Source organism: Mesocricetus auratus, unplaced genomic scaffold, assembly GCF_017639785.1.
Source record: "Mesocricetus auratus isolate SY011 unplaced genomic scaffold, BCM_Maur_2.0 Super-Scaffold_4256, whole genome shotgun sequence".
In the NCBI taxonomy this organism is placed as follows: Eukaryota; Metazoa; Chordata; class Mammalia; order Rodentia; family Cricetidae; genus Mesocricetus; species Mesocricetus auratus.
In genome coordinates, this window is record NW_024429182.1 from 4,725,165 (window position 1) to 4,868,261 (window position 143,097).

General features: G+C 48.7%; 3 protein-coding genes, 1 long non-coding RNA gene and 1 pseudogene across 11 annotated transcripts in view; 3 read left to right on the top strand and 2 right to left on the bottom strand.

Moving 5' to 3' along the window:
• The first annotated feature begins 700 nt into the window (after positions 1 to 700).
• On the top strand, positions 701 to 1,493 carry LOC106022661 (annotated as a pseudogene).
• A 34,273-nt stretch (positions 1,494 to 35,766) lies between these two features.
• Plekhs1 (pleckstrin homology domain containing S1) lies at positions 35,767 to 69,153 on the bottom strand. Of its 2 annotated transcripts, none has more exons than XM_040742413.1 (14): positions 68,887 to 69,153; positions 67,930 to 68,182; positions 64,388 to 64,434; positions 55,531 to 55,619; positions 55,309 to 55,415; positions 54,522 to 54,653; positions 51,917 to 51,992; positions 50,909 to 51,025; positions 47,782 to 47,913; positions 43,883 to 43,989; positions 42,159 to 42,365; positions 41,310 to 41,411; positions 39,882 to 40,017; positions 35,767 to 36,867 (listed from the first exon to the last, which is right to left on the bottom strand). In XM_040742413.1, exons 3-14 carry the CDS (start codon positions 64,413 to 64,415, stop codon positions 36,688 to 36,690), a joined length of 1,413 nt encoding a protein of 470 aa, XP_040598347.1. In that variant the 5' UTR covers positions 64,416 to 64,434; positions 67,930 to 68,182; positions 68,887 to 69,153; the 3' UTR covers positions 35,767 to 36,687. The 2 variants fall into 2 exon arrangements, with proteins under 2 accessions (XP_040598347.1, XP_040598337.1); XM_040742403.1 differs by having other exon boundaries at positions 54,522 to 54,656; positions 68,887 to 69,151.
• A 14,589-nt stretch (positions 69,154 to 83,742) lies between these two features.
• Positions 83,743 to 120,868, bottom strand: Casp7 (caspase 7; the record flags this gene model as incomplete). Its single annotated transcript, NM_001281842.1, is given in 7 exon segments — positions 83,743 to 84,941; positions 88,849 to 88,978; positions 89,269 to 89,444; positions 91,673 to 91,801; positions 92,305 to 92,441; positions 114,337 to 114,446; positions 120,823 to 120,868. Coding segments are annotated over 6 exon segments (912 nt in total). The 3' UTR covers positions 83,743 to 84,711.
• A 9,575-nt stretch (positions 120,869 to 130,443) lies between these two features.
• Positions 130,444 to 132,257, top strand: LOC121134241. Its single transcript, XR_005871302.1, has 3 exons — positions 130,444 to 130,702; positions 131,863 to 131,934; positions 132,082 to 132,257. It is a non-coding gene; the product is annotated as an uncharacterized LOC121134241 (long non-coding RNA).
• A 3,178-nt stretch (positions 132,258 to 135,435) lies between these two features.
• The window catches only part of LOC101825350 (nebulin related anchoring protein), a 76,636-nt gene continuing 68,974 nt past the window's right edge, over positions 135,436 to 143,097 (top strand). For 6 of the 7 annotated variants that reach the window (XM_040742418.1, XM_040742444.1, XM_040742437.1 and 3 more), the window contains exons 1-4: positions 135,437 to 135,656; positions 135,973 to 136,067; positions 136,549 to 136,636; positions 140,864 to 140,968. In XM_040742418.1, coding sequence (XP_040598352.1) covers positions 135,585 to 135,656; positions 135,973 to 136,067; positions 136,549 to 136,636; positions 140,864 to 140,968 — 360 coding nt within the window. In that variant the 5' untranslated portion in view covers positions 135,437 to 135,584. Of the gene's footprint in view, positions 135,657 to 135,972; positions 136,068 to 136,548; positions 136,637 to 140,863; positions 140,969 to 143,097 lie in introns of all 7 variants that reach the window. The other variant, XM_040742455.1, reaches the window with a different exon arrangement.

Below are 143,097 nucleotides of genomic sequence, written 5' to 3' on the forward strand. Positions count from 1 at the left end.
CCCGACCTCACTTCCTTCTGTGATAGTAAGCCAAATAAACCCTTTCCTCCCCGGGTTGCTTCTGGCCGTGGTGTTTGTCACAGCCGCAGAGACCCTAAGATAGACATCTTCCACAGCCTCACAATGGACACGTGCTTACAGCAACTTCTGTGAGTAAAGAGTTTCATTTCTTCATTCCCAGTCTGTGTGCATCTTATTTCCCTTAAGAGCTGGGACTCCCGGCACGTGGTGAAATGGAATCACAGGTGAAGACACCTGTGTCTGACCCCTGACCTCTATGGACGAGCTGCACTCTGTCACCACTGCACACGGTGTTAGCTGGAAGGCTTTGTAGGATTTTTTTTTTAAGTCAGGTTGAGAAAGTTACCTTCCTAGTTTACTGAAGGTTTTTTTTTTCATGAGTGGGCATTGGATTCTCATCAAGTGCTATTCTGTTTCTACTGATAGGCCCCTGTGATCTCTCAGACTGTAGCTTACTAGGTTAGGTTGCATTCACTGGTTTTGAGGTCAGCTTCATATAGCCCGATGGGATGACTCTTGCTCTCCGTCCAATTCCTTATACGACACTGAGTCCGATTTGCTGGTTTTGCTGAGGTTTTTCACATCTGTATTCATTAGAAATACTGGCTTTGGTAGTGGGCTAATGCTAGCCTCATTAAAGGAGTTGGGACATCCCCATCCCCTGGAGAGACTGTGGCGAATGGCTGGCTGCCTCTTCCTGCACAGCGTGGAACCCGAGAGGGTCGGGTGCTTGCTCTCTAGGAAGTTCTTCATCGTTGGTTGACTCTGGTAGATAAACAGCGCCACCACACTGTGTATCCGCCGTGCCACTCGGACTCAGCCGTATCTAAATTACCCAGTCTCTGTGGCTCTTAGGTTTCACAACTATGGTACTCACACAGTTGTAGAGAGTACCGCTAACGCAATCCCACGTTTGACTTTAGGGAGACGATTCAAAAAAAGTTACATAACCACCCGTAAGGGGCGTGGAAAACTTTGCAGGGGTGGTGTTTAGCTGAACTATCAAGAGATCAGGGTTTCTGCTCTGTGTTTGCTCTGTTTACAATCCGCAGCCATCAGAGGAGTCAGGCGGGCGGGACCTCTTGGGGGACAGTGCTGTGGCTTCCGTGAGGGTGCTCAGAATGTCCAGCGTCTGACATACCAACATAGGCTTTCCTCCAATACAGCCTCTAACAAACCTAGGCTGTCTCAAACCCCTGGCAGCAGGGTTGTTTACCTTTATACCAAGAAGGATGGGAAAGCACCTAAATCCACCTGCGGTGTGTGCCCAGGCAGACTTCGAGGGGTTTGCTCTGTCAGACCGAAATTCTTAGGAGACTGTCTAAGACAAAGAGGCGTGTCAGTAGAGCCTACCGTGGCTCCATGTGTGCTGAGCGTGTCCATGACAGGGTCACGCAGGCTTTCCTTGTCAAGGAGCAGAAAATTGTTGTGAAGTGTTGAAGGCACAAGCACAGAGTCAGAAAGGGAAATAAGTATGCAGCTTTTAAAATAAAGGTCAAAAAAAAAAAAGAGAGAGAGATCAGATAAGTGTAAATTTATATTGCTGTGTAACTGTTTTGTAAAATGTGGTTAGGTAACTCATTTATAAGTGTTTATCTCTATGACATCAATTGAGTAGTTGATCCAAAGTGATAATTGCATGCCATACATATTAAAAATGTTGGATGAATTTCTTTAGTGTGTTTTTTAGGTAAATATTTAATAATGGGTTTAATCACAAGAAAGATACTCATCATGACCCTCATTTGTATAAAGTTGGGTTTTACCTTGTTGGAGAGTCAAACGGTCTGGGCTAGACAGAGTGGGAAGGTTTGCGGTGGGGATCTAACTATATTCTCAGTTGGCTGAGTTTAAAATATTTCCAATTGTTTTGATGTTTAAACTTCATAGAGTTATTAGTGAAGGGTTGTAATTAGAAAAGTCACATCTGGTATAGGCATTTTTTAACATGGGGGACATGGTTAAGTCATTAGAGTCCTTCTATTGCCTTTTCCTAGAATTCTGTTTCCCCTTCCTCTTCCTTTTTTTCAACGATACAGGTTGAACCCAGGGCTTTTGTCTCCAGCCCATCATTTTTATTGGTATTTTTTGTTATTTTGAGTTTTTTACTTATAAAACTAGGTGTGCCCTTTCCTGTGGAGAACAGCCTGTCCCCCTCTGCTGGGACATCTTCTGCGCAAACCTCAAGCTGACAGCTTGGCATGGTTTGTTTTGCTGCTGTTGCTACAAAACGTAAACTCACTCAGGAGCCTATTATATCGTCTTGTGAATAGATCGCAGCCCCCACCAAATGATCCTAGGCTCTGTCGAGCATATGGCGCCTGGTGGTTTTTTGTTTGTGGTTTTGTTTCGCTTTGCGCTACTGTGGATTCAACCTAGGGCTTTGCTATGTGTGTTAGACGAGTCATCTGCTGTCAAGCTGCAGTCCCAACCCTTTTTTTGTTTCTATTTTGAGAGGCAGTGCTGTGAGTTGCCTGGGCTGACCTTGAACTCACTACACAGCCCAGCCTCAAGCCTGAGAGTCTTCTACCACGGCTTCTTAAGTAGCTGAAGTTACCGGATGAGCCGCCACCGCCACCGCCACCGCCGCATGCGTGGCCCTCAAAGTCTTCTCCAGTCTCCAACCATTTGGTGAAGTGAGAAGAAAGAGCTCCGACTCTCAGAAGAGAGGAACAACGGTTCCTTCCGTTCTGAAGAAGGGCCGAGAGGGAGAAGCAGGTTGAGCCGACCTAGAGGGAGGGAAGGGAGGGAAGTGGTTTTTGTGTATTTGGGACTCCTCAGACACCTCCTTTTCAGGGCTTGCCGGCCTTGGACAGCCCATGGCCCGTGAAAGGATGACTTCTGGTTCAGAAGACTTTGATATAGAACCTTTCTCCCTTCCGGTCAATGCCTTTTAGGTCTCAGTTTCCCTTACTCTGTGCTCACTGTTATAGGAAACAGCCCTGCAGGCCTCTGTTTTAAACTTCTGTTGCTGAGTTATAACCCTGTGGACCAAGGGCACTCTGAACTTCCATACATCCCCCTCCCCTGTAGCCACCAATAATTCACAGAACCCTAACAGGAGAATTCACTTCTGGTATTGATCCCCAAAGAGATCTGTCTTAAAAGAACCGGTCCGTTTGCAACTTCACCTGGTTCGTGTTCATTTGCTTCATCTGATATCGATTTTAGAAAGATGCTAATGAAAATCATTTGAATGTCAGAAAAATCAACAGTTATTACTGAACAGTGGGGCGGTTTGGTAGTGAAAGTGAATCGGGTCTGAATAATTGGGAGTTTACCTGGCAGTCATTTCAGGGTTATGATTACCATTTCACCTCTCCACTCTGTTTAGTATCAACCCTTTCCTCCCAAAAGAGTAGCACGCTCCCCTCAGGATTTCAAAGCTAAATTTTTTATAAACCAGAAATATTTCGTAAACTTTTGTCATGCCACAGCTGAGCCGGCAGGTAGAGAAATGCTCTGGGCCTGGAGTTCAAGGAGCTGGCACTTCCTGGAGCTGACTGCACCAGGCTCCGAGCACGAGTGTGTTCTCTTGGAGCTGTGCACGAGGCTCTTGCCTCAGCCCAGTCCCTGATCCACAGCATCTAATTATGCTGTTTTGTCCCTTGAGGACTAAAAATGGATGTGCGAGGGATTCTTTTCAATAGCTCTGTTCTTAGCATGTATGAGAACACCAGTGCTACAATCTGAAGCTACAGGGAGATTTCACTGCACTTCCAGAATGATGACTGTTAATTGGTAGCAGGCTTTCCTGGAGCACCAAATCCGGGTTCCTTTAAGATCTACCCCATGGTGCATTTCAAATACCTGATGCCCAGGACTTATATTTTATTCATCTTAGGATACAGTACCTTCCAGTGTCTGGCCCAGAGACGGTTCTCATAAATTATAAATGCTCGAATGGACCTTGAATAAACAGTGACAAAACCATCTACATTTTAAGGATGGGTTTCAGAGTTCTTTTATGTGACTCCTTCCTGTGAAAATAGGTTTCTTCCAGAGAAACCACTGGAAATAAAAATATATTGAAACTAAGTATATAGTGAATTGTTTTGGTACATTCAAGTGCGAGTTCTTCAAATAGGATGTGATATAGGAGCAATTTAGAGGATGAACATTTTAAAAGAGATGAAGAGCCTAGTCAGGCGGCAGAGACTTGAAACCTCAGCTCCTCTAGAGGCAGGAGGCTTGCTAGTTCAGCTTGCCTCAAAAGCCAAGACTCAAGTTTGAGGGTGTTTACTGCTCAGTGGCTAGCACGTGTGAGAGGAAAAGACAGTATGATTTCCCGTCCTGCGTGCTCGGGAGTGACTTGAGATCACGAGGTTGACGATGATCCAGTGCATACGAAAATCATTTGGGAACAATAATATGCAGCTCGTCTGTGAGTGACTGTAAACAGCTTTGCTCCATTTAAATCAAACTTGGTTTTATGTAAAAACTGCTCTTCTGCTTTGGAGTGAACTTTGTGGTTTGTAAGGCCTGGTGGGCCCATAGTCGTTCACAGAAGGATTTAAGGTGCCTGCGAGTGCTCCCTGCCTTGTCCCAGACGCGCCTGACATTTTTCAAGGAAAAAAGTTTTAGTAAAGCCAGGTTGTCTCATCAGCCTAAGTCCTTCTGATATCTCAAAGTGGAAAGGGAAAAGCTTAAGGGTCACAGAAGCATCAACACAGGGTTCTAATTCGCTGCTGGATAACATTAAACCACTTTAAAGTTCTTGCGAAAGGACCCATGCAGACCTCTTCCTGTTGAGGCTGGGAGCTCTGATTACTAGTATCACATGGGACATGCGGATAAATACGTAAATGAGCTAAAAGCTGCAGTGTCAGTCTATAAGGGATCAAAGGTCAAAAGTCCCTGTTGTGCTGTTGGCTGGATGGGACGCAGATGACGGTCTTTCATCCATAGAAAGAGTGCCATGTTCTATTTGTATGGCTTTTTGTTTGTGTGGGTTTTGTTTTTTGAGACAGGGTTTCTCTCTGTAGCCCTGGCTGTCCTGGCACTCGATCTGTAGACCAGGCTGGCCTCGAACTCACAGAGATCCGCCTGCCTTGGCCTCTCAAGTGCTGGGAGTAAAGGTGTTGCCACCACTGCTCAGCCTATGTTCTTTTTTTTTCAAACAGCTTTATCCAAATGTATTTCACACACCATACCAGTCCCCCATTTAAAGCATGCAATTCACTGGTTCTTAATGCTTGTTGGTCAGCAGCACGGTGAGTTTTCATCCTTTATCAGACCCTCTTAGTTCTCTCTCCTGGCTTCCCTTTGCCCTAGGTACTTATTGTGGACCTTTATCATAAACGCCTAATATGTGGTCTTTTGTTTACTGCTTCCTTCAGCATAACATTTCCAAGATGTAGTAGACCATACCAAGCTTAATTCTTCATAGGGGCAAATAAAATTCCATTATTTGAAAGTTACAGCGGGAAGGTTGAGTCGAGGTAAGAATAGAGGAGAGCAGGATGAGAGATACCATAATAGATGGAGTCATTATAAGCTTGAGGAGAGAGCTGACACTAGTGAGATCTCCAGAGATCTACAAGGATAACACCAACTGGCAAACTAAGCAATAGTGGAGAGACTGCATTAATAGCCCCTCCTTGATGGTAAGGTTGATGACTATCTTATATGCCATCCTGGAACCTTCATCCTAGTGACTGATGGAAGCAGAGACAGACACCCACAGCTAAACACTGAACTGGAATCCTGGAACCCAGTGACAGATGGAGGAGTGAGGAGCAAAGGCATCAAGACTGTGCTGGTGAAACCCACAAAGACAGCTGACCAGACAAGGGGGGAGCTCTTGAACCCCAGACTGATGCGTGAGAGGCCAACAAGGGACTGATCCTTGTAGTTTCAATGAGGAGGCCTCAGAAATCTCTGGGGCCTTGGGTAGTAAGTAGATCAGTGTCTACCATGGCGTACAAATTAACTTTGGGAGCCCATTCCACATGGAGGGATACTCTCTCAGCCTGGACACATGGGGAAGGGACCAGGTCCTGCCCTGGATGAAATGACAGACTCTGGAGATTTCCCCCCCCCTCCGGCAAGGAAGGCCTCACCCTCCCTGGGGAATGTTGTGGGGATTGGGGGGGAGGGCTGGGGGAGGGACAAGGGAGGAGGGGTGGGAGAGGGAGCTGGGACTGACATGTGAAGCATGCATGCATGTTTTGAAGACATAATTTATTTTAATAAAAGTTAAAAAATAAAATAAGGAAGAAAGTTACAACATATTGTTCATTCAATCATTCTCGAATTGTTTCCATTCTTTGGCTGCCCTGAAACATGGTGTTATGAATATTTGTGTGTAGTTTTTGCATGGAGACATCTGTATGTTCATTTAGTGCACAGCGGTGTTCCAGGGGCCATGAGGTAACTATTTGCAGCACATCTGAGATAGATGCTGCCTCAGGCTGTATACACAACGCGGAATGAACTTCGCAGTCACTGCTGTCATTGCTTGAAATGGAAGACCTGAAATCAGAGTGCTTGAAAATCCACAATGCTAAGATCAGTCACTTTAAAAATGCCTATGATGTTGGCGTGACTATATAAAAAAAATAAATAACCAGCTTTTATACTTTACAACTGCAGCATGCTATCAAAGACAGTATCTGGAAGCCACATAATTCAATAGTTTCATAATTAAACAAATAGCAGATTTAGCTCTCCTTTAGCCCTAAATCATATGATTCCTGGCAAAGATTGGGTTTTTTCAAACAGAGATACTAAAACCCCAGCATTTTAAACAACCCAGCTATTCTCAAGTGCTGAGGATAATCAGCCAAGAAACATCTTCTTGTTCTAAAAGAGACTCCAAACTGTTTACATAGGAACTCTACACTCATTCCAGACTGTGTCTTTGTAATTTATTCATATGTAATAAAATTTCTAACAAGTTTTTGACAAAGAGCAGGTAAGAAAAGTCAGGAGTCATCAAAAGTTCAGCACAGTTCTTCGGTCAACATTTGAAATCCCTATAGAGAGGAAACATGGATTTGGCTACAGTATCCTTGCTGAGCCGAGTAAACAGTTGGGAAATACTGAACATCCTTCAGCTGCATATCTGCTCCTAGGCCGGGAATACAGTGAACAGTGCTGTCAGCCTCCTCAACGGTTCGGTATTTCGAGGCAGAAGCTTGAAGAATTAATACGCAGCATTGAGAATCCATTGGCAGCTTTGCTCACTGGGCGGCTCAGGGTGTTCTTCTAGGAATGTTTACAGAGTTTACAGAGTGCCGAGTGCGTTCAGACACCCTGCTGACAGAGGACAGACAGACTCCTGAGGGAGAGAGAGCTTCAGGAGCAAAGTAACATCCGAGTGGGACTGTAAACATGAGTATAGTTAGGGAGCTCATAAGGCAGAGGACAGTGAAGAGGGGAAGTTATCCCCGAGAAAAACCAAAGGGGCGGTGGATAAAACCTTTCTCTGGGGGTGGGGAGGGGGCGGTGTACGCACATCCTGGAAATACGGAAGGGTCCGCTAAGGTAAGGCAAGCAATAGGACGAGGGGCTGGAAGGCAGATGGTGGTCTTTAAAGGACCAGCAGAAAATGCAGAGACGGAACCAGAAAATCCTAATGCTGCGCAGGAGAGAACGACGTGGGGTAGAGGTGACCCCAAAGCCAAGAGGAGGTGATGGAAAAGAGGGGAGTCTTGTTAAATGGGAGCCACAGTATGGTGAGGGGGTCATAGTCTTGAAGATGAAACTTGACAAAGGTACATTGGAAGCAATTTTCGTCTCTCCTGTCACTTCTCAAAAATGTCAACTGGGAGGTGCATTTTTTAAATACGTGTTACAAGGTCAAAGTTACCACCAAAGGTCAAAGGCAGAGGCACATTTCCAATATACTATTTACTACAAGGTCCAAGTTACTATCAAAGATTCTTCAGCAATGGTGCTAATGGGATTTCAGTTCCATTGTTAGAGAGATTATATTCATTTTTTCCATTCTATCCTAAGATTCATTAGTTATAATAAATGGTCAGGCTCACAAAGACCAGATGATTAATAGTCATAGTCAGTGGGTAAGAACTATAGCCAAATCTTGAAAGGCAAAATAAATTTAAAAAAAAAGCAAACGGGTTAGAGTATTTAATTTGATAGATGGTGTGGTGGAAAATCTGGAATGAGCTGTAGCTGTGTGTGTGTCTGTGTGTGTGTGCTGGCATGCTCTCAAGTAACACAGGCTGGCCTTGAACTCACAAATCTTGACTTCTGACCTCCCTCCTGCTACCTCCCAAGTGTTGTAATTATCAATAAGCCCAAATTATTTCTCTTATTTAAACAAGTTTTTTCTTTTTTACTTCATCAAGGATTTTTTGTTAATCTTTCCTCTACATAAAATAATGTCCTTTTTTTTTTATATAGAAAACAAATTGGCCACTGGTACCTAGCCTCTCTTCTCAGGAAGAGAATTTTAGCTTAGTGCAAGGCTGCTCAGAATAGAAACTGCATCTCAGTTTTCTCCTACGACTTGGTGCGTCATTGTGACTAAGGTCTGGGAAACAGACATGAGCAGAAGAGACTGGAGACTCCAGAGTTGGCGCCCATACAGAAAAGGCGTGCCCTGTCCTCTGCCATTCTTCTTGCTGCTTTAACGTCATGCTAAGGCATCTCGGGTTTTCCAAACATGGAGCTGAAGGAGTGAAAAGGTAGAAGGAGCCTGGGCTCTGGTTAGCCCGTCCTGAGCCTTCTGTAAGAAACAAAACACAGCATTCATTTGCTAAGCCATTCCTGTAAGGTCTCTGTCACCCAGAGCCACACTCCTTCCCCCTCCTCAAGGCAGAGCTTTCCTCCCACCCAGGGGTTCACAGCACAGGCATTTATTTCTCAGCATGAAGGGCTCAAATCAGATGTCACCCGGAGAAGAACATTGCTTGCTACTCTACTGAAAGCCAGTCTTTGCATTTTCTATTGAGTTTTTTGCATACTATGTAGCAGTATCTTAACTTTTTTTTTTTTTTTTTTTTTTTTTTTTTGGTTTTTCGAGACAGGGTTTCTCTGTGGCTTTGGAGGCTGTCCTGGAACTCGCTCGGTAGTCCAGGCTGGTCTCGAACTCACAGAGATCCGCCTGCCTCTGCCTCCCGAGTGCTGGGATTAAAGGCGTGCGCCACCAACGCCCGGCAATGACAGATACTCCAATTGCCTTTTCTCCTAGAATTCAAGTTTCACGAGTGGAATGACCTTGTCTATCGAACCCATGACTAGATCCCTAATTCCTAGACTAACGCCCACATGGAGAGGGAGTGGTATTTTACTTGTTGAATGATTAAGTATAACAAAGTATAAGTTAATCTTAAAACCAGCATACACATATTGTTTGGAAACATGGAAATAAGCTAGAGAAACAGTATTTAAGATGTTCTTAAATGGCTACTTCTGGGAACCAGGGGTGAAGTGGGGACAGGTGTCACAGGATGGCACTGGTTTTTGCTCCATGTCTTTTGATAATTCTCGACTTTTAACCCGTGCATATATATATATATATATATATATATATATATATATAACTCTGGAAAATATCACGCTTAAAAGCAAATATTGTGTGTCAGATGATATGCTAGAAGACTGCTTAATGAGACAAAAGGGACATCCACAACGTGAAAATTAAGAGAGGTTGCATGACATGTTGTCTTACAGAGAGTTATAAGATAGTTTACGAAGTGTAGAGTACATGCATAAAAGATGACGTGATATAGTTAATATACAAGATGGTTTGCTTTCCGTGTGTACTCTAAGATAGCCCAGTTCTGAAAACAGAGTGCTTCTTGATTAATTATGATGAGTGGATATTTGAAGGACACAGCTGGAGCTTCCGGCTCAGGGTTTCCTTAGGCCTTGGGTCACACCTTCCTTCCTTTGAGCCGTTTAATGGGAAGTAGTGAGGAGCCATCGAAGTGTGCTGAGCAGAGATGGTGTGATAACATTGGCTTCAGGTAGATTCTTGTGACATGGTGAGACGCTGACAAATTTGAGGTGACGAGGCACAAGACCACAGAGACGATAACCTGAAACAGAAAGCAGCAACAGGACTAGGAAAAGGGAGGAGTCTCTGAAACCAGCTCAGAGAGGTAGCCGGGTTGGCTGGAGTCAGGAAGCAGGCAGGACCCCAGCTCCACCAGGGCAAGGACGGCTTGGCCCTGTTTACTGTTTCACCCCAGGGTCTACCCGGCAAAAGCTGGTCAACATTGGGGAACTGTTTCATCCCAAGAAGGGGAGAGGGTGGAGGCCGAGGCTTGCAAGGCCAGGGTCATTTGCAAACTCTACTGTCTTCCCTGAGAAGTGGGGGGGCAGCCGTAGAGGGATGGGGGCGGGGAGCTTGTCTTCCCTGGGAAGTGGGAGGGCTTCTGTGGAGGGGCCAGTGAGCTTGGTTTGGATGTGCCTTTTAGGGCGCTGATGGATGCTACTGACGCTTTGTCAAAGCACAGTATTTGACTAGAAAGCTGAGGAATGGGAGGGGGTTATAGTGCTGGGAGGGGCCAGCAAAGAATAAACACTGCAGCACAGCCCTAAGGTTAGTTCCAAAAACTAATCATAAAAAACACAGAGAGATGTTGGGGTTCAAGCTGAGGATCAGAAAAACAGAGCAGCCAGCCAGCAGAGAGTTCTCACCTTTACCTCAGAGCAAAAGGGGGTGATCCCGACTCCACAAATCCTTGGACTGTAAAGCTCTGAGCTCCTGTCTCCTCTGGCTTATCTTCCTCTCTCTGCCCAGCCATATCACTCCTGTCTCCACCTCCCTAGTGCTGGGATTAAAGGTGTGGGATCCCAAGTGCTGGGATCGAAGGCTCGAGCTCTGTTTCTCTTTTAGACTGATTCACTCTCGTGTAGCCCAGGGTGGCCTTGAACTCACAGAGATCCGTCTGCCTCTGTCTCCTGAGTCCTGGGATTAAAGGCGTGCACCACCACTGCCTGGCCTCTATGGCTGCAGCTAGCTTTGCATTCTGACCTTCAGGCAGGCTTTATCAGATCGTAAACAATATAGAAAACTACCCGAATTCACAAGAAGCTGTTGTTGATGATGGGGCAAGAGGAGACTGGAGCCTATTTTAGTGAGTTAGGGACACCGATTGGCCCATATGCCACATTTCCTTCCTTCTAATAAGTCTCTGACTTGTACCCACCATCTTACCAAAGTTCCAGTGGCTGCTCTGGCAGTGGGGAGGTTGTGTCCCCCCCCGGTCAGTCACACTTGTACTCAGGTCACTGTTGGTGCTGCTTCAGAACTTGGCTTTCCTGCCCTGAGGTCACACCCACGGGTCCTGTGAGCCCTCTTCGTCTTCCCTGGGACAAGCACATACTTTCCCACAGTGTAGGAAGTGGCAGAAGGTTTCACAACGTTAAAATTGAAAGATGCGTTTCCATCATGTTCTTTATTAGCAGCTGATATTTGGATCGTGCATTTTTCCAAATTTTCTTTGCCAAACAGATTCTCTCAGCTCACAGTTATTTCCTGAGTACAAATGTTATTTTCCTTCTTTCTTGTTTCAGGTCATCATATTTTTAAATTCAGTTGTGTGTGTGTGTGCGTGCGTATGTGTGTGTGTGTGTGTGTGTCCATGTGTGAGTGAGCATGTATGTTCATGTTTTGTGTGTGGAAGCCAAAGGTTGACATCAACTGTCCTCTTCTGTCACTTTCTATCTTTCTTTCTTTCTTTTTTTTTTTTTTTTTTTGAGATGGAGTCTCACTGGACTTGCAGCTCAGCTGTCAGCTGACTAGTGAGCACCAGCATCTGTGTGTCCCAGTCCCCAGTGCTGGGGTGGCAAACACGCTCCACTGTGCCTGTCTTTTCCAAGGCTGCTGGGACGGGAACCCGGGTTCCTCCAGAGCTGAAGTTACAGGCAGTTGGGTGTTGCTGAGCTGCTGGCTGTCATTGCTGGTAATAAACCTGGATGGCTTGGAAGAGCAGACAGCCCTCTCGACCGCCCAGCGTCTTTGTAGCCCCAGAACCAAGCATTTTAATTTGTTGCGTGGTATTTATTCACGTAATCACTCTTGTGAGACAAAGAACGGGCCTTTTTTCCTTCTTAGGTCTGGAGTGTTGGAGGTACAGTAGCAGAAGAACCCTGTTTCTCATGCTGGTGTTAATCTCAGTATGGGCACGCCAACCGCAAAACGACGTGTGAGTTCTTCACAAGGAAACAGCCCACGGGGGAACACGTGAAAGACTCAGTGAGAGTTCTTCAGCATTTCCGTCCTATTGCGGGCACACAACAGTGCGTCTTTAATCCCAGCACTCAGGAAGCGGAGGCAGGTGGATCTCTCTGCATTAAGGGCCAGTCAAGAATATACATACAAGCAGATTATTAATTTTGTAAGCAATTCATTGATACAAATAAATGGCAAACCTCATGTGTCACGCCAAGAGCAGAACACTAGCTCATGGTTCAGAGCTTCCGCTTGATAGTGTCATACATGAACTGGCTACGGCAGGCCTCCTGAACTGCCTTGGTGACTTCTGAAGGACCCGTCCCTTTCCCAGAAACAGAGCAAATCAGCACCCAGCCTTACAAAGGATATTTAAAGGCGTGAGGGAAGACAGGGGAGGGAGAAGCTGTAGGTGTTGTGCTACCCTGGGTGAGAGCTGCCCATTCCTACTCACAGGAGACATCTTTGGCGAGCCTTCCTCTCCCATGCGGTCAGGGTTCCCTCATAGTCTTAGGATAGACAACCACTCTCCCAGAAGCCAGTGGTGAATTCCCTCCCTAGCTGGGAATAGCCAGGGCTAGTGGGAGCACCCAGAGTTGCTCGCTTTTGGACAAGAGGGTAACTCTTTAAAGTTCCTCTTCCTCCCCCTGGATCCTTCTAGGACTGCGCTGTCCACAGCACGGAACAGTTCAAACCCTCCTGTGGACAGCTCGTTTGCTTATGCAACTCCTCTTTTTCCATCCCAACAGCTAAATGCCTAAGGACAACAAGCGTTCTCCCGTTTGTTTCTAGAGGGCCCAGGGAGACTTTATCACACCCTGGTGTGGGGAGAGAGGGTGTCGTTAACCCATTGCCATCACACAGCAGCAGATCATGGTGTCAAGAGTAAGAAGACCGGGGGGGGGGAGGGGGGTGGGTGGGGGGGTGGCTGGAGAGATGGCTCAGAGGTTAAGAGCACTGGCTGCTCTTCCAGAGGTCCTGAGTTCAATTCCCAGCAACTACATGGTGGCTTACATTTGTAATGAGATCTGGTGCCCTCTTCTGGTGTGCAGACATACATGAAGGCAAGATGTTGTATACATAATAAATAAATAAATCTTTAAAAAAAAAGACTAAGAAGGCAGCTGGCTTGCTTCTCCGATAAAAGAATGAAAGACTTGCTTTGTGAATAACTTCACTGTGCTCACAAAGCCTGAACAACCCTCCCGTTCCCCAGGTGTAGTTTCAAAGACCTGGTTTCCTTCCTAGGGTGTGAGCTGCCCAGCTTACTGATACTGACAATCAGTTCCTGGGGCTTTCCACTGTGGCGGCTTCTCCCTTTGCCGGGACCTTGACGTTGGGAGGACTGTAGACCGCCCGTCTGTGTGCCTGCTCCGACTGTGGACCGCCTGACTGTGTGCCTGCTCCGACTGTGGACCGCCTGACTGTGTGCCTGCTCTGACTGTGGACCGCCCGACTGTGTGCCTGCTCCGGCTGTAGACCAGCCATCTGTGTGCCTGCTCCGACTGTGGACCGCCCGTCTGTGTGCCTGCTCCTGCTGTAGACTGCCCGTCTGTGTGCCTGCTCCGACTGTGGACAGCCCGTCTGTGTGCCTGCTCCTGCCACAGGGGTGGCGTGGGATGAGGAGGGATGCTTCCTTGCCAGGATCTGAGCCATGGCGTGGTATTACATTTTCCCACCGGTTTTCATCGTGCCTACCACGCTCATCCTTAAAAATAAGATGAGTAAGATATTCCCCACCTGGGCTGGGCCTGCCAACGGAGGTCCCATGGCTTTTCTGAAGATCCGGCCAGCATTTGCTAAGTGGCTGCTTCATCTTTTTATTTTTTTATTTTTTATTTTTTTTGGTTTTACGAGACAGGGTTTCTCTGTATTGTTTTGGAGGCTGTCGGTCCAGCCCGGCCTCGAACTCACAGAGATCCCCCTGCTTCTGCCTCCCGAGTGCTGGGATTAAAGGCGTGTGCCACCACTGCCTGGCGTGGCTGCTTCATCTTAAAAAAAACAGCTACCAGGAGGGAAAAAGAACATTATATACATGAATGAACCAAACTGAGAGGGGAGAGGAGGAGGGGGAAGAAGTGAGGGACCAGAGAGAAGGAGAAAAGGAAGGGATAAGAGAGGGGAGGAGCAAGAAAGAGAGAAAATGGCCGTCACTGCGACGAAATAAACCACGTGATGGAACAAGCCTCAAAAGACAGCACTGCCTTCGTCTGTTCCCAAGGCATGGGAAACAAATCCCACGACCCTTGCAGAGTCAGTCCATTCAAAAGGAACCCTCAAGTCCCTCATGAGTTCCCCCCAAACCAGCTTGAAGGTAGAGAGATCGGGTCTCAGCGTTAGCAAGGATGAGGAAGGGGAGAGGGGGAGGGCAGCAGCTCACAGCGGTATTAGCAGGGCCAACATTAGGAATCTGCAGGCTTCCGGCGCTTTCCTTTGTGTTTTGTTTTTGTTTTTGTTTTTTTTTGTTTTAATGCAAGGGCCTCGGATGATTCTATTGAAAAAAAAATATCCATAGCAATCACAGCTTCTTTTCCCCTGGGAAGAAGAGGGTGTAAGCAGCCATTTTGCAGAGCTTGAATCATCAGGGAAGAGATGTGGGCGTGTTGCCTAGCTCTGAGAAACTGGAAGCGAGGCCACGTGAGCACACAAATAGCCAGAAAGAAAGAAGTCTGCAGCACGTGGTGGGCATCCCTCACAGTAGGTGGTCACCGTGGACAGCATAGCAGGTGGGTCCCTGAACGAGGAGTGGCCCACGGTGGCCAGCATAGCCGGTGGTCCCCGAAGCACCTATAGGAACCACAGCCTCCATTTGTGTGAGCATCCAGGTGAGGACTAGTGAGTGACATTTAGAACAAAAGACACCCCTGGAATCACAGCAGCGAAGGGCTTGTCAGGGTGCCTCAGGACTCCTCAGCACAGCCATGTCTCTCCACCCGTAGACACCTGTGGTGGAAATGCCTTTAGTATTTCCATAATCCACATGGAAAAACTTTCAGCTCTAGAGTCCAGCTGGGTGGCTAACCGCAGTGCATGGCTACTGTGTGTGAGACCATCAGCGACAGCTCATTTCATATCCAGAATGAAAACTCTTAAGTGATCAGCAATGCATCTTGAACATTTACTGAAAACAAATTACAAAACAGGTTCTGTTCCTAATAAAGTTTATTTGATGAATTAGGGAGTTTCCCAGTTTACTGAAGCCTAGGTTTTGATAAATACTCTTGCTGTTTGGTTTTGATAAATACTCTTACTGTTTTGTTTTGTTTTTCTTAAGAGCTGGCAGATGGGGAATGTCCAGACAGCAAAGGGAGAGGAAGAGAAACTGGTGGAAAGGAATAAACAGTGTGTGCAGAGATCTTGCTCAGGGAGATGCTTGGAGCCTTTGAGGTAGAAAGCTGGGCACTTAAGACACAGGTACTGTCAAAGGCCTGGGCTGGCTTGGCTGAGTTTGGCAAGGAAACAGGGCTGCATGTTGAGGGAATGGACCAACATCACAGGCTCTAGCAATGGCCCAAACGTGTTCGTCAAATTTGGCAATGGATAAAGATAGGAAAAAGAAAATAGAGTCATCCATATTTTATTGTTGTCTTGATTTCCATTTTGACTTTTTACGATGCTAACTAGTTGAGTAGATGACGTATTATTTTGAAAGATATAAATGCTCGTAGCAACCACCACCACCACACCACACTACTAGCTAGCTCAGGACCCCATCATCACAGGTGCTTAAGGGAAAGAGACAGATCCCAAAGGATCAGCAGTGCCTGTTGTACATCAGGGGAGGGCCACACAGGAAAAGGCTATGACAACAGTGGATGGAAACAGCAGTAAAGCAGTAAACGAACTCCTAAAATAGCTGAGTGTTTTACATACAGGGACCTATAAAGAGACAAGAGTTTTTCCAATTAGGCTAGCCTGTGTGAAAGCCACCCTGAGTGCTAACGTCAGGGTTGCGATCTCAAGGCTGTGTCAATTCCAAAGATCAGAGAAGTCTCTCAGACGTGACCAGTGACCCTACTCCCCTTGTCCATTTGGCTATGTCATTGATGGTGGCTTTCATGAACTCATTCATGTTTTTAGCCTATGTATCTCCTTAATTTATATGTATGTATGTATGCATGTATTATTCTTTCTTTCTGGGAGATGCTACGAGTAAAGGGAGGAGCGACCCCAGAACTTCTCTACGCCCAAAAGATCAGGGAAGAGGAGGGAGGAGAAGACGCAGGGAGGGGGGGTACTATCCAGGCACGAAGTGGAAACTAGCTACTGACGACAATGGCCCCAGGGAGGATTCCCCAGGAGAAATGACAGCAGGAGTGTGACAACCCAGTGGATTCCAGACCTTGGACGTCCAGAAGCCTTTGTGAGGCGCTTGCCTTTCAGCAGCACTGCGTTTAACCTCCCAAGCCTCAGTTCCTTCTGTAAAGTGGGTTAGTAGTCCTCATTTCCTGGGGGTGACAGTGAATGGTTAGTGAGACTCTTCCTGTCTCTGCCTCCCTGGTGCTGGGATCACGCAGTGCGCGGTGCTTTACCTGCTTTCCATGGGAATGTGGAAGATCTACACTGAGGGCCTCGAGCTAACTGAACCACCGGCCTCATCCTTTTACAATCTTTGCGGGCTTCTTAGAAGCGACTAGGGCTTTGCTCTTCAGTACCGTTGGTACAGTTGTGGGGTCGGTACATGCACAAGAGTCAAGTTTCAATAATAGAAGACTATGTACTAAGAGATGCTGACGGCTGAGGTTCACAGCTTTGATGGCGAAGCTTGAAAATAATGCTGAACGTAGTTGGTAAACAAATCTGTGAGCTCTTGGGAGGCCAAATATCATCAACAGTCTTTTGCAATTTGTTGGAGTAGGGACAGGCATCTGAAAATCGCAGATATTTACGTAGATGAAACACAATACTCTAAGGGGATTACATTGTATCATAGTAAAAATAAAATGTCTAGTCACCATATTGTAAATTTAATTCCAACCAAAATTCCTATTAAGCCTTTTGGAGAAAGAGGCCATGGTACATAAACATTTTAAAACCCAGCTGCTCTCCAGAGGCCAAACTCCAAAATACAGCAGATCTCCTCCCAGCTGCTGGGAAGATGGTATCCCATCTGAGTCACACTTAAGTAACTTGGAGTAAGCCATCAACTCCTTAGGAGCCAATAACCGAAATGTTCGGGGAAACCAGTCAGCATGCTGGTGTTTGGATAAACGGATACAGTTTGGGTGAGTGTCCTTAGTTCTACTTGGCAATGAGGCCTCATCTCCAGCTTATGTTCTACACGCTGTAGACATTCAAAAACCTGCTAATGGCTTGACCTCAAAATTCCAGCATACCTCAAAGCAAATGTTGCAATTTTTGAGAATTCCACTCAAAAGTACTGTATTTACATTACTTTTATCCCCCTGTCTTCCCTCCAATTCCTCCCGTATCCTCATTCCCTCTCAAATTCATGGCTTCTTCTATAATTATTATTGACACACACACACACACACACATAAAAAGAACTTACTCTGCCCCTTTACTGTTTCTTATGCATACATATGTTTAAAACTGACCACTTGCTGTTGGAGGACCTATCAGGGACTCAACCCTAGGGGGAAAAAACTGATTGATTTTCATGGCAGCCTTTGATTTCCTGTAGCTCTTCATCTAGAGATGGGGTGTTGTGAATTTTTTTCCCATTCATACTGGAATGTCTTGTTTAGGCAACCATATCGTTGAAGTTTCACGGCTGCTGCATCCCTGTCATGGCTAGAAGACACTAGCTAGCAGCAGGGATCCTGATTCTCTGGCTTTTCCAATCTCTCCTCCCTCTCTCCAGTGATGTCCCCTACCCCCCACCCCCGAGACTTTGCTATAGATGTTGGGTAGTTGATGACCCAGTTGGGATGAGCATCCCACAATCACTTATTCTCTGCATTTGGTCAGTTGAGGATCTTGACAGCAGCAGATGCTGCAAATAAGGCTTCTTTGATAAGGAATGAGGATGCCTCTTATCTATGGGTGTAAGGACAGGCATTTAGAATGTAGAACAAAAAGTATTGATGTACAAAGATGAGAGGGTGTGGCTTCCAAAGGGTACTTTAAAGACGGCAACGCTGTGCTTCTGAAAATTTTGAGAGAGATTTGGACTTCCATCATCTTTCCCTCTAAACTCCCCTGGAGCTGATGGGAATCAACTTCAAGGTTATGTGTGTGTGTGTGTGTGTGTGTGTGTGTGTGTGCCGCACATGTGCAGTACCTATGAAGGCCAGAAGAGGGCATGAGCGTACCTGGATCTGGGGTTTTAAGGCAGTTAACCACCCGATGTAGGTGCTGGGAACAGAGCAAGTGTCCTCTGGAAGAGACACAAGTGTTCTTAACCACCGAGCCATCATCTCTCTCCAGACCCAAGGTGCTTCGAACTTTCGATTCTATGACAGAAGCGTAGAGAGTTAAGACAGCAGATATAGGTAAACCAGTGTGGTGGAGGACACAAAGGGTTAAGTAGATAAGACAAGCAAACTCAAACAATATAGATCAGCTATATGGCATGGCGACTGTAGTTGACAGCAATGCACAGCAGACTTGGGAGTTGCCCACAGAAGATTTTAAATGTTCTTATCACAGAAAAAATGGCTGTGTGTGGCGGTGAGGGTGTGAATTAGCCTGATCTATGCGTATATCAAACCATGATGCGCGCATGAAGTAAGTGAGTGACGGTTAGACAGACAACAGATAAATGAATAGACAGACAGAGAGACAAATAAATTCATGTTTTCCTAGCATCTCTGGAAGTGAAAGCAGTCTCTGAGAAATGATGATCTTTTACTCTGGAATTGCTCCCCTGTTCCGTGCCCTTTTCCAGGCTTTCAAATACTTTGCCTTGGGTTACAGCCATTGAGCTTTCCAAGTATCAGACCTAAGTATAAATTCCAGGAAGGAGCCAAACAGTGCAGCATCGAGGTTAACTTTTAACAAGCCCCTTTTTTCTTTGTCTTTTCTCTTTGGTTTTCGAGACAGGGTTTCTCTGTGGCTTTCAAGTTCTTTAACCCTTAAAGATTCTTTCGGGCGCTGCTTGCGCATTGGCTGGGCTTCTGCACCTGGCACCTAGCCTGGCTGGTGGCTTTTTTGCTTGTGTTGTTGCTCCAAGACAGCCAATGGGCTGGGGCCTTGCTTTGGAGGGTGGGGTTCACATTCAGCTGGCTGGAGTGGGCCACAGAGAGAAGGATGGACACAAGAGGAAGAAGGAGGGGCCAAAGGGACGCATGGTCCTTTAGAGGGGTGAAGGATGGAGAGTAGAGGCCACCGATAGTTTTCTCTGTGGATCTATCAGGTTTTACCCTAATATCTGACTCCAGATCAATTTTTTAATTAATAAAACAACAGAAGAAGCTGCTTTATTTCTCCTCTACTGCTATCTGCTTCCTAGATATGCAATGGCAATTTCCATAACAGGTCACGTGATCAATCACACTACTCTGTGTGTGTGTGTGTGTGTGTGTGTGTGTGTGGTATGTGTGTGGTGTGTGGGTGTGAGAGAGAGTTTACATGAATGTGAGTGCATGTGGAGGGCAGAGGTCAATCAATGTTGGGTTCTTCCTCCATCACTCTCTTCCTCACCATCCTTTGAGACAGCTGTCTCACTGAACACAGAACTCGCCGAGTGGGTAGGTTAGCAGGCCCATGGGCCTCAGGGCTCTGTGTCCTAGCACTGGGGTAACAGCCTTGCACTGCAGAACCCAGGGTTTTGTTATGCGTGGGTGCCAGGGATCCCAGCTCAGTCCTCCTGCTCACACAGCAAGTGCCTTCCCGCCTGAGTTTGTCTCCGCGGCTTCTCTGTGTCTGAGGCAGGGCTCCGCAAAGGGATTCTCCACCTGGACCACGTATTAAGATCATATGGGATGTTTTCAAATGTTGATGGTTAAGTCCCACTCTAGAGATCTGATTTGTTTGGGTCTGGGGAGGGTCACTGGTGTTATTCCAAAGAGCTCGTGAAAGAATTCTAAGACGCAGCGTGGGCTGGAGTCCACTGATCTCAGCAGTCAGATCTCACCAGAACACATAACATGAAGCTAAATGTAACTGTGACAAGCCTGCACTCAGCTTCTCCATATCTAGACCAGGCCTCCAGTTCATTTCACGCTCTTAACACAACCCATTTCAACTCCATGTGATTTTTATGGCTTAAGGAAAATTGAAATCAATTATTTTCTCTGCAAGCTTTCAGGATTTTCCGCATGACTAACCAGGAATCTGGCCTAAACCAAGTCAATGCTATTATTTCATCACATTTCATATTAAAAGCTATTATATAAGCGCACACTAAAAATAAAACAAGCTATGAAAAGTGTATAATAATTTAAAAGGTGGGTTTTCCTTTCACATTAATACTCTCATACTTTGCCATGAGTCCTAAGGTAGAGAGGCCAGAGGCCTGCTTTCTTAGCAGGTGGAATGGAAAGGCAACTTATTTAGAGTTGATTTCTGTCCAATCTTGAGGAAAACTGAAAATTCTCAGAATAAAAAAATAATAAGCTTCACACACACACACACACACACAGTGTACAAATTACATGCACGTTCACATACAGTATTACAATTGAGTAGGGAAGGGGGTTGATTTTCTTGGAAATGAGTTTAAAAACATGGTTCAAATGAACCAAAAGAAGAAGCATTAACTCAATGTTGCCAAGAGATTCCCACAAGTCTTTAGGTCAGGAAGCTTACCTTGAAAATGCCAAGCAAATGCAAATGTGACATGGGTGTCCCCATACGCCCCTCTGGACCATCGGTATGGGTGTCCCCAGACATCCTCGGGACCGTGGCGTGCCTCTTATCTGGTTGATGCCGGATTTGGGAGTGTTTCCAGCGGCAGCAGCACTTGAAAGACTGTGACTCAGTAGGGCTCCAGGGTTAAGGAACTGTGTGCTCTTTCTTGGGGGGCGGGTATGGACAGAACAAACCCCATCAAAAGTCAAAACAAATTAAGCAGAAGACATACCTAGTGTCAATTTTAGTGGGGGTTTTGTTTGCTTGGTTGGTTGCGTTTTTTTATTTGTTTGTTTTCCTCTTTCTTTGAATTTAAAAATGTTACGAACACACAAAACCACATGCTTGCTAAGAAGTAATGATGTTATGTGTGATGAAGGAGCATTGTTTCTTCCTATTGGGGAAAAAAACACCCCACCCTTTTAAATAATGGAATATAATCCACTTCTTGAGTATGTGGATTTGAAATGTACTGACCTTAAAAATGGTGAATGGGTAACGAAAACATAATACAAAAAGGAATACACGTTCCGCTATACAGAAGAATGAACACATTTGTGGCAGCCTCGGTGGAAGTGAAGGTCATTGTGTTAAGTGACAGAAGCTCAGAAGCTCGACACACACACACACACACACACACACACACACAGAGAGAGAGAGAGAGAGAGAGAGAGAGAGAGAGAGAGAGAGAGAGAGAGAGAGAGAGAGAGAGAGAGACTATCTCCCTCATGCTGAGTCTGAGAAAGCAGACTTCATGGAAGTTAAGGGTAGAACCGTGGTTACCAGACAACGGGAGGGAGGAGAGGAGGGCAAGAGGAGAGGGGGCTCATGAATGAGTTCTGGGAGGATTAGGAAAGCTCTTGGTGCTGTGCGTTGAACATTTTAAACAGCTAGAAGAAAGAATTTTGGGAAACCATTGCCACAAAGAGTTGATGAATGTTTGAGAAGACAGGTACACTGATTTAAACATTATACAAGATGTAACACATATTGACCTTTCCATGGTTGCTTTTTTGTTTGGTTTTGTTTTGTTTTTCGAGACAGGGTTTCTCTGTGGCTTTGGAGGCTGTCCTGGAACTCGCTCTGTAGACCAGGCTGACCTCGAACTCACAGAGACCCGCCTGCCTCTGCCTCCCAAGTGCTGGGATTAAAGGCGTGCGCCACCAATGCCTGGAGTCTTCATGGTTGCTTTTTAGTATGTCCAACTTTTATGTCTTTGTGTACCGATTAAAAACCTACACACGAGGAAGTGTGAGGAGGACAAACAGGTTCTGTTTCTTTTACTCTCATTGCCCGATTTCAAATCAGAAAATCCTGTGCACTCATTAATTTCCATAGCTGAGGAATTGAACTGCAAAAGTGGGAGACATGGCCTTGAAACAATTTGCAACCCCACCCCCACTCACCCAGCCTCTTGCCCTTGTTTGATCTAGAGGATCAAATTACTGTCCTGTGAAACTGCAAATATTGTAATGTTGAATTTAACCAACACTCCAGTTCTGATGGTTCAGGACAGAGACAGGCAGGGATGACGTGATCGAAAACTTCCTGTTAAAGTTATTTCGTACACAGAAGGAAACCATTTCAGTGCCCCCTGATAGCGAAGAGTAAACACCCAGTACACAATTCCTGATGGCGGCGTTGGCATCTACCGAAACAGCATCGGTGCACCTGGGTTCTATTTAAGACTAAGTAGGATTACTCACAGAGACCCAGTGTACTGAATCTAAGTATCACCAAATTGTTTGAGAGGGAGAGCTAAATTTGGAGAGCAGGATTAAAGCTCAGAGAGAATGATTTAGCAAACCCTCCAGAACCTAGAGTGAGTCACCCAGGAGGATTGAACTAAATCTGGACGTTGGCTTACAGGTCACCAGTATCTCATTAGACTGAATTCATTGATGGCATTGCCTTCTTTGTAGTTCTTTTCATAACGGTACCCTTCGCATTTCTTCCAAATGCCGTGCCTTTTCTAGGGAGTGCACTGCAAATCAATTATTTGAATGTTACATTCCAGAGCTGCTGACATCGAAAGACGCTGCTCGGAAATGTCTGGTCCATTCCAATTATCTTGCAGACATGTAGCAAAAAATTATGAAGTGAAAAATACTTGGGGCATTTGTAAGAGTTATACATATGGGACTGCTATTTCTCGGGACAAAAACAAGTTATTCAAGAGATTACATTTGTCAGAAAGTGAAAGCCAAGACTCTCCTGGCAACAGCAACCACGGTTCAGCAAGACTCAGAGCTCAGAAACAACGGCAAATTCACAAAAGGTTATGATGTTGTCTGTCTGTTAAATACATTTAAATTTTTATTTTGCTTTGTCTTGTGATAGGACCCCCCTTTAGTTCAGGGTAGCCTAAACTTGCTATATAGTCAAGGCTAGCCTTGAATTCCTGTTCCACTTGCCTCCACAATCTAAGTGATGAGATTATAGGCACAAGCCACCATGCTCTGCAAATTTAAATTTTTTGATGATTAATTTAAAATGCCTGCATTTTAATCTAGGGTACACTTGATTTCCATGTTAGTACATGAATAAATTTTAAAATAATGATATGCTAAGCAGTAAGCAGTATGCGTGCTGAAAGAATTGTTTTCAACTCAGAAGGGCACTCCATAAAAATTCTCTAAAAATTTGGCAGAAAATATAGTCACGTACAGCAATATGGAAAACAGGTCTGTTGTAATCCCTGTGATAGTATGGATGCATTACCAGCATGAGAGCTCCGTGAGCACAGTATTCTGCTTATTTCCTCCATTGCTAATTGCTTTGGTGTGGTGACTGTTACCTGGGAGGCCAGAGGTGGCAGAAACACGTGTGGAGTGAACAGCTCTGCTCAGATACCAGAAGTCGCCAAAACTAAGGTGTGAAGAATTCATCGTGGGTTAAACAATGAACATTTAGTGCTTAGAGTTTATTTGCAGCTTCAGGTAGAGACTGGTCATCAATTTGGAAGTCAAAAGTGACTTTCTGATGTTTTATTATCATTATTATTATTATAATCAATGTGTGTGTGTGTGTGTTTATACCATGTATGTGCAGTGCCTGTGGTAGCCAGAAGGGGCGATGGATCTCCTGGAGCTGGAGTTAGAGGGGGTTGTGGGTCTAGTGTCCTGGAAACTGTGCCCTCTTCAAGAGCAGCAAGCACTCTTATCCACTGAGCCATCTCTCCAGAGTTTAGACTTTGATGTTGATTTGTGTTTTCCAAATCTTAAGACTGTTTACAACCAGCAGCTTTGTGTTTCTTGACAACTTTCAAAATCGGAAATTGCCATAGGCAGAAGGGTCATATTTCCGTAGGTCTTTGGTTTGGCTTGTACGTAGTAGGCATGCGTATTTGCACTGGGAGCTGACAACTTAGGTTATAACTGTAGCTTTCTATTTTTTTTTCTGGGAATATGTGCAACTGGAAAGGAATTGACATAAGAACCCAGCAGACAGACATACTGTTATTCAGTACTGTTGCGATGGTTAAGTTTGGTTTTGTTTCCAGACCTGAGGGAAAAGCAGTTAGCATATGGAAAAATTCTGGGCAATTCCTCCCTGCTCCCAGTCACTTTTCAAGTGAAACACTAGCTGCGTAATTTCTCGTACAGCTCTATGCTAGTTTCATATATACTGTAACAGGATACGATGGTTGCTAAGCATTTTGATGCAAGGACTCTTCAGGGTCTATGCGGGTTGATGGTCGCTGGCTAAACTTTCCCCATGCTCGCACTCCATGGGCAGGGCTATAACCACAGGAGGGCTGAATTCTCACCAGAGGGCAGCAGAGAGAGTTGACAGTCAGGGAGAGGGAAAGGCTACCGAGAGCCCGCTTCCGGGATCACTCACTGCACGTTTCTTACACGTGCTCTTCTATGTTCACTCAGACTTACTCTTCCTGTTCAAGCAGGGCTCGTCATGTCGAAAGCCTTGGGACCCGGAACTTTCTATGGGAGAACACTCTGCCCGTGCTTCTTCGGGGGGGGGGGCGTACAAAGCAAGCATCTGATTCCCACTGCCCCCACGACTGAGGGTCTATCCCCGAAGGTACACTTATGCTTTAAAACTGGGTGACATCTTGACTGCATGCCAGCACTAGTTAATAAAGGCGGGCGTGGAAGGTGGCGGGAGATGGTGGTTGGGCTTAGCAGGTGGCCCTGGAGGTAAAGCCTCTGCCACACAAGCGCAAAGGACCGAGTTCACACCGCATGGAGTCAGGCGGAGAGGCAAGCGCCTGCCTGTGGCGCCAGTGCTTTCCCAGCGAGACAGGAGATGAGACAAGACTGCAGCCCAGCCAGCCTGGAACACACAGCGGGAAACAAGAGGCCCCGCCTTGATCAAGCAAGGCGGGAGGTGGGTACCAATTCCCGAGGTTTCCCTGGGCATTTGTTCATCCCGAGATTCACTGGAGGAAAAAAAATTCCACCATTTTTGAGCCAAATTTAAGACAAGATTTTATTAAAGTTTAAAATACTGACTAAGATGGACTTTCAGGACCACTCCCCGGAACTTCCAGTCTCTAGACACCTGCTGGGGGGTTTGGGCATTTCTTATAGGCAAAACCTGTAGGCCACTGTATTTTCCCATGAGGTTTTGTTGATGTTTCTCGAGGACTAGCAGCATCCCAGAGAGCTATTTAGTCCTTGGGTGGGTGTGGCTTACAGGTTAATTTTGGGTGTCACACATGTATGCACCTGTACTCACACAAATGCATGAGCATGTGTGTACACACATGCACACACATGCAGAGAGAGAGAGAGAGAGAGAGAGAGAGAGAGAGAAGGAGGGAGGGAAGGAGGGAGAAGTAGTAGTCATTAGAGAGGAGGAATTTTTTTTTAATTAAAAGAACCAATGACAAATGCTGGCTTAGATTGACGCTCTGTCACTTCCAGATCCCTGAACCCACCCGCAGTCAGAGCATCTGATTGCTCCATTCACCAAGGGCAGTACAATATAGACCATGCAATTAGATTTTGTAATATTGGAGGTGTCTTGCAACCCCTCGCTTACTTAGGGGCATAAGGGTGACTATTGGCGAGGTAAAAATCGAAGCCTCTTTTCTAAAACCCTTATGTAATAACAGATTATGCTATATTACTACAGAGCTCAAGAAATCAGCGGAGGATTTAAGACGGGGGGGGGGTGCGGGAGCAGGGAAGTATCAGTACATACGCTAGAGAACGAATCCAAAGCAACAGCAGAACTCGGAGCTGCAAGGGTGAAATTAAAAACTCGCTGTAAACAAAAACTCTGGAACTGCCTTCCCGTAAAGACCCTGGGGAGACGTAGTTCTAGAAGCATCACCTGCAGGCAGGCCCTTTGGCCGAGCTTGCATTTGTCGGTTGGATTAGGGAAATGCACCGCCCTACTCAGTCACAAGTCACCGTCTTGTTCTTCTCCACATGCAGCAATAGGTAGACTATTAATCTTAAAGCTACTAGATATTAACCTAGGGAGAGGAAGGAAGGCAGACTCAGGAAAGCACCTTGGTTTTATGCCGACATCACAGAAAAACAAAGAAAGGGTGACCTCTACTGATGTCAGCAAAAATGATGCGTTGGCTACTGGGAAAAGATGGAGCGACTGACTGGAGCCAGATTTGCTGGGGTGGGGGGTTCTGGGGTAGGGTGGTGGGGCGGGAGAACTGTCAGAGCTTGAGGGAGGCAGCCTTGGGATACTTCCTGTCACAGGGCACAGTCACCCTGTGAGCTTTCTGCTCCTTCAGAGGACCCTGAGGTCTTTGCCAGCGGCCGTGTTAGGTGGCTCACAACTTCCTCTAATTCCAGCTTCAGGGGAATTAGATATCTTTGCTGGCCTCCCCCCCCCAACACACACACAGCCCACACGTGCACACATACACATAAAAAATGTCTCTAAGAAGATACCGCCACTCAACAATCTCTAGAGGAAATGCGTCCATACAGGTGTATATTCTTGGTGAATGTTCCGGCCACCCGACTTTGTATAGCCCTCGCCAAAAGAACCCTCTGCCTAGCATGTGCCGCAGCATGGGGTCAGCTCAGCTGTTCCACTGCGAGCCCTAGGCAAACCATTTTGTTTGTTTCAGACACAGATTCTCCACCATTGCCTCAATCTCATAAACACTGGGAGCCTCCTACAAGCGGCGCCCTGAGCTTTCCGTGTTTGCTTTTCTTCTGCCCATCCCCAAGCATGCCGACTATCTTCCTGGTCCCAGTGTAAGCCTTCCCTGCTGCAAGCCGTGTCTTAGCTTATAGGCAAGCTCTCTTTCTCCCGACCCCTGAATCACGTACGGTTCATAGGATGTAGCTAAGCACTTTGAATGTGGTCTTTCTTATGTTACATAATAATTATCTCATAATTAGCCATGTCTCCACGCGTGAAGTTAGAAAGAAAGGGTTCAGAGTTACCGGGGTTCCTAAAAAGAAATGGTTATTCGCTTTTCAAAAAAGCGCTCTGCCCCATCCCGCCCGGCCCCACCCCCATATACCAAGGCAGTAACTGGGTCCAAACTGTGAGTTTTCCAGGTCGGGAAGCAACTAAGGGGCAGATGGGTGGGACCCTGAAAGGCTGTTGTAACAAGCAGCAGGTGAACTTGGCAGGTAAGTGATTGGGGTTGACTCTGTGACCTGGAGACAAGGACCCAACCTCTGACCCCTCTGAACTGTTTTTCTCCCCTGTAAAGCGGTGTTGACATTATTCACCTCCAACGTCACGAGAAGATTAAAGGAAAACATTTTTCTAGTCCAGTAGATGGTTGAAAAGAGCCCTGGCAGCCTCCTGAACCCAGAGGCCCTGACCTACAGGGCTCTGAGGACCCATCTGTCCTTGTGACCTGAGCAGAAGGCCTGTCTAATGGATCTGAGTGTTCCAGGGTGGGTCCTGTGAATGATGCTGCGCTGGGGAATTGTACCTTGACGCCCACTTACTATTGCTCTTGGCACACTTCACGAATGTTCGGTGCAAACGTGACCAAAATATGGCCTTCCAAATCACAAAGGATGCACAGATTTGCTTGGAATAACAGGTAGAGCTCGCCGTCCACATCTAAGGGCTCCACGTCTTTGCGGCCAGGCATTGAAAATATCTGGGGAGAAATTATGTCTGTACTGAACAGAGTCAATATTTCTCATACCATTATTCTTTAACAAGGCAGTGAAACTATGCCCACAGCATGGACATTGAATTAAGTATTACAGTGACCTAGAGAAGATTTAAAAACATGTGTGTAGGCTCCGTGCAAATGTTGTTGCACTGTTTTGTATAAGGGACTTGAGCATCTTGGATCTGGGCATTTCCTGGAGATCCTGGAACCAAGTCCACCTGGATGAGAGGCATAGAAAGTGGTACAGAAACTCACAGAGCCATCAGTTCTGCCTGGACAGGGAAGCATGAACCTTGACCTGACTCCGGGGTCCAGCGTTCGCCGAGTAAACCAACCCTGAACTGAAAATGTTCTCAGCATGGTGACGGTGTCGCCTTTATTTTTCCCTTTCATACCTACTACAGAGAGTCTACAGAGAGTTCTAGAGTTCTCTCCGGCCTGTACTCTTAAAGCCAGCAAGCTGGGAGAACGGGGTTGCAGGGAAGAGGTTGTAAGTCTGCAAATCCTGTGACGACACGTGTGAATCTCTAACAGCCAACATAAGCTCTGTGAAGGAGAGGCCTCCTCCTCCTCCTCAGACTGATGGTGACACTGGTGTCAGGTCTGTGTATCCAGCACAGCAACTATAGACTTCGTCAAAATGTTTGCAGTACTAATAAACCCCCAGCCCTGCATGAGCAGGGCTTATGTAAGCTGGGAGAAATTTTTGGCAGAGTCCCTCACAGCTTCGCACACTTTGTTTGGAAGTGTGAGATATTAATTAAAGAAAAACTAGATGACAGCATTCAGCCTGGTGACAGCACCGTGCCAACCATCTGCAGTGGTGGGGACCAGTTTCTTCCTGAGGTTCCCCCTCCCCCCACACACACTTGCCTTGGAGCCCCTCCTTCTCCTCTTAGCTCATGCCAGGGCCTCTTGTCCCTTAAGAGGAACTCTGGAGATCTCCTGATGACAGCGTCAAGTATGTGGGTTAGGGTTAGTGTGTGGTAAGATAATGAGGCTGAAAGATTGCTTATGAGAATTGAAAATTGAATTATCACGCTATTTTCCTTGGAGTATAAGAGAACCCTAGTGGTCTTAAGTTTATAAGACTAAAGTAGCAGTCAGGTTTCTCAGCAGGCAGCTAGAGCAGTGGCTTTCAACCTATAGGTCCCAACCCCTTTGGGGACTGAGCAACCCTTTCACAGGGGACGCCTGAGACCATTGGAAACGCAGGTTTTTACACTGATTCGCAGCAGTAGCAACATTACAGCTAGGAAGCAGCAACAAAAGTAGCCTTTATGGTTGGGGTCACCACAGCATGATGAACTGTATTAAAGGGTCTCAGCGTTAGAAGGTTAAGAACTGCCCTCTTGGAGGGATGCATCTGAGGAGACAATTGACAAGGGCGTCCTTTTACTTCACATCAGTGGTACCCAGCTTTGGAGGAGCCGAGGAGTACATTATCTCAGGGACCCATCTTATGCTCTTCTTTCTCTGTGATGTAGCTCTGTGCATCCTGCATTCTAGCCTTTGGGGTCCCCCGTGTGTGTGCGTGTGCGTGTGTGTGTGTGTGCGTGTGTGTGTGCCCATGCATACACACTCGCATGTGTGTAGGTATATCTCTATGTGTGTGTCTGTGTGTGTTGTGTGCATGCAGGTACGTGTGTGTATGTTTATTTGTCTACGTATATGTTTATGTTTGCAGGCACAGGTGTGTGTAGGCCAAGGGATAACCTCAGGTACTGTGCTTTTCTATTTGGTTTTTCAAGAGAGTATTTCTCTGTGTAGCCCTGGCTGTCCCGGAAGTCAATCTGTAGACCAGGCTGGCCTCAAACTCAGAGATCTGCTGGCCTCTGTCTTCTGGGATTAAAGGTGTGTGCCACCATACCTAGTGACTGTTTGCCTTTTTAGAGGCAGTGTCTCTTACTGACCTGGAGTTCACCAAGCGGCTATCGAGCTGGCCAGCGAGTCCCAAGGATTTGCCTATCTGCACATGCTCAGTGTGAGACCTGGAACCCACAGCACCACACCCAGCATTTCTTCAGATGGGTTCTAGGACTGGATCTCAAGTCCTCACACCTTCAGGGAAGCTCTTCACCAACTGGACTTGCTTCCCAGCCCTTTCCTCCAGCTCTAAGATAAGGCTTGTATATCATTTTATAGCTATTATAATCTTCCAACAGGACCCCTGGTCAATGGGGTTAATTTTATTTTTTTAATTTAATTTTAATCCCCCCATATTCTGTTTTATGTGTTTTGTGCCTGCGTATATGTCTGTGTGAGGGCATCAGAACCCCCTGGAACTGGAGTTATAGACAACTGTCATGTGGGTTCTGGGAATCGAACCTGGGTCCTCTAGAAGAGTAACCAATGCTCTTAACCACTGAGTCATCTCCCCAGCCCCGGTTAATTTTATTTTAAGATGCAGTGAGTTAGAACTATTGCCTATAAAGGGGTAGAAGATTCTCGGTAAGCAAGTGCTCAACTGTCTCTGACACAGGGATGCCTTTCCCGGGTCCCTTCAGGATGCTTGAAACACTCCGGCCCTGTGGCTAGCATTTGCGTGGCTGTGCACTGGGGATCTGGCCTATTCCCGAATATCAAGTAGATTCTACTTATTCCTTAACATGTAAAATCCCTCTCTTAGGCTCTCTTCAATTTACCCTGCCCATGATGCTTCTCCAACACCTGTCACAGAGGAACCTTTGCAACGTTTGTGTTTCCAACACTTGAGTTTGGATTGAGGCGTCAGACTTGTCTCCTAGGTACTTATGAATGCATTTGCCTTAGCCTGTCCGGGAAGGAGGTTCACAGAACCAGAGTCCCCATTGCCCATCCTCTTCCCTGAGGGCAGCGTTAACATTTTTGTCACAGCTGACTGTCACAATAGAATCAGGCCCATCTGAAGGGAGGAATGTAAAACACATAAACCTGTCACGAAAGGGATGTCGGTGAAATTCTAGTTTTTAAGAGTAAAATGTGTGGGCCTTCTTATTTCTCCTGGGTATAATGTCAGAAGGTGTGTATGTTAAGGACACAAAAGGTATATAAGAAGGTTGAGTCATTCTGGGCGAGCCTTGGGAAGCGCACTGCGTGTCTGTTCCTGCTTATGCCCCCCCCCACTTTTGCCTATGGTCCATTTAGCAATGGCTTCACCTCCTCTTCTGTGGGTCTTCAAGCGAGGATGCTCAGGCTGTGTTCTCCAAATCCGGTTTGTCTGGTTTGAATTCCAGGCCTGCTGTGCTCTCGCCAGCCATAACCTGGAGTAAGTAAGTGACTTCACTTCTCTGTGCTTCTGGGGCGGTCCTTCTTGACTCTATAGAACCGCTATAGGATTGGGTAGAGTGTGTGGATAGTGCCCTGCGTGCAGAAGGCACCCAGCGGTGTGAGTCATGATTAGCACTTTGTGGTGGCCCTCCTTCCTCTCTGAACCCCTCTGTCATCACACAGTGTGATACTTTGTAAATTTCCCCTAAAGGATCATTTTTAGCCCCAGTCATATTTCTGGTACTCTCATGTATCGCTTAAGAAATAAGACCCAAGAGGCAAATACATGACAACACCGTTACCACTACCCCACCACCATCAAGGTAACTGAGCTCCCAGTCAGCATCCCCAACACCCTGTGTTCAATACTGATGGCCAGTATGTACAAAAACCTCTGACACCACCATTGTTGAGTCTTAGCATGTGTACAGTTGTAACAAGCCCCTGTGTCTGTTTTATAAGACCACACTTAAACAAAGAAGAGCTAAGGCTGTCAGAAAAGGTTAAAGATTTTGAAACGACTTTGATGAACATAATCTACAAACTAGACCCTTACATTGGTACTTCTCAGATGAAAATGACATTAGAACCGTGATCATGGTACACTCGTTTTTTTTTTTTTTCCCTCTCCGTCGTGGTCAGCAGTTTGCTGGAGAGTTGTAGACACTGTCTGTGACTTCCTGATTTCATAACAGCCCCCAAGTGTCCTGCTGACACCACAGAAACCTACCAATTGTTGAGAAAACAGCTTATACAGTGAAGTCCTATAGCTTGGTTTTCAAGTCAATTAGATGATAGCAGGGCAAGAAAAACGAGAAAAAAGAAAAGCCAGCATTTCAAGGGTTTTATGGAAGTGAACCTTTTATTTGAAAAAATCAATACTGAATGTTTATTAATTAGTACTTAACACAAACTGTAGTGATTTCTTCCATTAGTGTGTGTTTATCAAACATTTGCTGTGCACTGTATTTATGGGCTGAAATATGGTGGTGAATAAGATGTAACTACTTCTCTTGGGACGTAAGCTAGGGAAAGTCTGTGTTCTAGAACCTTCTATGATGATGGAAAAAGTCTGTTCAATACTGTAGCCAGTTACCACCTAAGGTCACCAAATACCCTAAATGTGACTTTGAGAAGGAATTTCAAATTTATTTAATTTTAACTAATTTTAATCCAAATAGCATCCATGGCTGATGGCTACCACACCAGGCAGGTTGGTCCCAGGATCGGTCACTGTGAGTATCAAATTTTCCAGAGCCACCCAGTCAGAGTGATTTGGAGAAGGCCCCAAGATCCCGTGGGACTGCTGATCCATTCCCCCAGAAATTTTAAAAGTCTTTCTCAATAAAACACATGTGTGGCTTAGCCACAAGTCCAACTTGAGGGAGGAACCCTGGTTTGGTCCAGCCCAGTCTGGCATCCTTGAGGCCTGTTTATTACTTTAGACTCCTCTTGTCACCCCAAGGGAGAGTCACTTGGCATGCCGCCTTAGGAGAAAGGGGTAGAACAGTGTGAGGATTACCACGACGCCCCCACCTGGTCCTCACTCCCTGGTGTATGTATGCACATGTACTACACACAGACACGCAAACATGTGGCACTCTGCTGTCTGCACGGAGAAGAGTACCTTCCTGAAATGCCGACATGTCAACAGCTTTGGGCATACGTCCCCATGGACTTGGCTCTGCACCTTCATTCTCTCTCTTAACCAGCTGCTCTTCGGAATTCGTCCTGACTGGTTTGTATCCTCGGCAGAGAGAAGCAAACAGGAACCCCCCACATGCCCCTAGGTCTGTTCTGGATACCCGAGGCACCCAGTGGGACCTGGAGAGGCAGCGCTCCAGCGTCCCAGTGAAAGGCCATGTGGCACGGGAAAGGTATGGGTTGAGGAGCTATGGGTCCGGCATGGAGCTGGGGGTACCCTCAGTAAGCCACTCCCATTTCTGGAGTTTTGATTTTTTTTTCCTCCACCAGCCTAAAGAGCCATGTCAGACTCAGGCTTGTTCTAGTTTCCTTTATGTTGCTGTGATAAAACACCTTAGCCAAAAACAACTTAGGGAGGAAAGGATTTGTTTTCGCATGCAGGTTGCGGCCCATCATTGGGGAAAGCCTGGGCAGAAACTCGAGGCGTAAGCCATGGAGGAACCTACTGGTTGCTGGCTCACTCACAAGTTCATGCTTTCTCGAGCTGCCCAGGACCACCTGCCTAGACAATGGTGCTGCCGGCAGTGGGCTGGGCCCTCTCACATCACTGAACAATTAAGACGATCCCCTAAAGACATGCCCGCATTAGACCAAGCTCATCCCTCAGTTGAGACTCTCTCCTCACTTAACTCTAAGTTATGTGTCAGGTTGACGGGACAAGGCCAAAGATAAGACAGCCAAGAACAGCTCCAAGCCATTCTTATTTTCTCCTATATTGTCTAAGTAGATCCAGGAGAGTATAGTCAGGAGTTTCTGTCCGGCCAGCAAGTCCCCAATAAACACACTGAGGCATATTACTTATAAAGGCTTGGCCAATAGCTCAGGCTTATTACTAAGTAGGTCTTACATTTTAAATTAACCCATGTTCCTAATTTACACTCTGCCACGTGGTGGTTGGTTCCTTGATTAGCATGGCACATTCAGTTACTGTTCCCTCTACTTATGGTTGATATCTCCTGACTCCGCCCTTCTCCTCCCCATCATCTTTAGTCGCCCTACCTACTGACTGGCCAATCAGCATTTTGTTTTGTTTTGGTTTTGGTTTTTCGAGACAGGGTTTCTCTGTATTGTTTTGGAGGCTGTCCTGGAACTCGCTCTGTAGACCAGGCTGGCCTCGAACTCACAGAGATCCTCTGCCTCCTGAGTGCTGGGATTAAAGGCGCGTGCCACCAATACCTGGTCCAAGCAGCATTTTTATTAGACCAAGTTGAGTGACAAATCTTTACAGTGTACAAGAGTGTTTGTTCCCTAGCAGGAGAGAGCTATCTTCTTTTCCAGGAGCCACTGGACCGGGCTCTTTACAGCATCCCTCACAGTCGTCTACTTGGAATGGGATCAATATGGGTATCAACGAAAAAGGTCACGGTTGATTTTTTCACTGAGGCTCTGTGTGTGTGCACGTGTGTGTGTGCGTGCGCGCACGCGCGCACTTGTGTGTCTATGGGTAGCAGAAGTATGCTGATGGTATGTATAATTCCATTTGGTGAACTTGTGTCACACAGGGCACAGCCTTTGTCAGGCCCGCCCTGACGGCTTCTCCAGTCACCTCTTAGCTGGTTCTTGGGTTGCGTTCTCACCTGGATGACAGAAAGGAGCAAAAATATCTCCATCCCTAGGTCTGCCGTTTTGCTTGTGGTCACTGCTGTTCTTAGGAGAAAGAAGTGACATCAAGCCCTGGGAGCACATGGCTTCTTCCAGCTCTGAGGAAAAGGACACAGAGCACTGGAGAACGTGGACTCTGAGGGACAGCACAGAGAATCGTGGTGAAGGTGACTTCCCTGTGGAGGCCCACAGAAGTGGCTCCGTCCTGTCTTGACTTGAGGTCAGGGAGTCTGAGCCTGTTGTCCCTGAGTCTTTCAGGTTAAATCAGTGTGTTTAGCCCAAGGTGCTGTTACTGTGTGCCTTGCTTAGACCACAGGATATTCGGCCTATAAGGTATTGCTAATGGCTGTCTTACCTAAACGTCAGGTATTTGGTTAGGGGTGTGGTTGCTTGGTGTTTGGGGAGTGTTGGGGGGGGTAATTACACCTGTTTGTCCCTTGTAGCATGTTAAGGGGGTCTTTCCCCTTCCCCCTTTTGATTGGGGGTATGTAAGGACTTTGAGTAATAAACTTGGGGCTGATCACAGTATTGCTGGATGCCCGCCCAACTCTGTCTCTCATCTCTAGTCTATCTCTTTCCTCAGTCCACACTCCTACTGTCAAGCACAGACCAGACAAGCCCATTAGACCACACAGTTCCCCTGTCCACCCCAGCCACCGGCAGCAAATAGCCTGAGCCCCTCAGCCACCAGAACACATACTGGAGCTTTCAGCTGCTCTCCACAGAGGAAGAAAAGCAAGGGGAAGACCAAGCTGCTTTCCTCAGGCCCCACTGGGGGCGGGTGGAGCGACGCAGACTCACAGGCCTCTCCACTGACCCTCGAGGATGGTACAGCCGGGAACCATACTCCCCAGACAAATCCCTTGGGAGTGTCATTGGGAGGCAGAGAAGCACCAGAGCGTGGCCCTCCCAACAAGCCCACTTTGTGTCAGGAGGCAAACTCTGGGGTTGGGGGAGGGTGGCAGGCTGGGACAGTGTGCCAGGATGGGCCAGAAGTCCTGTCCATTTGCCCCACACTGCGGTGAGCTGGGTGGATGACGGGCCCCTGGGTCCTCAGATTCCTCTTTGCCTCCTCGAGGGATCAGAGGACAGATGGATTTCAGAGCCCAGGAACCCATCCTGCAGCTGGTTTCAGGCAGTTTTCCCTCGATGGTAATTTATTTCCTCACTGGAGTGGCTTGGTTTCTTATTGACGAGATTTGAAATATCCACACATACAAATTTGTTTATTTTCCACGTTCTATACACAGATACGCGTTTTACACTGGCAACAGTCTAGATCACAGAAAGTGAAATGCAGTCACTATCTCCTCTGCGTGCCAAAGGTCTTTACTAATCTAAACCCGTACGCACGGCAGAGGTTGGGGAATTTTCTAGAGCTGAGTATCACCGAACTTTCAAAGCCTTCGTTACTTTTTTTCCACGTGAAAGGACAGCCTGCTGAGAAGTATTTTCTATCCCCCTACCCTGGCACCAACACTCCCCAAGTTGATTAGTGTTCAGCCGACTGACTCTTCCTGCTCTCCTGCTTATTAAACGGCCTCTGATTCTTTTGAACTCACAGGACTAATTTGGCAATAAACCAATCAATCAAGAACATGGTTTCCTGTTCATTTTCAGAGTGAGCAGATCTTGGATGGATATGGTACCAAACTTCCTTAGCTTCCAAAGTAGTTACTGTGTCTTTAAGAAAGCAGGTGTACTGAGACAGAGGTCACTCTGCCTGGCCTGAAGGCCCCAGGGCTTCTGAGTCACAGGAAGTGTCTGGGAGGGCAGCCACAGACTTTCATCTCTCTCTCTCTCTCTCTCTCTCTCTCTCTCTCTCTCTCTCTCTCTCCTCTCCTGGAATGAGTAATTCTAACTGGATATTCCTAACAAAGAGGAAGCACACAGTGCTATTAATTAGACTAGAGATGTGCTGAATCCATGTCTGAGACAAAGTCTCAGATAAGGCCTTCCATTTTAACTCTGCTCCTTAGTCATTATCGAGTGTGACCTCAATGCAAACAGCTAGAGAGGGGCCAGTGACCCCCATGGTTAAGACAGTTCAGGATGCTGCCTTGTCCCCAATCATAGGACTATGCAAGATCCAGGGCTCCATCCTCCTTCTGCCACGGCCTGATGCAGCCTACTCTCCAGTCGCCTCCTTCTGGCTCTTTTTGATGGCCGGACTCCTCTTCGGTGTCCTTTCCAGGCCTGGAGCATCCTGCTGGGCAGACTCAACCAAATGGTGTCTTAGGGGGCACGCACAGACGGAAGCGTGGAACTTCTCTGAACTTGGGATCCGGCCAATGGAGAGTTTCACTTTCTAAGACACAAGACGGGAGACAATCAAATACTGAAGATTTTCCTTAGGATCCCATCCTTCAAACCCCCCGGGGGTGGGGGATTCGTTCTGGAAGACAATCCTATGATGAGCTACGATGAGCCAAAGGCAGCAGCTGAGCTGATGATCTGTGCCCTCAAGGGGAACATGGGCTTTCATTTTCTGACATCCACTGGCCTACGCCTCTAGGCAGGTCCTAAAAAAAGTGCCGATGGCTCACTCACTGTGATGGCTAGTGTTGTGTTAGCTTGACACAAGCTGGAGTCATTATGGAAGAGGGAACCTCAGTTAGGAAATGCCCCCCCCCACTAGATTGGCCGGTGGACAAGTCCGTGGTACATTTCCTTGACTGACTATTGATGTGTAAGAGCCCGGATCACTGTGGGTGTTGACATCCCAGGGTCAGTGGTCCTGGGTGCTGTAAGAAAGCAGGATGTGTCCGTCATTAGGAGAAACCTTGTCACTAGCACTCCTCCTTGGCCTCTGAAGCAGTACCTGCCCTAACGTCCTTTGGTGGTGGACCGTGGTAAGGAGGCATAAGAGAAGCAAACCCTTTCCTTCCCAGGTTGCTTTGGTCATGGTGTTTTATCACAGCAACAGGCATCTAACCGGGACAGCCACAGAGGGATCCAGTTGCCCCAGGAACTCAAAGGGCCTCTGGAACCCTGCGCCTCCAAAGGAGACCACCCTACAGGAAAGCCCCAGACAAAAGCAGGAGGAAATGGAAATTTGACCTCACTTCTTACCCCTCTAAACACAAACACATACACATCATCCCCTCTGCCTCTGAAAGGTTGTCACATTTCACGCTGGCTGTCTCTGGCCCATCCCTATGCCTGCTCCCATTTCTCTCCACCACGGCTAAAGCAGAGGGATTGGCTCAGACATGCGAGGCACAGGGGATGCCCTTCCTGTCACATGTCCTTTTCCAACTTATTTGTCATTTCGAGAGCCAGGAGTCTGCATTGTAGAAGAGAGCTGGCTATATTTTTTTTTCACATAAAAGCAAGTAGTTAGGAGTGGTGGGGAAGGAGGAGAAGTTTCTGTCCTTCTAGCCCGGTGGCTCTCTTCAACCTTCCTGATGCTGTACGACCCCTTCGTTACAGTTAGTTTCTCATGTTGGGGTGACCCCGCAACCATAAAACTATTTTCATTGCTACTTCATAACTGTAATTTTGCTACTGCTATGAATGATGCTGTAAATATCTGGCATGCAGGTTATCTGAAATGCGACCCCCGTGAAAAGGTCACAACGGGGCGGAGACCCACAGGTTGCAAACCGCTGCTCTCTAAACAGTCATGCTGGTGGGTGTCGGCCGCGGTCGGTGCTGTGCAGGAGATGCTCTCAATGGGCGGTGAAGACGCGAGCACAGGAGCGGTGGGGTCTAGAAGGGTAGACATGACAAAGCCCAGGCAGTCCACCCAGGTGGAAGTTTAGGTGTGTGCCCTGTCAAAACCCCTTTTCGTGACTGCTGAGCACATGCGTGGATCTTTGGGTCAGAGTGGGAGTAACTTCTGGAAGGTACACATGGTTTTCTTAGCCCTTTGGCCACAGGGTGGACCTTTGGGAGATGGCATGAATCATAAGTTACCAGACTATTGGACTGTGTCCCTTAACGCAACCTCTTCTCTAACACACAAACTGGTATCAAGGGTCGTACTCTTGAGCCGAATGCCGTCTCCTCTGGGAAACCTGCTGGCTTTCCTCAGAAGGCCGATCTATGCTCCCTCTACACTTCCTGTCACACCCCAAAACACACACTGGACTCTAAGAAGTGCCTCCATCCTTGTTCTACCCTGTGAGCTATGTAAGTGCAGGCTGAGGCCGCTTTTGTAGCCTGAGAACATAACACAGCGCCCAGTGTAGAGTAGAGATATGCTCAATAATAGTGAGGGAGCAAGTGAATGTAGGAGCCCTGGCCCTGCCACTAACTAGCCTTCTGTCTACTTCAGCCACACTCCTGACGGGTCTTACCCTTTTAGATAATAGCAATAATAATAACTTCTCCAACTGGCAGACTTATTGAGTGATGCGGAAGAGACAAGATAAGTCCTTAATATGCATGACCACAGACTCCCAGGGCCAAGAGAGGGGTCTTCAGTGTTGCAGTTTGTAGAAATTCCAAAGTCAAGGAACTGTGTTTCCTAAGAATCTTAACATCCAATATTTTGGATGCATCTGTTCTATAAAAGATAAATGCATGTTGCGCTCTTCCTCTCCTTTCTCCCTAGTCATAGCCCAGAGACCCAAGGAGTACAGTTCCAAAAGTACAGGAAGGAACGAGTCCTTGCTGTGCCCCTCACTCTAGAGAGAAGCAGCTAAACACAGAGAAGTCAGTGGCCTCCCCCAAGGCCACCAGGCTAGGAATCAAAGTGGGCTGAGAGGGAATGAGCAACAAGAAGACCATACTAGGCGGGGAGGTCATTTAAATGCGGGTAGCCTTGAAATCAGGTACTCAGTGTTGAACCACCTACGATTACCCAGGGAGGTCAATTAAATGCAGGTAGCCCTTTAAAAGCAGATATTCAATGCTGAACTGCACGTGGTGCTTGTTTTCAGTAATAACTCCATGCAGAAGGCATGGCAATGTCAGGTTTTAGCTGAGAAAACCACATTCAGAAAAGTGAGCCTCTCGATGTCCCATGGCCGAGGCAGGTAGAGGTAAAGTCACAGTAACCGTGTTGCGTGCCTAATCTGTGCCAGTGACTTTGCACGCATGCCACAGCGGGCCACGTCATTCTGCTCTTCAACAACTGGTGCTACTGCCGTCCCTCATTTCACAGCCCACAAGTTCGTCCTAGTCATCGGAGCACTTTCTGCCCCTCGAGGTCAGAAGCCCAGAGCCCCCTTCCCCCAGCCTGGCGCCTTCCCCACGAGCGTTTGATACAAAGGACGGAATCTCATCCACGTTCTGCGTGGTTCCCAGACTCCCTCTCAGACCTTCGCTCCTCCTGGCTCTGACTTGGTCTGGTCAGGGCTGGTTCAGGGGACTCACCTCCTTCTGCATACACCGTGTGAGAAAGAATGACACCTCCTCCAGGCTCTGGGGCTTCAGGTCATTGACGGCCAAGATATGATCTCCATGGCAGAATAAGCACCCGAGTCGGGGAGGGCCTTCCCACTGAGCCACACTGCAGCAGGGAACACAGAGTCCAACAGGAAGATGAGACGGAGCTCATTGGCTCGCCGTGGGGGCAGGAATGGGGCCTGCGGGGTCACCTCACTCTGCACCCCACACTGGAAGTCAACCACCTCCTTCTGCGTGGACTGACTGCCTCCCTGCGACCCCCTTCCCTTCCCTTCCCTCCCCTCCCCTCCCCTCCCCTCCCCTTCCCTTCCCTTCCCTTCCCTTCCAAGCCCTGTTCCAAACAAACCACCCCTGCAAGGCCAAGTCCAGTCCCTTGTTTTTGCTCGTGGCTGACCTCTCCTGTGCCGGGGATGTATAATTATGCACGGTGGGAATACTTCAATCGTAGTTCTGATTAAGATGGACTTTTCATGCTCACTTATTCATGTGGCCCTCCTTTTTAATCTGGCTCTGTGACCCTGGGAGTTCAGAACTACCTTCCGGTTTCCTTAGTTGGTATTTAGAAATTTAGGACTCCACACAGCGCTCAACAAAAGTCTGTCAGAAGTATGCACAAGGCATAGCCCAATGGATACCTAAGTGAGTATGATGAGTGAATGGGCAGACGGGCAAGCTTGGTCACAGACAAGCCCAGGGTCCGAGCAGGAGTTCACAAGTCTCAGACTGCAAAAACTTTAGAAAAATGGAAAGTTACGGGCATTATGGCATTTTCTTTACATTAGAGACTTATCTTGTAAAAATTCAATCTTCCACCAAAATGAATTTAACAGGCTTCTTTGTTTGGAGATGGGGTGAGGGGAGAGGGTCTCATTATGGAGCTAAGGCTGGCCTTACACCTGCTGTGAAGCTCAGGCTGGCCTTGAACCTGATTCTAGGGAACTGAGATTACTGGCCTGTGCCAACATGCCCAGTCACAGTCTAAGAGGATGTAGAATCAGATAAATAGTAACTATGCTTTTTTTTTAAATACCTGCCACACAGACTTTTGTGTTGTGTTTTGGAATAGAGGTTTTGACTGGGTTATGGGACTCTTAGGCCCTCACACACATCTTTTTCTTTCAGCTCCTTTTAACTTTGCCTCTCCCAATTATTCACTCCGTGCCTGGGAACGGTGCCCTTGGCAGCCACTCTCCTTCGAAGAATAGGGAAGACCCTGACTCCTAGCCTTTTGGGTCGTCTTAGATCCCCTCCAAAGCCGACCTCCCGTATAACAATGATCTTTCTGCCCCCCAAGCCATCTCTGGGGCAAGTCCTCGTCAGTCTTGTCCAATGCAGTGTTCCAGAATGAGGGTGTCTTACGCCCGTTCATCTGGTGTCATCCACAGCCCCACCTACCATATCCGTCCTGCAGCTTCTACAAGAGAGAGATAGTTGATGGCATCCCTCGGAGAGAGGAACACGTTCAGAGTCTCCACTTGGCTCTCATCGGGGACGTTGCTGAGACAGAAAACATTTGCTTAAGTTGCATCAAACAACCAACTGCCCCAGGCTCTGAACTATCCTTTTAGAGTGCGTGTTTTGGCCTTCTGTTTCTGGGATGACATTTTCCAGCTAAAACTTGTCCGAAGCGTGAACAAAGAAGCACGAATTTAAGGCAGTGAAGGCCACTCACCGCACCCTTCGCTGCCCTCTTGGAATGTGCTAGATAGTGGTTGACAGATCGTGAGGGAAGACGCAAAACTGGACTAAGTGGGCTTATGACCTCTCGTCAGGTTAGTCTCCATATTCTCCTTCCGGAAATTATTCCGCACAAGAGGACACGGAAAGCAGCTGAAGCTACAGCTGTCTTGTCAAGTGCCCTCGACATCACCTTGGACCTAAGTGTCCCCTTCTCATCTGCTCAGCGCCTCAGGAGGCTTGCCTGCCCGATGACGCTAACGCAAGAGGCTGGTGAGGCACACCGATGCTGGATCAGTGCTGTCCAGGTTTTAGGGCCCAAAGGCCTGGCCGAGGGGAAAGTGTTACAACAGCTGGGAAAGCCACCCCCATCCCTGGGGACCACGCTTCCCCCAACTGTACCATTTACTGCCCACGCTCACAACATCAGTAACACAGAGGAACCTGTCCCGTTCCCAGCTGACTTGGAAATTTTGAGGCACTACTTTGAAATTTAAATATTAAGTGCATTTAAGGCCACCTGTCTTGCTCTTAGGGACCACAAGGTTTTAGAAGTCAGAGCTTTACTTGAGCAATATGGACAATTTCACAACAGTTAGTGAGGCGGGCCCCTTTTGGTCATCCGTGGTTTGTGTTTCCGGATCAGCAGGTAGAACACACAGATAATTTGCTGTGCCGTGTTCTTGCAGGGGAGGCCCCTCCTCTGGACTCTCCAGAGAACTCTGGGATTCGGCTCGGTGGTCAGCAGATGCAGAGGTTGGTTCTTTGAAGAGACTGGAGTAGAAGTTAAACAGGGTCTGTTTAAGCACACACGGTGACAGCTCTCCACTCTACCTGTCAAATATGAGCATCTGACAGCCCTAAGAAGTCTGTTCGATCATCAGAGCCCCACCAGAGGCAGAACCAGACTGAACAAGCTTTCCTTCTAAAACTGGACTTGGAAAGCCAGGAGGTGGTGGTGCACGCCTTTAATCCCAGCACTCGGAAGGCAGAGGCAGGCTGATCTCTGTGAGTTCAAGGCCAGCCTGGTCTACAGAGCGAGTTCCATGACAGCCTCCAAAACAATACAGAGAAACCCAGTCTCGAAAAACCAAACAAAAACAAACAAACAAAAATGGACTTGAAATGGAAATAACCCTTTTCAGAGTTGGGAGGACAGGGTAAGAGTGAGAGAGACAAAAGCAAAAACAAAAAAACAAACAAGCAAACAAACAAACAAAACAGAGGATTTCAGAAGACCAGAGTGTCCTGACTGTCACAGGTGTCTCTCTGTGGGCAAAGACACAGTCACCACGTTCCCTTCTCTCAAGTCCATGGGTTGACACCCTCCAGGTGAGTGTCCGGAGTCTGAAATGCTCTGTGACAATACATTGCTGCAAGTGGAGACGCCCATACCATCAAGCTTTCTTTCCCGAACAAAGTCATTCCCAAACACTTTTGCATAACGTTATCATCAGGATCTATATATACATATATATATATATATATATGTGGTGCATATGAGAATATGAATCATGATGAATCATGCATGTGTTTCATGTTTAGAGGAGTTCTGTTCTCCCAAGAGATCTCATTATGGGTATGCAGATATTCAAAAAAAATGAAAAAAGGGAAGAGTTTGAAACCAGAACCATTTATAATCCTAAGTGTTTCAGATAAAGGACATCCAACCTGAATCAACCAATGTGTGGAATGGAGTCTTTGGTGATGTTCTGTAGCAATTTGTAAACACTTAAAAAAATGAACTGGGGGCTTGAGAGATGGCTCGGTGGGGGGAGTGCCAGCCCTGTGAGCAGTAGGACCTCAGTTTGGATCTCCAGGGCCCATGCAAGGCCAGGCATGGTAGCACCCCTCTGCAACCCCATTGCTTCCATGATGAGATGGGATGTGGGAGGTCTTCAGAAACTCACCGGCCAGTTCACGTGGCATACGCAGCCGCAAACCACAAGCGACTGGGTCAGATAAAGCAGAAGATGCGGCCCAACACCCAAGGCTGTCCTCATGCATGTGGTTCGTGTGACACCACACACACGCGCACGTGTACACACACACACGCACGCGCACACACACACACGCACGCACGCACGCACACACACACGCGCACGCACGCACGCACACACACACACGCGCACGTGTACACACACACGCACACACACACACACACGCACGCACGCACGCACACACACTATTCGTATGGTTAACACACAAAGGTTAACACAGTGGATTGGTGGTAATCGCTCCATTAAAAGTAGGTAGGCTAAAAGCAGTATGTAGAAGACAGTCACACTCACCATGATCTCATTGACATGTAATAGCTCTCGGGCTTCTTGGAACCGTGGTCTGGACTACTGAAGTCAATGGAGTCACCGGAGTCATTGGAACCAGTGATGCTCTCTAACTAAAGGGGAGAATAATAGATGTGAGGAGACGTTCTGCGGCTGGGCCAGACCCTTCCTTGCCTCACACCGCTCTGCATCTGGAATAATGCATTCCTCCGTGGCGAGGACAGCAGCTCTTGGGAGAAGATCAACGCCTTCACCACGGGAGAGACTCAAGGCCTGTTTCCCTTCCTGGGAGCCCCCATGCCCCATTCCAGACACACGTACTCTACGGGGAAGCTTTGGGTTTTCCTTTCTGCCTAACTCCCAGACATTTAATGCCCTGAGCCTCTCCCCAAAATGGTTGATTCTATGGGTCATGGAAGCCGATTGGACCAAAGCCTAGACACAGTGGTTGCTTTCACGACCACTGACACTCCTCTCTAGCTGGCCATTGACTTCTAACTGGGGCGCAGCCTTCCAGTCAAGACATTCTTCCAACAGCTGTCTCTTCACCAAAGGCTGTCTTCCAGACTTCGAGTTCATGTGGTCTTCTTTGCCCGGGATTCCCTTTTCTTCTCCTTCCCAGTGAAGTCCTGTTGTTACCCCAGATTCCTGAATCACCTTAGCCCTCCTGACTGTTGGGGAAGTATTATGCCAATAAAGCACTGTCTGGCCAATAGGGAATCTAGATAGGAGGGACAAGGAGTCCAGGAGGATTCTGGGAAGGAGAAACAAAGAGAGTCAACATGTAACGCCATGGGGTAGGAGCCTGGAACTATTCTCCGATAAGAGACATACTTAGATTAACAATTATGGGGTAATTACTTAAGTCAGAGCTAGCCAGTAAGAAACAAGCAAGGCCAACAGCTTCATAATTAATATAGCCTCCTGTGTGTTTATTTGGGACTGATGCGGCTCTGGAACCAGGCGGGCAGAACGGTTTCTCACAAGGAAAAGCTTCTCTTAACAAAATGGTGATCAGGAGTGGGATCATGAATTTCCACGTAGAATGACAAAAGCTTTAAAGGAATTTTAGGAACAGAGAGAAGCACAGATTTTTGATAGCAGCATTTTTCTCAGGTGGGCTCTGTTTAGCTAGCCACAAGCCGAGATTCACGCGGCTCGCTTATCAGAGTCTTCCTGACTCGGCATAAAAAAAAAAATCAGCAAGGTTCTTTTAAGAGGCTTTGCTAACAATTTAAAAGTTGTACGTACAGCTGGAAGTGGCAGTGACATCTCCAAGCAGGCAGCTGGAGTCACGCTTACACCCGCCATCTTGAAAAACCGGCGGTTTAAACTGCCGCGGTTTTATAGATAAGACACGTGGCCAGAAAAACATAAAGCTTTACAGTAAAGTCAGACTTGGATGAACAAAACCTCTAAAGGTTTACAGTGTGTTTAAAAATATACGTGAGATTGAGAGAGAAAATGAAACGGCAAAGTGGTAAATAAATACAAAAGCTGGTGTGGTGGCGCACGCCGGTAGGATTTACTTCAGAGGCAGAGGCAGGCGGATTTCCAAAGATAACCCCTGTCTCAGAGAAAAAAATAAATAAAAGTGAAAGAAATAAAGTAATAATAGATAAATAAATAAGCCACGCAAAGATGGAAAATACACAGAGAGTCTGGATACTGTATACTATTGTGTTTTTCAGTTTTTTGATTACTCATGAAGGAACTGCTAAAGTATGCTTGATTATAAATGCTGCTAAATTAATCCAACTTCTATATTTTAAAAATGCCTTGACTTCAAAATTTAAGTATAAGGATATGTTACTTGGGAAAGGAGTTTTATCTCCTTACCCAGACACCATAGTCCCCAGAGTGTCTACAGCCTGTCCTTTCTACACACCTGACTGGTTGGTTGTCCCCAGACACTATATTCTACAGAGTGTCTACAGCCTGTCCTTTCTACACACCTGATTGCCAGGAGCAATTGTTATATAAACTTTAAAGGCTGACAAGAGCCCACAGCCTATGTAGCCTTCCCCCATTCCCCCAACAGAGAAAGAATATTCTGTGGTAACTGAGTAACCTCCTGATAAGAAGAACTTGGGCTTACAGGAATGGCTGATGGCAAAAAGGGAACTACCCCACAAACAACCCCTCCCTCTGCGACCCTTCCACCTTGCCAACACCCTGCCATCCTGCCCTCAAGTGGCCCTGACTAAGGACATGCTGTGGCCTGGTTACTAGGCAACCGCCCCTCCCTCACTGTCCTGTCCCCCAACCTCGTTCCTCTACGAAATCTTCAATGGACGCAGCTTGATCAGCCATGCTGTCTTGCTGTCCGTTTCTCGTGTCTCTTGTCCCGTCATTCCAGGTTCCCGTGGGCTCCACCCCTGTTGTGCCCCGCTGGCCAGGGCACCTGATTGGTTGGTTGTCCCAGAGAACATGAGCGTGGAAGCATTCTTGGTGAAAGAAGATGTTCTGTGTGTAAGAGACCATGGGCAATGCCTTGTGCTGGGCACTTGTGGGCACTTGGGCTGCTTACAATGCAGGACTGCACACCAAGGGCTCTGAGAACGTGGCTGGTTTAAAACCACTCGTAACTTAGCATATCCATAACCAGCGTGACCCCAGCATGCGTCTCTAAGCTGTACATTGCCACCTGGTAGAAAACCCCCAACTTGTCTCCCATCACTCTGTCCTGTCACCCCACGCCACGTTCTGTATCTGCGTCTACCGCAGACATGACTTCTTGGCCAGTGCACCTAAAAGTCAATCCATGTCTTACCACTTGCCTATTTAGAAGCTGTCTCTGTCCCTATGCGTCTCACAGAATGAAGTCAACTTGGAATTAAACGTCCATCGTGGGGTGGCTCTTATTTTTTTCTTCCCCGTTTATTTTCCGACCCGGGCCGGTTCACCCCTCCTTAGGCAAGTTTCTACTCCGCCGTCCGCACTCTCTGCACGGTAGCCTACCCGAGCCATTTACCAGGCACGGCAGACGCCAGTGGTCTCTGAAGCTTGCTTTGACTCAGATGGATAAAGAAGAATCTGCCTTATGTCTGAGGATGCTGGACCGCTCCGTGTCTCCCTGTGTGGCATTATCGTTGGTAACAGAAACTTGGGTTCTGAAATGCGGAGGACCGCGAGGCTCATCACCACTGCCACCATGCTGAGCACGGTGCGCAGAGTCCACCGTGCTGAGCACGGTGCGCAGAGTCCACCGTGCTGAGCACGGTGCGCAGAGTCCACCGTGCTGACCACGGTGCGCAGAGTCCACCGTGCTGACCACGGTGCGCAGAGTCCGACCGTGCTGAGCACGGTGCGCAGAGTCCACCGTGCTGAGCACGGTGCGCAGAGTCCACCGTGCTGACCACGGTGCGCAGAGTCCACCGTGCTGACCACGGTGCGCAGAGTCCACCGTGCTGACCACGGTGCGCAGAGTCCACCGTGCTGACCACGGTGTGCAGAGTCCACCGTGCTGAGCACGGTGCGCAGAGTCTTGCACTCGGGGGGGGGGGGGGTGTTCCAGTTACACCCACCACCAGCTGATTACCCAGTGACTTTCATCCCCTTCCTTCCAGTCCAGAAAACAGATAGACTGTTAAAGTCCACTCTATCCACCCAGTCCTCCAGCATCATCTCCTCTGTAGACCTTTCTCTGGTCCTCGCTCTTCCCACCGCTGGCACCACACAGGCATTGTGTAAGCCTATGTCACAGGCATTGTGTAAGCCTATGTCTTGTGCTACGGTTGGCTCCTATTCTGGTGTCAGCCCCACGAGCACGTTATCTGTCTCTGCCAGCTTTACCTCTCTGCCCTCCTGACCTCAGCCCCTTGCCCCAGCAGCAGTGTGTGGCAGAGGCTTGAGCAGGACGTGCTGAAGGTGTGAATGGCTAGTGGGCCAGGGGAGGGGCTTACTTCTGAAAGGAAGCTTCGAGGAGAGAGGTAGTAGTTCTCTTCTTCTGTGTCTCGAGGGGGTTCTGAGTGGAAATCGTGTTCACGATGAGGATGAGCTTGCCTGAGTCCTCGGGGGCATTTTTGTATTAAATGCTGAGTAAGGTGCAGAAGGAGTTAATGAGTTCCTTCCTGCTTCCCTCCCTCCCTCCCTCTCTTCCCTTCTCCCCTCCTTCCTTCCCTCATCCCCTCCTTCCCTCATCCCCTCCCTCCCTCCTTCCTTTCCTCCCTCCCTCTATCCATCCCTCCTTCTCTCCCTTCCTCCTTCCTTCATATAGAATTAAACCAATACTTTCTAGAAAAAGTATAATAGATTAGTCTGGTTGACAAGATCGGAGGCTCTTTCAGTATGACATGCAGAAGCCCACACACACTGAACTCGCCTCTTCAATTTGGATCACCTCTAATGGTGTGAATGCATAAGCACAGCTAACCCTTGGAATTTTTCTCTACTGTGCAGAGTTATAACTCAGAACACGAAGTTTTCTGCTGCGCTGTGGGTGGCGTGCTAAGGCACAGAGCTTTGTCATGGTGTCTCCACCCCCATGGCTTTCCAGTCACCTCTCGGCAGCTTCTGAGGAGGTAATTAGTCTGGAGTCACTGAACCTCCTCCTCCTGGCTCAGGATTCTGCTTTTGTGTTTTGCCTTGTCTGTTTCCACAGCAGTACAATTAGGTAGTGTTGGCTATATGACAGGATGAATTATAGGCTTCCAGGTGATGTAGATGCAAGCAATTAATTATCGCCTCCCCTCCCCCAACAGACATCAGATACTCCATTAATGTAAGTGCTCCGCCTAGTGTAAGAACTGTTATGAGTGCAATTTAGTTACTCCAAGAGCAATGCTGGGCAGCGGGGCTTTCATAAGACCCTGGATGTTTGATAGGAATTCCATATAGAAGGTAGCTGTGTGTGTGTGTGTGTGTGTGAGAGAGAGAGAGAGAGAGAGAGAGAGAGAGAGAGAGAGAGAGAGAGAGAGAGAGAGAGAGAGAGAGTGCACCGTGACTTGTGATGTGGGCTTCCAGATTTTCTTCTCTTGTAGACAGAGTGCAAGAGACATTCAATGGAAACTGGATTATTACAGTTTTTTTAAAAACTGTAACCTTTGTGTGAGCCACCAAAGAGCATGATAACTTTCTTGCAAGTAAGGTGGCAGCAGTGAGCCACAGCTCCTTGACAGCCCCGCAACCATGGGAGGGAAACAGCGGACCCCGCACAGAGTGCTGTGATGCTCAGAAAGTCAGGTGTGTTAAATGCACTTTCCATTTATTATGAGTTTATCTGGATATGACCCCTGCCTCTGAGAAGCCCACAAGCATCTATACATACATACATTTTGGGTTGTGAGCCTAGCCTTTAGCGGCTGAGCCATCTCTCCAGTCCATCTATATATACTTAAGGCATGTCTAGCTCAAAGCTCACTGCTTCGGCATGAATGTTGCCCGCCCTGCAAGTATATATTGAAATTTAAATGCCTTTTTTTATAGCATTAATGGGTAGAGCTTTGAAAGATAGTCGGGTCCTGATGGTTATCTATGCCTTCGTGTGTTCCTGCGTGTCATGTCTGAGAGGAAGGCTGACTTCACCCAGATCACCCTCTGCCTGCCTGCCTGTCACTTGATGAGCCAGCAGAAGGCCCCCACAAGATGAGGCTCCTTGATCTTGAACTTCACAACTTTCAGAGCTGTGGAAACCAATTGTTGCTGTTTAGAAATTCCTGGCATGCTATGGTATTCTGTTGTGGTTGCTAAAGATGAACTCTGGAGCCCGATTGTGCTGGGTTGGGAGTGAAGGTTTTCCAGTGTACCAACAACACCAACAACAAAACCCCAGCAAGACAAGGCTTTAACTTGAGAGGGTTGAATTATCGTTTTTTTTTTTTAACTTGGTTGCAATAAATAATGGGAAAAGGCAAAAGTTACCAGTATAACTCCTCTGGAAAAGAAACTTTGTTTGAGGTCACTACGCCTGCTCTTGCGTCTGATGTGTGACTGCTGCTTTTGCTCACTGAATGGCTGAGATGAGGTGTTTGGACTGGTGGCGTTGTGCTGAAAAAGCTTTTACAATGTTGCAAAGCTACCAGCTGGATGAAATGAGAAACCTTGCCTCTTTGCTTGTGCTTGGTACCCACAGAGAGAGGGATGCCAGCGGTGGTGTCTTTAAGGGATGAAATAACAGATGTGCGGGAAAGCAAACTCCGCAGCCTGTTTATTGATAAGAGTCAAATCTAGAAACATCAAATCTAGAAAGGCGAGGGCTTGATTCTGTGCCCTCCAGGGGGCGGGCATGCTATTTTACCCCCTCAAACAGGTTGCATTGGGAGTGAAGAGGGTGTGACACACAGAATGAGAAGCCAGACTGATGGCATGAGGGAAAGGAAGAGAAAGAAACTCCACCTTGCCTGAGGGTTTGGACAGCACAACTGGAAATCAACGGTTCCCCGGGGGCCGTTTGTGTCCTGTGTGTGGAAGGAGGGGAGGTTGCCAGCTAAGCTTAGGGAAAGAATCCCAGTTTGTCAAGAGCTTCCAAGTGGAAAAGCCTGCCTGTAGAATAGGCAATGAGCAAAGATGCATAAATATTAAAATCAGGAAGTGTGTGTGTGTGTGTGTGTGTGTGTGCGCGCGCGCGTGCATACATGGGAAGGTCAGAGTCTTGTGTGTGTGTGTGTATGCACACATGGGAAGGTCAGAGACGTGTATGTGTGTGTGCGCGTGCACACATGGAAAGGTCAGAGGGCAATCTCAGGCGTTGTTTCTCAGAAGCATTCACCTTGTCCGTTTGTTTGTTTGTTTGTTTTTCTCCACTGGCCTGGAACTCACCTAGCAGGCTAGGCTGACTGGCCCGCGAACCCCAAGGACCCCTGCCTCCTTGGCACTAGAGTTCTAATGTGTGCCACCACAGAGTCCCGGGGAGTCAATGCCAGTCCTTGTGCTTACAAGGCAAAGGCTGCTGTGACCGAGCTATCTCCTCAGCCCCAGGAATGAAGAGAAAGATGGACAAGGTCAATGTCCGCTGCCGGCCAGTGGCACTACTCAGCAATGGCCGACTCCCTGAGGCCGTGTCCTGACACTGCAGGAGGAGGCTTTGATTACCACGTCTGGAAGACTGGCCCTTGGTAAAGCAAGGCTGGTAATCTCCGGTACACTGCAGAGACCAGAGAAAGGACTGGGGTCGGAAACTGGCCGTCTGTCACCCAGCGAAGCCTTCTCCTGCGTAGAAAGAAAAGCAGTTTTGTAGTTAGAGCCCAGCGGTTGTCATTTCCCTCCGCTGCCACCCGGGCCCCCTTTCTCCAGGGTCTCCCCAAGGCTTTGACATCCCGGTTGCCCGTTAGCCAGCGTCATATCTCCAAGACAAGGGCTGATCACGTCAGTGCGACTTTCTCCGGCTCCCAAGTCCCGAAAGACACCCAGCCTGGCCTTAGCAGGCACCGTGAGTCCCCCCAGCCTGTCTCCTGTCTTCTCTGCTGTGTCTCCCTCCACACCCTGTCGTTCCTTCTCTCATCATCCAACCTACCCGGAGGCATGCCTTCATCTCTCCCTCTCTTTGCCATTTGCAACAAGCATGGGACAAGCTGGAAAAACCATCCCCCATAAATGTACCTACACCCAAGTTCCCTCCGTGACAGTCTCTAAGAAGGAACTGGGGAAATTCACCTAGTCCCTTATGGAGTCAGTTAAAAAGCCTTCAGCAGCTTACCTGACACAAGAGACATTATGTTAAAATGCAAGGCAGATGAAAACAATGTTTGACAGACGCCTCCCTAGACTTAGTCATTCGAAGGGAAGCCGGTTATGTACCGACAGTCACAATAGTGGAAAATAGTATACTTCAAGCTACTATGAAAAATTGCCACCATTAACTTTCACTCCCCCTATTGCAACAATGGCAATATAATTTAGCGCTCTTACAAAACAACAACAACAAAAAGGATTTTTCCTTTTGTTAATTGTACAAATAACAAGGGCATATGCTTCCTTGCTTACTTATCCCTCGAATTAACATCAGTTGCTAGGGAGAAAGAAAGGGACACAATTGTTTCTAAGGAAGAAGGGCCGTGTTCAGGTGCCCTGGAGCGAACGTCATCAGCGCAATAGAGTTACCTCTGTACTCTGATGAGCTGTTTTTACACCCTGGCAGTACGGTGACATGAAAAAGACCCAGTCTTTGATCTTCTCCCTGGGGGTAGGAAGAGAGTTTCAACTGGCATTGGTGGAAAACGCTCCCAAACTCGTTCCGAGCCTAGCGGATTCTTTGATTGCACTCGGAACAAGCTTAGGGATCAGCTGCCCACAAAACAGAACTCTTTTCCCCAAGCAGTTTGAATGGTTCGCTGCTCCCTAGCTGTCTCTGCATCTGCACAGTCGAATTAACCCTCGTGGCACCTCCAGTAGGGACCGTGGGGTTCAGGGCTTCTGCTTTCCATGGTGTCCTGCCCGTCAGCCAGCCCCCTTCTGTACCCTCCAGCCTTCCCCGCCCCTCTCAGGAAATGTATTTTAGGAAGAGGGCTGTACTGGTTAGGGGTTTTTGTCAACTTGACACAAGCCCAGGTCATCTAAGAAGAGGGAGACTCAATTGAGGGCATTCCTCCACCAGGTTGACCTGTAGGCAAGCCTGTGGGGGAGTATTTTCTTGATTAAAAATCAACGGTAGTAGGGCCCAGTCTATTGCGGCTGCGCGGCCCCTTGGCAGATGGGCCTGGGCACCAAGAGAAGGTAGGGCTAAGCAAGCCGTAATGGACAGGTCAGTGAGCAGCACTCCACGCTCCATGGCCTCTGCGTCAGCTCCTCCTCCAGGCCCCTGCCTCAACTTCCTACCCCGACTTCCCTCAAGGACGGACTGCAAGCTAATGGACTTGTAAGCTAATAAATCCGTCCCTCAGGAGTCACCTCATGTCAGTGTTTTTTACCACAGTAAGCAGAAAGTACACGGGGCAAGTGTGCCTGTGTGAACTGATACATCCCCCATCTTCTCCTCTGTTGTCTTATGCGATGATTTAAAAGACGACATTGCTGTGAGTTCGAGGCCAGGCTGGACCGACAGCCTCCAAAACAATACAGAGAAACCCTGTCTCGTAAAAAACAAAAAACAACAACAACAAAAAAGACGACGTTGCAGCTTTTCGCCACGACTTAAAAGAAAACTTTGGCATCATGCTTGGCTTCCGCCTCTGTCTTCTCCCACACCATAATCCCTCTCTCCAGTAGGCAAGTGGGTGTGAGAATCCACTGGGGCACTTCTGCTAGCAACAGGAGCCTCTCTTTAAAAGCTTGAGGGTGAGCACAGTCCCTCCCTGCAGCTCCTACAGATATTTTTGATCATATTTGTTTTTCACAGAAGGCATCTGGGTGACAGCGACTGTCGTGGCTTGCTTTGTGACCCTCTCCACAGCTACTATGTCTTAGTTCCAGCTCCTCGTCCTCAGACGTCACCTTGTGTAGAAAGGGACTATTTACGGAAATAACCTGCTGAGATAATAATGGAATACAGGTACCTTCTAAACTAGTATAACTGGTATCTGTGGGGGGGAGGAGAAATTTGACCCAGAGGTGTGTGAATAGGGGGAACTCCATGTGAAAGCCAGGGTTTGGCTGCTGTAGCCAAGGCACCGCCGGCATTTCCAAGAGAGCGGTTTGAGAAGAGTCTGCCTTCCCCAGAGCTTCACCGGGGTGGCCATGCCGTCCTGGTTGCTGACTCCCAGCCTTCAGAGCAGTGAGGTTATAAACCTCTGTTGTTTAAACACCGTTACAACACTCGTAAGCAGCTAGCATAATGATTCTTTATCTTAAGCGCCAGGGAGGAAGCATAGGTGGCATTTGCCATGCAACCATGAGGGTCTGAATTCAATCCCTAGAGAAGAGCCAGGCGTGGTGGAATATTCGCAATGCCAGCTGGGGAGGCAGAGGCAGGCAGGTCCCTGCAGTTTTCAGGTGAACCAGTCTAGCTTAATTCAACTCCAGTGAGGGACCCTGTGTCATAAAAACGAAGTAGACCTTCACATCCAGACACATGTGCGCTCACACACGCGCGCGTGCACATGCACACACACACACGTGCAGCCATATATGTATGCACATACCCACATGTCCAGCCATACACATATCTACACACACATGCACACACACTCACATGTGCACTCATAACAACATGTGCAGCCACACACACTCACATGTGCAGTCACACACATATGCACACACATGCACACACATTCACGGGCAGTCATGCACATATATGTCCAGCCATACACATATGTACACACACATGCACACACACTCACATGTGCAGTCACACACATATGCACACACACTCACATGTGCAGTCACACACACATGCACACACATTCACGGGCAGTCACGCACATATATGTCCAGCCATACACATATGTACACACACATGCACACACACTCACATGTGCAGTCACACACATATGCACACACACTCATGTGTAACCATGCACATATGCACATATATGTTCAGCCATATAATACGTCCACACACATGCACACACACTCACATGTGCACTCATACCCACATGTGCAACCACACACATATGCACACACACACATACACACAACCATTTTGGCACACAAGGAAGACCGATGCTCTGCCTTTGCAGCCTGGTTTATATTTTCAGCCTGTTTATTGTCTATAGGCTCACAATGCCTTTGCTGTCACGCACAGCAGTCATGCCATCTTCCTACTGCTCACCTGTCATGGCCAATGAGGAAGTAGTCCCTGTTCACGGTTCTGATGGACATCACCTCCTCTGGGTGGCACTTGAACATCTTCTGCACAGATTGCATCTTCTCCTGGCTATTTATGCCAACCTCTATGATGGTACTTCTGAGACAGACACAAAGTAACTAAGCGGATACAGAGAGCAACTTAAGACAAAAACAGACTCCTGTCTTAAATTGGGAAGGAAACTGAACATTCCACTGACCCACATTTTAAAGACTGTCTAGTTCCCGTCATAAATCTCATTTGAATTCTTTCTATTTTAGAAAATAACTCTGGATCTGGTTCATCAGTAATTGAAAATATTCTGTTCAGCTTGAAATTCAACTCAGAAGTTCCTATTCGGGTTGGGTTTCTGAGTCCACAAATTGCAATATTTTCCAGTACTCCTGGTGCATGATTTCTGAAGAAAAGACAAAGAATAGTTGATCTAAAATATTTCTTAAACTCCACCTTGGCTCTGTGAAAATTGGATTTCAGGGGCTCTAACTCATCAAAAAATTAAGTGAGACGAAGTCTTCCCCCAAATGCTCAGGGATTGGAGATGTACCGCCTATAACGTATACTGTGAAGTAACGACCTCACTTTTACCTACACTGCTCATTGTCTCAGCTCTCTTAGAGGCACAAATACCATGACAGGTCGGAAACCCATGCTGCTTTCGGTCAGAGACCCAGGGTTCAGTTCTGGACAGCTTGTTTAGCGTTTGGCTTGGACGCGTTTGCTGCTGTTCAGGTTCCCTGGTTCAGATACACACCGATCGAGCTCGATGGAGCCTCGATGTTGATGGTCCTTGTAATAGGAAAGACTCAGGCCCTTTCCCCCTCTCTGGGACAGGATAAAGAGCCGCTTTTTCCAGGAGGCCTGAAAAACGAAAAGGTTTTGCTGTTCAGTCGAGCCTCAGAAGATGAGGAAGGACTTTTTTTTTCAAATGCTCATGAGCTGGTGGGAGTCTGGCTAGACCACAGCGGGTACTCACGGCAGAGAAGAAAAGCTGGGGGGGCGGCGACTTAATGAAGTAATCTTGTTTGTGGACTTCATTTCCATAATCGAATGCAAATTGTTTGCCTGATAGAAAGAAAGTGAAGAGGATTCGGTTTGTTCTCTCGTAAGTTTCAGAAAAGAACGGCCCCATTTGGAAACCATTGCTTATCTTCAAATTGTTCAGTTATTCAAAAGAACATGCACAATAGCTGTCACCCCCGACCCCCCAAAAGACCAAGTGAGGAGCAACAGCTGTGCCACCATTGGATGCCTTTAGTGGCAGCTTTGGCTCACACTCTCTCTCTCTCTCTCTCTCACACACACACACACACACACACACACACACACGCACGCACACACACGCACGCACACACACGCGCGCGCACGCACCTCTGTTTTCTCTCTTAGGGCCACAGAGAAGGAAATGCAGGAGAGGGACCTCATTAGCATGACTGGATGCCCAGGTCTCACCTGCTCTGTTGTATCACCCTGACTCCATTTTCCTGCAGCAGGTTTTTTAAGCCTGCGGTAATGTCTGTCTTTGCTGAACCCGAAGGCGGACTAGACCTACAGCCAGTGATGTCAGAGTAAAACTTGCCCTTAACCACAGTTTTTAACAGCACGGCTTTCCTAAATGAAAATACCCTGCAGTTCATTTAGACAGTTTAGAAAACTACAAAATGATGATGATGATGGTGGTGATGGTGATGGTGATGATGATGGTGATGGTGGTGATGGTGATGATGGTGATAAAAAACTGACTTTAATTCCAGGAATGACAATGAAACAGTTAATATTTAGGAGCCTCTTTACTGCTTCTTCTGGCCTGGTTTCCACAGCAGGTATTTCTGCTTCTACTTGTTAAACTGTGTGTGCATGTTTAGGTCATGAGTGTATGCACACACACACACACACACACACACACACACACACACACGCACGGACACACTCTTCCTCACATGTGTGCCACGGAAAGGCTAGAAAAGATCAGAGCACCCACATAGGACAAGAAAAATGTGTATTCCCTCCAACCATGCTGGACAAGGGTGTAATTCATAGCACATTAGGTGGAGGGCTGAGGACTGTGCCAGACTCACCCCACAAATCATAAAGGCAAGTCTTAGAAGACCAACTTGTTCCCAAGAAACTTAAGATTTATAAGAATAAAAAATATTCAGCTCCAATAAAGTAAGTTTGTAATGTCTGGCAAGCAGTCAAAGGTGGCTAGGCATGCAGCAGAGGCAGACAAATGTGACACGGATGAAGGGAATAACTAACCAATCAAGGCACAGGTGTTAGACACGCCAGAGATGTACCGTCACTGTCAAAAGCTCGTGACAGTACGGGTTAGAAAGACCCAAAGTGAACTCCGGGAGACGAAAGCAATGGCATCTTGGGGGCCAGGGAGTTTTCACACCCAGACTGTGAGAGAAGATGGAATAAAACAGAAGAAAATTACAGTGCACCCAAATGCATAGCAATAGGGACTGTCAAAGAAAGCAGAGAAAAGTCCAAGCATGGAAAGGGAACCCATGCACCAGGGGGCAGTCTCAAGGGCCCAACGCAAAGCAGCTGGGATCCTTTAAAAAGAGGGGAAGAATCAAAAAAATAAATTGAAACAAATTCTAAAAAGTTCATGAACTTAAAATTATAAACCAAGACCCAATCAATTCAATGAACCTCATGAAACACAAGATGCGGGAAAGAAACATACCCCGAAGCTCCTCAGCATCAAGATGCTCAAAACCATGCCACCAGCAAACATCTCAAAAGCAGACAGTGGAGAGGACAGTCCGCATATAACAAAGATAAGCAACAAAAGGGTTCCGGTTCTTTTTAAACTTCCATTTACGCCATGAATGGCTTGCCTGAAAGCATGCCTGTGTACCTCAGGCATGCCTGGTGCCAGAGAGAGCCAGAAGGCGACGTCATATGCCCTGAGATCGGAGTTACAGAGGGTTGTAAGCCCCCACGTGGGTGCTGGCAATGAAACCCAGGTTCTTTTGGAAGAGCAGCCAATTGTCTTAACTGCTTAGCCATCTCTCCAGCCCCAACTGCTTGATTTCTTGTTAAAATTTAAACAAGAAAATGTTCAGCATTATACAGCACTGAAGAAATGCCACTATTCAAAGTTCTATAAGCAGCAAATGTATCTTTTAAATAAGGAAGTGATTTGGATGCATTTTCAGGTATGCAAATTTTGAAAGAATTTCATGATTAGAGGAAGCTTCCACTCTCAGAAGCGACGCTAAAGGAAACCCTTAGAATGTATTAGAGGCATGCAGAACACCGATGGGAACCACAAGGCTAGGTGCGTGAGGTGACTTTTCTTATTATTTAAAGCATCCAACAATTCAACTAGCTAAACAAAAATAGCAATGCATTGTGCAAATTATAATGGTGTGTGAATAATGTGAATTCCAATAGCAGTGTAAAGGCTAGGGACAGAAAATGAGATTACATCTCTGTAACGAGTCTGCATTATTTGTGAGCTAATATACCATTACTTGGGGGCTATGCTGCTGTGTGTTTAAAAATACATAAGCAGGAAAATAATGGCTAAAATAACATAGCACAGTTTAATAAGCTAATAAGACAGGTAAAGTAAAACCATAAAAGTGCTCCATTAATTCACAAGAAAGCAGAAAGCCTGTGGTAATTGGGGGGGGGCAGGCCAAATGAGGAAAATAGAAAACAGCATTATGATCCATGTAAAATCTAAGTCACCCAAGCACCTGAACTAAAAGGAAGACATTGTCAAATGCGATGAAATAGTAAGATCCAACTCTGTGCCACTTATAAGAAACACATTACAAGTGTAAGAGGCACAAGTAAAAGAAAAAAAAAACGATGCACGTCTTAGTCAGGGATTCTGTAGCAAAAGCAACTTGGGCAGGGAAGGGTCTGTTCAGCTTGTACTTCAGGCCACTGTCCATCACTGAGGGAGGTCAGGCCGGAGCCTGGAAGCTGGGACTGAAGAGAAGCCGTGGAGGGGTGCTGCTTACCGGCTTGCTCCTTGTGGCTTGCTCAGCCTCTTCTTATACAAGTCAACGCCACCCGCCCAGGGTTGGCACCACCCACAATGGGCTGGGCTCTCCCGCATCAGTCATTAGTCAAGAAAATGCCCCCAACAGGCCAATATGGTGGGGGCATTCTCTCAACTGAGTTTCCCTCTCCTAAGAGATCTTTAGCTCAGGCTAAGTAGAAAAACAGCAACGAGCAAACAAAACCCTAGACAGTACAATACACCCTGTTAACTCAAGTCGCAAGAAAGCAGAGTGGCTACAGTATATCATGTAGATCCCAAAGCAAGGGATAGTACCAGGGAATAAAGGTCATTTTTATGGTAACATAGGAGTCAACTAATCCTAAGAGGCTAAGATAACAGTAAACATACGTGTCCTTAGCAACAGAGCTTCAAACATGAAGCAAAATCTAACAGAGTCACAAGAAGAAAAAAAAAGACATATTCTAAATGAAAGGCACCCTCCCCCCTTGCCCTTCACCACCAGAGGCAAGCAGGAGAGCTGACCCTGTTGACAGGGGTGTGGGCGAGCCCACCCGAGGACATGAGTGTAGAACATCCGGCCCCGCCCCTCATCTGCCATAAGGTGGAATGAATGGGCAAGGGAGAGGTGGCCTCCCGCCTGCCCCACGGCTCACTCCCCATGGCAGGGGAAGAGCTGGCCCGGAGGTCCTGAGAGTGAGAGGGTTGGCCCCGCCTCTTACCGGCACCCAGGAGAGTACCTGCATCTGGTCTGGGCAGCACAGTAGAGCTGGCCCTGGTGGTGTAGGTATGGGTGAAGCCAGCCCTAAGTGCACGAGCGCAGGAGAACGGGCCCCACCCCTTGCCCCTTGCTGCAGAGGGAGAACTAGCCAGGGCAGAGCTGGAGAGCTCACTGTGGTGGCTAGGAAGAGGGAGAGATGGCAGGCTGACCAACCCTGCAACCACCCAGGCCCAGAACCAGGGCTACGAGTTGGCCCATCCAACATCTAACCCATCTGTGATCTGCTGAAGCACCCTTCGAAGGGGCTGGTCCAGCAGATCCAAAGCTGCAGAACCTCCATGACTCAGGACAACAACAGGATGTCCAAGAGGAGTCCCGGTATCAACAGTGTAGCAGAAACCGGAGGCCTGGAGCTGGACCAGTGACTCACTACAATGAACACTTGTTAGGAAAGATGAGCGGACCAAAGGGTTTACCATGTGACTCACTGCGTCCCACTACAGCTTCCACGATGAGATTTTTCTTTTAAAAATTTTACTTTGTTTTATCTTGTAGGGGGAGGTTGCAAGGGCAGAGGGGAGGATGCAAAGGGATGGAGAGATAAATGGAATTAGGATGCATGGTGGGAAACCCACAGAGAATCAATACAGAGTTAAATTGGAAACAGAAACAAAGTGACAGTCACCGGGCTGAAAAAGCCTTCTCTCCGTAACAGAGAGAACACATAAGGGAAAAATCGGCAGCAGCTCCGGCAGCACGGCCAAGGGTTTAGCCTGGATGGCATTTATGGAGCACAGTGACAGACCAGCCGGTCCTGTTCTCCTGGGCACAGCATGGCTCTTCCTGGTAGAGCATTCATCCAGCTAGGAAGAGAAGACGTTTCTTCAACCAATTCCAAGACCTACTTCCGCTTTTGATCTATAGACAACACTGAAGACTGCGACCTTTTCCTCTAAGCTCAGGGGCAAGAGAAAGGTGTTCGCGTTTGCCCTGTGTAGAGCCATCGAGCAAGAAAAGGGACCAGGGCACAAAAGAGTTGGGAAGAAGTGAAACTATTGCTCTTGGCAGATGACGTCATCCCGTGTGGTAGAGAAACCTTAAACAGTCCTGGGACAGCTACAGAGCTAATGGGCAGGGTCAGTGGTCTGTAAAGTCACTAGGCAACAGTTCTCACAGTTCCACAAAGTAGCAAGAGATGGTATGAATGTGAAAGCAAGAAAGTATTTCCATGTATTATAGAACTCCACAAGCAAAATTATAAAGATAAATTACTAGAAGAATTTAAGAACATAAATAAATGGAAATATACCCCATTCGCATATTCACAGATTGAAAGACAGTCATTCTGATAACGACAAATTAGAAGTAACCCCCAAAGCAATCTACAGATTCGATGCAATTTTTTTTGTTTTGTTTTGTTTTGTTTTGTTTTGTTTTGTTTTTTGTTTTTCGAGACAGGGTTTCTCTGTGGCTTTGGAGGCTGTCCTGGAACTCGCTTGGTAGTCCAGGCTGGTCTCAAACTCACAGAGACCCGCCTGCCTCTGCCTCCCGAGTGCTGGGATTAAAGGCGTGCGCCACCAACGCCCGGCGATGCAATTTTTTTTATCTGAATTCTAATGCATTTTTCATAACTGGAAAAGCTCATTCGTATTATCATGTGGATTTCCCAATAGCCTTGAATAGCCAAAACAATCTTGAAAGGTAAAGAGTATTCAGGTCTCCAAAACAAATAAACAAACCACCAAACCTTACAGGTTTGGAGAGATGGAGTGGTTAAGAGCACTGGCTGCTCTTGCAGAGGACCCAGGTTCAATTCACAGCACCCCACATGGCAGCGAATAACTGGCTGTAACTCTAATTTCTGGGGATCCAATACTCACATCAGGCCTCCCTGTGTACCAGGCATGCTCAAGATGCACATATGTGCACTTGGCATGAACATGGTGCATATACCCACATGCTGTGTTTTATATGCACACAAGTAATACAAATATATATTTTTAAAAGACTCTTACTATAAACTTGTAAGAATTAAGAGCAAGAGCACAGGCACACAGACCCAGGTCATAGATTGGAGGATCCAGAAACAAACCCACACATCAGTGGCCAAGGCCATTCCATGGACAGAGTACAATGCCCTTAACAAAGTCCTCCTAGAGTCAGTGTGCATTCACACACAAAACCCTGAAGCTGGGCTCTACAAACCATTGAGTTGACTCAGTGAATGAGAATGGAGGAAATACTTGTCTCTTGACAGTGACAGACAGCTGGCTGACCTGTAAAGGGGCGGGGGGAGAATGGAGAGAAACCACTTACTGGATAAGGGCTTTTATCCTAGCGTGACTGGATGCTTTAGAATTAGGTAGAGGCTGTGATGCACAGAATTGTGAATGTACCACAACTCCCTAAATTGTGTACTTTCCCTTACATCTGCTGCTAAGGCAGGTGGGGCTGTAGCTTAGAGGTTGAGTGCTTGCACGGGAAAAGTTCTGAGTTAATCCCTAGCATCACGGGGGGGGGGGGGTTGGGGGGAAGGGATTGGGGGTGCTCTAAAGTTAAGGTATATGGTGATCACACACAGGCTCTCCACAAATGTTCCGGCAGCTTTACTCTTTCTGAAGACTGGAAGCACCCCAGTTCTCTGACCTTCGGGTCAGGGGATTGATGAACTGGGATAGAGCTATGCACAGGGATATTATTTAGGAATGAGAAAGAAACAGACTGTGTATATGTGCAGCAGCACAGGTGAATCTCAAAAGGTTTACACTTAGTGACAAGCTAGTTGCTGGGGATATAGCTCAGCAGGCAAAGTGTTTGCCCAGGATGCACGAGGCCCTGAGTTCATCCCCAGCATTGCGACAAAGGAGCACAGTGGTCCACACATGTGATCTTTGGCAGGAGGATCAGGAGGTGATTCCTGACCAGCCTGGCCTACATGAGACCCTGTCTCCAAAGAAAGAAGGAAGAACAAAGAGTGTTCACCCCTCGTGATTTTATTTCTGTAAAATTCTACAATAACAAATTAGCTTCATACAGAGAGAAAGGAGACCCGTGGTTATCTAGGAGAGGTTGTATGCATGGCAGAGAGGGAGGCAGGGGTAGATGGTTATGCTCATTATCTGCACTGGGGGATAGATCATGGTATTTATTTATTTAAGTCTGACAATGTTCGTAATTTAGCCTAAGGCATCATGAATGCTAGGCAGGTGTTCTACTGTGACTTACAGCTGCAGTTTATGGTATCACTACAGGACAACCTTACCTAATTGTAACTTTAAACACAGGGACCTATTATATGCCAATTATGCCTCTAAAGATTTCTAAGATAGCAAATACATTTGAAAAAAGCTAAACATAGTTCTGCAATATGACCCAGCCATTCTATGCCTAAGTAAATTAAAAAATAGGTAAATGAAAGTGGTCTCCACTTGTACATGTGTGCATAAGCATATATACACACATCTACACGAACATGTACATATAACACACACATATTCTCTATATGCACATATGTGTATGTACGCATACATTTATATAGAAACACGAATGCTCACATAATCTTTTTATGTTAAAGACAGAAAGCACCCTAATGTTTCTAGATGGTGAGCAAACCACCCAGTTATGACACAGCCATACAAATGGAAAGGGGAACAAGACAATGCCAGGGTTGAATCTCAATCATGAGTTACAGAATTACACTGCCTAGAATAAGCCAGATGACAGTGTCTACCGTGTGCTTGCGTTTATGCAAAACTCTAGCAAACAGAGTGACAGAAAGCCAGGCCATGGGACAAAGGACTGGGTGTTGAAGGGAAGGATTACAATAGGAAAACTTGAGAGTCAGGAGTCAGGTTCCCTCCAAAACTTCCTAAGGGAAGTATGGGAAGCAATGTGATTTTTTAAAAATTAAAAGTATGTGTAAAAAATTAGAAAACTTAGTCCCACAAGAAAACCTTCCACAGGGGACTGGCAAGATAGCTCAGTATTTATGACACATGTATGAGGAGCCAAGTTGGGATCCCCAGGCTCCCATAAAGCCAGGCGTGGTCTCATGCATTTTAATAACCTCACTGGGCATCGAAAGGCAAATCTCTGGAGCTCACTGGCCAGTCAGCCAAGCTGAATCACTGGCTTTCAGGTTAATAAAAGACCCCGACTTGAGCAATAAGGTGGAGAATGATCAAGGAAGGCACTCAACATTGATCTCCAGAGTCCACACACACACACACACACACACACACACACACACACACACACACACACTCATTCACGTGAACACGTATGTATACCATATATATTTTATATATATAATAAAATAAGTCCTGCACACACACTAAGACGCAGCTCCATCAGCTTCTCCCTAAGACCTCTTTGGATTCCCAGGACCTCAGCCCTCCCTCTGGCTGCCACAGCAGTGTGCTCCTGTTCCGGGATTACACTGTGACCCGACTACTTGTGCTGAGCTAAGATTCTCCATTCAGACACTCGCCTGTGCTTTTCCCCAGTCTCTCAGTGAGATCATAAGTTCCCTGGCCACAACCACTCATCTGAGTTAAGCTGCAGATAGATCCTACAACCTGAAGCACACAGACTTAACAGTTACAGCTTTTGTAAACACTTTAGAGTCGAATGGGATGATTTGTTTTCAAGTTCTGCTGCTGTAGCTACTCTCCTGGAGTGAATTACACGACTGTGTAAGCAATGTGTACTGAGTGTTTGCACAGTGTGTACTGAGTGTTTGCACAGCGTGTACTGAGGTGCCCTCCTAAAAAGCCCTAATGACAATCTAGGCAGCCTAAGCGAGAATTTTATGCAAAATTAAAGGAATATATCCCAGTCTTAGCTGGGCTGTGACTTATTAAAGGCACTGTCTCCAACTTACAAATGGAACAGAGGGCCAATGAAAAACAGAAAATGCTAAATTTCTAGACAATTCAGCTTTTACAAATAATAAGTGAGTCCAACAGCTTCTCCTTTCTCTAAACCAAGAGTCACTGTCCCAGGACATCTGTGGTCCCTACAAAATAGGAACTGACGTCTGTGTCCTGGGCAAGAAGATGGACCTTGTTCACCATTTTTTTTGGTGGAAAGATGTTTCCTTCCGACTTACACCCCCCCAGGTACCTGAGTTCTTTGGAGGTCTGGCTTCCATCTGGATGCTTCTTCTTGCCCTGTCACGAGAGGGGTTAGACAACAGTTAGCCTCCAGATGTTGGTGGTCACAGTGACTAACTGCGGCACCACCAGGAGTCAGGTCAGGCCTCGCCAGCTCTGGCTCTGGCCTTTTCTGTCTATACTCCATGTATGGAGTCCAGAGGTCAACCCTGGGTGTAGTTCCTCAGGTGACATCTGTCTTGCTTTTGAGTCATTGGCTTGGAGCTCACCTGGCTGGCCAGAGCCCCCCCCCCCAGTCTGCTTATCTCCGCCTCCCCTGCTGCTGCCGCAAGCATACCCCGGCGTACCCCGCTTTTTAGTGGGGATTCCGTGAAGCCAGGTCCTCGTGCGTGAACAGCAAACCCTTTACTGACTGAGCCAGTCCCTCCAACTCCATCCCTCCAAGTATCTCTAGCTCTTGTTAGCACGTTCCCCCATTGTACCCCAAAGATGGTGGTAGCCATGGCAACGAGGACAAAGACAAGGAGCCTGTGTTCACCCGATAGGTGATCTGGGAGAAGCTGTGAAAAAGGCTACAAGTCCTTCCTGTCCCTGCCGCATGTGGCTGTAAAAGGAGAGCCCCAGGGAGGCAGGCGACGCCAGAGAGATCAGAGCAGCACACAGGGCAGAAGACCATGGATCAGACAGCGTTGGGGAGCACCGTGGATAGAGAAGTAGCCGAGACAAGCCTCTTCCCATCTTGGGCTTGCTGTCTACCAAGGGAACCTCATGAGCAAGGACCAGGGAGCCCTGTGCTCCCAATCCCTCCGCTATCCATGCTGCCATTCTCAAGATTTCCTGATGCCGACGCCCAAGACTGAGCCCGGGGAGCTGAACCTAACTAAGTCTTGTCCTACAAAGCTGTCTGTCGTCCTAAACCACCTAGGGCAGAGGTTCTTGACCTGCTTGATACTTTGCCCTTCCTTCCAAAGGCACAAATAATTAAAAATTATAATGTGCATGTTCAAATTGCTCTTGGGAATTTTGTGTCTAAAGCATGAATTTCTGGCCACATCTGTAATTTCAGCATTCGAGAGGTAGAGGCAGTAAGATCGCATGCTCAAGGCTAGCCTCGGGTACATGGTGAGTTTGAGGCTAGCCAAGGCTAATTTGAAATACTATTTTTAAAAAATTCCCTGGGCTTCTTTTCAATGTGAGCATGCCGTTGCCCGGGGAAGTAGACATTAGGAAGATGTGCTTTTGAGCCTGCCGGTTCCTCCGGCCTCCACACACTTCAGACTTGGACGTCACGCATGCAGGGTTAGCCTGGTGAGTCAGGATGCACAGAACCTGGATCCGGTAGTGGTGCCTGGGAGACCGGTTGTGAGCAACATGTTTTCCAGCAATTTAAAGCAAAATTAACTGGAAAGTGTTCAGAGGCTGTTCTTTGGGGAAAAAAAAGTTTTGTTTTTCCCTGATAAAACACCTAGTTGTTTTTAAAGCCCATATAGTCTGTAAAGAGGAGGGATAAAATCTTCCCAATACTGGTTTGAGTCCATCCTGCTTTTTTATAGCTTGTTTAATCCTTCCCCAGCAGCAGAGCTCTGAGTGGGGCCAGGGAGAGTACAGGCCCTGAGCACTGAGGTTACTCAGCCCAGGCCCTGAGCACTGAGGGTACTCACCCCAGGAACTGAGCACTGAGGGTACTCACCCCAGGCACTGAGCACTGAGGGTACTCAGCCCAGGCCCTGAGCACTGAGGGTACTCAGCCCAGGCCCTGAGCACTGAGGGTACTCACCCCAGGCACTGAGCACTGAGGGTACTCACCCCAGGCACTGAGCACTGAGGGTACTCACCCCAGGCACTGAGCACTGAGGGTACTCACCCCAGGCACTGAGGGTACTCACCCCAGGAACTGAGCACTGAGGGTACTCACCCCAGGCACTGAGCACTGAGGGTACTCACCCCAGGCACTGAGGGTACTCACCCCAGGAACTGAGCACTGAGGGTACTCACCCCAGGCACTGAGCACTGAGGGTACTCACCCCAGGCACTGAGCACTGAGGGTACTCACCCCAGGCACTGAGCACTGAGGGTACTCACCCCAGGCACTGAGCACTGAGGGTACTCACCCCAGGCACTGAGGGTACTCACCCCAGGCACTGAGTACTGAGGGTACTCACCCCAGGCCCTAAGCACAGAGGGTACTCAGCCAAGGCCCTGAGCACTGAGGGTACTCACCCCAGGCCCTAAGCACAGAGGGTACTCAGCCAAGGCCCTGAGCACTGAGGGTACTCACCCCAGGCACTGAGCACTGAGGGTACTCACCCCAGGCACTGAGCACTGAGGGTACTCACCCCAGGCACTGAGCACTGAGGGTACTCACCCCAGGCACTGAGGGTACTCACCCCAGGAACTGAGTACTGAGGGTACTCAGCCCAGGCCCTAAGCACAGAGGGTACTCAGCCCAGGCCCTGAGCACTGAGGGTACTTAGGCATTTGCATCCTTTATGACTGGTTCTCAGAACTAGCCTGTTTGGAAGGGGCTTATTTCACAAACAGAAACCTCCATTTGAGAGAGAGAGAGTGAAATGAAATGCATCTGCTTCCCCCAGGTAGAACTCCCGGGCCCCCACGTGGATGCTCACGGTTACTCCCAATGTCGTCCACTCTCCTCGTGCACTGTGCATGGCAGAGTTTGCTTCGGGGCAGCTACAGCCCTGGGATGCCCATGAAGGGATCCAATGCCGCCTGTGGGGAGTTGCTCTTCTGGCTTGGTGTGAGTCTGGGTTTAAGTTTCCTCCCCATCAATAAGGAGAGACAGGAGTTTGAATCCAGTACAGCAGCACGGTACCTCTCCACACCTCCGCTCTCAGGATTGCTGTGACTCTCAGTGGAACCAATCTGACTAAGAGCGCTCTGCATACAATAGGTGTTCAGTTACCGGAACCTGGCCCTCTCCGTCTCCAATAGTCTACGGTTGTTAATGATTGCTAGCATTCATGGAACACACATACTACATTCCAAAATCCTAACCTGAAAGAAAGCCTTCAGGGGTTGTGTACTCAAAAAAGGAGAACATGAGGGGTGTGGTGGCCTATTGCTTTTTAACCCCAGCACTTGGTAGGTGGAGGCAGGCAGATTTCTGAGTTCAAGGCCAGCCAGGGCTACATGGGGATACCCTATCGCAAAAATAATAAGGAATAAGAATGGAATCTTTTTATGATTTTTCTTATACTCCTTGTCACTGGTCCTAAATAAACAGTCAAGCCCCGCACCCACGCATATCCGTTCAATTCAGCGCTTTGATCTCATTCGGGAAGATCTCCGGCTGTCCCCCAAGCTGCTCATTGTCCTGTTAGTTGGGACTTGATAAGTGTAATGCCAAGAGGTCATCTTATAGCCCAAGAAGATTATAAAGAAAAGCCTAAAATATCAAAACTTCTCAATTGGAAAATTTCCAGTTTTCCAATTATAATTGCTCAGTTGTGAAAAAGAAACAAACGAAAAGACAAACAAACCTCCCAGATCCACCATAACCCTGAGACTCCAACCTGTCACAGCAGTACTTACTAGGCCAGCGGGCAGTTCGGTGCTGTAACGTCCCTCGGGCTCCGGAACTCCTCCCGTCCACTCTGGGCGCTGGTTGAGGGTGAGGGTTAAGTACGGGCTCTGTTTGAAATGTGAATCAGCAGGAAGTTCTCCACAAGCCTTGGGAAGATTTCACTTTTGTCCCCACACAAATGGGAGCTGACGCTCAGGGGAAGTCCTGGGCTTTCATGCTTCTTGTGGCTTGGCACAGAATTGCACCTGATATTACAGGTATCTGGTGGGGAAGGAAAAAAAAAAGCAAACAAGTTTTAAAAATTCCTGCAAGACCTTGGACCATGGTAACAATGACTTTTATTGAGGACAATGCTAACCTAGCCTTGACCTTCTGCAGGGACTAACACTGTAACAACTCCCTGCTTCCCACCCAGCCCTATCTCAGCAACACATCATCCTTCGGAAGGATTGCTTTGTACCCAGCGAGGAAACAAAAGTTTGGCTTCTCTAACACACTCGTTCCTTCAAGCGGTTTCCAGGAAGATTGGCCCTTTGGTGCATGGTGACACATGGTGGAGCAGCTCCATTGGCGTGGTGAGGGGCTAGGCGTGATGTCGGCATATATGACCTCTTCAAAGCAAGAAGCATACACAAATGGTTGCCATTTGACACGTGCAGTGGTATTGGGCCGCTGCGGTCCTTGCGTGTATCTTAATTCATATTTCCGAAAGTTTTTCTTTTTAAAAAAAATACTTACTAGACTTAGAACTCTTCTGAAATTGTACAATTTTTAAAAATAACTTATTTAACTTTATTTTATGTGTATTGGTGTGAAGGCGTCAGGTCCCCCTGGAACTGGAGTTAGAGGAGAGGGCAGAGTGCTAATGAGCTATCTTGTCACCTTTAGAGATGAAAGCCCAGAGTCTTTATCCTTGTCACCTCACAGAGGTGGCTCAGCTCCTTCCAGCTTTGGCACACACTCACCTTGTCGTCTTTCAGACTTGAGATTTTCTTCTTCATTGGCAAAAGCAGGATGGATAATTCTTTTGCTTTTCCTTTGAGACAAGGTCTCGTTGCTTTTGAGGACAGCTTGGAACTCACTCGGGCAGTCAAGGCTGGTCTTGAACTGAGTCTGAACCCAAGCCTGCTGAGTCTGGGATTATTGGAAGGTGCAGCCACGCCCAGTTTTGGGACAGGTAAATCTGATTTCACAGGTCTTTCCTGAGAAAATAAGACTTCAGATCTAAAGAGCAGCCTGCGCAGTGGGTAGCCTTTGGCCAAAGTTCTTTCCCTGTTGTTTAGATTTTGCACCTGAGGAAGGGTGTGGGTCTTGTTGGTTCCTCATTTGGCCACCCTTTCTGGGCTTCAGGCATCCAGAAACAATTGGTTTGTTCACCTGCCACACAGAACTTGCTTTGCCTGTTCTAGGAGAAACCATTGCTTGAACTGCATTTCCTGACGTACAGTCAGCCTTGAACCTGGAGGCGCTCTCCAGCTCCACAGTGGGTCTTTGTCCAGGCACTTGCCTCTGTTGGAGCCTTCAGTAGTTCCTCAAAAGCTGTGCCGGGTCTCTGCTGGAAACCACAGAGCCACAGACAGTCTGTCACTGATAGCAAGACCAAAGGGAAAGAGGAAGTTACTTTACAATCCGTATTCCTCCATAACAATAAAGCAGGCGACAGACCCGTGAACTTCCATCTCCTGTCTTGTCTGCTTGTCCGCCCACCTACCCCAATGTGTTCCAGGCTTTGCTCTCACTTCCCCAATGACCTTACACAACTTTTCAGGGAAGATGCTTGGCGTATCCCAAGATACGCGTACTGCAGATGCAACCCATAAACCGAAAGCGATGTCCGCTTCTGGCGTCAAATACCAACCTTGTGAGATATCCATAAGCGTGCCAAAAGACGGAAGTGTGATTTTCCTAATTAATCACCGCCAACAACACGGGCGAGGCAATCTCTTTGCAAGTCAGCAACTTCTCTAACGTTCCAGTCAGTTGACTAATTTCATGATGGGACTCTGTCCACGAAGTCACTCTTTAATTTCTTGTTCCTCCTTCACCCAAACGGAGCTGAACAGTGTGCACTGCATGACAACACCTGGTGTTTATTGGGGAGTTTCAATGTGCTTGGAGTATCATCTAATCCCAACAGTTTTGTAGGGTAGGAATGACGAGCTCTTAATTTTTAAAAAGAGGAAACTGTAACTGAGAGATGAAATAGCTTGATAAAGGCCATACAGCCAGGGACAGAAACGAAACTCTGATCTACGCTGGCCATGTGGCTGGCGTGTCTTCGTTTGTCATCTGTGAGACCTGAGTTGGGGCCGGCTACCCTGGGCTCTCATCCTGCTCTGATACTGACTGGCAAGGGTAACCGGGCAGGTTGCCAGCTCCCTGGTCCTAATGATATCATTCCTGTCCTTGTTTAAAGGGCCCCATGTACCCATTCAGGCCACAGTCTGATCTCGCCCTTGGTTCAAAGCCAAGCACTCATCAGTGCACAGACTGACCAGCCACATGTTGCATGCTCATTGCCCGTGTGGATAGGACATACCCATGTCGATGTCACCGGGGAGTGATGACATCAATCGCACTGCAGACAACCTTCACCGCATCTCCTTTTGGGGACAAATAATTAAAAGAAGCAAGGTAAGGAAAGGGATCTACACACAAAGCAACAATGACGAGGGTGTCCCTGCAGACACTGTAAAAATGACACTGGTGCAGAAGCCCATTTCCTATCCCACCTGATTTCCAAGTCACCACGGATTTGTGAAGACAAAGAAACTGGCAATGTGAAGCATTGTTCACAGTTTTATGGGTCCCATGATTGGACTGATGGGCGCTGATGTAGGACTGTTAGTAGCTGCACATGGCAAAAAAAAAAAAATCACAGTGGCCTGCAACTTATTTGTCAAATGCCATGCAGGGTGTCTGGGTGAAGCGGTCCAGAGTCAGTCTGATGACTTGGTGACACTGTGACACTGGATTTGTGGCTTTGATAGTTTTGGCCGCATCTGTCTTTCATATTTATCATGTTTTCACAAGAAAGCATCCAAGCCCCAGGGAAGGAATGGGGGAGGGGGTGAGAGTCCCTGTTAAGTTCTTTTTACATCAGGCAGGAACAGTTTCCCTGCAAGGCTCGAGGAAGACTTCCTGTTATATTTGATTGGACCGGTCGCGTCACCTCAAGGTCAGCCTCAGAACCAAGAGGACACGGAGCCTCCTTGACCTGGACCAATCCTGGCTCTTTTCCTTGTCACCTGAACGAAGTCAGGGCTCAGCCCAGGAAGGCAGGGATGACGGCTGTGCACCATGCCCAGCCCCCTCTCTGGGGAGGACTCCAGAAGCAAAGCCTTCCCTGAGATCTTAGCACTCTGACCGCTGTGACCTTCCACACCGTCCCTCTCTCTAGCTAAACTCCTGGAGTGGAGGGAGGGCAGGGCGTGCCTCCATTCTGAGCTAGCATCTGCTACAAAAGGACCAAGGGGTTCAGTATACTTACAAAAGGGCACTCAAATGGTGACCCACGGAATCAAAGGGGTATAAAGAGGGAAGACTTGGAGAGATAAATGGATAAAGAAAATGAGGAGGGACTCTTTGGGGGCTCCCAGTGAGGTCAGAGACGTCCAAGCTGGCTGGAAGAGGGCTGGTCCTTGGGAAGAACAAGTTTACGTAATCTTAAAAGCAGAGCAGCATGCCCAGGAGGACGGTAGACAGTGAACCAGGCCCTGGATTCACTTGTCACCCCAGAGTAGAGCAGCTGTGATAGTCAGGCAACTGAACTGAGAAGTGTAAAGAAGATCATTGGCGATGAGGAGACCATTGGCGATGAGGAGATCATTGGTGATGAGGAGACCATTGGCGATGAGGAAATCAAGGAACTGAAGGCAAAGGTGCTTCATCCTCCATGTAGGTGTCCAGATATGGACCAACACCCTTTTGAAGCTTCCAAAAAGAGTTTTTTTTTTCTTGTTTGTTTGTTCCCTAATATGGCTGTAATCTGAGCCTAGGTTGTGGCCTATAAAGGTTTTAGAAACAGAAAAACATAATGAAGGTAACGATCTTCCCCCCCTTAAACACAACATACACACACACACACACACACACACACACACACTTTTATATTGTACTCATTTGTAAAAAACAAAGGCACAAATGCCAAAAAGGACTCCTAGATCCACAGAGTGGAGTGCTGAAGTTGTGTATCTTTTTATTTCAAAATGACATTTGGGTCCACATAGGGGCTAGAGGGTGGAGATAGCCAATAAAAGGTGAACCAAGGATTCCAACTCAGGAGACAGCTATGGGAGTGATGCTAGGAGGCTAAGAGGGAAGAGGGAGGGTAGGAGGGGGAGGGAGGGGAAGAGGGAGGAGGAGTGCTAGGAGGCAGGAGGAGGAGGGATGCTAAGAGGCTTCTTCCTTTTGCTCCCTTCCTTTCTCTTATCCTAAATCTTCATATTATCACTGTGGCTGGCCCTGAGCTGTGGGGTCTTAGTAGGTGAGGAACGGGACAGTGAGGTTTACAGTATAGGAGGCAGAGGGAGAGACGGGAGGAAGACCCCAGGAGTAGTGGTCCCCACACAGACACTCCCTTCCCACTGCCCATTACATTTCCAGGGTGTGAAATGACTTCTGGCCCCTGTGAGTCAATGATGGGGCTTTCCTGCTGCTTGGGGTGTGAGTGGCCCAATTTTCAACTTCAAACATGACAAAACTGGCATCTTTCACATCCAGATCCCACATAAGAGAAAGTAGGCTGTCTATAAATTTATGTGAATCATAAGATCAAGGAATCAGACAAACTCCATATAATCAGATTATCACCCAATTGACATTGTGCTTTTGTTCTTGTCTTTTTGTATTGGGGAACGTGGTTTTTTTTTTTTTTCTTCAGTGTTTTAATCTCTTTCACGGTCTGTTCTAGCCTGCTTTCTGTTGCTGGGATTAACACTTCAAAGCAAATTGGGGTGGGGGGGAGTCATTTCAGTGCACAAGCCATTCTTGAGGGAAGAGTAGACAGGAAGTCAAGCAGCATCTGAAGTAGAAGCCACAGAGGAATGCCACCCACTGTCTTGGTGACAAGGTTAAATTCAACGACCTTTCTTATGTAATAGCTCAGGCCACCTGCCTGGGGATGGTGCCGCCTATAGTGGGCTGGACCCTCCTCCTCCTCCATCAATGTAGCCATCAAGAAAATGTCCACAGGCCAATCTGACGGAGGCAGTTTCTCACTTAAGGGTCCCTCTTCCCAGTGTGTCAGGTTGACAAGCAAAACCAGCCATCAAAATCTCCTATTTCAGTTCATTACATTAAGAAAAGAAGGAACGCTGGATTTCATGCCTTTACGGGTATGAATTGGCTATCGGGTCCTGGGGGAACAGAGGAACAAATTAGAGATACAACTTGGTATTGGTGAATACGAGAGATAGAGCCTGTGTGGAAATAACCAGTGTGTTCGTCGGGATCACCCGGCTCAGAGTGGACTCGGGAGAGAGTTACTAATGGGTATTTATGGAGATGACAGTTGGGTCAAGGGATCTAGTCAGGCATGGTGAAACGCCCGGGCCCACTGGCTGCAAGCCTTTCCCATACTAGGCCTGGCAGAGTCAGAGAGAGGGAAGGGTAACTAGACTGTGAGGAGATGTCTAGCTGTGGGAGGGGTGCCACACTCCTGCAGCCGAGGCTCTGCCAGGGTCCAGCCCAGCGTCACAGTCAAAACCGAGGGTAGAACGGAGAAAGTAGGGGTAGGTGGGAGTGGGGAGGGGCGGGGAGAGGTCAGCAAAGGAGTGGGCACCTGGGGAAGAGCCAGCCGCGTGACGTCAGACAGAAGCCACGTTGAGGGAGGTCAGCCACGTCCTCTGCCATCACAAGGGTGGCTAAGATGCACCACCCGGGTTTGGCAGGATGAAGGTCCCTGGGGCTTTAGAAGGACCGTCAGTGAAGGGTGCTGACATGGAAGTCTGACTGGAGTGGATCCAGGAGAAGACTCATCCACCTTCCGAGAGCCACGGGGGAGCAGGGAGGAGTAAAGGATAGCGGGGCTGTTCTGGAGGGTCACGTGAAGAGGTCTAGAGGGGGGGGGCATGACCCGGGAAGGCAAGTGCTGGAGATTCTCCATCCAGGAGTGAGAGCCGGGTGTGTGTACATGGCTGCAGTCTGTCAACGCCCCTCTCACCACCATTCCCGGAACGCTGGCGGGCTTTCTTGCTGTTTCTCTCACAGGCCTGGTGGGAGCTGCCACAAGGTCTCTCTGCCCTTAAGGCTTGCTCAGATGTTAATCTCCCCAGAGAAGCCTTTCCCGGACATTCTTGTCTGGCCTCCCACTTCACTGTTTATGGGCTCCGTCCGTATCTTACAGATCTTGGTACCCAATACTTCCTGGTACATGAAATTGCATTAACTCTCAGTGTTCTTGACCAAAACTCAAGTTCTTCCAGGGCGAAGACTGTTTTATTTTCTGCAACACCCCTAGTAACAGAAGAGTACTTCAAGAAATGCTTGATTAAATTACACGCATACACGGACAGGTCGCCATAAATACAGTCGTTTCAAGTGTCGTGGACACTTAAGGGTAAATGGTGAAGACTCATAGATCTGTGGTTTGCTGAGAACACAGCTGGGTCAGTTTTTACATAACCACCCACATCTCCCGTCTTTATCCCCCGAAAGAGAAATCGGTCTTCAGCCCCCACAAGCCTTGTCAAGCTAGAAAAGAAATTAGGAGCCAACTGCGATCTCGTTGAAAGGAAACCCTCCAGCACAGCAGTTTCCAGCTAAAAACGTGGTCTTTTCTGTACCCCAAGTGAGAGTGAACTTTGTTCCCGTTGGGTGTGCGGCTGCAGGGACATGGCTGATGGACTGCAGCATCCACCACTTGTAGTTCATGTCCAGACCTGTCTTTAGAGTGATCCTTGATTGCATTCGTTTCTTTCCTGGTAGTGCTGACAAAAACAACTTCAGCGGGTATTGTGGCTCACGGTTTGGGGGATACCATCTACCCCTGTCGGAAGGCCATGGGGTTGGGGGCAGGAGCGTAAGGCAGCTGGCTCCATTGTATCAGGTGCTTAGGCAGTTAGCTTTCTCCTCACTCGTTGGAGGTCCCCGATGTGGAATGGGGCAGCTGACATTAAGGGCTTGTGTGTGTCTCCCTTGATGAATCTGGTCTAGAACATGCCTTGTGGACATGTCCAGAGGCGTGGCTTCTTGCCAATTTTGACTCCTGTCTAGTTGATCAGTATTAGCCTAGGTTGCTTGATAACATAATATTTTTTGAAATTAAAATAACTACATCACTTTTCCCTTATCCTTTTCTCCCCCCAATGACACCATGGCCTTTCTTAGCTTGTACACCAGGAGAAAAATGGGGGATGACACTAACAGCCACATGACTTTACTAGTCCAGTCTTATGCTCCGCTATGCTTGGCTTTCTGAAGCTACTGGGCTCTGGAACAACCACTGAGCAGACCTTCTCTGTTCCATGTGGGTGGCTCGGGAGATTAAATGTGTTATCAATATAGCGATCCTTAAAAGATGTACACATATTCTTGGGAACCTTATTTTTAACCGTGGAAAAGAGTGCCACCACAAAGCTTTTGAAGGAAGACATTGTAGTCACTGCCAGCATGCTAAACTCTAAATTAACCCCAGGCACATTGGCTGAAGCTGAGGGGCAAATAACTTAAGGGTTGATTCTGGGTAACGGGCCACCACCATGTGCCAAGAAGCCTGTTTTCTGAGTCCCTATCTTCCTCGGCAGAAGCTGCTCTTTGTGCTCTATGTAAACATTTGTGTAATTCACGCATGCTCAAGGAGAAAGCTGGAGTCCTTGTGCCAAGCAAAAACATTGACGAGCAGCCCCAAAGCAAAAGCATTTGTCTGTTGCATCTTGTTGGATGGAGGGACAGGGCAATCTGCAGGAGCTTTTCCCGAGTGTCTAAGAACAGGTCTATACCCCCGGAATAAATGCTCGAGTATGTTTTGCTCCCTTCCCCACGTAACATTAATGTAGTTAATACTAATTATGAAAGGCAATACAGAAAAAAAGAAATTCCTTTAAAAACATCAGTGATGGATCTGAAGAGATGACTCAATGGTCAAGGGTAGGTACTGCTGTCGTACAAGAGCCTGGTTTCCCACACCCATGTTGGGTGTCTTCTAACTGCCTGCAACTCAGCTCCAGAGGATCCAACACCCTCTTCTGGCCTCTCCCAGGACCCACACTCAGGAGCACACGCTCCTCTAGACACACACATAATTAGAAATTAAAACACTTGAATGTCAGTATGTATTGTGGTGTTGAGTGGCCCCCCTTGTGTAGCAGTAACTGTCAAAGGGATTTACTCCTGAGGCAAGAGAGGCTGGGGTCCCTGCGAAGGCTGCTGGCTTGTGTCTCTCTTACATTCACAGCCTTCCACAGTGGGTTGCCTTGAGCTTAAAATTCCTGGGTAGACCCTCAAAATCCCTGGGCAGGAGCACCCCAGCCCTGAGCACACTAATCCCCGAATCCCCTGCCAACCAGTGTGTGGAGAGACTGCTGTATTGGTCACTGTCCTCATTGGTGTATAAACACACCCGTGGAGCTCCTGGAGAAAGCGGAGTCTGTTTGGCCATGGTAGAAGAGGCAGAGGGACGCTCACACCAGCAGGAACACACAGCAGGTCCTGTCATCTTGGCGCCTCAGAAAGCACACGGCTGGAGCCAGCATCTTACCTGAAGGGTCAGCTCCTAATGCCCCTACTGTTAATTTGACTTCATGCCCCAGAGGCTCCGCAGCCTTCTGAAGCATCTCCTCTCATCTGTGGTGCATTTCACCAAACCACAACATGACAGACAGACAGACAGACACGCCTGCAAACAGCCAACACGTCCTGCGCTCTGATCGTCTTTTCTGGCTGTTTAACTTAGTCTTTGCTGAGACCAGTGCAGACGTTCAAGGGAGCCTTTTAGCAACCGTAGGAAGTCTGCCCCGTCCCCAGAGTGCTGAATTGGAAACTCCAGCAGGAGTGGCTAAACAAACATTCCTGGTTTTCATCCCAGACCTTCTGAGCTGCAGTCGGAGCAGGGCAGACTAAGAACCTGCTTCAGAAGCCAGTCCTCTAGGGATGTTCAGATACGCCAAAGCTTTGGAATCACGAAAAGAATCATCTATCTGCAGCCCCAACCTCCTCTACCCTCCGAGTCCCGCCATTTTGCTGGAGGCTGGAATGGAAAGCATTTCTTCTAGTGACCTGAGTCCCAGGCAGAGGGGCAGCCCCTGCTTGTATTTAGAGTTGTACACACAACTCTTCTAGCTAGTTTACAGGGTGACTTGCTTATCTTTTCTAGGTAAGTATCATTTCTTGGTCACATTTGAAAGCACCCAACATAACATGACATTTGGTAGATGAGTTGGGTTCACTAAATGTTCACTCCATCGGTCAGTCCCTGCCAAGGCTTCAGTTTGACAACGCTGGTCATAAAACATGGACAAATAAGAGACGTGGGGGCAGAAAAATCAAGAGGAAGGTCTATCCTTGATTCTCACATCGCCGGGATGAGTTCCCCCACCTCCATCAGTACCTCCATCATCTCCGTACCATCCCCATCTTTGATGCCTGCCACTCAGTGATCTTTGTGGGAGCATCTCACTAAGCCTCCACTTACACCATTTCCTTTCATCTTCCTATCGCCTTCTCATGTGAATGATGAAACTGAGGGGTCACGTGAGTGTCATGTGGTCGAATGGCACAGATGGAACCACATCTCGGATCAAACTCGGAGCCTTATTTCTAAGTATTTCAATGCTTTTCTGCTAAAAAAACAATGACAATTTGCTGATTGAGATACACCTCTTAAACAACTGAAGCTAAAAACTAACAACATAGACCAAGCTCATCCCGCCATTGGCACTTCCTTCTCCTGCCCCTCCGTAAACCCCTCATGCTATTTGCTCAGGCCAGACAATCACAGATCGAGGTCCTCAGTCTTGTGTACCTGAGGCTACAACCCTTCCAAATTTACGCTCCACTGACACCATTTGGCTTTAAAGGCTGGAAACAAATTTACGGAAAGCCGTGGTGGCAGAAATACTTATGAAACAATGTAAACTAAAAGCTAACGCCATGTTGGACCATTGTGTTTTCAGATGTTGATCACGCGCTACAGGGGGGCTCTTCATGAATGGATCTGCAAGCTAACGGGGTTTTCCAGTCCACATTAGTGGTGAGGTGTTGGCTGGGGCTTTCCAAATATGTCTTTAGTGTGTCTGTGTTGGTGACTTATGAATCAAAAGAATGGCTTTGCTATGCGATTCCCAAACAAACTCCTGAGGTCTGCCGAGACAGTGATCTGTGACCTGAGGGCGCATCGGTAAGAATCCATCTCTGGGTAGGCTACAAAGGCTGGATGGGAGGGGGGGTGGAGGAGCAAGCTTCCGGCCTTCAGTGCACAACAGCTCTTGCTTCCAGTGAAAACACGTGGCGCGATACTCCCTTTCTGCTCACGAAGACATCTCAAGTCTGCAGTTCACATCTTCAGACACTTGAGCAGCATACAAGTGGTCCCACTGTAGCTCAGCAAACGGTTTAGAATGGAGATAGGTATAAGAGACGAAAAGCTTACAATGCACAGGCCATGGTGCCCCGGGGATGCTATGGCTTAAGTGTGACTTCAAGAGCTCCTATGCTGGGAACCTGATTTCCAAAACTCACATTCTAACCGTATTTGGAGGTGGGGGACCTTGGGAGGTCTACTAGCTGCTATGGTAACATCCCCGACAGAAGCAGTTTAAGAAAGCAAGACGGTTGGCTTTGACTGTCAACTTGACACAATGTAGAGTCACTGAGAAGGAGTCCCCGCAATGTGGGGCTATCTTAACGAGGTTGGGTCATGGGTACACCTGTTGTGAAGGGGATCCCCTTCTTTATGCTAATTAAGGTGGGATGACTTCCCCACTGTGGGTAGAATCCTGGAAAGAGATTTTTTTTTGAACTGCGGAAGAGCAAGGGGGAAAACCAGCTAAGTATTAGCACGCGCTAATCCACTGCTCTCTGCTCTTGACTGGTTACTTCAAGTTCCTGTAGCCTTGACGTCTACACAACGATGGTCCCGTACCCTGAAGTTATGAGCCTTAAGTGGCTTTCACCAGGGTATTTTATCATAGCAACAGGAAATTAAAGGATTTGTTTTAGTTCACAATATGAGGGTATACAGTCTACCATGGCAGGGAAGGTATGGAGGCAGGGGCCTGGGATGGCTGGTCCGACACATCACCAGTTAGAAAGTCAAGAGACATGAACACGGTTACTCAGCCAGCCTGCTCCTTTGTTCCTTTAAGTCCACGGGACAGTCCTATATCATGTTAAGCGACAATGAAGACACTGCTGGAGGCACATATTTCAGTATAGAGGAAAACAGCGGTGGAAATAAGTGATCCTTGAAGCTGATGAGCACATGGAGCTAGACCCAGACTCTTGTTGAAGAAGTCTGAGGCGACCTTGGAAGTATCACTGTGATGCTGGGGCACTGCCCTTGGCCTTCCTGGTTCATTTCAGTCAGCCCTTTGCCCTCGTGCGTCTGCAGATCCAACCAATCAAAGAGCACAAGTATCTGATAGTCGGGAAGTGGTGGCGCATGCCTTTAACCCCAGCACTCGGGAGGCAGAGGCAGGCGGATCTCTGTGAGTTCGAGCCTGGTCTGCAAAAGCTAGTTCCAGGACAGCCTCCAAAGCCACAGAGAAACCCTGTCTTGAAAAACCAAGAAAAAAAATTTTCTGCTAAAACTTCATCTGTACCAAACATGAACAAATGGTTTTCTCATTCTTCCCTAAACAACACAGCAAGTATGACATCTGCAGAGTGTTCACATTGTACCAGATGTTATATGTAATCTAGAGATGATTAAAATATATAGGAAGGGACAGTGATAGGGGATATTTTTCTGTGTGCTGTTAACATATGAGTCTCTTATTGGTTGATTAATAAAACGCTGACTGGCCAGTAGCTTGGTAGGAAGTATAGGAGGGGGAAGGGGGGCTACCAGACAAGGAGAGGCGCCAGGAAGAGGCCATGTAGTCGACAAAGGAGTAACAGGTCTGGGCATTCTCTGTTAAGCCAAGATCATGTGGAAAAACTTCGATTAATAGAAATGGGTTAATAATTAAGAGAGAGCTAGCCAATAGGAAGCCTGAGCCATTGCCCAAACAATTTCTAATTAATATAAGCCTCTGTGTGTTTATTTGATCCAAATGGCTGCAGGACCAGGCAGAACAGAAACTTCTGTCTTCAAATGGGACTCAACCTGGGGCCTGAATCCACGACCCTGAGTTAGCTCAGTCGGTAGAACATGAGACTCTTAATCTCAGGGTCGTGGGTTCTGTCCCCATGTTGGGTGCCAAAATGTAAATAGAGTTCTTAATTGGTCTAAGTAATAAAAACCCAGAGGGAAATGCTGTGAGATCAGAGAGAAGGAGAAAACCACAGCTACAACTTACCTCCTTAGCATCTCAGCAGACCAGGAAGGAAGTTCCTGTTTCTCCCTGCTTATATCCTGTTTCTGCCCAGCTACCTCACTTCCTGTCTGTCTGTACAGACCTCCAGACCTCTATGGTTAGCGAGTGGCAAGCTCCATTCTCTGACCCTCAGACAGGCTTTACCTGTACAAGCAAGATATCTCCACAGGTAGACAGCTCAGTAAGCATATAGCACCTGGCCGGCAAGTGGATTTGGAGATTCCCAGCATCCAAGTCGGTGCTGAGGGGGATGACAGCCTGTCCGTGACCATATGGCCTTGAAGGCTGGCTAGCTAGTCTACCAGATGATACCACAAGCTCCAGGGTCAGCTGCTTCCGTGACAGAGGAAGACTTCACAGTCCTGGATCTGCATGCACACTTGCCCACACGTGGGTACCTACACATTCACAGACATGCACACAAATCACAAACATAGGAAAATAAAAAATACATATACATGGGGGATATGCACAGCTTATGGGCAAATACAATGTCACTTGATGGGATGGGAGCATCCATGGACCTTGGTATCCTGGGGGGGGGGTGTCCTGGAACTAGCTCTCCCATGGATACTTACAACCGTGTGGCAACCAAGTGAATTGCTGGTGTAAACTGGTGACTACCACAGATGCCCACCTAACCCATGGATTATTTTGGTGGGGGGGGGGAGAGAAGGTCCCAAAAGATGAAAATGTGGAGGGAAGGGTGTGCACCCAGGACGCCAATAGGAAACCCTCAGTCATTGCTGCAAGACCAGACTAAAGGTCAGTCAAAGCCTGTGACCTTTCAGGAGATGCCATGTCCTTTCTCACAGGGAGGACCTCATTGCCTGAGGTTTTAAATGACACATGCGCAAACAAATCCCACCGCTTTATCCTGAAATCTGTTTCAAACAGTTCATAAACATAATGGGCTTATGACGGCTTACAGCAACACGCTCGGGAATAAGAGCTGCGGACAATCTGCGAATACATAAATAGCCAGCTGCTTAAATAGGCTGGTTGCACCCCGAGTAGGAACAGGCAGAAATCCAGATCTGTGTGCATGACGCCCACGGATACCACCCAGAACACTGCCTCCCGTGTGATACCACAGGCCGCCAGCTCATGCCATGAAGACAGTGAGGGAAGCTTGGGCTCTCCAGGCCAGTGAGGACTGGGAAGGGATGCTCACCAGGGCTGGGTTCTACGACCTCCCAGAAGCTTGCATCCGCAGGTCAGAGTGGAAAAGGATCAGCAGCAGCAGGCAAGGATGCTTGCTGGAGAAGCCTGGCAGCCAGAGCTTGATCCTTGGAACCCAAATAAAGGTGGAAGGAGAACAGAACTATCCACCACCACCACCCTGACCGCCACATGCACACCACGGCATGTGTGCAACTCTCACACACAACAAGTGTAGCCGCAGAGCCATGAATGAACTCTGGGCCCACGTGAAATAGGGCATCTGATAGAAAAACTGTCTCTGTGAATACCCAAGAATGAAGAGGCTTTCCTAACAGGGTTTAAGGGATATGAAGAACAGGTTGTGTATCCCTGAGCTAAATGCCTGAGTCAGAAGTGTTTCAGATTTCAGGTTTAGGGTTATTTGGATGGATCTTTCTGGCTGTGTGTCCTTAATCCAAAGTAGCTCAAACTTGAGACTTTGTGGGAGCATGAAGCCACTTCAGAACATTTTGGACACTCGATGCTCAACCTGTATACCCACTGTTTGCAACCTGTGCAAGCAGGGGTCACTTTCCTCTTGCTGTGATAAAACACCACAACAAAAAGCAACCCAAGGAAGAGAGGGTTCATTGGCGGGGTGGAGGAGGTGGGCAATGCTGTAAACCCCAAAGCTGGCCCCCCAAAGCACACTTCTTTTAGCAAGGCTCGGCCTGCTGAAGGTTCCTCTACCTCCCCTAATGGCACCACCAACCGGGGGCCAGGCGTTTCCAGACAGGAATCTCTGGGGCTGTTTTTCATTCAAACCGCGGCACTTGGAAATTAAAAACCAATTAGCCCTAGCTGTTTCTGAGAACCGAGCGGTGTTCCCGCAATGAAAAGGGAAGAGTCTGCGCTAACAGTGGACATGAAGAGGCGTGGACATCCAGGGTGGAAGCCAACGAAATGTCCCTTATGTGCGCATGCGGAGCGTCACACAGGAAATGAAGCACAATGTGAAGATCCAATCGGGTGCAGAGAACGTAGACACAGAGTAACGCGCATGAGAAGTAAGCTTGGCAGCTGCGGTGCTTGACCGAAACACGGGGATCCAGGAGTGTCTCCACTCGAGGGAGCGACGGCCCCACTTCTCAGGGTTACAGAGCTTCTGATCCTAGCACACTTATGAATACAACTACAGGCGTGTACTTTCATCTTAGAAACGAGCCTGTATTTTGGTAACTTGTATAAAGAAGGCTTTGGTTCATTAAAATAAATAAATAAAGCCTAGCAACTCGGGATCACTTCTTTCCCTTTGGTGGGACTTACAAGGGCTTTTACCCCCAAGTCCAGTGTGCCTGGCGTCTTTATTCCTGCACTAGCACACTGTGCTTAAAACAGCAGCCCGTGGGTCCTGGCAGTCAAAGGGCAGATGCCTCAGACATAGTCTCTACTTAAACTGTGACCATCTGGTATAGTTTGGATGGCCGGGGCCCGTGGGCAAGACCAACAAACTGGTCTTAAAGTGGTTTTCTTAGTGGGAAGTCTACTTTTACAACAGTGATTTTTCTTCCCAAATGAACAGGAGGCAGGCCATCCAATTTACAGGTTAATTAACCCATTTTATGAAATGTTTGACTTCTAAGTGATTACGCACTTACTGTGCTCTACCTTCAGAATAAATAATGTTTGTACATTGTATGGAGACACAGTCAGCAGGGGCATTCTCATCTGGTTTCCCGATTTGTCGTCGTCTTCCTCCTCCTCCTCCCCCTCCTCCCCCTCCTCCTCCTCCTTCTCCTTGAATTTCTCAGTGCCCGAAACAACTTCAAGAAAGCAGCCTGGGCCAGTTAGGGGATACTAAACCACATTTTAATCAATAAATAGGAACAGTTGTTAACCACTTATTAGGTGGGGAAAAAAAAGAGGAACACATAGCGAATTCCAAAGAAAAAACGACACCTTGAAAAGGAAGTGCCAAGATCTTTACCCTAAGTGTCATTCGTAGAATCAGAGGTAACAAAATATTACTCAGAAAAACAAACTTGGACTATCTGAAAGAATTCCGGGTGTGTTTGAAATACAAAACCGCTACATGAAGCAGAAACAGGGTTGTCCTTCAGCACCTGTGTGGATGGTTTGGCAAACCGATGAAAGGACGAGACGACTAGTTATTTAAGTTCACATTACGGGCCAAGTTCAACCCCCCCCCCCCCCCCCCGACAGCTCTTGCTCTGCTCTGCAACCCAGGGAATCTCCATCCCCAGGGCCCTCACCAGCTGCTTTCAGGTACCTTGGAACTCTGAGGTGCTGGTGAGGCTATGAGGACAAACCTGGGGAGGCCTGGGGAGGCCTTGGTATCTGACTCAGCCCCGGCTCGATTTCTATCTCAGACAGAAGTAGCTTTGTCCTTGGCATGGCTCCATTTACCACAACCCTCTATGGTCCTAGCTCCTAGGAGGCAGCGCTGCCACGGTTCTCACTGATGACCAGGGAACCGGCCTCCTCTTACAACCTCCCAGTCACACCTGAGGTAAGAGATTTCCACTGTTGGCTCTTTTTCTTAATTCCCCACTTAAGAGAATTCCCTGTATTGACGCTTCTCCATGGAAACACCTAGAACGGCTTGTTTTCTGGACTGGGCCCTGCATACTAAAATATTAACTGTTTTCTCACTTCCCGGGGGGAGGTCTGCATAAGAATCTGTCCTAAGCCAATGAAAACAACCACTCTACAAAACAGCCACCTTTTCCAGGAGAGGCAACGAGTATCTCAACTATATTTGTTTGTTAAGAACTGGAATCCTCTTTGCCAAGTTAAACTAAGGTTTTTGACTTTCCATTGATGCCAACACCAATTAAGTCTTCTCCAGAGGTCATGTCCATAGCACGCACTCAATGTGATGACCAGGTAAAAGAACTGTGAACAGGAAATTAACCTTAAAAGGAAAGTACAAAGTCATCCAATAAACAAAATAATTAAAAAAAAAATCTAGAAATCCAGAATATCAGACATTGCCAGAAAACTTCCTCCCTGCTGAATCAATATACTTTCCTGAAATTAAATCTCTTTAACATTTCCGGGTACTTTGAGAGCATCAAAACAATAAAAGCAGACTAACAATTGGACTCATGGATGAGTGACTGCGGGCTCTCGGCTGGAAGGGAAGGATGGTCAACGGCCGAAGTAGAGCTCTTTGGTGAGCATGGAAACCATACACGGGATCTGCTTCTTCTCGTTGAAGCAGGGGTCGTCACACTGGGACTCGAAGTGCCTGGCTACCCTGTCGTTCACTCTGGTCAGGATCTGCATGATCTCCAGGTCTTTGCCATGCTCATCCAGGATGGAACAGAGGGCCTGCACAAACCAGGAGCCTTTTCCCGGGTTCCTCCATGAGTAATAGCCTTCAGGGAGGGAGGGAGGGGGGAGGGAGGGAGGGGGAGAGAGAGAGAGAGAGAGAAACAGAGAGGATCCATTAGCCAACCTTGCTAGCTGCGTCACCCCTTGGGGAGAATGGACTCTCAGCACTGTGGGGCCTGGATGTCTCAACATCATCTCCCTTTCTCCTGCATCTAAGTCTCCACTGAGAAGGCTGTGTTGAGAGCAGACATCACGGTGTGAGGTACTCATGAAGACACTCAAAATGCTTTGGGCACTCCAGCACGGATGCCAATAGCAGACGACGTCACTAGAGGCCAGTGACGGCAGACGCTGCCAGAGGGTCGGACCCCCTATGTCTGGGATACCGGAGATACCCAAGAGACTGAGGTGTGTGGAGAGTCCCCTAGGGAAGGCAGAGGACATGTCACAGTGTTGCAACACCTCATCACCCTTCTGGAATGGGTGCCGCTTCCTAGCCCAAGTCCAGGGGAGAGACCTATAAGAGCTGCAGAGATCCTGGGGTGTGTCTGTACGGTCAGGAGACGCCGGAATGAGGAGTAGAGCCCATTGGAAAAAAATGTTGAGGCAAGTTCTGCTGGCTGCTTTAGGGCCAGAGACGGGGAGGAGGCTGCTGACCCAGGATGGCAGGCCGTGTCAGGCAAGAAGTGTGTGATTCTCATGGACCATACGAGGTCTCTGGGAAGAAAGCTGATTGGGGGGGTTTCCTGGGCCTGGACCCAAGTGTCTTAAGAGGAAACCCTAGCAGACTCTGGAAGGAACACCTGACACAGAGGAGCAGGTCCCCAGGAACCCTGGACCTCACAACAGCTGCTGGCTTCAGTCGCCTGAACAATGCAGAGGCTGGCTGGGCTCTAACCCCTGAGCACGGCTCCCCCTTCTGCGACTCTGACCCTAAAGATATCTAAAATAGCTTCTTGCAAATGGGAAAGCCGGCGAGAGTCGGAAGATCGAGTTCCCCCAGCGCTCTAGCAAGGCTGTTGGAGGGCTCACACCTGCACGTCCAGACGGTTACGTGGGAACCCCTAAAGGACAGAGGTCAGAGGACACAAGCCCAGAGAGTCAGTCCATGCCCAGCCTCACCGGGTCACCACGAAGAGTGAGATCTACAAATCAACGCAGCGACGTGGCGTTTCAGTCATCATCTTGGCATAGACATTCTGGTGGGAGGATTGCCTTTGTCTGTGACTTTAAACAGTGTCCGCCGTGTTGTCTAGCGCCTTCGACAACGCAGCGACGCTGCCGAACTGTGGCCCCTTCACCCGAGGAGAGGGAAGCGTGCTCGGCGCCCAACGACAGCAAGGGCCAACACGAAGCTGCGTTCGGTTCACACAGAGAGCGGTGGGCCAGTCAGCGGCAGGCACCCGGCAGTCAGCTGCAGTGCACCGTGTCCTTAGGATTCTGACCTGCACTGAGCACACGGGCAGCCAGCAGCCCAAGCCAGGCGCAGTCACTCAACAATACACTCGTTTGTAGACGAAGTCTCATTCAACACAGTGGCCTGGTTAAGGATGCATGGACTATCATCTCCCTGGGTGTGTGCTCTGATGACCTTTGACCTCCAGGAGCTCTAGGGGAACCACTTGAAAGTACAGATGTCATCCTGTGACTCTCTGACCTGAAATAGTTTCCTTGCAATTTTTTTTTAAGTCAGGGCAAAGCTCAGGCTGCTTCGGCAGCACACACAGCCCACAAGAAGCTCTTATATATGCTTTCCGTACGCTGTCACACGCTGAGCTGTAGAGTGAATTGTGCCCCACCGCCATCCTCTGGAAGTCCCAGCCTCTGGTGTGATAGCCTCCGTGGAATCAAGTTAACAAGGTCAGCAGGGCGGGTCCCTGTCGCAGTAGTATTAGTGTCTTTATGAGAGGATACGCCAGAGCGCTTCCTCTTATGTTTTCTCTGCCGTGTGAGGAAGAAGGAAGGCCATTTATAAAGCAGGAAGAGAGCTCTCTTCTGTGACTAGGTGGTCGTGAAAAAGGTGTCTGTTGACCTACGCCAACCGACACATCTATGATCCCTTCAGTCTCGAGCCTGGGGAGCACACTGGGCCATTTGACCTAAAATGGAGCGATGACTGAGCTCGGGAGTCATAGGAGCACCTTCCTTACTGGTCCCTGTGGAGGAGTTCATCCTCTTCCTCCAGCGCCTGAAGACTTGCTTTTTATACATCTACAACCGGGTTTACTCACAATGATGTCCGCCAATGCTCGCACGGCCAGCCTCCCAAGAGCAGGAAGACGAACACACTTTCTATCCCATACAGTGATTGAAAGTGTGATGTCAGGGTCCTCACAGGACCCAGCCCTAGATCCTGCCAGAGCTGGGTTTGTTTTCCACATGTACTGACTAACACTGTGCTTCTGCAAAAGCCCTACAGCTGGGGAATTCTCATTCTGCCAGGGTCTGTACCCAACAAAGAAACGGCTTGTACTGAACACACTCTGGCAAACACAGGTAACAAGAAGCCACACTCATTCTGGGCATTGTGTGGTACCTGTCAAGGTCACAGAACAATGATCCTGGTCTGAGGCACAATACAAAGTGTCTGGGTACTGAAATTTGAGCCTGGACACATTTTTGAAGCTCACCCAAGTTCAATTAATTTTTCAGCTGCAAAAGCAACAATGACTTTCTCCATTAACTATACAATTATTATAAGGATGATGGGAGGGGGGAGATGCTTTGTAATTATTTAAAAAGACATTCTTATAATAGCATTGTTACTTATATGTACGGTTATTGCTTATTGTGAAACTCCTGCAATTACTATTAACACTAGCAAGTGACACAAAAGGAGAGAAACCCAGTTTGCTAGGGAGAGAAATGAATTCTGTGGTGGGCAGAATAATTGTCCTCAAAGATGCCACACCTAATCTGGAACCTGTGGACTATGCCATCCTGGACGACCAAGAGGACTTTTTAGATGCCGTGGGGAAACGGTCCTGGATTGCACAGGCAGACTGGGTCTCAGAGAGTGGAGGAGGGGGAGGGAAGAGTGTGTACGTGGGGTTGGCAGAGAGAGTGAGAGCAGCAGGGACAGAAGACAGGGCAGAGCCATCTGAGGTTTTTCTGGCTTTTGATGGGAGACAGGGCCACAAGCCATGGGATACAGGAAGCTCTAATGTGCTAGGAATAAGAGGAAGCAGATTTTCCCTCTGAGCTTCCAGCAGAGAGGCAGCCCGGCCGATTCACTTACCGACTGGGACTTCTAGAACATTGAGGTAAGATGTTTATGTGACCTGAAGTCATTTTGTCTGTAGGCAAGCCTGGGTATCTGCTGCCCTATTTATGGATAGTGCTTCAGACTTCAGAACATTTGGATGGGTTTGACTGGTTGCCATTTTTTTCCTTTGTGTGTGTGTGTGTGTGCATGTGTTGCACGTATGTGCGCATGTGCACCTGTGTGCAGGCACCTGTGTCCATGCTGGGTCTCTCCCTCTATTGGATCTCCACTTTATTCCCTGAGCCAGGCTCTTGGAGCTTGCAAGCTCAGCTAGAGTGGCAGGCAGGACAGTGCGTCTCCAGGGCACTATCCGCACACCCAGTGCTTGGGCTTACAGGCACACGCTGCTACATCTGGCTTCTATGTGGGCGCTGGGGATTCAGTCCTGGGTGCTCATGCTTGAACTGCAAGCAGCTTACCCCATGAGCCACATTTCCGGTAAGGAAATACTTGGCACCTGAAATGCTACAGCATCCAGACTTTTGAGCGTGTGTGTGTGTGTGTGTGTGTGTATGTGTGTGTGTGTGTGTGGTACTGACACTGTTTCAAACCTGGAAACATTTTCGAATTAGGGGTGCTAAAGCTGTAACTAACTACTGCAGCAAAGGAGACTGATACAGCCCTCAGGCCTGAAGGCTGATGGAGGAACGTGGGTTGGTTGGATCAGCTGACAGTGGACAGGTTACCTGGAACTGTGGAGTAAGCGAAGAGGAAGTCGGCTTCCACCGGGATCTTGTACCGGGGGTTGGCGTCAGTTTCGTTGATAGGCCCAGAGTCGGCCTGGACCCCGTCATCGAGCTCCGTGCCTCGGCATGCCTAAAGCATATCAAAGTAGCAATCGCACATGGGCTGGCACCAGCACCGCTCGTGCTGTTCCTGCCGTGCCCCAGGAGCTCAGCGGCCAGCTGATGGAGCGATAAGCACCTGGCTTGAGTCAATTTACAAAGCGGGGCATAGTGATGCCTTCCAGAAATGAAGCAAGCGCCTGTGCCAACCATTTCCAGGCAGAAGGCCCCAGCCCCAGTCAGCACTCCCCACAGAAGCACACCATCCCGGGCACCATGCCATGGCCCCCCACCCCTGATCCCACTGGCTCTGCGAAGCACCTGGATGAAGAAGAGTTTGGGTTTCTCTAACAGGGTTTTGCACCGATCTCCCCTAAAATGAGCCGTCAGGTCCTTTATCGGCGTCACGCCATCTTTCCCGTAAATTAGATTCTCTTCTCCGTGGCTCAGCAGGACGCAGGCGAAGCAGGCTGAGTTGCTGTGGTCCTCCTCCGAGGCTGCGGGGAAGCAATGTCGACACTGAAGGGTCACAGGATGGGCTCCACAAACAGCCGGCAGTCTGGGGCCCGGGAAGAGCACGGTATCCCCTTTTCAAAGGACCGGGTGGGGCCACCTCCCTGAAGGGACTGCCAGCTGCTGGGGGGAACTCTAGGATTTCTCTCAATCAGAACCCAGGCACCAAAACAGCCACTAAAGGACACTGGGGAGCAGAGGGACATGGCTGTCCTGTGGGCTGATTCTGGAACGCCACAGAGATTAGTTAACCTCCATTTTCTCAGTCTGTCTGTAAAAAAGAGGTGGTTATGGTAGTTATAAATGAGTTCCTATTTATTTGCTTATTGGACACAGGGTCTCACTGTGTAACTCTGGCTGGCCTGGAACTTGCTATGCAGACTAGGCTGACCTTGAACTCAGCCTGCCTCTGCTTCCTGAGTGCTGGGATTAAAGGCCTGCTCTGTCACACCCAGCCACAGTTACTATTTTTAAAGTGAAAGCATTTGATAAAGAAAACGCTAGGCCAAGCAGAAAAAGCCAGTCATAAAAAGGCCTTCACTCTGGTGAGATACAAAAATAGAAAGGAGGGTGTCGGTGGCCGGGGGAGGGGGAAACGGTGAGCGGTTAGTAGGTAGATTGCGCTGCTTTGGTTATGGAAGACGAAAAGAATTCTAAAAGTGACTGCTTAACTCCGCTCAACTGCTGTCTTTAAAATGACCAAAACAGTGACTTTGTATTACGCAGTAGAAAACAGAGTATGTATCCGAGGGACTCTAAGTCAGCACGCCACAGACACGCACGCGCACATGCATACATGCCTACTGTGTCACAGAGGCCAGGGAGCAGAGCCAGCTCATCAGCAGAAAGCAGGCAAGGAAATGCTGGTCCAGAGGTACAGCAGGCTCTTGAGCACCCGCAAGGAGAACAGAAACCACGACACCTGCAGGGAAACGGATGGAACCAGGGACCCACTGCGTTAAGTGAAATCAGCTAGCCTCGAACACTAAGACCCCGTGTGTTCTCGCTGGTGTGTGGAGCCTAGCTTTAAGCGTATGCAAACACGTATGTGTGTGCTTAGGTATGTGTGTAGGAAGGTTATTAAAACTAGAAAAGGGATCATGAGATGGGGGCAGGGGCGCTAAGGGGGAACGGGGAACGGAACGAGTGGGCTAAGAAGACAGGAAGGGAGGGGCGGGGGCACTGTGGAACGAAGTGGGGGTGGGGAATGGGATCAAAGCGTACACACGCGCGCGCACACACACACACACACACACACACACACACACGGAGCCCACCACTTTACATGCTAACCTAGAAAAGTCAATAGACAAACATATCAGACGGCTGTCAATACAGGAATCAGGAAAGGAATTGATCACAGAGCACACAGCTGACTGGCTTGGCTTCAACTTATCCGTGGCCATGACACTAACAACCTACCGGTTAATACCAAATTAGCCACAGTGGAGAAAAGCATTTATAGTTTCAGGGATACCGCCTACCTGCTGGCACTCATCCAGGTACTTTAGGTGAATCATATATAGTTCTGAAGATTTATTTTACATTTAACTGTGTGTGTGCATGCGTGTGTTTGTGTGTGTGTGCGTGCAAGAGCAGTATACACTCTTGATCACCGAGCTCTCCCTCTGGCCCCCAAGAAGACAATTAAAAGGAAAGTAAGAAAGTTTACGTAAAACCTTTATTTTTCAAACACACAGTTAAGAAAAGCTGAGCCCTCTGCTGTCTGTAGGTCCCTGCCTAATGAACAGGTAGCACTCTAGTTTCAGACACTTGTCCCAGGTGTGGGAGCACCCCAATGGCATCCCTTAAGGCAGGTCCAACCCATGGCTTGTGGACAGCACGTGCCATAGGACAGCTTTGAGGTCAGGCTCCATGCAAAGTGGGAAGCTTACCCAAAACACTGTGACTCTTCTAGGATTGATTTTGTAACTCTACGTGGTTCATGAGCATGAACTTTGCAGGTGCCAATGTCACTGTCACAATGCTAACAGGCCTGGTAGAGAGTAAACACATCTCTCCTAGAGACATAGCTAGGCATAGCTCTTAAAGTCTGGTCTGGTCCCATCGTTACCCTTCAGCCTCTCTCTCACCCTTCCCAAAGTCCGCCCACACGATCACAAGGTGGCCTGTCTACAACCCACATCACAGAGCCCGGATCCTGTTCCTCTTGACACAGGGGGTAGGAGAGGCAAGGACAGCTCACACTCACCTTTTCTAAGCAGGTCTTGCATCTTCGCACAAGAGCAGTCATTGTAGACAACCACGTCAAAGCCCAGACTGCGGAAGCACTTGAAGAGGGCCTCTGCGTCTTTGTCTGTCCCGTTCCGGACGTCCATACCTGTGTAGGGGAAGCAAGGAGAGGGGATGAGCAATGCCGAGGACAGATTCGGTAGGATCAGGAGCTGGCTGGGTGGGCACACTCCAGCACTGGCGCCGGAAGCAGAAAACACCTTTCCCATGTTACAGCTTAAGTGCACAAGGAGACTGGAGGCAAACTCAAGAGGCGGGGCTGGGCCTCCGAACAAGATGAATCTTCCTCAATGGTAACGGGAAACCACGGGTCTTGTGGTGGCCAGTATTGGCTGCCAATGTCATGATCTAGAACCAGCCAATTATAAACAGGCCATTTTATTACAGCAATAGGAAAAGAAACTAGGACAGGCTCCTTGAGTCTTAGCATGCAGCAGGGCCTAGACGGAAAATTCCCTGCACCCCTCTCTCCTGGACATGGGACACGGCTGTCTGGCAGAGGGTCCGGCACAGCCGCTCTCTGATGAGTGTCTGGTGCACTGTGGAGAAAGTGGGAGGATGGGGGGAGGCTGGCCCAGCCCCAGCACCCACCTGTCACTTTGTCGAAGTTTTTGTTGTTTATAATGATGCATTTCCCCATCTTCTCGAAATCCATTCTATACAGGTAGGTGGGCACTCGGTCCCGGGCAGTCTTGACGGGGCACGCAGAGGCATTTTTCTTCTTCTTCCTTGGGTTACAGAAAGTCAGTTAGAGACACTGGGGGCAGTCTGGGCCGCCGTGTGCTCAGGGAAGTCGTGGCATTTGCGAAGAGAAGACCCACGGAGGACAGACGGCTCTGCGTAACTGTCACGTTTAAACGAGGGACAAAGCTCCAGGCAAATTTCAGCAGATGTCAGTGCAAATGGCCGTCGCGATGTGGCGCCTCCCCAGAGTAGCCACAGTGTGGAAAGCAGACGGCTCAGTGTCTGCCGCAAACTTGCGGGGCTGGTGGGGGCCTGTCAGGGCGTCTACCGCGACCCACACTTACACCAACCTCACAGTGGAACTGCCCAGGGTCGGGCCAAGGTTTACCAGAAGAGGACAGGGTCACACTGTACACCACGCCCCAGAGAGGAAATAACCCGCAGTCCTGCTTACACTTAAGAGGCTGACGTGGGAATTACCCACGTGGCAGAGCGAAACAGAGACCGAACGAACCAGGACAGCATGAGGCACACAACCGGAAACCACGAGCGGACACGGCAAAGAGTTCATACGCGATGAGCCTACACAGGCGTAAGCCCCTCACACCGAGTCTGGAGAGATTTCGAAGCCAGAGGACCACAAACACCCTCAGGGATGCCAGCCCTATTTCTTTATTTCAAGGTGGTAGTGGTATGTGGATGTCCGTGGCGCAGGCGCAGGCACGTGTGCATGCGTGCATGTGTACAAGCGTGCTCACCTGTGTGTGCCTGGAGACGCCGCCAGCGTCAGGAGTCTTCCCTCTGTTGCTTTCCAATATTTTTTTTTAATTTTGAGACGGAATCTCTCCATGAGCACGGAGCTGGCTGTTGAGGCTGGACTGATGGCCAGTGAGCCGCCTGGATCCATCCATCTCCCACCCCCGGCTAGTGCTTGGGTTGCAGACACTTGCTGCCACGTCTAACTTTGATGTGGACGCAGGAGAACTCAGGCCTGCAGGCTTGCACACCGCAGGTCCTTTACCCAGGGAGCCGTCTCTTACACGCCCATGCATGGACTGGTGGCGGTTATACGCGTATGTCAACTAAAGTTCACATATGTAGACACCTTTCTGTGCGGATGAATGCTTTACCGGCACTTACACTAATGGTGGGGGGGGGAGAGCAATTTTTAGAAGAACTGTTTTTAAAAGACTTGTCCCCCACTACAACAACTATGGTTCTATTGGGCAAAACCACTGTTGTGACAGCATGAACATCACGGGAAGGGCAGAGGACCAAATGGGACCCGAGAAGAGGAAGAGGACGGAGTGGGACTCAAGAGATGGGAGTCTTGCTGGTCTCTTCTCCAAAGCGAACTTCAGGGAGACAAGAGTTTCATCTGGTCCGCAAATCACCGCCCCGCCCCCCCCCGCCACGCCTATAAAGACGCTTGCCATGTAATGTGCCGAGTATATATTTCTTATACAGCTCTTCACCAAAGACAGTAGAGCCAAGGCCCTGGCGGAAACCCAGTTGGTAACTGATACACGTGCCTTTGGGGCCGGTGCCCTGGGGTTTCCCTGCACTCTTCTCTGAAAGGTCGCGTTCTCTCTCCTCCCCGCTCCTCCTGCGGTCCAGGTGGCAGATGAGCTCAGTATCTCCAACTGCCGATTCTTTCCTTTTCCAGTACCTGTGCATGACTGCACCCTACATCCTTACAAGGTCATGTTTCTTTCCACAGTGCGATTTCATTTTAAAGAGCACCACCCAGAAGCTGACCTCTGCTTCCCCTTTTGTCTGTCCACGCCCGTTTGTGATGATGTACTATTTACGATCTAATAAAACTGGCCCGGAGATCAGAAAGCAAAACTAGCCACAGCCACAGAAGCTGGGCAGTGGGGGGGAGCACACCCTTAATCCCAGGATTCCGGAGACAGAGGCAGACGGATCTCTTGTGAGTTCAAGGCCACCCTGGGCTCCATGAAAGAGAATCAGGTCTAAAAGAGAAACAGAGCTCTCACGCCTTCAGTCCCAGCACTAGAGAGAATATAAGGAGCTTGGTGCAGTCTCGGGCTGCCGTCTGAGATTTGGTAAGGGAGCAGCGAAGTCTGGAGATGCAATCAGAGGTTTGGTGGATTGCCACTTGGGTCTGAGCACTGGTAGAAGTGAGTGCTGTTAGCGGCTGGGCCACTTTGCTCTTACCTTCCTGTCCTTAGATGACAGGGCTATGGGACACTGGGCTTGGGGTAGGCAGACTCTGGCCGGTGAGTCACTGCCCTTTGCAGAGTGCCAACTTCCTTTCTTATTAATTGGAGCTAAGTCACATCTAGCAGGTACAGCCTACTCGCATTAGTCAGGGCTGTCTAGAGGAACAGAACCGATACAACGACTACACATTAAAAGAGGCCTCATTAGACTGCCTGGCACTATAGGAGGAGTCCAACGATGCTGTCTCACAGCACAGACACAGAGACTTCAGCAGTCACTCAGTGTACGAGCCGCTGAAGGAGACCTGGGTGTTCCTAGAGGGTGCTACTCCCCTGGCCACACTGGGAGCCTAAAAACACTGGTTCCAGCGTCTGCCAAGGAAGCAGCAGCAGCAGAAACGGAGCAAAGAAACCCCACAGTGAGGGAGGACAAAGGAACGATGGGACAGTCTTACTTCTGCGTCCTTTTGATGTCGGAGCTGAGATGGGGCTTCCCACGTCCCCTACGGCAGGCAAGACAGAGTCTCGATGACCAGTGATTCTCAGTGGCCGCAAGCGGACATTTAAACCACCACCGTGGCAGAAGGGAGATAAGGCAGCTTGAGTCTCCCCAAGGAGTTTTCCTGAGTGTAAGCCAAGTGAAATTCTCTACATCCAAGGACATGCCACAGGGGCAGGGCTGGGATTCATTTCCTCACTGACACCTTCTTAGTGGTCCCACAGATGGTGTTCCCTGTGTGTCATTAAAATGTAGATGCACAGCCCCTCACCACAGGAACTTTCTGGTGTCGGTAGATGTGTGGGAGGTGGGCGGGGGTCCAACACCTCTAGGGATCAATAACAACAGTTAACATTTGTCAGAGCCCATGGAGCTCGCTAAAAGTCCCAGCTGCGTTTCCCCATCGACTCTCAATCAACTCATAGGTGGGTAGTTCCCACCAAGATTCCACTTAAAGACAAAGGACGGAGGCTGGAGTGGTTAACTGGCTGGCTTGGGGGAGAGTGAGCACACAGGAGCCATGTCCAAGTGTGTGGCCTACAGACTTGTCACTCACTGGACAATGGTGACCCCCCCCCATGGAACCAAGCACAGACAGCCTTCTAGATAAGCAACTGTGAGGAGTTACCTGTTCTCAGAGAGGTCATCCCTGGTTCTAGGTGTGGTGATATATCATTTATGATCTATTAAAGCTTGCCTGAGGATTCAGAAAGGGAAATCAGCCTCAAGCAATAGAGATCAGGCAGTGGTAGTAACACTTTTAATCCCAGGACTCAGAGAGGTAGATGGATCTCTGTTAGTTCAAAGCCACCACGGCCCTACACAAGAGTGAAGGGTAACAGAGCTCATGCCTTTAATCCCAGCATTAGGGAGGCATATAAGACAGGAGCAGGGTCTCAGAGCTAGTATTCAGTCTCAGGATTCTCCAGCCACATCGAGGAGAGCAAAGCAGTCTAGGATTACAGTCTGAGGAGCCAGGATGACCTTTCAGTCCGAGGCAGAGGTAAGAGCTAGTGGCCAGCTGCTTTGCTTTCCTGATCTTCAGCTGAAGCCTGAACCCCACTCTCCGTGTCTCTGTCTTTTTATGTTTCATGTTATACCTGTCTGTGCCCCAGGATTCACAAAGTGGTGTGCAGGGGGACCCTTGGACAGAGCCCACTAATCCCAGCTCCCAGACCCCACAGCTGGGTCAGCAGCTGGCTTGGGGAAAATGGAGATGTGGAGGTTTGATTTTCTGGGTGGTAAACACAGCCCTTGTTATCACTTAGGGCTGAGCAGGGTAAGGTGCCTACAAGTACTTTGAAGCCTATCAAGTTCAAAACAGACACGGCCTGGTCTTCTTTTCCTTGTTAGCTCCTGCCACCTACAGGCCAGGTCAAGCACAAGGTCAAGTTCAGGCAGGGCTGGGCTGGGATTCCCCACAAATCAGTCTCCTGCCTCCACTCACCGGCCTCTGGGCAAGCACTGCCTTTCTTTAATGCTGAAATCCAGGCCACGCCCACTCATCTCTCAACTTACTTCTGGGGAAGCTGGTGCATAAGCCATGACCCCTCCTTAAACCAGTTCCCCTAGCCCTCAACAAAGGCAGCTCTGGGACTGGCTTCAGCTAACATTTTCTGTGACTCCTTGGAAAAGACCAGAATGGGAAGAAAACGAGAGAAAGCTTAAGGCTTAGCATATCAAGCTCATTTTAGGGCACAGCTCCTGTACCCTACAGCTGACGGAAGGCCATCCACTCCGACGGCGGCAGGACGCTCCACAGGCAGGCTGGAGAACACACTTTACTCGGGACAGCCAAGTAGGCACAGGAGGAGAAACACAGTTCTACTTCCATCTCCTGTGGTGAGAGTTTCTCAGCTGAGGGGCTAGCGAGCCGGTTCAGCAGACAGAAGGTGACCCGAGTCGGATCCCGGACTCCCCGGGGTGGGAGGGGAAACACAGACTACAGCAAGCTGTCGACTGATATCCACACACAGACCACGGCATGTGCACACACGTGCATACACATGCACGGGTGCTCCCTGCCATACATGAATCGTGATGCGAAAGCCCCGACAGTTTCTAGGATGACCGCCACGTCTCAAACTTGCTGTGGCCCTTATATGCTAGCTGACATCAGTGCATTCGTGGTAAACAAAAGCAGTGAGCCTCCCTTGTGAGGCAAAAGGGTAGGGCGAGAATGTTAACCGGGAAATCAGAGGCCTCTGCTTCCGTAGTGTAGAACCTGGAACGTTACCTCCCTGTTTTAAAAGGCAGCTATTAATTTATCTGGTTAGAAAAAAATAAAAAAAGGGAACTGGGGAATAAAGACACACATGCTGCAAAGACAATAATGCGTGGTTACAAAAGGCACCTAAAAACTGAATTGCAAATGATGTACAGTTCTTAACCCCTGGTGACTATCCCAGAAGAGTGACCGGAACAATTTCCCTCCCCAAACATGACCCTAAAATGAACTCCTCAAAAAATTTAAAATTATAATTATTTAGAGTGTGTGTACACGCGTATGTGTGTGTGTGTGCGTGCGTGTGCATATGTGTGTGTGTGCACGTGTGAGTACACCTGTGTGCACACACGTGTGTATGTGCGTGTCTGTATGTGTGCGTGCGTGTCTGTGTGCATGTGTACGTGTGTGCGTGCGTGCATTGTGCGTGCATGTGTGTGTGCGTGCGCGTGCGAGTATATTCAGACAAGCACATGCCATGGTGTGCCTGTGGAGGGCAGAGGATAAGTCGTGAGAACTGGTTCTCGAGGACTGAACTCAGGTCATCAGACTTGGTGACGACGAACACCTTTACACACGGAGCCCTCCCATCAGCTGTGAACTTTTATTTCTAAAGGGAAGCGGAATCTTCCCCTCTTGCTGACTTGGGTTAGTCAATAGTAATGGCTCCTCACAACTCAATAAATAGCTTTCACGCTGCTCAAGCCAGGTCTGCCCGGACCACAGACGCGCACCAGAGAGTGATCACCCACCCAATTCACACATAGATGCGCACCAGAGGGCGGCTATCCACCCAATTCCATCAAATTCACCTTCCTAAGAGCCAGCGCTGGGCAAGCAGACTCTGGAATCGGCGGCGTACAGCGCAGAACAGAGAGACACCGAAAAGGAGGAAGTAACTGTTGAGAAGGCGTCAAGAATGAACCAGGAAGAACAAACAAGAGGAACGCGCAGGGTCCGGCGCACACAATATCCACGTGAATGCGCGTGAGACAGTCACCTGCCGTCAAGCAGCTCTGCAGTTTGGGGCGCCCTGCTCTTCTCTGGCTTCCTCTCCCTTCCACACCCATTAGCCCTCAGAAACTGTGGGGACAGTCGTCATAGTGGCGCAAACTAACCGCTCGGCCTGTCCCCCTGACCATTAAGTGATGGTCGCAGGGACAGTCTCTCACAAGAGGGCCAAAGGAGAATTTTCAGTGGCCGTGTTTCGGCCTGTGGCCCGAGAAGCCAAGAGGGCGGCAGAGAGAGGGCAAAGGAGAATATGGGAAGGTATTGTGGGACATTTATCGGCGCCATGAAGACGAGCCTCTGCCTAATGAGCCCCTCTGACTGGGTTAGTTAAAAAAAAAGCCTAATGACCAGTAGCTAGGCTGGAGAATATAGGCAGGACTTCTGGGAGGAGCGAAGGGAAGAACAAAGACGGATTTCTCCAGCAGACCCGGAGCAAGTTGGACGCGCCATACCGAGCAAAGGTGAGAGCCACATGGCGGAACCGAGATTGATAGAAGCAGGTTAATTTGAGTTGTGACAGCTGGCTGGGAGCAAGCCCAAGCTAAAAGCCAAGCTTTCATAACTGATAAGAGGTCTCTAAGCCGTTTCCGTTTCCTGGGGCCTGGTGATCTAAAGATAATCTGGTAAGAAAGCCGGTTTGGTGCCTGACGTCTGGCAGGTAAGTCCACAAGGGTCTGAAAAAGCTGGAAAAGAAGTTCTGCGTGAACATGGTGGACAGGCTGTACAGGGGTGTGGCTGCTTAAAGAGGCTCTGCTGCCGAGCGTTTGACTGTGCACATGGTGCTGCCGAGCATTGAATGTGCACATGGTGCTGCCGAGTGTTTGAATGTGCACATGGTGCTGCCGAGCGTCGAATGGGGTTTACGGGCAGCGTGCTACACGCTCCTTGGTGGTAGGAGACTAGGCAGAAACTCCACAGCTGCGGCAGACAGGGAGGCTCCTGACTGAGGCTTTGCAAGCATGAAGCTCTGAGGCGGGAAGAGACATGATAAATCCTGCTGGCTACAGAATCCTCAGGACCTATTGTTACATGCCATCCTTTCACATGGCCTGGGGAGAGGTTTGGTTATGCAGCCCAAACAGACCTAAAAAGCTAACAGGTGCCTTTTACCTGCTAGAAGATAAAACAAAAAGTCATCTTTAACTGGCTTGCATACACCGCACATTCCACATTTGTGTTAATGCAGAGATATATAGGTTACCTGTAAAAGTTTGTATGTTTTCAGGGGAGAAAAAAGAGAGACACCAACAAAGACAAGTAGCTCTCAGGTGATGCAGCCTCTCAGAATGCCTGTCGCAGTTTCCTCAAAATTCTGCATCCGGAACAGCTTCAAAGCTGCTGAGATGGTCCAGCTGCACAGACTACCAGAGTCAGACAAGCCCTACACTTTCCCATCACTCAGAGACTAGACACAAAATAAAGCTAGCTCTCCCAGGACTTGATCATTATCCAGATTTTCTCAGGATCCCCTAAAGATGCCATTGCCCCCAGACAAGAAGCCATGTAGAGAATACGACATCCACATTCCCAAGAGGTGGGATGGGTGGTTTTTGGTCATTCAATGGATTATAGATGTTTATCATTGTTTGGGGGGGTTATTGCTGGCCATGGTAAGGAAGGAAACTAAACAAAACAGGTTAAATTCAAAGGCCTCTTCCTGAAAAGAAAAAAAAGGGGGGGATAGGAATGATAGGAAGAAAAGGTAGATTATTGAATCTCCTTTCAAACAAAGAAAAAAAGCAACTACTAATCTCAAATACTTGACATTGGTATGGATTTTTGTTCATTGATACAAATTTAAGTTTTTTTTTAAAAACATATTACATAAATGTTTCTACTCTTGTCTAAGGTATTGTACATATGCAGCCCATTTTAAAATATAAAGTTCTAGTCCTTAAAATCTATTATTACAAAGCTGGGCAGTGGTGGCACATGCCTTTAATCCCAGCACTTGGGAGGGAGAGGCAGGTGGATCTCTGTGATTTTGAGACCAGCCTGGTCTACAAGAGCTAGTTCCAGGACAAGCACCAAAGCCTAAGTGAAACCCTATCTTGAAAAAAACAAAACAACAAATCTATTATTACAAACTGTTTAGGATAATTAGGAAATGTAGGTTAGTAGTTATCTATAACAATCAAATTTGTAGTCAAAGTCAAGCAGAGATATATTGTGATGGTCTTCAATACTCCAGAGACTTTTCATGACAGTGAGACATCTATTCCTGACAGCACCGATCTACTTCAAAAAAGGATGAGGGGCATCGCATCCTTTTTATTTAGAGGATACCTGATAATTGTTCTTATTGTATATAGTTTTATTATGTTAGAGTTAAAACCTTTCCTTTGGGGGGCTATTTTTGAGACAGGGTTTCTCTGTAGCTTTGGAACCTGTCCCAGAACTCGCTCTGTAGACCAGGCTCTCCTCAAACTCACAGAGATCCACCTGCCTCTGCCTCCCAAGTCCTGGGATTAAAAGTGTGGGCCACCACCTCCCAGCTAAAACCTTTCCTTTTTAATTGAGACTAAAAAGGGGGAAATGTTGTGGGATAATCTTTTTGATACTGTGAAAATGTTATCTTTGACCAAGGAGCCTTCTGATTGGTTTAGTAAAGAGTTGGAAGGCCAATAGCTAGGCAGGAGAGGATAGGCGGGACTTCTGGGGAGAGCAAGGAAGACAAGGAGGAGTCTAGGTGTTCAGATTTGGCTAGCAGACTTGGAGCAGGCCAGCTCCAGCGTTCAGCCCCACCCCTCAGGTAGCAAGGCCTTCTGGGAGACACCTCTCAGCAGCCACATGGATGACGCGAAGCCACGAGTGGAGTCCCCCAGCACCAACAGCAAACTGGACACTGCGTCACTTCACTATCTCAGTCTGAAGAGGCCAGGACAAGACACCGCTGATATCGTCTCAGGGACCCTGCTGTTCATGCCATCAAGAGTTCCCGATGTGTGAGCATAGGGATTCGAATTCAGGTCCACAGGCTTGAAGAGCAGAGACTTTACCCACCTCTCCAGGTCTCTGGCTGAGGATTTTTCTAAACTAGTTCTTATCACTTCCGTTCTATACCCATCACACGCACACGCACACACACACACACACACACACACACACCTCCGCCCCTTCCTCTCCCTTTGTTAATTCTCTGCAGATAAATCTAACCTTTATCTTGGCCCTTTTCCCATGCAAGAGGCCCCTCCCTCAGGAAACACAGGATTCTTATTCAGAGGCTGTCATATGTAAGTGCAAAATCCAGGATAAGAGAGAGTAGTGAATTAGAAGTTCATAATCCTCTTAAAAGCTTGAGTGTTCCACAATTGGCTGCAGATTTAAAAAAAAAAATCTGGCCACTAAATCACTGTACTTAGGCAAACAACAGACCACGACATCCTGGTAGGATGACTTACAGAGTGTGCTGAAGGATGTTCTGAGATGCCATGGGAAGGACAAATCACACTAAACACATACACACACACACACACACACACACACACACACACACACACACACACACACACACACGCAGCTGCCCAACCTGTCTTGGTGCTGGCTTCCCCACTGACATAGCCAAGCATTACTCTCTTCTTAGCCCAGATACAGATAGCCTCAGGACTCTTCCAGGAACAGATAACACCAGCACTGATTACCCGAAAGGGATCGGATTATCCTGGCTTCTCAAGCAGAAAGCCATTTCTGGAAGCCTCAGATTTCAGTGTGAGGCCAACTCACTCATTTTCACGAGTTGAAAAAAAGAAAAAAGAAGAAGAAGACAATGAAAACCAAAACCCTGCAGGTTATTTCTATAAGGGGCTGCGTGAAGGAGCTCCAGCAACTGTTACCAGACAACGTTATGAGATCCAGAAAGTATTCTGCCTACTTGACTAGGAATCGAGAAACCCCAGAGCACAGAGGACTTTTACAATCCACTCTGGGTGCCAGTATAATTTTCCCCATCACTGGAGTAGATAAATACAGGTTTTATCCTCTTACAGATCCCCTGAGCTGCTCTAACTGTGAATTATGCCTTTCTACATTTGGAAGGGAACATAAGCACAGAAGCCCATGCCTATTTATTTTCTAAAGTGCCTCCCTGAATAGGATTCCCAGCAGCCCAGTCCCTAGTCATCCCGAGGCACACAGTAAACACAGCACCGGGCACACAGCTAGCTCCCTGCTGCTGCTGTATTTGGAACCGGGGCTCTGGCTTTTGTAGCTGCTTTGTCTAAATATTTTGGGGATGATTCATTCATGGTTTGAACATTCCAACAGAGGGCATCCCCACAAGTCTTTTCCACACCACAGCGGAGGCAGGCCAGGGTGCCGAGAGCAGAGAGGTACCTGGTATCCCCGTCAGGAAGCTGTCCTGTCTGCAGCAGCACCAGGCTTCCCCCGGAGACCACCGGGAGTGAGTTGCCGCCTTCTCGGTAGTAGTGAAAACTCAACATGCTTGGAGCTCAGCTGGCCACAGGAGGCTGGCACAGGCCAAAGCCCCGAGGCCTGGGACTGAATCAGCAGTGACCTGCCCGCTGGAGTTTTCCATAGGACATTCAAGCTGGGGCTGGGAAGGTCACACTGGCCTCTGGTTTCCCTGCTGACAGGCAGAAATGACCCGACTGCTCACTGAGGCCACCACCCCATCCCGGGGGACAGCTCCCTATGGACACACACAGTGGCAAGTAGTGGATCCAAAGTGGGGAAAGAAAGGGTATGTGTTGGGGGTACGGGCTCAGACGTCCACAAACATGCAGACAGCAGTCCACCTTCAAGAGCGGTGAAAAACGCGCAACACTCGGGTGTCTGGACAGAGGGGCCCAGTGCCGTCAACAGAATACAGCACGGCACAGCTCCGTGAAAATGCCAGGCAAGTCCGCCTGCCCAAGCATGCTCGCACATGCACAACAGCCTGCCCACCCCGGTGCCAGTCCACGGCAGGCTGCGGACGCCACAATCTGTAAAGCTATACAGGTTTGTCAATGTGCAGAAAATAGGAAGTGAGCTCCTGGGGGAGGGGGGCAACAGCCTGATTGCTTCCTTCCCCTCTCCTATTTCCTTCATATTTTTCTCCCATGGACATCGGCGAATCCTGGGCGAGGATCAATGTATAGGACCTGTAGCCTCAGGCTCTCTGGACTCTGGGACCACGCTACGGTGTTGCATGGCTCACTGCCCCTGCAAGGTGCCCTTGGTTCTCTTTACTGGAGGACCATTGCCAGCCCCACCGCAGCAGCTGTCCGCTCCATCCCTTAACCGGAGCGACGCAGGAAACGAGCAGCGAGCGTGGAAAATTCACTTGCTGGTCCTCTTGGGTGAAAGGGGAAGAGAAGAAAAATCTGTGCTGTGGGTGGGCTGATGTGGTTGAACCTGACGTACAGCTGGAGGCACTGTACCCCAGGTTATACCTTCGTCCTCAGTGTGGCCCTGCTCCGCTGGAGGCATTGTACCCCAGGCTAGACCTCCGTCCTCAGTGTGACCCTGCTGGGCTGGAGGCACTGTACCCCAGTGGCCACAGGAGGCTCTGCCTCCTCACCGATCCTGCTTTCCTTGTCTATACAGAAATGAATCTGACAAATCAACCCATCAGGGGGTGCTTTTTTTTTTCTTTCCTAGAGTCTACTTCTTCCTCACCAAGGACATCTGGGATCTCAGGAAGCTGCGCTGCCTTGTTACATTCTCCGTCCAGAGGTAGGAAGGGTGTGAAGACACGGAGGCCAAGGTGACCGCTCGGTTTCCATCCTCCCTCAGAGAGTGGGAGACTGGGCCGGGATCTGGACGCAGGGCGTCTGATTCCACCAAACCTCCACTGGCATCTACACGAGAACTTTGAGCTGCTAGTTCAGCGCCACGTCTGCATTGCCTTAGAACCAAACAAGGACGCAGGCGCCCAGGATTCCAGTGCTCAATGGGAAGGTTTCTGTACTGAAAACTAGATTCGTGGATACAATTTAATGTTTAATCTTTTAGGGCGCTTGGTTCTGGACTCTTTGGATCCACGGGTGCCCTTGTCTTCACGTGAACATGATTTAGCAGTGTTTGGAACCGGAAGAGGGGGGCAATTTGGCATCTTCTTTCTTGTCTATTAATTCCCAAGCATCATTCCCTCTGTACGTCCCTCCCTCTCCTTTGAGTGAAAGGCAGCCACCTGATCTGTCTTATAATTACACAAGCAACACATTTTTAAATAGGGAGCTGTTTATATATAACACACGGGAGTGGAGAAACCCAACTATAGGCTCGGAAAAAGAATTATAACCAGGAGGTATTTATTAAACACTCCCCAGGGGGTGAAGGCTGCTAAAGCCACCTGACTCAAGCCCAAAGGAAGGGGGTTTATCAGATTCTGAGGCCCCCTGTCGTCTTCCTGTGCTAGGTGGGCACAGGGACCCTCAGCGCGGACATTTGAAGGCCAGAGACGCCTAGGGGATTGACACGGTGTGCAGTCTGTTCATTACTTTGCTGTATGTTCTTGAATTCTGCCTTGTGTGGAGCCTGTGCACGCTTAGGAGCTTTGCAGGTGATATGTTGGAATACAACACTTTCTAGGGGTGAGCAGGCTGCTCCAAGGTCTGGATCTCCAGGGACTTTCGGTGCCCATACCACCAACACTTTCCCATGCCTATCCGTTGGCTTCCAGCCACCTTTCCAGACAGAACCTGTCACTGGAAAGGCCTGACCATTTTCCAGCGCCCCCTGGCGGTTCCTTGAAAACCAAAATTCCAGTTCCTCTGGCCTCCCCCAGCATTCCAGAGCTCCTAGTCTCCATCCCGGCAATTAGGTTTTATTTTCTGTGGATATACCCACAGAAACCTAGCTCATAGCCAGGGCAGAGACTGCATGACTCACACAGATGGCAGCTATGGGCTCTAGACCCTCAGGAGTCCCTGTTGCACACAGAGAGGGCTCCCTTCAGGGTCCCGAGGGCACCAGACCCTTGCGCTATAAACTATGTTTAACGTAGAGTGCCATACTGATTTCTTCTGGAGAATTTCAGCGCCATGCTTTGAGTCTTTAAACCATCTTTCGCGTGTTCCTTTTTGCATTTTTCTGTGTTTCATAGATGCTTTTCAATAATCAGAAATGGAGAAAAGCATTTTGATATGTAAACTTTAATTAATGGATGCTTCTGATTATTCAGGACCAGTGACAACAGAAATAGAATAAAACAATGCGGGTCTGCCATCTAGTGGTCACAATGCAAAAGAACAAATGGATTCAAAGGCCTTAACTCTGGGGCCAAAGTCCCATCCAAGCATTTGAGGGGAAGGAGGACTATCCCCACAACCCCAACCCCGTGAATCCTTCTAGCCTTCCAGGGAAGGTGAGTGGGCAATTTGGCTCTTAATTAGGGACAGTTGTGGGGGTGATGCTGCCTCCTGCCACTGCCCTACCTGATAAAGAGCACCTCAGATAAGGGATGTCCTTCCTGATAAAGAGCACCTCAGATAAGGGATGTCCTTCCTGATAAAGAGCACCTCAGATAAGGGATGACCTACCTGGTGATGAGCACCTGAGATAGGGATGCATGGGGAGACAAGGCGCCTGCCCTGTGTGGCCACGGATTTCCTGAGGGGAAGCCACACTTCCCAGAGCACCCACACTTCCAGTGAGGATGGGCTACCAAGTTGCCTGACATTGCTGACAAAGAAGGTAGGAAGGAATCCTTGTACCTCAAGTTATGCAGGATAGAGGCAACCTCCTCATCCAGGCACACAGAGGTCCCCATACCTCACACTTTAGCAGGAAAGACCCAGGTTAAAGTGAAAGGTGTCAGGAGCCCAGTGAATACTAGACACACTCTGCTTCAAATTGCTCTTACCACCCATCCATCATCCATCCATCTGTCCATCCATCCATCTGTTCATCCATTGATCTGTCCATCCGCCCACCCTCCCATCCATCCATCCGTCCATCCATCCATCTTTCTGTCCATCCGTCCATCCATCCATCCATCCATCCATCCATCGATCTGTCCATCTGCCCACCCACCCATTCATCCATCCATCCATCCGTCCATCCGTCCATCCATCTTTCTGTCCATCCATCCGTCTGTCTGTCCATCCTGACTTGAATGAGGATGGCCCCACAGGCTCACATGTTTGAATATTTGGTCCCCTACTTGGTGAAACTGGGAAGGATTAGGAAGCGTGGTCTTCTTGGAGGAGTGCCATTGGGGGTGCGTTGTAGGTGCAAACGCCCATGCCATTCCCGGTTAGGTCTCTTTGGGCATCATGGTTGTTGTCTGGACATGTGAGCTCTCAGCTACTAGTCTGGCCTGCCTGCTGCCATGTTGCCAGGCATGATGGTCATGGACTCTACTACACTCTAGAACTGTAAGTCACAATGAACTCTTTCTATATGCAACAGAAGAGTCACAAGGCACTGTGTATCATCTATCATCTATAGATCTAAGATCTATCACCAGTCTACAATCTATCATCTTTCATCTATCATTATCAATCACTGATCATCAATCTATCAGTCTACAATCTATCACCTCTCATCTATCATTATCAATCACTGATCATCTATCTTTCTATCAGTCTATAATCTATCACCTCTCATCTATCATTATCAATCACTGATCATCAATCTTTCTATCAGTCTCTTCCTGCCCCCTCCCCTGCTCTCTGTGGTCCAGATGCCACTTTCCTCATACTGTTTCTTGTCTTGTGCCTCTACTTCTACTTGGTCACAAAAGCTCTGTCAATTTTTACCTAACAGATACTCTGAGTCTGGCTGCCCTGCCCTGTCTTCCCCACCTGCCGGGCAGTAGACATTTTAACACAACCCTATTACCTATAAAGCTCATGGGCAAGAACCACACAGTCCAATCAAGTTACAAAAAGTTTCAAACAAACAAACAAAAAAACCCAAAACAAAGCTCATAGTGTTTTAAGTACAGTTACAATTCTGTGCTGGGCCACACCCATATGTGGCTGGTGTGCTGGGGACTGCACACACCTGACTGCAGGGCAGTGGTCATGGTCCAGCTTATAGCCTCCCTTGCAGCACACCCCCTTCCCTGCTGCCTCCCTTGCAGCAAAACCCTCTTCCCTGCCATCAGGTACAGCCAGGGGCAGCTCTGAGGCTCCAGCGTTGTAACTGATCAAATCACCCTACTGTGAAAGCCCTGCAAAGCCTTCTGTGTTCTCTAGGACTGATTTCAAATTACCTCGGTTATCTGTTCAGCTCTACTTTCCCTCCTGTCTCTTTAGAACCAGCCCTACAATGACCTGCTTCCCATTCCAACCCTCAGGCACACACAGATCCTAAGAGATAAAGGTGTAACAGCTATCCAGGTTGAGAGCTGGGTTTGAGAGACAAATGACAGTAGCTTCAAATCCTGGCTCAGCCTTTGATGAACTCAGAGCTGGGTACGGTGACGAACACCTGTAATCCCAGGATCTGGGAAGCTGTGGCAGGAATGGTTGAAATTAGAGGCTGGCCTGGGCTACATGGCAAGACTGTCTCAAAAGCCAAAAAACCAACCTAACTATGGCACTTGTTGCAAGGGACTTCCCTGCTCCCCGTCACTCTATAAACACTTAACACATGGGTAGAGTAACATAATGAATTGTGAAGCAAGAAGTGGGTAATTGTAAAGCCACGTAAACTTGAATAGATGGGGGGGGGGAAACCTTTTCATCTTAAGTTCAGAAAAAAGAAAAAAAGAAAAAGAAAAAACAACTTTAAGGACATGCTACAAATCCTAATTGCATTTTATTTAGGAATTCTTCCTGACTAGTGTTTTTATTTAACACTCAGTTCTTGGAGCCATAACCCCCTCCCCTTTATGGGGTTGTGCAATTGAGTACAGGGGGGGCGGGAACGTTTTGGCAACAGTAGAAAGTTTCTAGCATGCAGACAGGAAAATGATGGAAAGTGAAAGCGTGATGAATCCCGGGAGCTGTGGGAAGTGCCTGCCCACCTGCGTCTTGCGATGGACGTGTGCACTTTGCACTCTGTGGGCTGACAAAGCCAACGAATACTGCTTGGGGATGGACACCTGGGCTCAGAGTCAAGACCACCGAGTGTTACGAATGGCAACATAATAAATAGAAACGTATGGTTTGACTGCAGAAAACAGGCTTCACATTTTTTTGTTTTGTTTTGTTTTGTTTTGCTTACACTCAGCCAGGTGTGTTGAGGCACGGCTTTAATCCCAGCACTCCTAGAGGCAGAAGCAGGTAGATCTCTCTGAGTTCAGCGTCAGTAGGGTCTACCCAGCAAGTCCCGGGGCTGCCAAAGCTACTCAGAAAGACCCAGACACAAACAACAACAAACCTAATAAAACAGAATAATAGAAGCAGAAAGTTTCTGTCATTTTTGTCATAGGGAAGTGTCAAATTTGTGTATCTCTGGTTTGGTTTGTGCTGGAATGCTGGTAACTACTATGTGACTTACTGTTCAGAGTTTCACAGAAGACTTTTTAGCTTGGGATATGGACACAATTAACAGCCATTTCTACACGCACCCTCCATGCACCCTGGTCACTTTGTATGGAGCGTGGCATTTTCAGTTTTGAGAAACAACTGGGACAAACTCTGAAGACCTTTCAGATCCTGCAGCATCAAATATTCAGCTAGGATTCCTTTGTTGTTTGGTCTATTTAGAGACAGGGTTTCTCTGTGCAGCCCCTCACTGTGCTGCTCCCGGAACTCTGTAGACCACCTGACCTCTTCAGGGATCCACCCACCTCTGCCTTCCGAGTGCTGAGATTAAAGATGTGAGCCAACACACCTGACTCAGATGAGACTTTTTGTTTTGTTTTTTGAGACAGGGTTTCTCCGTGTAGCTTTGGAGCCTGTCCTGGAACCTGCTCTGTGGACCAGGCTGGCCTCGAACTCACAGATTGAGTCTCTGCCTCACGAGTGCTGGGATCAAAGGCGTGTGCCACCAACGCCCAGCTGAGACTTCTTAATGTAAAAAATAATCAAGCACTTGTATCTCATTAGTGCACCATTTTCAGCTTTGGTAAATGGTAACATTTACGTGTGTGCCAATGCTTACTTTAAGATATTCCCTTAATGCATATGAGTGGTATGTGCATATGTGTGTACAGGCGAATGTTAAATGTGTGTGTATTTGTGTGTGTGTGTGTTGTCCATTCGTGAACAAATGCACTAGCTCATGCTCTAACGATGGAGGGCAACCTCAAGTGATGTTCCTCAGGATCCAATCCCTTGGTTTGTGGGACAGGGCTTCCCACTATTCTGTAACTCACTAGTAGGCTAGTGTGGCCGGCCAGTGAGCCCTAGGGATCTGCCTGTCTACACCTCTCTAGACCCGACATTGGAAGTGCACGACAACATGCCTGGCAAATCCTAGCTGCACTTCATTAACACACTTTCCTCCTGGGAGGTGGCTACCTACATGGGTTCTGGTGGCTGAACTCAGGCCATCCTACCTGTGGTAAACACTGCAGCTGCTGAGCTGTCTCCCAGCCTTATATCAAATTTCCTGATGGCTTTTAGTAAGCATTTGATTTTCATATACCTACATGGATTTATATGTAGACACACACACACACATACACACACACACACACACACACATGGAGACACGCACAAATTTCTTGGGTCATAAGTGGAAAGACTTTAAGAAGCTTTGATTATTTAAAGAGCCAGATGCCTAAAGAAAGTTGAGAAAATAAACTAATGTTTCACAGCTTAGGAGAATATGACATTAAATCATCATTCATCGCAGCTCAGAACTGTTCAATTATTCAACAGTCTTATATTCCATGCAACAAAATCAGCATTTAAGAAAAACAGCTCGTAATTTAGATACCGCACAAGGACACTCAAGCGTTCACTTGGATAACACAAACTCCGATGCTGACATCAGCCATGCACTAACAGTTACAGTGCACCAGAACCAGGTTACCCAAGTTCGATCACTTCCCAAGGGTAGAGGGGGTACACCACAGACTATATCACTTTAGCAAAACAACAGGGCTTATGCCAAGGTCTAGGTCTTCAAGCAGAAATCTCAATCGTCCCAAAGGCCTTAGTCATTTGCTTTAAGCAAATACGTGTCCAGATCCTTAACTTCCCTTTGTGTGGGTCCCCCTAGACCTCGTCTCCATGACACCCCATCCTTTCCTCCTTTCCCATTCTCCCATCTCCACCACCTACCTGACAGAGCCATGCCGCACAAGGCCCCAGCCGCCTAGGAAGGGGACAAGTGGGCTTCCCTGTAACATATGAGAAGGGGGAGACTGGCATTTAGAACTCAGCTTTGGGTTGTGCCAAACCCAACTACACAGTGGAAAGCATCCTCAAGAATGGAAAGGGACGGTGGCTTGATGACAGTGGTCTTTCAGCCCCTCTATTCCCAGCCATTTCCTCCTGGCAGAACCTCAGGAGGGTGGAGCAAGCGCTGACCCTAGGCAGGAAGCAGAGCTGGACTGCATGCTATTCCCTCCATGCTACTCCCACGTCTATCCGACTGTAATTTCAAATCCAGAAACACGAAGGCTGTCCTGGGATGCCGCGGTGATTTGAAAGAAAACGGCCCCCAAAGGGGAATGTCACTATTATGAGGTGTGGCCTTGTAGGAGGAAGTGTGTCACTGGAGGGGTGGGCCTTTGAGGTCTCATATATGCTCAAGTCACGCCCAGTGAGGCAGTTCACTTCCTGTCGCCTGCAAATCAAGATGTAGGACCCTCAGCTGCTTCTCCTGCACCGCGTCTGCCTGCACGCCTCCCACTGTGATGATAATGGACTCAGCCTCTGAAACTGTAAGCCACCCTACAGTCATGGTCACCGTGTCTCTTCACAGCGACAGAAACACTAAGACAGACGCCTAGCAAGACATTCGCTAAATGGAAAGTGATTTCAGAGCTCTGCTGAGACAGTCAGTGTGGTGCAGGTACCTGCTTGACCAGCTGGCTTTGCAAACTGGCACACCAGGGTCTGCACACCTGAACAAGCTATGCTAGCGGCTTGGCAGTCCTACTATGTGCATGCATACATAGGTCACAAAGACTAGTTTCGCATGTTCACAAATTCGTCTTTCCCCAACACTTTGGCCTTAGTCTAAGTAAAAGGCAAGCAGCCTTGGAAACAACTGGGAGGGGGTTGTTACAGACTTTTTGATAACCTTCCTAGGAATTGGGGGTTGAATGCAGAGTCGGGTAGTTGCTTTGGTACAGCGCTCAGAAGGAATTCGAGAATTAAACGCCATTACTATCCCATGTTCTTCCGTTCCACACATTCATTCGTGAGTCCTCAGTGCTTGCAGATCTGGAAACGGGAAATAAGCAAAAGAGCCCCTGGCTTTGCCTCCCACGGCCGAGTGTGTTTCTTCACTTACTAGGAAACATTCTTAAAGCCTGCAAATTCAGCACAACTTGCAGCGTCTACTTATTTTGACAAGTAGCAAGGTAATAATGCTAATGACTTATTTATTTAGAGTAACTGCGAATCAGAAACAGGAATTTAGCTGGGGGGGATGGATTCCTTTCAAAACGTTCGGGAAAACTGGATGATGCCTTCAAATGCACACAATGTACACATGAGTGCACGGACAGCTATATGCTTTGGTGAGGACTGGAAGACTTTCAAGTAGCTAAGTCTGAGAGAATAAAATGAAGTGGAAGAGAGGATTTTTTTAAAAAAGGGCAAATTTAAGAGGGGAAAAAAGCAAGATAAAAATTCCGTCCACCAAAGTGTTGTTTATATTTTTAATGACTAAGGAAAGGTAAAAAGTCCCTTTAGACTGCACCGGATGCACTTAAATACAAGATGGTCACTGGTGAGCACACAACTCTTTCCATGTCTTCCAGGAAGAGCAACACTCCAAAGATTCACCAACTGCCAAACAATCTCTGCTTGTCTCTCACCTGAACGCTCAAAAGTGTCTTAAGAAATGTCGCCACCTTAAAGTGGACAAGGGAGCGTGCAGTGTTACAATGTGACATCAAACACTTGGAGGCCATTGCTCTAAGAGGCTTTCCTCTGAAAAAAATGGGCTAACCTGGGCTCCTGAAAGTCCCCAGGAGTTGGAAGCTGCATTATCTCTAATTCTGGAACTCAAAAGACAATCACTGACATTCAAGCCCACTGCCTGTGGTTCCACCCTTCCTGCATCCTATCTGGGACAGCACAGCGGGAAGCTGCCTCAGGAGGTCGGGGTGTGGGGACAGAAAGCCCGCTGGTCAGCCCTTCCCTTCCTGAGCACGGCATGGAGCACCACCTCAGCCACCACGCCCTTGGCTGTGTGTGTCTAGTGGGAGGAGTTTGGAAAGCACAGTGGTCCCTTCTTGCCCGTGGGGCGCATGCCCCACTGACGGGTATCCAAAACCACCTGCAATACCAAATCCTGCCAACCTGTGCCTTCTCCACCACGATGAAGTTCACTGTGCATGGTGGGCGGCGTCCCAGCAAGTCCCCTTTCCTTACAGTTTCTGGAAAGAAGAGTCATCCTTTCACGCCCCCTTTTCCGTTTTCACAGTGAGTGTGTGTGTGTGTGTGTGTGCGCGCGCGTCGCGCATGTGTGTTTACAAGTGTGGGTACATGGGTGCGGTAGCGGATGCCAGCTGCTGTGTATCTTGAGGCCCCCTGTTGAAGTCGGGAATTGCCCTCTATGGCTCTTCCACTTTCTCCAATGAGGCAGGGTTTCTCAGTCAAACCCGGAGCTCACAATATGGCTCACTCTGCGGACTCCTGTCTCTGCCACACAAGGCTGGGATTACAGGCAGGCCACCACCCACGCAGGATTCATGTGAGTTCTGGGAAAGTGACCAGAGCACCTCAAGCTTGCGCAGTGAGTGATCACCAAGGCACCATCCCAGGTCCCTCCCCGCCCAGATCCATTCTTACAGTGGGAGTCCAGCAACTTGAGCACAGGTTTTTGCTTCCGTATGCTGCTGAGAGCTCTCACTCAGAAAGAACTCTGTGCTTACCCTCCTCCTTGGCCCGTTGGGGGTGCCAGCATCGAGAACCGGCTCTCTGGAGGGTGACCTGACCACAGCTCTGTCGTACCCCCCATGTGACAACCGGTGAGCAGTGTCCACACCCTAGACAAAGAGACGGCACACCTGGGACGGGAAAGCAGGGTGACACAAGACCCCATCGCACCACACGGAAAGTCAGCGTGCGATTCCCAACCCGTGAGTTGTTCATTTCTGGAGTTTTCCGCTCAGCGTTTTCAGATGTGTCTGACCCTCAGAAAGAGCCTCACGTGTCCCCCGGTCAAAAGAAGCTGTGGGGTGCCTCTGCTCCCCTGCACCCCCCTTTCTAAATGTTTTCAAAGTTACAATTATATACACGTAGAGGTCAGAGGACAACTGTTGGGGGGGTGGGCGGGAGTCCTCAGGGTTGGCGGATGCGGCCTCTACCCTTGCTGGCCCAGCCCTCCTTCTAAGTAGAGAATACACCACAAATCAGCTAGGTGACTGTTTCTGCGACTGTCTCAGGGCTACCATTTTATTGGCTCATCATAAGACAGGCGACCAAACCTCTCAGTGCCTCGGTTTCCCTAACTGCCAAGTGGCATTAGCGATGGAACCATCTCCCTGAATACATATGGATTAATGCGGTAATCGCAATAATAAATAAAGACGCGATTACTGATACATTCAGATGCGGACTACACAGTGAGCTCAGGAAAGGCAGGGCCCTGGGCATGGGCGGGGGGGTCGGGTACCAGCTTCACACAAGGAGCAAGTCATTCTGGTACCTGCTATTACTCATTCTGGTACCTGCTATTACTCATTCTGGTACCTGCTATTCCTTAGCACCCGGAGTATGCCCTCCAGCTGTCTTCCTTGCCAACCAGCATCAGAAGCCCCAACCTTGCTCTGCAGGGCTCCCCAAATCAGAGCAGCCTTTCATTCCTGGGAATTGTCCCTCAAAGCTTGGGACCTGCCCAAGCCAGACGGTACCTACCGTTACACAGAGCCTTGCACGCCACCCCCCCCCCACCACTTGCACAACACAAACCTCCTTCTCCATACGCAGGGTGGGCGGCAATCAGGCCTAAGTGGCTGAGGAGCGATGAGCACCGCCAAGTGGAAAACGTACCCGAGAATCGATGAGATAATGGAGGAGCGGTCGGGCTTAGCATCGACCCCGTCTTCACCGGAAGGATCCGCTTTCTCCAGCTCTGGAGCACAGTTCTGGTCGTCTGCCATCTGGGAGGGAAACCAGAATAGAGGAACAGAGATGCAAAGCGGAGCCGTTGCTCACGATGCACGTGTGTGCTCGCGTGTGAGCAAGTGAACACGCATGGGTGCCCGTGCATGTAGAGGCCACAGGTCAACCTTGGGTGTCGTTCCCTAGGCACTGGCCCCGCCTTGTTAGCAGAGACAGGCTTCCTCACCGGCCTGGATCTCCCCAGTCAGGGTAGGCTGGCTGGCCAGTGAGACCCAAGGATCCGCCAGTCTCTGCCTCTGGAGCGCTGGGACTGCAACTGCGTGCCACTGCTCCTGGCTTTCTATGTGGGTCTTAGGAACTGAATTTAGGTCTTCACACTTGAGCAGCAAGTATTCTACCAACTGTCGCCTCTGTTTCTTGGTACTTTTAAATGACACTCTCTTGCTCTTAGTGAATTAAACCTCGGGGCCAGCGGTCTTGCATATTTACGCTCCAGGGGTCCTGCACCAGCGATAATAAAATACACAGTGCCAACTTTGGCAGGCCTCCCTCCTTCCCGTGACCAAGTAATGCACACCAAGAAACCAAAGCCCTTGCTTGACCTTGGAGCCTCCACTCCAGCACCCAAGGGTTTGCTAAACATTTGGTGTGTGCAAAAATCTGTGCAAAGCCTGTCATGGGTTTGTAACAATCAGGAAGGCCCCCCAGATTCCTGGCAGTAACGGGACGCCCACATTTCCCTTGGCATCACTCAGCACAGAGACAGCACGGGGCTCTCTTCACTGCAGGTGATTGATGAGATCTACCCAGGTGGATTTCCATCAAACGGTTTCCCTCCTCAAGAATCTTCAAGATGGCTAGAGAGATGGCTCATTGGCTGAGAGCACTGTCTGCAATCCCAGAGGACCCAGGTTCAAGTCCCAGCACCCACAGGGCTGCTCGTACCTGTCTGTACCTCCAGTTCCAGGGTTTCTGACACCCTCACACGGATGTACATGTAGGCAAAACACCAAAGCACATAAAATAAAAATAAATTATTTAAAAAAAAAGGATCTTCAAGAGCCTAAGGCAAGGACTGGAGTTCGATTCCAGCATGGTGGCACGGACTTGGAATCCCAGTCTCAGGGATGCGGACACGCGGCCTAGCTTAATCAGTAGTTTCCAGAACCTAGGAGAAGACCCTGTCTTCAAAAAAGAAAAAAAAAAAGGTAGGCAGACTCCTGAAGAATGAATGACACCTGGGGTTGAGCTTTGGCCTGTGTTCACACCAGCACATAAACACTGCACACACATCTCCCAAGTGATCCCCGCTATTTAAAACTTCAGTTTTTAATCTGTCCCCTTGGATGTCAAGTTCCTTCGAGGCCTAGGGCAGGTGTCAGCACGCTGGCCCACTTGCGGATGTGAGTAAAGTCAGCTGTCTCTGCCAGCTTGCTCTCTGTGAGCAAACACACACACACAAAAATGTTTACTACCTGGTTGTTTACACCACGTTCTCTGCCTACTTGGCTCCTGCGTTTGTCACTGTATTTGTGCCCCCGCTAATTGCTTGGCTCCCGCAGGACAACGTAAACTCGTTGTGGAAGAGGCATCTGGCACACAGACGGAGCTTACTAAATAAATACTAATTGAGTGGAAGGCTGGAGGAAATGAGTATCCCCCATGGTTAAAGACTTAGCTAGACAAGACGCAGCTGGTCCAAGGAGCGCCCATATTGGAACCACTGTTCACGGGTCAAATCCTGTTTCATTCTGCATGAAAAGACCAGAGACGCAAACTTCAGAGTTTATCTGGTCTCGGGCTTTTTTTCGTGTGTGTGTGTGTGTGTGTGTGTGTGTGTGTGTGTGTGTATGTGTGTGTGCTGGCCCGGGGACTGTTCACATGGCTGGAGAAGGTGGTTTTTATATAAAGACAATGATTATATTCACCTTCAAGAGTCCTTGTGTCCCAGGAGGTGACAGTGATGACATTGGAGGCGGAACCCAGCCTAGAGAGGGTGTCCATGGAGGACAAGCAAGAGCTTTGTGGACTTTGGCTCTGAGGTGTCACTGTGAAGTCACCTTCCAGCAGATGGCAGAGATAGGAGGAAGCAGAGGAGAGGGAGGGGAGGGGGAAGGGAGGGGAGGGGGGGGAAGAGGGGGGAAGGAAGGGAGGGGAGGAGAGATGGAGGGGAGGGAGAGGATGGGAGAGGGAAAAGATGGTGAGGAAAGAAGAGAGGGGAGGGGAGGGAAAGGAAGGGAGAGGGCAGGAGAGAGAGAGGGGGGAGGGGAGGGAGATGGGAGGGGAGAAAAGAGGGGGAGGGGAGGGGAGAAAAGAGGGGGAGGGGAGGGGAGAAGGGGAGGGAGGAGAGGGAGAGGAAGGGAGAAGAAAGGAGGGTCTTGGCTTGCAGGTAGTGGAGAGGGAACTGAAACAGGAAGGCCGCACCCACAATGGCCAGGAAACCAGATGGCTACCATCCCTGCACCTCACAGGCCTCCCCTCCACAGTGACCAAGAGCTTCTGATCAGGACACAGGTCTCTCAGATCAGGACCCCAAATGTCTCTTCAGAGCAGAGATGATACCTTCGGAGGAGACAAGCAGAGGCCCTGCAGTCAGAAGACACGAGCCGCTTTTCCTGGTCATCTTCTTCACACAGATTCCTTAAGTCATCAGCAGGGCACACGCTCGAAAAGTAGCCAGTTAAATCTATGTCAAAGCCTCCCCGAAAAGACATATCGTCAACATGGTCTGAAACCTCGATTCTTTCACAAAATTTAATCTTAAAGGTTAAACCTAAGATCCATAAGACAGAGAGGGAGGGAGGGAGGGAGAGAGGGAGGGAGGGAGAGAGAGAGAGAGAGAGAGAGAGAGAAGGCCCTTGTGTCTGCAGAACAGGAAGCAACAGCTCTCATCAAGCCTTAGAAGTGACAACACCTTGGTCCACTCCCCACAGGCCAGAACACAGCCTGCAGGTGTAGGTGTCTACAGAGAATCCAGCACCAAGAGATCAGATCCTCAAAACTGTACCTAGCAGAGAGCCCAGGAGGGCAGTTCCATGCTCCCATCACCCTGCCTAGAAGGATGGACAAAAGCAAGACATTTTAACAGCAGTGGGTGAACAAAATATTACCTGTCAAAGGGATAAAGCCCCAAACCAGAAGGAAGCCACACAGCTAAATAGCAGAAACTAACTTAATTAAAAAAAGAAAATAACGCAAAAGATGTGGCTGGTTTGGATCTGGTGTCCCTTCCCCCAAAGGTTCCCCAACAGCCTGCTGTTAGGGACCCAAAGCGAGACCTCGGGGGAACCCTTCCAGTCACTCAAATGGATCCTCTGAGGAAACAGAGACCCACTTCCTCTTCCGTTTTAACTTCCAAGCCACGGAGCAAACACCCCACAGTTATGACTTCAAAGTGAAACGCCCTTGCGTGTTGAGTGAAGTCTTGGTCTCCAGCTGGTGGGGAGATGGAGGCTTCCGGAGGCGGGGGCCTCGCTGGAGGGAATGCACCATGCACCACTGGGACCGTTTCTCCAAAGCGTAGTGTGTACCTGGGCCCGCCCTACCACCTCCTCTCGCTTTCTGGTTGATGCAAGGGAGCAGCTGTTCTGAATGAACCCGTTGCTGCGGTGCTCTGCCTCATGGGAGCTGAGACCACTCTAAAGCAGTGTTTCTCAACCCCTGGGTGGAGACCCCCCTCGGGGGCCACATGCCCGACGTCCTGCCTATCAGATTTACGTTATGGCTCACAACGGTAGCAAAATCACAGTTAGTGAAGCAGAAATGAAGTAATGCCACGGTTGGGGGGTCACCACCACACGAGGAACTGTTGGGGGGGATCATAGCGTAAGGAAGGTTGAGAACCTCCGCTAGGGAGGAAGGGAACATCAGCTTTTCTTAGGTGCACTGACCGTGCTTGCTCCACGTACATATGGTCAGCGCTAAATGACTCAGCCGGAGACTTCCTTCAGCCAACGCTTCTCAGTGCCTTCTGTAGGAGGCTTGTGTCGGTTTGAATAAAAATGGGTCCCCTAGGCTCATAGGGAGTGTCATGATTGGGAGGCGTGGTCTTGCTGGAGTGGGTGTGGCCTTCTTGGAGGAAGCGTGTCACTGGGGGTGGGGCTTTAAGGTATGAGTGCTCAAGCCAGGCCCAGGGTCTCCCTCTCTCTTCCTGCTGCCTGCAGTCTAGATGTAGAACTCCCAGCCACCTGTCCAGCCCCATGCCTGCCTGGCTGCCTGCCGCCATGCTTCCCGCCATGCTGCCAATGGACTAAGCCAGGCGCCAATTAAATGCTTTCCTTTATAGGAGCTGCCAAAGGGCGTCTCCTCCCAGCAACAGAGCACTGATTAAGGCTTTACTAAAGCAGCTCCCTGGCTGCCAGGAGGTGGGCAACTTTGTGCCACCATGTGCTCTCAGCAGCAGGATGCTCCCCATAGGAACAGGACAAGCAGGCCAGACACTGAGATGCCCGAAACCAGGGGCCAAGAAACATCGCAAAGGGAGGAACCCAAGCCTTCAGCTAACAACCCACATCAGCAGCAGCGGACTGGCCTCTCCCGTCTGTAAGGCTAAGCAGTCTGTAGCTTCCTTGTTCCCATGGTGGGGCCAACTCTTGATTTTTGACTCCTGGTTTCATCCTCAAGCCCTCTCCCAGAAAGACATTTCGCCTTGGTTCCACTGTGCCTTGGGGGTGGGGGTGGGGGTGTAGCATCTTCCTAGCTTCACTTTTCCTGTGCCTGTCCCCTTTTCAGGGGCTGCGAAGTGCAGCTGTCGTCACGGCGACATTGCTTGCCCACTGTCAAAGAGACATGAAAAGTGTCCTTGAACGACTTCGAGTGTGTGATGTCTGCTGCTGTGGTTCGGGTGTAGTTGGCCCCTCCGCGATGCCTGTGGTGGAAGGCTAGCCCCCTACATGATGCTAAGCGATGGTGAGACTTAAGAGATGGGATCTAGGAGGAAGCCACCTCTCGTGGGGGCCCTGTGCTAGTTCCCAAGATGCTGCTTGGCAAAGACTGTGACCGGCCGCTCCCTGGTTACTCCAAATGCCTGTCTCACCAAGTGACCACTCCTACTTGCAAGCACTTTGGCTGCTGGGATGCCGTCTGCCCTGAACGCACACTGACAGGTGTGCTGGCTTGTTTCCTCACCGTGACATAACCTAGCGTTACCTGGGAAGAGGAAACCACAACTGAGGAGCAGTCCAGATGAGACTGGCCTGTGGCCTTCTCCGTGGGGGATCTGTCGTAACCGGGGGTCCCAGCCCACTGCGGGTGGCACCATCCACAGGCAGCAGGGTCTGGACTGTGTGAGTGAGTAATCAGTTTTCACTTCCGGGTTCCTGCCCAGACTCCCTCAGTGATGGCGAGTGCCCTGCAATAGTCAGAGGAAATAAAGCCTGTCCTACCTAAGTTGCTTTTGGTAAGGGTGGGTTTTATTTTATTTATTTATTTTTGTGGTTTGTTTGTGTCACAGTAACAGAAACCACACTAGACATGCTGAAGAAAACTGTACGAGGCGGATGCCGCCTGAACTTAGTTTTGTTTTTTCTAGAGGAAACTGACTAGCCGGGCCTGCTTTCCTGGCACAGTGACATCACACATAACTTCCTGCCCAAATGTATTCTTCCCCAAGCGCTCGAAGTCCTGAGGCTGCCACCTTCCACACCAGTGCCACCTGAGGCTAACAAGGCAGGGTAACCGGAGACTTTGCCCACGGCCTGCTGCGGGCTGGACGGCGGCAGATTATAAAGTTAGGCCTTAACAGTGTGGACGGGTTGTAAAGTCGGGCTGGCCAAACTCCGAAGGAAGAAACGGCCCGTCAACCGGAAACCGGGCCCTCATCAGTCAGCCCAGCTCAAGGGGGGGGGGCAGAGAACTACTTAAGGAACATACTAGAAAACTTAATTTTCCCAATAAAGCGAGCAAGGAGCGAAGGTCTGGAGCCCACGCCGCCCGGAGTGGCCAGTTTCCCACCTTCTCAAAGTCGCTGCTGCAGGAGCCCCGATGCATGCAAAGGTCCCCCAACAAGGGCGAGTCGTTCAAGCAGCACACTCTGCCCGGGTCAAAGACCTGTTGCACCCCACTAACTCCCTCCCTCCTCTCCTGTGCACGCACCAAGTCAGCCAGTGGGACCGCCCACGATTCCCACCGCCCAAGCGGCCCGGCCGGTGTGACGAGTCAGTCCTCCCGAGGGCAAGCCGCCCTGACCACTGCCCTACACCCGTTCTCCTTCCCGTTACATCCGAACCGCACCGGATTGTCGCCGGACGACCCCGGCTGGGAGGCCAAGGGAGGGACAAGCCGAGCAAAGCCTGCGTCTGCAGAGCAGCCAAGCTGTGCGAGCCGGAGGGAGGGAGGGGGACCCGGGGCGGGGACGCGCGGAGGAGGAAGCACGTGGAAGAGGGGCGGGAAAGCCGCGGTGGGGGGGCAAGTTACCGTCGTCCCCACGGTGGCGGGCGGGAGCCCACGGCGGCGTCCGATCCTCGGCCAGGGTCTGGGACAACTTTAGGGAAAGCGAAAGTAAAAGTCCGTGAGCCCGCGGGGGAGGAGCGGGCGGGGCAGACGCGGGCCGGGCGGGGCTGCGCGCACAACCCCGGGAAAGCCGGTGGCTCGCGGGTCCGCCGTGGAGGGGGGGACGGGGACAGCCCTCTACGCACCCCCGCGCGCGCGCAGGCTGCCCCGGGTCCCGCGCGCTGCAAAAGCGTGCAAAGCGCCACGCGCACGGCCCTGCCCCTCTTCCTCCCCCTCCCCCCGTGAGGTCTGGGCGACCCCCGCCGCAGCACGAGGCCCGCGGGTAGGGTAGAGCGCTCTCTGCAGAACCTGCCGGGCCACGCGCTCTAGGAAGCTGCCCTCCAGAAAAGTGAGCCCCGGGCTACGCTCCACCAGCTCGTCCTGTGCTCCGAAAAACTGCGTGCATGCTCCAGCATTCTGCAAAGCTGGCGGCCACCATCACCCTAGGGGAGGTGTCCGGCGAATTGCAGCCACAACCTCCCTGGACTGTCCCTCGGGGGCTACGTGTGCAAAGTTCCCAGGACTCACCCGACGGCGCTCTAAGCCGAGTTTGTAAACCGGTTAAAGTCAGGGATCCCGCTGCCGCGCCATCCTTGAGAAGGCAGAAACCGCAAAAGTGCTGGTTGACCCAAAGATGTGACACGCCCTCAACGATGTGGCTCCTGTCTTTGTCATTTTTCCTGCTCTCTAAGGCAATCAGCATCTCTGTCCCATACTACGCACCAACTGTCGCCAGGCTCTGGTGTCTTCCCAGAATCATTCATGTGTGCCCCCCTGTGCCAGGCACTAGGTATGAGAAAGCAGACAATGCGTGTCCACGGGTTCCTGTTCCTGGCACCTCCAACACCTGCGTATGCACATAGCACACACCCCATCCACCTGGCCTTCCAACACAGAGGCTTCCAAGTCCCTCAGCCGAGAGTCCTCAGAACCACTAATTAAATTCATCCTCACCGAGGTGAGCTATCTGAGGGCAGGGGTACTTTTAGGCATACCAGATATACTTGCTTCTAGGACCTGCAAGTCTCAAGTCACCAGGACTTTCTTTCTTTCTTTCTCTTTCTTTCTTTCTTTCTTTCTTTCTTTCTTTCTTTCTTTCTTTCTTTCTTTCTCTTTCTTTCTTTCTTTTTTTCTTTCTTTCTTTCTTTCTTTCTTTCTTCTATTCTGCTTTTTCTTGAGTCTGAGAGTTTCAGCACTGTCTCTAAAATCTTATCAGGTATGGACACTTCTTGGATGTCAAGAAAGACTCACCCCAGATAAGTGGGAGGGAACAATTAAAATTGGCAATTCTCAATATGTGGGAAACCCACAGGACTGACTCCATTCTCTTTTGACTTGAGGTCGGAGACTTCTTGCCTGCCCTTGTGTGCTCTTCTGGGGTGAAACAGCAATGATGTCTGGCCAAAGATGTAAATATAACAGGACACTTGGCCTAAGGTGTGGTCGATGAATGTCCTTCCTGAACAACAGAATACTTTATAGTTACTTGGCTTTTGGGGGGGTATTGAGAAGGTAATTGTGCTTGCTTGTTCTTTTTGTATCTTGATAAAGAAGTCTTTTGCCTTCTCCCCCTCCTTTGATGGGAGTATAAAAAGACTTCGAACAATAAACGTGGGTGGTTCAGTAATCACTGAATGCTCTCCTGACTCTTATCTCCCATCTTTTGAGTATCTGTTTCCCCGAGGCACACTCCTGCTTCCAAGCACAGACCAGAGAGAGATTAGCTGGTGGGTCTGGACAGAAGTCCCCAGCAGTGGTAATATGACTGCCCTACTTTTTATTTCATGCTTGTGTCCCTGAAGTGTTGTGGTAAGCCACGGCTCACTCTGGATGATTTGCTTTTTAAAATAATTAAACTGGCAATCCTTTGAAAAACGAAAAACTCCATTAAGTGAGACTGGGCGCTGATTCGTCTGAGTTGTAAACCTAGACCTTTCCAAGTGAGTCCTGAAATGTGGAAGGGCCCTTCACAGCTCATCTCTGCTCATTGCTATGAGGCGTTGAGAAGCTGCCCGAGTTCAAGCCTGGGCGGAGGGGCCAGGTGTTGTGGAATGTTGTTTTGACTGGCTAGACAAGGATGTGTTACATGGCTGCAGAATATTACCTTAGCTGTGTGAAGGTGTGTGGCATTTGTTTATGCTGTGTGGTGATACATTATTTATGATTTACTGAAGCTTGCCTGAAGATTCAGAAAGCAAAGTCAGCCACAAGCCATAGAAGCCAGGCACACACACCTTTAAACCCAGCAGCCAGAAGCTAGGAGGTGGTGGCGCACACCTTTCATCCAAGGACTCGGGGTTAAGAGGTAGATCTCTGTGAACCCAAGGCCACCCAGATCTACACAAGAGTAAATCAGTCTAAAAGAGAATTACAGCTCACACCTTTAACCCCAACATTAGGAAACTATGTAAGACAGAAGCAAGGTCTCAGAGAGGCTTTTCATTCTCCAGCCACGCTGAGGAGAGGCAGCAGTTTGAGACTTGGTGAAGAGCTAGTGTGTGGATCAGCCCTTTCAACCTAAGCTAGAGGTTAGAGCAAGTAGTGGCTGGCTGCTTTGTTTTTCTGATGTTCAACTTGAAGTTTGAACCCCAATATCAGTCTCTGGGTCATTTATTTATTCGTGTTACCATGCTGCATTTGTTTAATATGTAAGTGTGTATATTCAGCTATGTAAGGATGTGTTGCATCTGTTTCACCTGCGTGCCTAAGGCACCTGATAGGTCTAATAAAAAGCTGAACAGCCAATAGCTAGTCAGTAGAGGGACAGGCGGGGCTGGCGGGCAGACAAAGGAGGAGGAGAAATCTAGGCTTGGGAGAGAGGAAAGGGGAGAGAAGGAAGGAGAAAGAGAGGGGCATGACCAGGGCCAGAAGCCAGGCAGCCACCAGCCAGACATCAAAGCAGGGAAGTAGGACTGACAGAGATAGACAGACAGACAGAAAGGAAGGAAGGAAGGAAGAAAGAAAGAAAGGTAAAAAGCTCCAAGGCAAAATGTAGGTAAAGAGAAACAGATTAAAATAAGAGCTTCAACACTCGGGAGGTAGAGACAGGTGGATCTCTGTGAGTTCAAGACCAGCCTGATCTACAAGAGCAAGTTCCAGAACAACCTCCAAAGTCACAGAGAAATTCTGTCTCGAAAAACCAATAAATAAATAAATAAATAAAATCAGAGCTAACTAAGCTAAGGCCAAGCACTAAAACTAATAATAAGTCTTGTGTCTCTCAAAAGAGAAAGCCTGGTACAGCCACAGTCTTGTTGCCTAGAAAGACAGTGACGTTTCCATCCGCAGGACGGTTCCACAGTAAATCACAGCAAGCACCACACACTGCATACAGGAATCCCTCGCTGGCTCAGATGGAGCGGTGGTGAGGCATGAAGGGAAACTTCTCAGTCCTTTCTCGTTGGGCTGGCATGAGAAACCCCGATTGTTTGCTCCAAGGCTGAATTATTATAACCTTTAAACTCCTGGAAACACAAAAGAGAAGAGGCCTATCTCAACTTCCTGTCTATAATATTATATTAGCAGCTAGAATGCAAATGATAATCTCTCCTGAATATCTCCCCTGGCTCTCCCAGATTTGGGCCATTTTAAATGTATTTATTTATTTATTTACTTATTTTTGTTCACAATACTTTATTTTTAATTAATCAATTTTCCCCAGCTCAGTCACAGTCACCCCCCTTTTCCTCCCAGTTCCTCCCCCAGCCTCCTCCACACCCACCCCCCTCTCCCTTCCCTTCAGAAAAGGGCAGGCCTCCCAGGGGCATTCACCAGCCATGACATAATCCAGTCTCAGCAAGACTAGGCACCTCCTCTCCTATTAAGGCTGGACAAGGCAACCTAGCAGGAGGAAAGGGTCCCAAGAGCGAGCAGCAGAGTCAGAGACAGTCCCACCCCACACCCTCTCCCTGTGCTGCAAGATGACCAAGCCGGCGCCCCTGCAACACACGTGCAGAGGGCCCAGGTGGGTCCGTGCAGGCTCCCTGGCTGTTGGTTCAGTCTGTGTGAGCCCTCATGAGGCCAGGTCAGTGGACTCTGTGTGTTTCCCTGTGGTGTCCTTGGCCCCTCTGGCTCCCATAATCCTTCCCCTCCTCTTTCACAGGGCTTTTCTGAAGCCCGCCTAAGATTTGGCTGTGGGTCTCCGCATCTGTTTCCATCAGTTTCTGGCTGAAGCCTCTGACGACCACAGCTGGGCACCAACCAGTCTGTGATTAGCGCAGAGTATCATTAGGAATCATTTCTTTGATTATGTTTCTCTTTTGTTGCCAGTCATATTTAGTGCTATCCTAGGTCTCTGGGCTGTCCAACCTCTTTGGTCTTGGCCTTCCAGGCTGTGTCAGGATTGGGCTCCCTCTCATAGTATGTGAAAGGTTCAAGCATTGCGCTGGCCTGCCCTGTTACCTGGCAGGATGCACTCAGGCAGCACTCTGGCCAGCCCAGAGTTCTGGGAGAACCACACAGGTGCAAAGGACCCCTTTAAAGGACTGACGACTGACCCCTGCTGGCTTATGCTCTCTCTTCCTCTCCTCTTCCTCTCCTCTCTCTCTCTCTCTCTCTCTCTCTCTCTCTCTCTCTCTCTCTCTCTCTCTCTCTCTCTCTCTCTCTCTCTCTCTCTCCCTCTCCCTCTCCTCCCTCTCCCTCTCCCTCTCCCTCTCCTCTTCACGGGCTGGTTACCTCTCACCCCCTTTTCCTCCCTGTCCACTAATAAAACTACACGTGGGATCATTGAGTCACGGTTTGTGTCTGGTTACTGGGTAAACCTAGACATTTTAACAATGGTATGGGTCTCAAACTAGACCAGCCATTGGTTGGCCACTCCCATAATTTCTGCCCCACCTTTGTCCCAGCATATCTTACAGGTAGGGGACATTGTAGGTCAGAGGTTATGTGGCTGGGTCGAGGGCCCAGTCCCTCCACAGGAAGACTTGCCTGGTTACAGGAAATAGCCACTTTAGGATACATGTCCTCTGTTGTTAGGGATCTTAACTAGGGGTCACCCTCATAGATTCCTGGGAGTTTCCGTTGCTCTAGGTTTCTAACTCATCCCAGAGATGCCCATGATTCCGGCTGTCTTTCCCAGTAACTCCCTCCCTCCATCCTCCCCCAACATGATCCCTCCCATCCAGACCCCCCCCCACCTCATCCACCTGTGATATTTGTTTATTGTGATGGTAGGGGTGGTGTTACAGATTGAACCCAGGGTCTTGGAGTGAAGCAGTCCTACCACTGAGTTATACCCCTATTCCCAGTCACTTGGTGATTCTAAGATTGTAGTCTGTACTAAGAGGGTATAAGGGAAGCCTTCCTCACTCCTAAGACCTCTACCAGCAATCAGACCGTTTTCCCTACGGCTGGCCTCTTAGCAGCTCTTGGCTTTGTCTCTCTAGACCTTTGTCTCTAGTCTCCTCTGGTAGCCAAGCTGTCAGTAAGCCCCCATCCCTACCTGCCCCCACCTCACGCCTCAGTTGTACCACAGTGATACTTCTCCATCCAATATGCCAAGACATCCCCGGCCAGACTATAACTACACAGGACTCCATTCGAGACACCCGGGAGATGCCATTGTCTGTATCCACAGACCCAGAGCCAAACTCAGGCCCCTGCTGAGATACCAATGGCCTTTGGCTGCGTAAGAAGCCCACATGGGCCTGGGCAAGAATCCCTTCTTTTCCTACGTTAGGAATTCGTGGTTGCCTGTCAACTCCAGGTGCAATCTGTTCTGTGAAAATTCCTTTGGGCCCTTTAAGAGGTTCTCCTTTGCCAGTGTTAGGACTATGAATTGCGAGGGGGTGGGACTTTATGGGACAGAAAGCCTGTTGTGCCTGCAGAGGGAGTTTGGTCTCAGTGCTAGCTTCTCATACCCCAGTGGGTAGCACAAAGAGACCTCACGAATCGCTTTCTAATCAGGTTGCTCCTGAAGACCCCACTCTGCCTGCTGCCGCGCCAGGATCCGTTTCCGTGCAGCTCTGGGGAAGGAACCTCTAGCTAGTTCCCCTGGATGCCCACTGAGCCTCAGCCACACCCTCTCGGACAAGGTTTGGAGCTCAGCCCCAGGAAAGAGCATAGGAGGTGAGTAGGAGGTGAGAGACGCTTTCTTTGTGCCTGCCATGGCTATTCCTGGTTGTCAACCAAGAAAGAACTTCACCCGGGAACTGCTTCCGGCATGTTGGTCTGTGGGCATTTCCCTCGCTGCTGATTGGTGGGAGGAGACCTAACCCACTGTGGGAGGCCCACCCCGGGGGAGTTGGACCTGAATTGTCCTAAAGAGGCTTAGCTGAGTGGGAGGAGGGAGCAAGCCAGGAAGCGGTGCTCCCTCTGTGGTCTCTGCTTCAGTTCCTGTCTGCAGGTTCCTGCCTGACTTCCTGCCCTGACTTCCGACTGTGATGACCGGGATGTGGAAGTGTGAGACACATAAACCCCTCCCTCCCACAGGTCGGCTTGATCAGAGTAACCACAGCAACAGAAGATAAACTGGAGCAAGCCTCTTAATCGGGCCCTGCGAACTGCAGTGCGTTATGATGTTACATGACAGTGCGCTGCTGTTACTACGTTTGCTATCCTGTGCCTGTGTTACATGACAATTGAGCAAGGGTTGAAGTGCCAACCTCCAGGACCTCGGAATTATCTATATTTGGAGATAGTGTCATTATTATTATTATTATTTTGGTTTTTCGAGACAGGGTTTCTCTGTATTGCTTTGGAGCCTGTCCTAGAACTTGCTCTGTAGACCAGGCTGGCTTTGAACTCACAGAAATTGGCCTGCCTCTGCCTCCTGAGTGCTGGGATTAAAGGCGTGCGCCACCAATGCCCGGCATGATAGTGTCTTTTCTAATAAATGTATTTATCTTTTAATGTGTGTGTGTGTGCATGTGAGTGTGAGAGAGAGAGAGAGAGAGAGAGAGAGATGTGTGTGTGTGTGTGTGTGTGTGTGTGCATTCGTGCATTTTCAGGTGTCCACAGAGTCCAGAAGAGTACGACAGATCCCTCTGGAGCTGGAGTTACAGGAGGTTGTAAGCCGTCTGTCAAATGTGGACACTGAGAACCAGACTTGGGCCCTCGGCAAGAGCAGTACAAGTTCCCAGCCACTGAGCTATCTCTCCAAGATGGGGGTTAAAGATGTAAAATGAGGTCACCGTGGCTGTCATCTAGCATAACCTTTGTCCCTATAAGAGCTGCAGATCAGGAAGGACCCAGAGGCACGTGAAAGGACCTGTGGGGACAGAGGGTAGCCATGTACAAGCGGAGAGATCTCAGGAGAAGTCAGCCCTATTGCTGCCTTAGTTGTGGGTACCTGGCACTCGCCGTTGTGAGGAAGTGGGTTTCTGTTGCTTACGCGGTCTCTTCCAGCCAACTTTGACAGCATTGGCAAACTGTATCACCATGCCATTTGCAAGGATGCTGTATGGACAGCTGTTGCATTTGAGGCTGGGATGAAGGGTGTGACCTGGGAAAGGGTGTACATTTCCTACACCAGCCATGTCTCCAGTGCGGAGGGGGTGATGAGTAGGAGACGGAGAGGAGCTGACACTATCTGCTCAGAAGAGCAGCTCCGTGGAAGGCCCATGGGTGAGACTCGGATAAACTCCCCTACCAAGCTCACACCCAGTTTCCTATTTGTAATGTCCAACTCATAAGTTACCCAGCGCCTTGTCCCCTTACTTATCAGGGTTAGCGCCACCCATTCCTGCCACCAAGCTCAGAGTTTACTTAGCTTCTGAGATAGGTTTCCTTTGAAGAGCTAGGGGATTTAATGGGAGATGAGAGCTGAGTGGATGTGTCGTAGTCACGCCCCTCCCAACGTCCTTGGCACATCTCTGAGGCACAAGTTCCCCAAAAGAATCTCCAGCAACACTTAGTCTCAGCCATCCATAGTAGTAATGAGCACAGGACAGACCATTTATTGACTTTCCCTGACCCGTTCTCCTCAAATCCTTACCCCTGACAACTCTTTTTTTTTTTTTTTTTTCGAGATGGGGTTTCTCTGTTTCTCTGTATTGTTTTGGAGCCTGTCCTGGAACTCACTCTGTAGACCAGGCTGGCCTTGAACTCACAGAGATCCGCCTGCCTCTGCCTCTCGAGTGCTGGGATTAAAGGTGTGCACCACCACTGCCAGGCTCCCTGCCAACTCTTAAGTATTTCCCGGCACCCACGTTCCTGCGTCAAGTTCCAATTTGAGGGAAGCCAAGACCAACATCAGCCCCCAGCATGAGACAGGGAGCTACTCTGAGCAACAGTGACTGATCAGTAGCTACCCTGACAATGTGAGGTCCCAAAGAGAGCTGGAAACGACTCAGAGGTAAGGAGAAGCCCTGTGTGTTCTGGTGACACATTCAAAGTGTAAAGGGGTCTTGATTAGCTGAATCACAGGGCCCATCCTCAACAGGATGAATAGAGAATGCTGCACTAAGTCCAAAGGAACCCCCTTGCCACATCCTGAACACAGTCGTTGGCGTCCAGCTAAGCCTGTAGAGGTTTACGCTGACCACAAGCTCCCTGTGAGTCAAGGCTAAAGCCAAAGACAAGTGGATGGTGTTGACAGAATCATCCTGATAGGGAATGTCCTTCCGTATATACGCTTCTCTTATTGGTTGATGAATAGAACGCTGTTTAGCCAGTAGCCAACAGAGGCAGGAAGATGGGCAGGGCTAATAACAGAATTCTGGGAAAGGTAGCCAGAGGAAGCATGGAAGGAGACATCATGGAGAGACTGGGAGGATAGGATGCCATGCCACGCGCCCTCCGGTAAGATAAGGCCATGTAGAAATACATAGATTAGTAGTTATGGGTTAATAATTAAGACAGAGCTAGCAGGGCAGTGGTGGTGCATGCCTTTAATCCCAGCACTTGGGAGGCAGAGGCAGGTGGATCTCTGTGAGTCTGAGGTCAGTCTGGCCTACAGAGTGAGTGCCAGGATAGGCTCCAAAGCAATACAGAGAGACCCTGTCTCAAAAAACAAAAAGAAAAACAAAAAACAAACAAAGACAGAGCTAGCCAATAAGAAGTCTTAGCCATCGCCAACAGATTATAAATTGATATATGTCTCTGTGTATTTATTTGGGGCTGAAGTGGCTGTGGGACCTGGCTGGGAAGAGAATTACGGCAACAGCATCCCACCAAGGGGAGACAGCACTGTGTCTGTCACCAGACCCAAGTGCTAGACTCTGCTGACTGGACAGGGAAGCAGACCCTCCGCTCTCAGCCTCACTTGTGGGTACAAAGGGTGGGAGAGACTGTGTCTTTCTGTGCCGGCCCAGTCTTGGCTCTATGGACACTGGCCATCATCATATGGATATAAGTATTTGTCCTGCTTTGGGCTGCGAGCTTCCAAATAATGACACGGAGACTTTTTATTAGTTATGAAAGCTTGGACTTAGCTTAGGCTTGTTCCCAACTAGCTCTTAAAACTTAAATTAATTTGTATTAGTTAATTTTATATTTATATTATATCGTATTAATTTAATGTAATATGTAGTATATTTATACTAATAAAATGTTTATCTTAATCTATGTTTTGCCATGTGGCTTGTTACCTCTTCTCAGCACGGTATTTCTGTCTGACTTCGTTGAGCCTGGATGGCAAATCTCTTGCACCTCAGATTCCTTCCCAGAGTTCCTCTGTCTCTGGAAGTCCCACTTATGCTCTCCTGCTTGGCTATTGGTTGTTCAGCTCTTTTATTAAACCAATCGGAAGGTTCCTTGGGCAGGTGAAGAAGGACAGAGATGAATCTTCACACGGCGTATAAAAAGATTATCCCAATGAAGTATCAGTGCTGGTGGCCTTCAGCTACAAGGCATTTACCTGCTGGTAAGAAGGGCTGAGCTGCCCTGGGACCTCTGTCACACACACAGAGTTAATACTCGTGAGCTTTCGCCAGCAAGAGCAGGTGGTCAATTATTCCTTCCTTCCTTCTTCCTTCCTTCCTTCCTTCCTTCCTTCCTTCCTTCCTCTGGCAGCCATTCATAGAGTGTGACGGGACTTTAATTGCCAGTTTTATTGGGTGGAGAGAGTCATAGAGAATTAATAGAGCACACCCTTGTGTGTGTGTGTCTGAGACAGCATTCCAGAGACAATCAGGGCATGAGGGTTTTGACATAATGAGGGGTTTAATCCGTAGATGGAGCCCAAGTTGAGCATATTGGGAAGTGGCAGGGAATGTGGAGATGGGATCTGGTTGGAGGATGAGGGCCCCTGGGGTCATGCCTTTGAAGAAGGTGATGGTTAAATGGGAATAGTTCCCATGGGATCATATATTTGACTATTTGTTGGACAGTTAGTGGAACTTGTACCATGCATTTTTCCCTCCAGCCTGGTCCCTGAGCTGCATCAGTCCCAAATGAACATGCAGGACGCTACATTAATTATGAAGCTGTTGGTCGTTTGCTATGGTTTCTTAATGGCTAGCTTTGGTTTAATTATTAACCCATAATTACTAATATATATTTTTATAAGGTCTTATCTCACCGAGAATGCCTAGTTGTGCCCTCTCCTCCTGGGATCACATGGCGGCTCCCTACTCTTGACTACATTTCCCAGAATCCTCCTCGACTCCTAGTCCCACCTATCTTGCTTCCCTATTTGCTAACAGTGCTTTATTCATCAACCAATAAGACAACATGTACACAGAAGGACTTCCCCCATCAGGAACTATTTGGGAAGGATTAGGAGGTGTGGCCTCATTGGAGATGTGTCACTGGGGACAGGCTTTGAGGTTTCAAAAGCCCCTTCCATTCCCAGTTAGCGTGTTTTCTTTCTGTGTGTCTCTCTGTCACTGTCGCTGTCTCTGTCTGTCTCTGCCTGTGGCTGTTGTCTCCAGATGTCAGCTCTCCATTAGTGATCAGTGCCATGTCTGCCTGCTGCCATGCTCCATGCCATGGCGGTCAGGGACTCTAGCCCACTGGAACTGTACGCTTCCGATTAAATGTTTCATTTTTTTTAATTGCTTTGGTCATGGTATTTCTTCACAGAAATAAAAAAGCAACGAAGACGGAGGATATGTGTTTTCTGGCCCTCTCCTCTGACTTCTTGGTCTTGGTGAGGTAAGCCACTTTCCTCTACCCTGCTCTTGTCACCCTATTTCTGCCTCTGCTTGGGTCTGAAGTGACGGAATCTTCCAGTCGTAGAAGGAACCCTCCGAAACCCCAAGCCGATGCATACCTTTCCTCCTTTTGTGCCTTTTCTTTCAGATGTTTCTCACAGCCATAGAAAGCCGACTGCCACATGTGGCCCCCTTGAAAGATGGAGGTCATGTGGCCTGATGCGCTTTCTAGAACTTAGTGCCCCTGAAATCCACAACTTTGTGAGCGCGGATGTGACGCAATGAGTGGAAAATTCCACACCAGGAAAAGCTGCTTCGCGCACAAAATCATTAAAAATATGCACAAAATTATTTACTGGCTGTGTATTTAAAGTGTTATGAAACATAAGTTTCATATCAAAAATGACTTGTTTACCTAAGACATCTCATAAAATATGTAAATATTCTAAACTAAAATGGAAACTGAAACCCCTAGCACTTTCGATAAGGGTCATAAGGGTCGTGGTCACCTTGAGGACCAATCTCACGCCAACTGTCTCCCCTCATTTCCTGCCCCTCTCACTCTGATTCCTGATTTATAATAATGAAACTACCCCCTAAATAAGGTCGTTGAACACAGGCCTTTACCTCAGCTTCTGCTGTCTGGAGAACCTAGGCTAAGACACCTATAATCTGGACCCCTCTCTGAGGTCAGAGCAATCTGCTGTGCTTCCCTAGCTTGGTGGCCTGATAGTCAAGGTGTCAAGTCCTTGGAGCCAAGAGAGCCAGGGCTTGGACTAAGAAAGAAAACTAGAGAAGAGGGGTGTGAGCCAAGTGCAGAACCCATGGTCTTATCCCGTTTCCTGCAGCTACAATAATACTTCGGGGTCACCATCTCATCGTGAGCGACATTTGGCTCACAGCTCTGCAGAGAAGACCGGCTGGGGGCCTGACACAGGCATCTGGGGCGGCCTGCTGCTGTGCCACCCCTCGGCAGGTGGGATGGGAGCAAGGAGGAGGGGACAACCTCAGCGTCTCCATGGCGACATTGGTTCACTAATTGCTACTCGCTGGGCTCCACCTCCCAAAGTCACGCTGGGAACAGAGTTTGTAAGACACAAACTTCGGAGGGCATCTCCCCGTGGAGGAGGCCTGCGTCTACCTTGCAATAGGTGTTTGCTTCTGCACCCTTAAACTGTCACCCTTGAACTCACGGAGCAGACGCACGGATCAAACCCGGGCATCTTCCGTTTCAGCTAATCCTTGTTTCCACAAGTGGGATGGAGAGGCTGGGACAGCCGTGCGTGCAGCACAGTCAGCCCTTGACAGGTTAGAAATGCTCCTAGCTTTTCCCGTAAGAAAAATTGTCCCCGATTCGTTCCCGTGGTTTGGGGGGCTCCCACCTAACCCCCAAGTCGGGCTTGGGAAGTCTGGCACACAGCAAAGCAACCCAGGTCCCTGGTGCTGGCTGGCTGGCCAGGCTGGTGGTTTCACAGAGGGAGTCTCCTGAGCCTGGAGTGCCTGCTGGAAGGCCCCGCCCAGTGCTGGGAGGGCAGCAGCCTCCCGCCCCTCCCCCACCAGGGCCTCTGCCTATTCCTTTGCTGCTTCCTCCCCTCCTCTGGTTGTGCTCACCGTGCCTAGCCTTAACTCCCGGAAGGGAGGCCAAAGGTCAGAAGCTGATAGATAGTCTGCTATAAAAGTACTGACCTTAGCTCCGCTTAATAGTTTTTCTACTCCCAGTGTTCTATTTAAAAAAAAAAAAAAGCCGGGCGGTGGTGGCGCACGCCTTTAATCCCAGCACTTGGGAGGTAGAGGCAGGCAGATCTCTGTGAGTTCGAGACCAGCCTGGTCTACAAGAGCTAGTTCTAGGACAGCCTCCAAAGCCACAGAGAAACCCTGTCTCGAAAAAAAAAAAAAAACAAAAATAAATAAATAATAAATAAATAAGATCAAGGAAATTTCATGTGTAAATCCAGGTTTCTGGCTTCCATGGGAGAAGGAGAATCTCTGGCCGTGATGAATATTCTCTTGGCATCTGTCGGCTGAGGAGTGTTGCCTGCTGTGCATGGGGCACTTACTCATCCATGTGCGGTGTTGCGTAGGGCTTCATATCTGGCCTCTGCAGGTATTTTGGTGTAAGCATTAAGTGTGTTCCATTGGTTCACCAGCTCTAACTGAGCACCAAGGGACAGGCCTTATTCTAGACCCTGGAACACACGGAAGTTGCAACATGGACTGTGTAGTCTTGTATTTGGGTGGAGGGTGATACAATTCTGAACAATGGATTCATTTGCATTTAGCATTTCCAGGCTGCAATAACTGCTGTTAGACTAAACACCAGGTAGAGGACATTCAAAGCAGTTGGGCCCTGGTGGGGACAAGGGAGTTGTCATTTTTCGGGGGGTGTCCCTGAACGTCATAAGGCTGCTTGTAAGCAGGATACACTTCCCAAAGTCAGGGGGAGGGATTTTTGTCACCAAGCCACTCCTGGTAGGACCTTTGAGGGAAGGGAATGAGCCAAAAGACCACTTGGGACTTTCTGGGACAAACACCAAACATTCTTACTTGTCCTTACATATTTTTGAATTCCAGTAGAAGTTAAACACAGAGAGTTGTCGCGTCTGCTGCGCGGCCTGTGTCCGAGAACGTGCGGAGGGTGTCGGGGATTGACAACACAGAGACTCGTTCAACGATGTAAAGAAAACTTTAAGCAGGCCCCAAAAAGGTTCAAGAAAACTTCCTAAGAAAGGCTCCCACCAGAGAAGCTTCTGCTCTCTCCTCTACCCTGGCTGGTTCTGCTCTGACACCAGAAACTGATCTGGGCGTGGCAGAAGAGGCGGTTAGTCTCTGGACAAGGTCGAGCTCAGGGTGGTTTCTGCGGGCAGGCCTTTTCCAGGAACTTAATGCCCCCAGGCATTGTATTGTTTTTAGTAAACATTGTCTTACAGCTGCCTACTCCCAGGCAGAAGGGGAAGTGGGTCTCTGCTCAAGGTCTGGTGTTCCCACAGAGAGTATCTTACTAAGTTCTTAATTTTGTTACTGCAAAATGGATACAATTCCAATCTGGCACTCACGATTCCAAGAGGGTGAATCAACCCTCCTTTTCCCCCGTGTTTTGGGGAGCTGTCTTGTCTGTGTTAGTCAGAGGCGATACAGCCAGCTCTTCTAATTTCGTTCCCAGAGTGGATATGACTATTCTTTACGTTCCTTTTCTGGGGTATGATCTTAGCTAGTGCTCATCAGGCCCAAGCGTCTGACCACACACACACACACACACACACACACACACACACACACACACACACACACACACACACACACACACACACACACACACACACACACACACACACACCAAGATTTGGTAATTCACGTAAACACGATGCTGCCATGAGTTAACTTTTCTATTTTGAGAAGCATGTCAGCTCGAAATACCTCCACCTTGTCTCAGACGCATGCGTGCTGACTGAGTTGCCAAAATTGTCCCTTGAGTAAGTGGCAGCTTTAAAACCAACCAGCTGGGGACTCCAGAGCAGAAGGTCAGCGTAGGGAAGTAGAAGTTGGATTCTGAGGGCTCCAGCCGTCTGGCGGCGTTTCATAGTGGTGGGATTTTGAAGGCTCGGGGGACCCTTGATCTTGCCTGTTCCTTCTCCCTGTCTCCCACACTCCAAGATGAGCGTGCAGGCCTGCTCTAGGTGCGGGTATGGCGTTTACCCCGCTGAGAAGATCAGCTGTATAGATCAGGTCAGTAGAGATGGTCTGTGGTCTTTGGGAAGAACACGTAGCTGGAACATGTGTCTTCTCCCATAGGGAGTTTTATTGGATGATGAGGGAAGGACGCAGTCTGCCTTTCTTAGCTTCTGCTCATGCTTTCCTATATCTTCTGTGCTGCTTCAAGAAGAAAGCTGTTTCATTCCAACATATTCTACTCGTGTGTGTATAGCTCGTGCATTTTAGTTTTATTTTATCTGCAGTTCTCAACTTTTTACCCTAATGATTCCCAGCCCCTGAGCCTGGGGGGGAACAGCACTAACCGCCGAGTCTTTTCTGTGTCTCTCAGACATGGCACAAGGCGTGTTTCCACTGTGAAGTCTGCAAGATGATGCTTTCCGTTAATAACTTCGTGAGTCACCAGAAAAAGCCATACTGTCACGCGTAAGTGTCTGATACCCGGCCGCCACGGCTTGACTTCTGGTTTTCAACTGGGGTATCAGGTTCTAAGCTCCAGGCTGGACTCAAAGCACCCTGCCCCCCAAGGTGTCACTCATACCTAGTCTCGGAAGAGCCCTAATGTGGGACTTTAGGTGAAAGACCAGCTCCACCCGCTGTAACGGAGTGTCAAATTATAAAACCTGCAGAGCAGTGTAACTGCTGAAGATATGCCTAGATGGAGCTTAAAAAGTTCCTCTTAAATGATGTCCAGATCCATGACCGTCCTGGGTGGAAACTCATCCCCATGCCACGTGTGTTGAATTTACTTGGTGTGAGTTTCTGAGGGGCAAGGTTTAGTGGGAAGTCAAGAGCTGAATTCTTGAGTTTTGTGCTCATCTGTCGTAAAAGAGGCCAGTGTTCTAAGATGTCACTTTCCCCCTTGGATCAAGCACTTTTCTAATTTTGATTTGCATTACATTTGCAGCCATAACCCTAAGAACAACACTTTCACTAGTGTCTACCACACACCTCTGAACCTAACCCTGAAGAAGCCTGTGGCAGCCATGGGTGGGGTAAGTCACTGGGCTTGGCCTTTTGAAACAGCTGTTAGGGAATCCCTGGGCTCAGACCCCTGCTGAGTTTTAGGCATTTCTGTCTAGGTACAGTCCAGTTCACCTCCTCCCCATGCACACGCAGAGTGCTTGTTAGTGACTGAGGCTGCTCTTGTCCAACCGCAAAGTTAGAGGCCAGGACACAGGTCCTTGGTTCTAACATAATCTTTGTGTGTGGCCACACAGGACACAGTGATATCATTTTATGTAATAATAGGCCTTGCATACAGTTAATACATAGGAAAAAATTTACATAATTGAAAAAAGGTTACGAAGAGTCCCTTTTCTCCCTCTGCAGCATCTTGGAGTAGAAAACCAAAGCCCTCCAACTCCAGAACTCCCTGGAGCTGAATAGTGGCTTACAATTGTCTATAAACTCATCCCCTGCCCTGTGGAGAATAGCTCAGAGATATTTTGAGAAATGAAGTTTGCTTTGGGAGGTGGGTGAGAGGGCTAGGCAGACGAGGGTGCTGTGTGCATACGTCCAACAGCGAGCATCTGTCACCCATCCAGCTGCTGGAGCCATCGCATCTATTAATATGATGAATCACGGGCCCTCCCTCGCCAGGCCCATGAGACACTGCTGCTTCTAAACTTAGGAATTACCCAGCAGGTGGAGGACTCTCTAGTAATCTCTCCGCCCGAGAGTCCCTTCCTGGTATCGCCCGCTGGCACCGGCTCTGGCACTCACTGGACTGAGCTTGGGAAACTATGTTAACACTGCTGCCCTTGCATTTGGCACTGCAGTCCTTGTTTGCAGACCTCCCGAAGTGCTCCCCAGTCGCTCCCTGAGTGCTCCCCAAGTGCTCTGCATTGAGTTTGTGTTTAGCAGGCGTGTGTGGCACTGACTGGAAAGTTGCTTACTGTCTATACACAGCACAACCCAGGGGAGCAGGTACTATTCTTATCCTGCTCTCCTGGAGAGGAACCGGAGGCTCAGAGACATTATGCAACCTGCACAATTCCATCCAGATCTCTGTGTACCAATCTGGACCTGTCTGGCCAGGGAGTCTGTATTATTGGCCCGCGTGTGCACATACTGAGAAGGTGGCAAACGGCAAAAGCCAGAAAAACCCGAAAACGTCATGCATCCAGATGTCTCTGCCGTAATGCCGTTGGCATGTGTCACACTCTGTACAAAGAGACCTACGTTGCCTGCCATTTCCTAGCTTCCCTCAAGCCTCAGCCGGCAAGGCTACCTTACAGTTACACAACGAGGCATGCAGGGTTTACCTTTCCCTGGGTAGCAGTGACCCTTCCTTTTAACTGTGAGTGACAGACCTAATCTGGAAGGATGCTGGGGTAATCTATCATTCCCTTTCAGACCATAGGCAGGAGTGCTAGCTTCCCAGAATGCCTGAGTGTGTCTGTCTGCGTCTGTATGACCATGTGACAATGTGTACAATTCATATTTGCACATGGACAGTGTGTATGGGTGCTGGCAAGTGTGACTAGGCATGCATGCGCTTACAGACACAAGGTATATGCACGGCTGTATAGATATGCACGCATTCATGTGTGTTGTGTGTTTGTGGTATGTATGTATAGATACACATGTGTATATACATATGTGGTGTGCACGTATGTGCATGTAGATCTGTCTGTGTGGGTATGCAAGCCTATTCCTGTGTATACTGGAGTATTGCAGCATGCATTTTTGTTCATGGATGTACATGTGTATGCACACGGGCAGTTGTATATGGTGTGTACTTGTGTATAGTGTGCGTGTATATATAAACAATTCATTACTGGGACCCGTTCTCCTATTTTTCCACTAGGAAAAATTGAAATGAGGAGTCAGGTCCTTCTAGGCCTCAAATCTTTGAGCTACCCTAGGGCATGTGATGAATGAATTTTTCAACACTACCCTTCTACCTCTCTGAGAGACACGGCCAATTCAAAAAGAGATAAATGCATTGCTTATGTGCTGAAATTCTCAAAAGGAAGGCAACCTGTGCTCCAGGGATGGTGGTGACGGGGAATTCTGGCAAAGACTCCAAGCTGGCATTTGTCACAGGCCTGTGAGTCTGTGCTTCACAAATGTCACCCTAAAGCATAAGCATTTATTAAGATAGAACCTCCCGTTTTCTCAGAGTGGAGGGGATTTCTGGAAATGCTGCCTCGCGGCTCGCTTCTGCACAGAACGGCTTTACTCGGCATCGTCAGAGGCGTCTGCAGCCTTTAGCTGCCCCCCCCGGCCACTTATTCCCCGGGGTGGTTGTGACTCTCACTCAGGGCTTACAGAGTTGGGCAAGGGCAGCTTCCTGAAAGTGGTCTCTCGGTTTGGCCACATGTTGCTTATTCCGTAAGTCATGGCTTTCTAGCAGGGTGGTTTTACCCATGGAGGACAACATTTGCTGACTGGGGACATCTGTTGCTGTCACAACTGGGAGGGAGGCATGATTGTATCTGGTGGGTGAGAACTAGGCAGCTGTGAAATGTCCTGCCATGCTCAAGGAGTCCCTCAAGACACAGGCTAAGCTGGGCCTGTGTTTCAGAAACCCTGCCTTGAGGCTCTGTTCTGCTCACCACAGTCTCTCCGAGCCGAAAGAGGGTGTGTGCAAAACTGTCCCAGCCTTGCATCGATAGCTACCTGTAGGTCTGCACCAGACACTAGTCAGCACCAGACCTGGGAATTCAAAGACAGAAGAAAGTGCCCTTGACAGGAAACTGGAATCCTAGGTTTAATTTTTTTCTCTGTCCTTGTTTCTCCATTGTCTGTAAAACTAAGGATTTAAACTTCGGCTTGTAAAAACTGACATTTAGGGGCCCCATCTCTGATCCAACAAATTGTGATGTCTTGGCTTTGGGCCTAAGAACTTGTCCTTTCTCTCGTATGGTGGGTGGGTCTTTCCACAGTTCTCCTTGAGAACCTTTGCTTCTCCCCAAATTGACCTGAATGTGGACATGACATCAGCACACTGTGTCTTTGCCATCGCAGTCTGGATCAAGGGCGATTTACAGATACTGCCGACTACCTGTGACATTGATGTGCAAATGCGAAGGCCCCAGGACAGCAGAGACATTCTGAGGCCCACAACAGAAGATCTTAGTTTACCAGTTCTCAAGATTTACTACAAAAGTAATTAACACCTCAGTCATTTAGTGGACAGACACAAAGACAGACCAGTGGATGAGAAACACAGCGTCTGGCAATGAGTTGCCCATGTGTGACCACTTTAGTTCCAAAAACCCCCCAGTGCAGTTCAATGCGGAAAGACTGCTGTTGCGGTCACACGCAGGAGAGAATGGTGTTTGTATAGGCGATTACAGCTAAATGGCGGGAGAGTGGCCTAGATAGTTTTGTGGGGAGGGGGAATTAACTTGACTCGTATCCTAACGCTACACACACACCCACACCCACCCACCCACCCACCCACCGACACACACACACACACACAAGCAACTGGGAGGGCATTACCAGTCAAAGCAGGAAAGGAATAAACTTACATGGAATTACACAAGGCAGAGAGTCTCCATGACCAGAGAGCCAGTGTTTTATCTAGCCCAGTGGGGAGTGAGTGAAGGATTAACGAGACAGAAAGCTAAGTTGAAAGACTTTCCCTGGGCTAGGTTTGTGGAGAATTTAGCTTTAAAAAAATTACATATTCACTTGTTCTAGTGTGTGTGTGTGTGTGTGTGTGTGTGTGTGTGTGTGTGTGTGAGAGAGAGAGAGAGAGAGAGAGAGAGAGAGAGAGAGAGAGAGAGAGAGAGAGCGAGAGCATATGTGTGTCTGGGTGTGCTCGAGGAGCTTAGAAGGCCACTCGTGGGAGTCAATTCTCTTCTTCCACGATGTGAGTGTTGGGGGTTGGGCTCAGGTCGTCAGACTTGGTGGCAAGTGCCTTCACTAGCCGGGCCACCTCTAGCTTTTTTAATTGCACCACTCGATAGAGCTTTACACACAGCAGGAATTTGATCCGTGTCACCTGGTTGGTGGCACAAATGAGGCCTCAGTGGGACCGATAACTGGGTGAGCTTTGCAATCCCTGCTAAGATGCCCTCTAGCGGAGGCTTGGGAGAACTGACCAAATTTAGTGGGACCGATAACTCGGTGAGCTTTGTAATACCGCTAATACGCCTCCTAGTGGAGGCTTGGGAGAACTGCCCCGATTTAGCTGCGCGTTGCTCGTTTTCTTACCCTTCTCTGACGGGAATGCTACTGACCATGCTGGTTTGCACACTGTACAGATCACCGGCCAAGAAGATGGCGAGCAGTTTAAATCTGTTTTCCGCTGGGACATGAAGTCCAAGGAGGGAGCAGGCGCACCCAGCAGGCAACCCCTGCCGAGTGAGGTGAGTTACAGGGAGAGGGAAGGATGCAGACTTCGCAAAAGGAGATCACCACTATTTTATCGCTTCTCAGGAAACCACTGGCATGGCTTCCCCTCTTCCATGTTTCTTGTCCCCAGTCCGGTGTGCCAATCAGTGACACAGTTTCTTGAATGTCCCTGGCCTGTCTTCTTATGGCCTGTCTATTGATGACCTGCTCCTTAAATATCCCTAGGCTGTTTATTTCTGAGCATTTTCTCAATGTAAAGGAATCTAACGTGCATAGAGCTAACCCTTTAACTACCACCTCCAACCCCAGCCCACTCAGTTCCAGAGGCCACCTGACTAATCTTGCAGCTATCCTTCTAGAATTTACTGTGTACTTCTGTCTGTCTGATATGTCTGTTTGTAACCATGCCCGATCTGTGTCTATCAATCAGCTACCTGTCTCTCAATGTCCTGTCCATCTCTAACTTCTAGTACTCACATCTGGGCACACCTACTCCCTTCCCGAAGGTCCTGAGCTCAGATACTTAGCCACTCCTTTTTTAAAAAAATTAATTTTTAGTTTTGAATTATTATTATTATTATTTTGCACACACATACATAATGAATTTCAGTCACTATTAGGCACCTGTTACCTCATCCACTGAAAGCCCTCTCAAGTCACCCTCCTAACTTTCATGATTGTGTGTGTGTGTGTGAGAGAGAGAGAGAGAGAGAGAGAGAGAGAGACAGACAGACAGACAGACTGACTGATTCACAGAGTTCAATTGAGATTACTGACATGAGCGTGGGTGGGAGGTTGTTTACTGGAATGTGGATTACTTACCAGTAGTTACCCAACAACCATCAATGGCCAATAGTCCCTCAGGGAAGGATGTGACGTCATGGGTTCCTCCCATCTGTGGTGTGATGTTGCTGGGACCAGTGTTGTGCAGATAATATCTGTAGTGAGTCCTGAGTGCTAGGTCGGAGAGATGTCCCCCCACCCCCAGACAGGGTTTCTCTGTGTAGCCCTGGCTGTCCTGCAACTTATTCTGTAAACCATACTGTGTCTGCTTCCTAAACTCTGGGATTAAAGGTGTGCACCACCACACCAAGCTGCAAGAGACTTTTGTTTGTTTGTTTTATGGTGGCCCATTTCCTCATCCTTCAGCTCTTACATTCTTTCTTCCCCTTTTCCTGTGATTTTTCCTTGACCCTTGGAGGGGGTGATACAGATGCATTTAGGGCTATGAATCAACTGTCATCTGTTCTTGGAGCTTGGACCAGTTATGAGTCTGTGCCTTAACCGCTGCGTGTCTGGTGAAGGTTGAGGGCATCACTAATCTGTGGGTATGAACATCAGTCTTCGGAAGAGTAGCAGGATGCCCCTAGTGCCAGTGACGTCTCTGGCCCTGGTATGTTGACCAGGTCACAGTGCCGGATCCGTGTGTGTCATAAGTTCCCTCCTGTGGAGCAAGAGCCTCAAATCAAATCAGAAAGCAATTTTTATCACCTATAAAGTAAACTTAAAAAAAAAAACGTGTTAACCCACAGGGCTATTGTGAAGATTAAAGAACAGGTGAATGCAAAGATGTTAGAACATGGGCTATTATTATTTTTATTGATAATTATACACCAATGTATTCTTTCCATGAACCAATGTGCATTATTTTTGGGCTGTCTTCATTTTCTTCCCATCCCACAGACTCTTGAGAGCTATTTGTATATCAGCGTTCTTTTCGGCAGTGTGGATGTGTGTTGAGACCAAATGTAGGGTGTCACCTTATTGGTGGGCAGGGCTCTTACAAATGATAAAGTTGCAGCAGTTACTCTTCCTTTGGATACAGCAGGTGTTTCCCTAGGACAGACAATGAAAAATGAGGTCGTGATGTCCCAGCGCACTTCATTTTCAATTGCTCTCTCATACAGGTCACCTCAAAACGCTTTATTTTCCCTATGGTATGTGTAGCGCGCACGTGCTTTCTAGTTGCTATTTATTTCCTTTGTTTTACTCCTGAAGCTTTATAGCAAAATATTTTAAAAGAAAAAACTCTCTCTTTTTTTGTCTTTTTCCTTTGCTTTTCCCATTGGCAATCTTCAGATACAAACCAAGTAGTCTGTTTTTGAAGTTTTTCTGGGCAAAGCTGACTTACCTCAGACCTGCC

Coding starts and splice junctions, on each gene's coding strand:
- Plekhs1 (XM_040742403.1), bottom strand. CDS start 64,415: ATGGAAGCCAGACCTCCAAAGAACTCAG. Junction 41,412..42,158: donor AAATTGTCCATATTGCTCAA/GTAAAGCTCTGA, acceptor TTTCTGTCTCAG/CAACGTCCCCGATGAGAGCC. Junction 36,868..39,881: donor CACGGTGTATGCAGAAGGAG/GTGAGTCCCCTG, acceptor CTTGTGTCTTAG/AAAGTGAAACTCTCCATTGG.